A 140,921-nucleotide genomic window follows, 5' to 3' on the forward strand; every position below is an offset into this window, starting at 1 on the left:
GATTAAATCTTTTTCAGCTAACACCAGCCAGAAGTAATTTCTCCCTACTCTGAGCTCTCATAGAACTTTGTGTCCCTTAAAGCACTTAACGCATTCTGTTTATGCATCATAATTATTTCTGGACATATCTCCTCTCCTAGATTATAAACTCCTTATTTAGTTTTGCTTCACCCTCAGTAACTAGCCCAAGACCTTCTGTGTGGGAGGTCCTCAGTAAATGTATACTAAATTTGTTGAATTTAATGGTCCATTTGTGTGTAGTGTCACCACGTGGCAAGCCTTGTGCTGCATTCATTCAACAAATCTTACTGAACACCTGCTATATACTGGATACAGTGGAGTATGATACAAAGAACATGATGCTAGCTTTGAAGGAGTTTACAAAGTGGTTAGAGACAAGAAATAAACACATGAGAATGTAACTAGCAGAGTATGAGGCAGCATATCAGAAATGTCAAATGAATGGTATAGACAGTGATTCCAGAGTACAGACATTATTCTAGGTTGAGTTTGGTCGGGGAGGTTTCACAGAAGAGAGCCTTGAAAAACTGGTGAAATTTAGATTAGTGAGAAAATCAGAGAAATTCTTGTGAGGGAAGGACACGGGGAATGGTGCAACCAAAAGTGTGCAATGGGGAACTCGCAAGGAGTGAATTCAGAGACAGCGATTTAGAACAGTCCGGTTGGACTGGAGGGCTTGTGTAGAGGAGGAGTGGTCTCTTTGCACTACAATTTACTCCAGCACTGCTGCCAGATTCACACATACACAAAGTTCAGATATGTTCATGTCACTCTTGGTTTAAGAAGCCCTAGTGGTTCTGCGTTGCTTCTAGGATAAAATATAAACTCTTCTGTTTGGCAGATGAATACTAGGGACAACAGACCTTGCAAAGAAAGAATCAGCAGAACTTGGTTATGGGTCAGGGAAGCATTCTATTCCTGAGGAACTGGATGAGGAGAAAGGAAAGTTGGGAGGGGGGATACAGTTTTGGGGGAAGATAATGAGATTAGTTTTAGGCATTTTGGTTTTTAAAAAGATAATTTGTTGATGTGGCATAGGTACTGATCATATGTAGAAGGGAAGTTATAAGAAATGAAGAAATGGGTGGAGGTGGACAGCAAGGCAGAAGAGCCCTTGAATCCCAGAATAAACTTATCTTTAATAAGGGCAGTAAAGGAACATTGGAGAAAGGGACTGGAAGGGGGGCAACAGGAATGAATGAATCTTTACCCAGTATAGTGCCCCCTTACCTGCTGAACCAGTAGAGGGCGATCTCTGCAGGACTGTGCTGACCCTACTCTTCCCAGGAAAAATACATGGGATACACAACAAACATCTTAGTCTTAACTGGGCTGTCGAGGAATGGGGAAAGATACAGACCTGAAATGAAACAGCATATTTGTGTGTTTAAACTAGGCTGAGGAGAAGTGTAGGACAGGAAAGTGTAGGAGAAAACAAATTAATAAATAGAAGAGTCAAAGAACTCTTGGAGAATACTGTTCTTTTTCACTCTTTCCTGTGAGAATTGGAGTTGACAATCTGTACTTATCTGGGTCTAGTTCCGGTCCCTTCTAAGGTTGGTCTTAATATTTCCAACCATGCCCAGGTTTCTGTCTTTCTATGAAAGCGTGGTTCTACCCTCCAAACCCCAACCTTCCCCTTTCCAACTCACAGCTTGGAATGATAGGAGACAGGAAACTGGAAACAGTACGTTCTAGCTACAACGGAAAATCTCAAGGGGGCGGGAGAGGAAGGGAACTCCGAAACCCTGGAGTCTGGGACACAGACAGGAAGTGCCTCTCTAGCAGCCAAGGTTTCTGTCATCTCAGTGGGAATAACCCTTTACTTTCCACCTGCCAAAGGGAGAATTATGACTAGTAGGTGAAAGTGGTTTTCATTTCTCACATGAGCAAAAAAAAAAATCTGCTTATATTTTGACTTCTTTAAAAAGAGGAGTTGGGAGGTAGTGTGACTTCATTTAGCAAATTGAAAAAGGGTATCCTATAATATATATGTATGTATGTGTGTGTGTACATATATATATATATATATATATATATATATATATATATATATATATATATAATATATTTAAAAGCCCCTTAAGAAAAACTTTCTAGCATTGCCAGACTTAAGTGTAAAAAACGACAGAAAAGAATGACTGGAGTTGACTCAGCCCTGAGGGGACTTTTGCACTGTACATAATTTTAACAACAGAATAAATGTCTTACAAAAAACCAGGATCCCTGATAAATAGACCCAGTCTTATCCTAAAAGGGAACTGTGTGGTCCAAGAGGTACAAACATGTAGAGACAGTAAGGTATTGTGTCATATTCTTGAAAAAAAAATTTTTAATGCAAAACCTTCCAGTTTTGCCAATTTTCCCTTGCATTAGGGGTGGCTGTTTTTGTCAGTGCCTTTGAGCTTCAGGGCTCTCATGATTTTGATGTGCTAATTAGGCTTAGGGACCTAGGGACACAATGGTTAGTGTTGCCATACTCTCCTGTATTCCAGAGCTTTTTCAAGTGTAAATTGTGTATGTGTTTAATGGATACTGCACATGCATAGTGAGCTGGGCTCAGAATTAAACAGGAAGAAGGGGAACTGGATTGCACCTGGGAAATTTCATAGAGTTTACAGTAATCCCAAAATTTATCCAGTCGAATCTAAAAAGCATTTTTTAACGTGCAAAACTCTGCTAGGCATTGGAAATACTAATACAAAATGAAAAATGGTTCCTGCCTTCTGGGAGTTTGCATTCTACAATGTAAGTGTAAACTGATAAATACATGCATGAGCATTTGAGGAGGAGAGAAGGAGTATTAATAGGGGAATCAAGAAAGTTTTCTCATAGGAAGCGGCAGATGAGTTGAGCCTTGAAGGAAGCTAGGGAAGAGAGGCCAGTATTTCCCAGTATTTGGGAAAGTCTTTGAAAAGGCCAGAGAAGTGGACTAAAACTTAGTTGGCAAAAGAGGTGTAATGTGCAATAAGCCTGGACAAGTAGGCCGGATTGTGAAGAACTTGAAATGCCAACAGAAGAGTTTGTATTTTATCTTAGAGGCAAGAGCCAATGAAGGCTCTTGAGCAGGGAATGCTTTAGGAAGGTCATTTTGGTAGTTCTGTGGAGGTTGGTCATAGAGGGGAGAGACTGGAAGCTGTCACAGGAATTCAGGTAAGAGGTGAGAGTAATTTCCAGGGGACATGTTTGAGAGCTCTTGTGGATATAGGATCGACAAGCCTTGGGAACTGATTGGTTGGGGGTGGAAAGAGTGAATGAGAGAGAGTAGTTAGTGACAACTCAGAAGTAGCAAACTTGGGTCCCGGGAAAGGTGGGAGTACCTTTAATAAAGATAAGGAAGTTTGAAAGTTGAGTGGACTTAGGATAGAAAATGATGAGATCCATTTTGGCTTTGTTGGGTTTGAGATAACTGATGTAACATCTGGTTGGAGATGTCTAACAGGCAGTTGATACAAGATTGGCGGGTATGTGGGGTATTCAAGGAGGACTAGCACCTCTGGTGTGAGGGCTTGCGAAGCCCTTTTCGGGGCCCCTCATCTACCTTTGGTGTCCACTTGGCACTCAACTCTCGCCTGTGGTTCCCCGAAGCTGTAGCATGCATAGCAGCCACACCCTGGTAAACAATCTTGGCAGACGGCTAAATCAGGTTGAGGGTAACCTCAAATCCTTCAGTAAGGTAGGGGAGCATCTACCCCAAGCATGTGAAGATTCCCCTGGAAGAATAGGCAGATGAGAACAATTTGTTCCAATGGCTTTGAGGTACCATGGAGCACTTAGAGCTGGGTCAGACATTGCATCCTGGTCATCCGCTGTTTCCTGGGCCATTGCCAGCCCTCATAACTTTTGTCTTGCTTCTGGACTTTGGTGACTCTGGAAGAAAGAGTGAGGCTGACAACTTTGTGCAACTCTGCCTTACCTAAATCTCGTTCACATACAAGTCAAGACATCGTCATTGGTCCTCTTCAAAACTGAAGGCCAAACAATAACAAGATTGGAGATTAGGATCTGCAAGATAACAATCAAAGCAAGTTGGAAAGATTTTTTATTTCTTTTAAATAAACTTATTTATTTTTAACATTACATTTTGAGTTCTAGATTCTCTCCATCCCTCCCATTCCTTCCTACCCACTGAGAAGGCAAGCAAAATGACATGTTACACATGTGAAGTCATGCAAAACATATTTTTATGTTAGCTGTATTGCAAAAGAAAAGGCCAAAAAATCAAGAAAGCAAGAAAATTAATATTTCAATTTGTACTCAGAGCTTACCCGTTCTCTTTCTGGAAGTGGATAGCATTTTTCATCATGAGTCTTGGAACTGTCTTAGATCATTGTATCTGTCAGAGTAGCCAAGTCTTTCGAAGCTGATCATCATTACAACATTGTGTGCAATGATCTCCCAGTTCTTCCCACTTCACTGTGCCAGGTCACATAGGTCTTGCCATGATTTTTCTGAAACCACTCCCTTGTCATTTCCTATGCAGAGCAATACTCTGTCACAGTCCTGTGCCACAATTTGCTCAGCTGTTCTCCAGTTGACGGATACCCCCTCAATTTCCAATTCTTAGCTACCACAAAAAGAGCTGCTATAAATGTTCCTGTACGTGTAGGTTCTTTCCCCTTTTCTTTGATTTCTTTGGGATACAGGCCTAGTAAGTGATACTGCTGGGTCAAAGGAGTCACTAGATCACTATTTCATAGCCCTTTGGGCATAATTCCAAATTGTTCTCCAGAGTGGTTGGACCAGTTCACAACTCCACCAGCAGTTTATTAGTGTACTTTTCTTCCCATCATTCCCTCCAGCATTTGTCTTTTCTGATACGTGTGAAATGATACCTCAGACTGGCTTAAATTTTCACTTCTCTAATCAACAGTGATTTAGAGCATTTTGTCATATGACTGTAGATAGCTTTGATTTATTCTTCAGAAAACTGCCTGTTCATATCCTGTGACTATTTATCAATTAGGGAATGGGTTGGAATTCTTTTTAAAAAAGATTATCCCATCTGGTAGAAACATGGGCTCAAAATCCTTTCAGTTTTGGAAAATGGGCTGTTGTTGTTTTTCAACTGTGTCTGACTCTTCATGACCCCATTTTGTTTTGTTTTGGTTTTTTTTGGCAAATATACTGGAGTGGTTTGCCATATCCTTCTCCAGCCCATTTTGCAGAGGCAAACAAGGTTAAGTGACATGCCAGGGTTACGCAGTTAGTCTGAGGCTGGATTTGAACTCATAAAGATGAGTCTTCCTGATTCCAAGCTCAGTGCTGTATTCACTGTGCCACCTAGCTACCCCGAGGGGAAAGGGTTACTGGATCTCTTTAAATAAACTCAAGAAGGTCCCTGAAGTGCCTCTGAGAAATTAAGATCTAAGACCCCACTATTTTCACCAGATCTAGTGTGGGGTGAAAAATTTAATTAGGAATGGGAATGCAACTTAAGCTTTGAAAGTTGCCTACTGCACTGAAGCATTACGTAACTTGGCCAGGTTGCACAGCTACTATGTGTCAGAGATGAGGCTTGAACCCAGGTCTTCTCAACTCCAAGGCCAGATTTCCGTCCCCTAAGCTATGCTGTCTGCTATTAAGACATAAATAAAAAGGGAAACATTATTGAGCAAGAAACATATTCTTGCCCTCATGCACAAATGAGTGCAACCATCTCCAGCTTTAGGGGGCCTATAATTGAATATTTCCTTAATCCTCATTATTCTCTCTATAGCATGTTGGAGGAGGGACACAATTACTTTGCCCAGTAGTAAAAATATTAAGATATAGTATTGTCTACTTTATTGGGATTTATGTGTAACACTTCTCTGGATTCACTCCCTGACAGCAAGGTCAGAGCTGCATCTCAAGTGTGGGCTTCTAGGGTACCCCTGATAGTTTCAGGGTATCTGCTGGCTAAAGTTTTCACTCTGGTATGTTCCTCCCACCTAGTGCCCAAGTTCCATTTAACCAATTAATATCAGTTGGCTTTTACAAAGGAATATTTTTTTGCAAAGCTATAGCAAAAAGAGAAGTATAAACATTTCCACACTTGGGAGCAGGAGGGGAGGACAGCATACTTTTCCTTATATGACCATTGTCTTTGGGGAGTGTGGACTTAAGCTTAATGCAATTTCTGTATAGCATTCATCCCACCAAATGTGGCATAGCTGATGGATAGGTGAATCTCTATCTCTGTGGGACTGGGCAGGGCAGATCACTCCGTTCTTTGCTTCACACTATCTGGCTTCTGGAAAATCCTGCCTTGGATTCTGGCACCTAGAGTTCTGATGGCTTGCTTTCCAGAACTTCTGAAACTCACAAGGTTGTAGCCATCTCCAGTCTCTTCACCTAAAAGCAGGAAAGGACAGACAACTCATAATCAGAAACAACAGCAGGGCCATCCTCTGTTGGCTTCATGTTGGCTCTGGGTGAGAGAGGGCTTGAGACCCCTTCTCCCCTTCCCCAGTAAACTCACAGCAGTTTGGCCTCCTGAAATGTCAGCCTTACTAGAGAAAAGAAGAAATGTTTTAGCCAGTTAGTGCCTTTTGAATGTTCTCCTGGTTCTGGCTCCATAATGATCAAAAAGCCTGGTAGGGATTTTCTGCATATGCTCCAAAGGCCGTGTGGGGACTGTATCAGCCAAGTATCTCGTCCATTCACGTAAGAATGAAAGGTCATCCTCCCATCCTTACATGTGGATGCCTCTTGGAGAAGGCTGGTATTCTGTTGAGGATCCTATGGAAGGCTGGAGATCTGAAGATTCTGACTGAGTTCTGGGATTTTCAGGATTCTGCCAGGATCCCTGGGTTCATGAATACCATGGGGGTGACGGCTCTACATGCGTTTTTCCTCCCATCCTATGTGTATGCATGACTGCCTTTAGCAGTCCTGCTTTTGAAACCCCCCTTCCCATCAGTGTTCTCACCTGGTACTTCTGGGTCCAGGTAGTTGATGGTTATTGGTGACTATTTCCTGGATCCCAGGGGAATTCTAGGGAATGAAGTCTGAGCACTTATTCTTTGGCTGTGTCCCTGTGTCAGGAATTGTGATGTCACAGATTTGATAAAGTAAGGAATTCATGTATAAATATTAACAATTTATTGATGTATGGTGGTAAGAGCATTGGAATAGGTGTTAGGGACTAAGATCCCAAGTCTTGGTTCTGCCCCTGTTTTCCCTGTGACTTTTGACAAGTCACTTACCCTTTTTGAGCCTGACCTATTGAGATAAGGTGAACTCTCAGGTCTGTTTTAGTTAAAATTTCTGTGATTCTGTGATTACTGCACCTTCTAAAGTATGAGATGTGGTAACCTAACTCTCTGACGCACTAAATGCCAAGAGAGAATGAAGGCTGAAGAAAGAGTTGAATGCTTTGTGCAGATACAACATATAGTAAGTGGAAGGTCCATATGCAGGATAAGACATGGCTTCTTTCTTCAGAGAGTTTCTTATAAGAAACAGGTTATATGGAATAAGTACTTCAAGAAGGGAGAGATCACTGTGTTCTGGCAGAGTCTGAGAAGGGTTCATGAAGGCCATGAAGTAGATTTTAAAGCAGAGTTGTCAAACCTGCAGTCATATGCAACCATAACACTTCCAAGTGTGGTCTGAACCAGATTAAAACATAATTGGACATATTTAAAAAAATAAATACAGTACAATAAAACATAGATGATATGTTTTAAAACTGTCGCTATGTGTCTGCCAGGGATCCTTATATCTGGATTAGTGGTACCTGTTTCTATTTGAATTTGATGCCACTGCTTTAAAGGATGGGTAGAACTGGGAACAGTCTCCATGGAAGAAGGATATTGTTCTAGCAGGGTAAATATTGAAAACAAGTAGTGGAGGCCAATAAGGAGCTCTGTGTCACTAACACTGAGTATATATATTGGGGAGGAATGGGACATAATGAGGTCTCAACTACAAAGAGCCTTGAATCTGAAGGGGCATGCAATAGGAGACCATTGTAGGCTTTTGAACAGATGAATAACAGGAAGAAAATTGTGTTTTAGGAAAGTAGTTTAGCAGCTATATTAATTGGAAGGGAGAGACTGGAAATAGACCACTCAAAAAGATGTAGTAATCCAGGTGTAAACTGATTAATCCCTGGATTAGGATGGTAGGACTGAGAATAGAGAATACGTGAATCCAAGGGATATTTCAAAGGAAGAAATTACTTAGTGATTGTGAATGGTAGAAAGTAGAGCCAATGGATGAAGATTATATTGCAACCTCAGTCGTCTCTTTGCCCCTTCTAATCTTTGACTTCTCCCCATCTATTGGTTTCCTCTCTATTTCCTTCAAACATGTGAAATGTCTTTACTCTGGTCTCAATTTCTAAAGGCCAGGCCTGTCACATCAATCAGCCTCTCACCGGTCTAGGGCACCCTGAGGAATTTGTGGGGTTTCGCTTCTCCACTGCATTGGCTGTGTTTCCCTCCATTATGAAGGGGTGGGGGGGTTCATTTCCCCATGACTAGCATGTTAGTTAATTTTAACCAATTAATGCTAGTAGCTTGTGGAATATTTACTTCCCAAGTATACCAAGAACAATTATACAAATACATGCTGCCGCCTTTGGGAGCGTAGTCTCCTCTCTAGTACTTTGGTCTTTGAGGGGGGATTAGGTTTATAACTTGGTTCATTTCTTATGAACTCAGTATTGGTCCCATCAAGTTCAAGTCCACAGGCAGCAGCAGCACTGCTGCATGAGTCCTTCCACTGGGTTAGGGTCTCAAAGGTCACTCTCCAATGCTAGGCGGCAACATCCAGCCTGCATTCTGACTCCCAGCTTCATGTGGTTCCCTCTAATGACCAAGTTGGAGGCTCCCCTCCTTGTACCTAGAACAGAAGAAAGGAATTAAAAGGCCAAAGAGGTCCCATTCCTCAGGGACTTTTCTGGTCTCAGGTGGTGGCCCTTCTCCTTACAACCTGGTTTCTCCCTGGACACTGTCACACCCCCAGGATCCAGTTGAAGACAACGTCGCACAGAGGCAGTGGCTAAAACTGACCGGGCTAATCAGAGAACCTCCTCTTCACTATGTGACTAGCCAACCAGAACCAGCTACCCAGTGTTCTAGTCTAATGGTGTCACACTTGAATAGAAGCAGGGACTACTAAGCTATGCATATGGATTCGTTTAGGCCACATATTAATATTGTCTATGTTCTATTGTATTTTTATTTATTTTGTGAACCATTTCCCAATTATATTTTAATCTGGTTCAGCATTAAATGCTTGTTTGAAACCTCTGCTCCGGTCTGTTCAAGGCGTTTTCCTTACATGTTGTCCTAATTCTCCCAGAAGTATCTCCCTATCTTTGTTCTTGTGGAGATGCCATCAGAGTCGGTCTATGCATGAGCCAGAGCCTCCATTATACACGTACACGAGTCATCCCCATCCCTAAAAGACCTTCACTAGACTTTGCTCTCCACTCATACTATCCTTCATCTCTCCTCCTTTTCTAAGCCAAGTTCTTAGAAAAAGCTGTCTATACTCATTGCCTCCACATCTCCTCTCCTCAAACTTTTCCATTCTTCACTCAACTCAAATTGCTTTCTCTAAAGTCATCTCCCTTAATTGTTACAACTGATGGTCTTTCCCTGGTCTCTGACTCAATACTGCTGATCACTCTGTCCCCCTGGATACTCTTTTCTATGGGATTTTGTGACGGTCCTCTCCTCTGGTTCTCTTTCTACCTGTCTGACCACTCTTTCTCAGTGTCTTTTGCTGGCTTATCATCTATATCCTACTCACTAGTTGGGAATGTTCCTCAGGGTTTTGAGATGGACTCTTTCTTTTCTGCCTATGCTTTCTCTTTTCATGATTTCACCAACTCCTGTTATTGATTATTAGAGATTGTTTTGATGAATCACAGAATGATATGTCTAGCCCCAGTCTCTCCCCTGAATTTTAGTCCTGGACCACCCGTTAGCCTATTGGAAATTTCAAACTGGATATTCTGGAGAGAGAGCATGTCCAAGACATTTTCTTTGTTCCCAAAACTACCCCTTTTCCAAACTTCCTATTTCTTTAGAAGGTATGACTAATCTTTCAGTCAACTATGTTCTTAACCATGGTGTTATTCTTGATTCTTCATGCTCTGTCATCTGCCATATCCACTCAGTTGCCAGATTTTTATCTTTCTACTGCCACAATGTCTCTACAGCTGGTCCCTTCTCTTATTCATTCACACAGCCACAACTTTGTTTGGGTCCCTATTGCCTCTCACCTAGGTGACTGTAGTAATCCCTCATTATTCTCCCTGCCTCAGGTCTCTCTCTACCTTCCACACTGCCACTAAAATGATTTTCCTTTAAGTGCAGATCTGACCATTTTACTTTCCTATTCAGTAAACTCCAGTGACTCTCAGTTTTCTGTGGAGCAAGTTTAAGCTCTTTTTTAGTTTTTAAAGCCTTTCTTTCACAGCTTGGTCTCAACGTATCTTTTCAGCCTTATTGGACATTCTTCCTCCTCCCAACCACAATGGCCTTCTCTTTATTCCTCACTCACAGCGCTGCATCTTCTGTCTCCATGCCTTCACATTGGCTATCCCAATGCCTGTAACATGCTGTCTCCTCAACTCCACCTTACAGAATCCCTCTCTTAAGAGACAGTTCAAGTACCATCTTCTTCATAATTAAACATTTTCCTAATCCTTCCCCCACCAAATGCTACTGACTTCTCTACCAAGCTACTCTGCATTTAACTAATTAATAGTTATTCTGTATATACTTATATGTGTGCTTGTCGTGTCCTTCATTAGAATGCAAGTCTTTTGAATAGGGATTGTTTCATTCTTCATATTTTTGTCCCTAGAGCACAGCAGCTGGTAGACAGTAGATGCTTAAGTAATGTCTGTTGATTAGTTGATGATGAAGTCGGTTTGGGACAAATCAAGGTACAGATGACAAGAAGATATTTATAGGAGAAGACATCCAGTTGGTGGTTGGAAATTTGGGTACATGGGGTATGCACAGATTTCCATGACTTGAAATAGCTGAAAAAAAAAAACCTTTTTGTAGGCAGTAGGGGGCGATTGAAGGTTTCTGAATGCAAGAGTGACCTGATGAAAACATTGTTTTAGGCAATTTAATGTGGCTATAGGTAGAGGATGATCAGAGCAGGGAGAACTGGCAGCAGGAAGAGAAAGACATCAATTAGGAGGCTAATGTGTAATAGTTTGGGTGAGAGATAATGAGGTTATAAACTAGAATTGCAGAATCTCAGAGTTGGATGAGACCCTACAAGTCATGGAGGACAAATCTCCCACCCCATGCGGCAATCCCCTTTATAGCATCCATGATGGGTGAACCTTAGAAAGTTATGATTAAGGAAATGGGCTTAAAAAGAAATAGGTAGGTTCAAGAAACTTTATGAAAGAAGAATCCATGGCATCACACAGAAAGGGGCGGGGGGAGGAGAAGGAAGCAAGAAAAGATAACTGAGTCTGAGAGACTAGGAGGAGGAGGATACCATTAAAAGAAAGAGGGAAATCAAGAGGAGGCTTAATCTCGATTAGGAAAAGCAGACAAGTACCTGTAAGGCTGACCCGGGTGATTACCATTTCCTGGATGTGGCATCTTTACCTTCTCTATAGCACATTACATTTGTGCGGCTGGACAATGGCAGTGGTAGTAGGAGATGGAGAATGTCTCTTAGGAGTCACCCACGTCCTGCCTATAGGGGAGGAGGATTATAAATCAGACTGTTGGGCCACCCAACCAAGAATTTTACCAACAGTCTTTATGTAAGCAGAGTGAAGAGGAAGAGAGATACCCTTGGGAGAGATGGAGAAGGCCATATAAAAAGATAGTTGACACTTATTTAGCACTTTATGGTTACTAAATTTTTATGTCTGTTATCTCATTTAATCGTCACGATACTCCTTTGAGGTAGGTGGTATATTATATTATGGTATATTATATTTTGCTGAGGAAACTGAAGCTTAAGAGGGTAAATGAAGTGTCCAAGGTTTTATAGGTCTTAAGTGTCAAAGGTGCATGAACTCAGGTTTTCTGATCCTAAGTCAGTGCTCTTTCCTACACTCAGCTTCAGTGAACAGGGATTGTAGGAAAACATAAAAGGGAAGGGGAGTTATCATTGGGGTGGGTAGAGATATATGAAAACAAAGACCATTTTTGTCCATTTAACTCTAGTTAAACAGTAATTGGGATTCCTGAATATCCATCCTACTGTCCTTTAGAAAGGAAATCCATATGGTCCTATGGGTAGGAGAGTAGGGAGAAATATATTTGGATATGAAGGTGATCTGGAAAGAAAAGATATCAATAAAACATTTTAAAAAGAAAAATTTTTTATAGTGTGTTGCTGCCTCAGCCACCTAAATCCAGAAGATACACAGCTAAGAGTATTATTGAGGGCCTGTTCTGTCAGGAATATGATTTCTTTTAAGGTGTGAGAATCTGGGGGATAGACAAAACATGGTGCATAAAAATGTTTTGAGACAGAATTAGAAAGGCAGAAGGACTTTAATTTTACAAATGGCCCTCTGTAAAGGCAAGAGAGGGAAAATAACTTCCCTCATGTCTCAGAGCTCCTTACTGGTGGGGCTGGGACCCAAACCCTCATCACAGAACTCATTAAGTGCTCATTTATATTATCAGATCTCCTTTTCATATTTCATATGCATTTAATTTGAACAACAATTTAATATTTGGGACATCCTCCTTCACTGTCCTGTGCCTTTCTGTTTCCTGGTCCCAGGATCGACTCTCAAGCCCCATGCTCCCTTCTGATAATATAAGAATTTCTACTCTCTGCTCTTAGCTCCTGTGCTCAGTCAATCCATGTCCTTCTTCATGTCTGGACCCAGACAGAACAAGGATAGGGTGCTGCTGAAACATCTCTGGGAAAATCAGCACAGATGGGTCAGATATCTAGTTTTCTGGAAAATGTTGCCATGCCCTACTTAGAAATGAGAAGAATTGAATCTGGAAATATTTTCGAGTGTTTGAGTTTCTCCTTAAGTTCCGTCTCTCGCCTCTAAAAGTCCTCAAGCTCCTGCCTCCAGACCTAACTCTTTTCTTACAGTATAAGAGTGAGTACCGATTCCCAGCCCCGACTTCCACTGTTCCCCTTTTTTCTGGTGGTGTGGGCAGTGAAGGGTTAAATCCCATAGAGCTGGCGCTCTGACTCCAGGCTAGAGGGGCCCGGGAAGCTGGGGTCACTTCCTGCTCCGTCCCAGTCACCCTGAACTGGTCCCGGGTCCTCAGACTGGGATCGCCCCCTGAGAAGGACCCCAGAGTCCTCAGCATCTAGCCAAAACCTTAAGGCAGGATACTTAAGGGGTTAAGTCCCCTGGGGCTGTATCCTGCCTTTCAGCTTTTCCCAGCCCCCAGAGCCGTGAGTTGGGGACACCTGGGTTCATGGGAAGTGGGGGCGGTCGAGAGGGGCCTGAGTGGCCTAAGGGGGAAAGACAAAGAACCTAGGAGGACTGGGAACCTGGACACCTGGGTTCTGGGAGCTGTTTCCTCTCCTCATCCTGTTCCCCTGGGTGGGGGGCGGGGGCTGTTAGGGTGGAGGGAGAGAGGGAGAGTGCTAGAGGATTCTGGGTAGAGAAGAGGGGGTCTAGGCTGATGGGGAGGACTAGAGGCTTGAGCATTCTGGGAAAATGGAATTAAACCTAAAGAGGGACTAGGGGTTACAGGGCAAGGAACCCTTTCGTGCTTCAGTTCTGAAAGAAGACCTGGGTTCTGAGAAGGGAGCAAGGATTCGTGGTGGCGTCAGGAGCTGTGGCAGTAGATTGGAAGATTTAAGAGGAGAGAATTGGGTTGGGGGGCAGAACTCCTAAGTTCTGCTCAAAGAATCATGTGTATTGGGATGAGTCAGGGCCTGGAGGTTAGGGTGTCTGAATTTTCCTCTCTCTGTCCCTTTTCCAGGGTGACCCTGAGGATGATTCCTTCTCCTTTTTGTGTTTGTTTCCCCACCTCCTTCATTTTGGGGCTTCCTTACAAATAGAGAGGAAATCAACTAGGCTCTTTGGGATCTTTTAAGGGAGAAATCAGAAAAGCTTTGGGGGCTCTGGTCATCCTCCTGCTCCTTTTTTGTTTTTTAAATCATTTTCTTCCTCAGGTGGACCTGGTGATTGCCTGGAGTCACCTGACTTATTACTTAGGTCCAATGCTGCTTTCCACTAACCCTTTCTTTTCCATCCTGCATCAATGATTCTGATAATTCCAGTTCATATATATGTGTATACATATATACATACATACATATATATCTCCTGCCAGTCCATCCTCTGGATACAGATTGAACCCTTCCCACTTCTTCCCAGAAGTGCTAATATGCAGCAAGGCAATTAGAAAATCTCTCCCCAGGTTTGTAGAGTACAAGAGTTGGGGAGAGGATGGTAGGGAGTTATCCTGTCTCTTCTCCTGTCTTCAGATAGGGTTACCCTTTCCCAAGCAGCCATCAGTTGGAAGCTTTTCTTAATCTAAGAAAAATATCTTGAAGGATAAAGAATTGCTTCATAAAGCCTAACCTTCCTGCCTCCTACTTACTTTCCTTTGTAATATTTTCTTTGGGGTCTGCCCTTTGTAGAGCAGAGAAAAAAAAGGTATAATGCAGTCAACACAGCCCTCTTCCTTTCCTCTCTAATCTCTCAGCACTTTTTTCATTACCATTCTTCTTCTTTGGATGCTCCAAGATTTCCCAAGAACACTTATACATAGTCTATATCTGGGGTGTGCTGGTAAATGTTTAACAACCGGCTCTCTGAAAACAACAAAAAACTTATGCTTGCCATGTTTTTAAGTTTAATCTGCATTATTATCATTTTCCCCATCAGTTTCTCAAGTCTAGACAGCAGAGCACTAAATCAGGCCCTGATTTGAAGCACAGGCTAAATTCTGAGGTTACAAATGCTCACACTGAAAATGTGATAAATAGGCATCGCTGACAGGTGCTGGCTCCAGTGTCCCACTGCCTATGCCTAGCATTCCCCTCCCCCTCCTCCCCAAATTCTACCTCACCATTTTTATAGCCTCTTTCCCATTCTTATAAGCAAGCATCATCATTTGTTTTTGAGTTATAGTTGGCCATATTTATCTTTGGGGCCACTCCGACCCCCTTGATCATTTTCTGCTATCCTTATATAAAATCTCTTATTCAAAGGCATTGAATCAGACGTATTTTGGAAAGTCTTAAAGGCAAAGCTGGAGTGTCTTGCTCCCTAAGTATCATTTGAAGAGCTAGCATCGTACTTTCTTGACCTCAGGAAAAAAACTTAAGAAGGGATATGAGGCTGTGAAGAGATTTAAGTGGAAGTTATTTCATTTTTATCTTAATTCTGGCTCTTCATATAATTTAATCCTATATTGGAGCAGCAAATAATTGAAATGTTACCTAGATATGAAACACTTCTTTAGGCCATGCTGTTCTTTCCCTGGCTTCCAGGAAAGTCTGTTCTTTTCCCAACTCAGAAGTATACTTTATTCAGTCTATGGAAAGTGGTCCAGGAACTGCCACGGGAGTTCTCTCTCTCTCTCTTTTTTTGTTTTTTGCCTTCCTTTGGCTGCGCTTAATAAGCTCGTCCATTTACTTCTGAGCGGTATAATTGTACCTTCCAACTGCAACTTCTCCTGCTCTGCTTGAGACCAGCAAGCCAAACCCGAGTCTCTTCCTGAGCTTGTCCCAATACTTGAATAACGGGGAAGGGGGAAGTACTCCTATACCGTTGGAAAACTTGTTCTCCCCAAGGCAAGTGATCTTTTTTTTAACCTTTTAAATGTCAAAGACAACCCCAGCTCTTTCCAAGGCCTCATAAAGGAAGCATTTATTGGCCTTAATTAGCAGCTCTATTAAAGAAGAAAAATTAGAGCCTTAATGAGCTTCCTTGATTGGTGAAATAACAGGTTTACCTTGCCTGGTTTCCCAGCCCCTAGGCATCTATGGTGTGGGGTGAGAACCTCATATTCTCCCCTCCCCCACCCCACTGTGGGAGGTCTAATGCCTTCTAAGCCCAAAACAGAGTTCAAAGTATTTATGCCTAATGAGCTTTTAATTGGGCTTCTTAATTTACTTTACTGGTTTCCTGAAAAACCAAAACCTAGATCAAGAAACTGGCCCAGAGAAAAGAGAGAATGAGAACCAAAGAAATGGGGCGGAAGGGTATTGAGACCTGAGGAAGGGAAAACTGAGCCTCAGAGAGAATGAATATGACCAAAGAATCTAACTTTCAAACCCAGTTAAATCCTTCAATTGTCTTCTGTGTGCAAAATCAGTTCCCAGCCCTGTCACATTCTCATCTCTTTCCTTCCCTAGGGTCCCTTGAACCCCACACCGGCCCTGATTTCTAGGATGGAGCAAGGGGCAGAGTTATGGGGCCCAGATCTCCAGGGCCCCGAGGAGAGCCTGAGAGATGGTCATAAAGGTGAGGGGAACAAGAAGAGAATCGTGGTCCTAAGACAAGAGACAGACTGGGGAGTAGATTGTCAGGGTTCTGGGAGGGGAACAGGTCTAGGGGAAAATCAAAGGGATATATTGGGTCTGGACCCCTGAATTCTGAGAGGGATTGGAGTCTGGATTTTCCCTTTTCTTTCATAGGTGCTAGAAGTGAAAATGAGGAGGAGAATCTTCAGCCAGAGGGGTCAGGGGATGAGATGCCTTTGGGAGACCCACCCCATAGTCCAGAACTCAAGGATCCCCCAGAGATGCCCCTGGAGGAGATTCCTTTGGATAATCCAGCCTCTGAGTCAGTTCCTACCCCTTCTGATTGGACCAAGGCCTGTGAGGCAGGCTGGCAGTGGGGGGCCCTGACTACCTGGAACAGCCCCCCAATAGTGACAGCCACTGAACCCAGCCTTCGTGAGCTGGTCCAGGGCCGGCCCTCAGGGGGTGACAAACCCTATATCTGCAATGAGTGTGGCAAGAGCTTCAGCCAGTGGTCCAAGCTGCTCCGGCACCAGCGTATCCACACAGGAGAACGCCCCAACACCTGCTCTGAGTGTGGCAAGAGCTTCACCCAGAGTTCCCATTTGGTACAGCACCAGCGTACCCACACAGGTGAGAAGCCCTACAAGTGCCCTGACTGTGGTAAGTGCTTCAGTTGGAGCTCCAACCTGGTGCAGCACCAGCGGACACATACAGGGGAGAAGCCCTACAAGTGCACTGAGTGTGAGAAGGCCTTCACCCAGAGCACCAATCTAATCAAGCACCAACGTTCTCATACGGGCGAGAAGCCCTACAAGTGTGGTGAGTGCCGCCGTGCCTTCTACCGTAGTTCAGACCTCATCCAACACCAGGCTACCCACACCGGCGAGAAGCCCTACAAGTGCACGGAGTGTGGCAAGCGCTTTGGCCAGAACCACAACCTTCTCAAGCACCAGAAGATACACGCGGGGGAGAAGCCGTATCGGTGCACCGAGTGTGGCAAGAGCTTTATCCAGAGCTCAGAGCTGACCCAACACCAGCGCACACACACTGGTGAGAAGCCCTACGAGTGCCTAGAATGTGGTAAAAGCTTTGGGCACAGCTCCACCCTCATTAAGCACCAGCGTACTCACCTCCGGGAGGATCCCTTCAAGTGTCCAGTGTGTGGAAAGACCTTTACTCTTAGCGCGACACTGTTGCGGCATCAGCGCACCCACACGGGTGAGCGACCTTACAAATGCCCTGAGTGTGGCAAGAGCTTTAGTGTCAGCTCCAACCTCATTAACCACCAGCGCATCCATCGAGGGGAGCGGCCATACATCTGTGCCGACTGTGGCAAAAGCTTCATAATGAGCTCCACTCTCATCCGCCATCAGCGTATCCACACAGGTGAGAAGCCCTACAAGTGCCCTGACTGTGGCAAGAGCTTCATCCGAAGTTCCCACCTCATTCAGCACCGACGGACCCACACTGGGGAGAAACCCTACAAATGTCCTGAGTGTGGGAAGAGCTTCAGCCAGAGCTCCAACCTTATCACCCATGTCCGTACCCACATGGATGAGAACCTCTTCTTGTGCCCTGAGTGTGGAAAGGCATTTGTGGATGCAGCTGAGCTGTTGCAACATCGAATAATACATGGAGGTGGAAAGCCCCCTTCTGGGGGAGCTCTTGGGGATGGGGCAGAGCCAGCCAGCCCAGCAGGAGAGAAACCCTATAAATTCTCAGTGGGGCTTGGGGAATCAGCTCTGCTCCCACCACCTGGAGCCAAACCACACAAGTGTTTGGTGTGTGGTAAGGGCTTTAATGATGAGGCTATTTTTATGCAGCATCAGAGAATACATATTGGAGAAAACCCATACAAAACCACTGATGGCACAGACCGTCCATCGCCCCACCCCTCTCAGCTCCGCCCCCAGAGGACCTTCCTTGGGAGGAAATCCTATCCAGGTGCTGAGAAGGGTGACAGCGTGGACCATATTGGACCAACCCCTAAAAACCTTGAGGGTCGAGAAAGCGTCAGTCAGAGTTTGGAACTGCTCTCCCCAAAATCCTACATCTGTTCTCACTGTGGGGAAAGCTTCTTGGACCGTTCTGTGCTCCATCAGCATCAGCTCACCCATGGAAGTGAAAAACCCTACGTATTTCCTGAGTATAGGACTGGTGTTGGGGAAGGGGCAGGACCCAGCCCCATCTTGAGTGGGAAACCCTTCAAATGCCCTGAGTGCCAAAAAAGCTTCAGCCTCAGCTCTGAGCTCCTGCAGCACCAGAAGGTCCATGCAGGAGAAAAGCCCTATAAAAGCTCCTCTGTTCTTCTAGAGCACCTCAAGAGCCCTCTGGGGGCCCGACCCTACAGCTGCTCTGTCTGTGGCATATCTTTCCTGGACCGTCTGGCCCTCATCCGGCACCAAGGGAGCCATAGCCAAGAAAAGCCCCCCACACCTGGGGAGAACCTCCCAGAACCAGCCACACTGCCAACGAGCCAGGATGGGGAAGCATCCCCCATGACAGAAAGCAGCAGTCAGTGTGAAGTCCCCAAAACCCAACCAGGAGAGAAACCCTATATATGTCCTGAGTGTGGAGAAGGCTTCACAGAAACCGCAACCCTTCTCCTTCACCGGGGCAGCCATCCTGGTGTCACCCTATGAGACTGAAGTAGGAGGCATGGGGATGCTCTCTGTCATGAGAGGAAACACCTTACTGCCCTATTAAATTATAGGGGGGAAGGAGAAGAAACCCAATAAGATTGTAAGGAAAGGAAGGACACTTGAGAGAAAATCATTTCTACGTACGCATCAGTGATGGGAAAACCATGCAGAGTGGGGGGGGACCCTTTATAAGGCTGTAGAGAAAAAAACTGTTGGGGGTAGAAACCCCTATAAATGTGTAGGAAGAAAACCCTATAAGTCTGTAGCAGAAAAACCCTATAAATTTTAGTCAGAAAAAGCCCTATACAATTGTAGGAAGAAAGCTCACTATGTCTCTAGACATCCCTATAAGACTGTTGTGAAACTATAGGGTTTAGAAAGGGAGGGAAAATACTATAAAGCTCTTCAGTTAGGAAACCCCTAAAAAGGTGCAGGGAAACAGCTTCTCTCCAGTTGTGGAATAGCCTCCCTCTCTTTCCTACAACATTATCAGAGGAGTCATCTCTTAGAATCGATCGTGGAGGATTCTTTGGGGGAAATCCCAGTGAAATTGTTGGGGAGAGGGGCAGGGTCAGAGGTCAGGGAATTACACTAAATTATGATGGAAAGAGAAAGGGAGGCCTTCTGAAGAAAATGTACCCTTGTTAATGGGCTGTGGGGAAAGCTTAGACAAACCATTAAGCAGGAAAACCCCAAGATGTCTACAGGGGAAAATCTTTGAAATGGTAAGAGAGAAGTCTTATAGTGGTGGGAGGATCCTATAAAAATAGGAGAAAAGTCCTATTTTGTGGGGGGTGGAGGAAAAGAAGAGGGATATGGGGATCCTATAAAATAAAAAGAGAAAAAGCTAAGGCCTTTGTAGAAAAAAGAGAACCCTAAAATTGGGAAGGTAAAATACTTGAGTAGGGTGGATGGGAAACCTCTTTCTAACTATGAAGCTTTTTGGGGGAAGAGTTCAAAAATTCCAGTATAAAAATATTGGAAGGTCCCTATAAATCTCAGGAGACTGTGTAGAAATAAGTTTTTTCAATAAGATTCTCTTGGTAAAACTGAAGCCACAGCACGATATATTTTAGAAGAAACTTTGTTTCCACTGTGTTACCAAAATCTTATAAGAGTAGTGGCAAAACCCCACAGATGGTGCCCTGACCAGGGCTTCTGAGGTCTCCTCTCCAGGGAAAGATTCCAATTTTCCCCTCCCTGTCCTTCCCCTTCTCAGGTTCTGAACTTCTCCTAGGAAGTTCTTCCTGATGTCTAACCTCCATTTCAGTTGCTGCAGCAATAGCCCATTTCCTCTTGTTCTGTCCTCTTATGGAGAGAAATAGCTGCTAATCATCCTCCAAAGAATAAAGCCCTTTAGAGACTTGAAGCCTGTGACTAAATTCTCCCTTAGTCTTCAAACTATAGCCACCTCTTGGTTACCTGTGGGGAAGAGAAGGACAGACCTTAGATGAATGAAATTTGGATTATCCAATGACCTGATGCTGATTTTCCACCCAGCCTTTTATAAGAGCTGGGTGGAATAGACCAATGGACATTTCATCATTATTCTCTACTCTTGCCTTTCTCAAATGTCTACTAAGCAAAAGATTTTCCACCCTGTAGTAATCAAGAGTTGGCTGTAAACCAATCCCCCCCTCCTTTTTTGTCCCTTATGCCTTTAATCTCCTAGTGTTTTCCTTTACTCCCAGGCTCCCAGGTGCCTTCTGGGGTTATGGGGCTCTGCAGTGAGGTGACTTCTACATGCCCTGCCTTTTTTTAGGTAGCTCAGTACTGTGTAACCAAAAACCTTAGAAGGGGAAAACCCAAAGAAATAAAACTTTGCTTTCTTAGAGGGATCCTCTTCCAATTTCTAAGAGAATACAAATCATGTAAGCCTACAGTAAATGACCTTGTAATAGGGAGGTGGTTGGGGGTTATATGACTGTAAGGGAGCTAACTAAATAGTTCAAAGGAGACTGCCCCTGAAATAGATAGGGGAAGATTCCCCTTTTCAGTAAACATTGAGGAGAAAGGACTTTGTTAAATGGCACGAGAGAATTCAATCCTTAAAGTCTTAGCCATAAAACTAAGGCTCCCTGCTGTATAGAGCTTGAGAAAAAGTCCTAGGAATTACTTCCCCGAAGGAAGCTACAAAGCTATTAAGGAAACTGTTAAGCTCTGGGGGAGAAGGCTCCTTTTGGGGACGTAGGTAAAAAATTTTCTCTCCAAAACGCTGCTTCACATGAAGTTATAAAACCCTGGGAGTCTGTAATTGACTGTAGAAGGAGCACTAAATTATATGGAAAAGAGCCCACTTCTACATTTAAAACCACAATGATCATCCCAGACATACTGGAGTGGGCAAGCCCTATAATGTTTCAATAAGAGGGGGTGCCCTGTAGGATAATTGTAAGGATAAGCTATTATAGATTTACATCCCTCCCCCACAGAAATGCATACCTTTAAATTTTAAGCAAGGTATGAGAAAAGACCTCCCCTTTGCACCTGCATGGGGGATAAATTCTCCAAAACTGAAGGGAAGAAGAGAAGTGCTCAAGTCTAGAAGGAAAAAAAAATTCTTTAAACCAGTAGAAGCAAAAATACCCTATAAATTGTAGAGATAAAACCTTTGTAAAGCTAGGCAAAAAAGTATCCCCACCCCCTTAGTAAACAGGAATGATAAGCCCTAAGGAGCTATAGTAGGGGAGACCTTATAAATTATAGTCCAGGGGAAAGTCCTGTAGGGGAGAGCAGTAGCTGAGGGTAGTTCTCAGAAACCAGCCCTATGAGGGCTGTACTGTAGGCTGTGTAGAGGAGATAGGGTGTAGAATATTAGGGTGATCGCATGTTATAGGGTTGGGGGGGGAGGGATTGGGGTCTTCTCTCTAATACAGAGTTTAGGGTGGGAGCCTGATCTGGTTGGGATTTGGAGTTTTCAAGGCAGAAAGGGGGAAGAGGTCAGAGAGCCTTTTGGATCCAATCCTTTCAATTCCTTTTCTCTCCCCTAAACTTACTCAGTCCTATACATGGATCTCCAATCCCAGGGCTGGTGACTTTCACTGTTCTATTCAGCTTCGTGTGCTCCCTGCTGCCCCGAGCATCTCCATGGCTTGGATGGGCAGTCACACCATGGCAGCGTCATTTCCCTGGCTTTGCCCCACCCTAAAATCAGGAACACCAACTTGTTATTCTTTATTGTTTTCCATCCCAGAGCTAGCTACATTTAAAGATGGGGCAAATGAGTGAGCTTCAGGGAAGACCATCCTTACCTGATCCATTTTGCTAGCTCCTTGTCATTCCCCCTCATTCTAGTACTGTACTATTGGACCCCCAGTAAAATGTCACCAGCAGAGGCCAGGGTGAGGAAGGAGCCAAGGTGATTCAGCATGCTGGAGATGTCAGTGTAAGGAGATGCTGGAAACTGACTTGGAAGGAGTGGGGTTTAGAGGGTCTTAAGGAGATAAACTGGAAGATTTCAGAGCTATGAAATTAGGTGGGAACTTGCTAGCACTGGGGAGGCTGAATGATGGAGAGACCCGAAACCATCAGGGCAGTGAGGTGCAAAGTCCTTTAACCATTGTTTGAGGTATGGTGAACAGACACCAGACCCCATAACCCAGGTCAGGGTGACCTAGCTTTCCCTCACTGCCCTGTGGCTCCTCATTTTCCAGACCAGTGGGCTGGGAGGGGTCCCCTCCTTTGAGTGTTGTGTGTCAGAAACAGTGTTGTGTCGCTGGTGGTTGTGTGGAGTAGCTGAAGAGAATAAAGGGAATGCGATTTCCCGAGTTCCTCCTGCCTCTGTCTCCTCCTTCACCCTGGAACAAATTGTACCAGTATTCCACTCTCTCCTCAGGACCAGCCACATCTGGGTGTTCTCTGCTGCTGGTGCCAACGAGGAACCTTAGACTTGACATTGGCACAAGATGGCTCAAACAGGAACTTATTTGTCCCCAAGCTAAAAGCTAACCTTGCTACTTCCAAAGGTCTAGAAGGGCCAGAAAAGGCAGAAGTTAGTGCTCTTAAATCAAAGCCCCAGTGCCAGGTTTGAATTTTAAGGAAGTGGTGTGAATCACAAGGACCAGACATTAAAGGAGGTGCCCTGGAGACAGTTGGAAACATCAGCCCCAAAATATAAGTTTGTGATTATTCACAAGCTCTATCTAGGAGTGAGGTGTTTTAGTTCAACAATCCTAGGCCCTACCTCTCATCTTTATAACTGGAGAAACCAAAGGAAGGGAAGGGATATTGCCTCACAGCAGCTTGGAACTCATGTCCTGGTGTCTTGACATCCAGGAGTCAAGTGTCCACCTTTTTGTTTGACATACTGCCTCAGTCCTTATGACTGTTACCCAGATTCTCATGCATTTGATTGTAGAGGAAGGGTCTTTGGAAGAAATCGGAAGAACTGCCCTTCCACCTTTGAGAAAATGAACTGGAACTTCAAGCCCTAGACTAAGCTGACAAAATCTGACCCTTTCCTGAAGAAAGAGCTAGGTGAAATTCATTGCTTCCATCATCTCCCTGTTCAGTGTAGTACATAGCTATCTCTCCCCTGATGTATTGTCCTAGAACCCAGGTTTAGTCTTCCTAAATCCTGGTCCTGTCCCCCAGTCTAGGGTTTTTGTCTACCTTTTTACACTCCATTACTGCTGCTCTGGTCATTCTCAAGAAATAATCCTTCCCACACCTGGTACAAAGAATATTCTTAGGTGGGAGAAGATCCCCCACCCCTACCCCCCACCCCCGCCCAGGTCCTAAGAAAAGAAGGGAAGAGTCCCTTAGGGAATCCACACAGCTGGTACCCCAACTCTGTTTTGGTGGTATTACTGAGCCTCCTCCACTGCCCCTTTCCAGTCTCTGGAGGGGCCTAGAGCTGAGAAAGAACATGGGCTAGTCACAGTAGAGCCCAGGAAAACAAGTCAGGGCCACCCCAACCAGACACTGGAGAAGAATGCCTGCCAAATACTTTGGGGAAAAGTACAACCATCTCAACCCTGCTACAAGTAAAAAAACCAAAAAACCAAAAACCCTAAAAGTAATCTTTGAGCCTGAGGTAGGAGTCGCCCAAATAAAATGTAAAGTGCTTATGTGCCTGGCACTGTGCTAAGCACGGGGGAATCCAAAGGCCCTTGGCCTGCAATACAGTGGAGACAACAAGCACAAACAACAGGATAATTAGGAAATGAGGGAAAGCACTCAGATTTGCAGGGGCTGGGAAAGGCTTTCTGTAGAAAATTGGGTTTTAGTTGGGGCTTCAGGGAAGTGAGTAGTTCGAGATAAGGGGAGCATTTTAGGGATGGCAGACAGCCAGAGAAAATGCTCAGCTGAGAGATGGAGTATCTTTTTCTAGAACAGCCAGGAAGCCAGTGTCAATGGATGGAAGAGGACATGGTGGGGAGTGAGGTGTTAGAAAACTGGAAAGGCAGGAGGGAGCGAGGTTATGAAGGGCTTTGACTACCACAGGATTTTGTATTTGATCCTGGAGGCGACAGAGAACCACTGGAGTTGGTTGTGTAGGAGCATTAGAGTCCCAAGGGTATCCTGTAGCTCTATCCCAGTCCTGGTCTGGCCCCAAAACCCAGGGCTTTCCTTCCAGTTGAGACAAACCATTTCTCACCTGTGCAAAGTCCCTAAGGATGATATTCACTTGACCTAGCACCAGAGGAGCTAAAGCTGGTAAGCCCCAGGCCTTGAAATGTGTAAGAAAAAGATGTTGCCATCAGCACTAACCTCATCCTTCACTAGGTGTGGCCCTTCTCTTGCTTTGACTGGCTGGGTCTTCAGCTGTCTCCCCAGTGTGAGGCTGATCAGTGTCACTACCGTCTGGATTGTGGAAGAAGGAAAAAGCTTCAGGCCTGGAGGCCTCCTTTCTCCAGACTACCCTGTCCCTCCCTCAGCCTCTGTTCCTTCACCCTCTGCTGGCTTGTCTAGTTTATCTTCTCCCCTTCCTACTAAAATCCACCACCCTTGTGGGAATCAGTATATGTGGGATGAGAGGTGATTCACTGCCACATGGTAAGGGTAGTGGTGACCATAAGAATTGTGTCCTAACAAGATCTCCTTACAGAACAGTGTAGGACACTAGATCCAGGTAGAGAAGCCATGGGCTTTTCTTTTCCTAGAGTACTCTCAGAAGATAATTTTTCACCCTCACCAGCTCGAGATTAAGTAGAAATAGTTTTTTTTTTTAATTTCTATACGGTTGGCTGGCATGAGGATGTCAAGGCGTTTCCTTAGGGTGCCTCAACTGGATCTCCTCAGCCAGAAGTAAAAACAAAGGGGTGAAGCTGGGTATTAATGCCAGAGGGAAAGGTTAGAGTTGAGCCGTGGAGTAAAATTGTAGTGGCATTAAAATCAAGACTGAAAAATAGCCCAGGAAGGTGCCTGATCTCTGAGACAGTTTCCTGGGCTACAAAGCTTCCACCTTAGCAGGGAAGAGACATCAGCTAATTCATTAATTAGGGTCTTGTTTAGCCTTTTCCATCCACTGAGCATGGGGGATCAGTTAGAACTGGCTTAATTTCTGCTGTGTATCAGCAGTTGATAACTCAGGTTTTCTAGGATAGGTGACTCCGCATTTTCATAGCTGGATGATCACAATCCAGATCCAGTGTCTCGGCTCATAGAAAGAATCATAAACAGGTTCATAGATTCATTTCTCCTCCTTGGTCTAGCAGCCTCAGTCCCAGGTATAAGTAAGCCATTTGCTGTGTTGGGTGGGACCTGGTCTGTCCACTTGCTCAGGCTCCAGATGACGATAGTCATCGCTCAGTTCAAATTTCCTTCCTAGTTCCGCATTTGTGCTCTAAAAAGTAGATAATATGGTACAGTGTGAAAACAAATCTATGCTTCAGTCAAAGAACCCAGGTTTGAGTTCTGGCATTCTAGCGTGACCTGCATGATAGCGGGCAAGCAACTGACTGGCCCTTCCTGGGTTCCAGTTTTCCCTTATGTTAAATGAAAGGGATGGAGTAGATCTCCCAAAGCTCCTGCTAGCTCTGAAATTGTTCTAAGGCCCTTTCCACATCTGACTTGCTTTTCATAGAACATTCTCCACTGGATCTGGGAACCAAACCCTCTCATGTCTATTTAGCACCTTAGCTAATTTCCTGGTATGGGCCACTCCCCTTCCCAGCTTCTTGTCTGTGAGTCAGAAATCCAGACAGAGAAGTATCAATTTAAAGAAAAATTCAGACATTCAGTTGTAAACTCATGTTAACTTTGGCTTTACTGACCAAATTCATTATAATAATCAGTATTTAGAGTAGGAGTCTTGCGGATATGACTAGAGCTCAGAAATTCCTGGCACTATTTGACCTTGGGTGAATTCCCCTCTTTGGTCTTGTTTTTTTTTTTTTTCTTCTCTTAGAAATGGGTGAAATGGTCTCTGAGTCCATTTCCAATCCTAACACTTTATAAGTAAGTACCTTCTACATCCTTGGCATCACTGCCTTAATAAACGCATCCCATAACTCCAGTTCACCAGGCTGACGTCTCACTTTCCTCTGATGTATTGGTCTTGCTCTTGTTCTCTGCAGAGGTTTTCAGAGCAGTTTCGCTACTGGGATGGAGGACTTCATGGCCCCTGGCAAGTAAGGTTCAGGACCCAAAATAATAGGGATGATCCCAAAGGATAATTTTGGGAATTGAGAAGGGTGAGGTTTCAGCTGTAGGTGGGAGTCTTTCAGAAAATGAGGCAAATCTCTTTATTTTTCCATATCTAGTTCAAGAAATAGACCACTGGCGGTTTATGAGAGGCACCACCATAGCATAATAGACTTAAGACTGGAAGGGACTTTAGAAATTATCTAATTATGATGGAGGAGACAGGAGTCAGGCAACTTAGACTCAGTTCCTGACTGATGCCTGTTTACTGTTTATTGCTCTTTTATTTGCAAGTTACTTCTCCTCTTTGTTTCTGTTTCTTTCTCTGGAAAATAACAGGGTTAGACTAAAAGATCTCTTAACTTCCTGAATCAGCCACTTAAGAGGAGCATATAATCTTATAATAATCATGTGTTTAATTTTTTAAAATGAAGGAAAGTGCAAACCATTTTTGATACATTTTGTTCTGACATACCACTTCTTATAAACATTCTTTCCATGCCACTCTGATCCAATGCTTGTGTCATTTCAGTCATGTCCAACTCTTCCTGACCCCATTTGGGATTTTCTTGGCAGAGACTGGAATGGTTTGCCGTTTCCTTCTCCAGCTCATTTTACAGATGAGGAACCTGAGGCAAACAGGTTGGTTAAGTGACTTGCCCAGGGTCACACAGCTAGTAAGTGTCTGAGGCCAGACTTGAACTCATGAAGATGAGTCTTCCTAATTGCAAGCCCAGTGCTCCATCCACTGCACCATCTAGCTGCCCTTTTCTGTTATTGCAAATTTAATACTTGAGAGACTACAGTATTCCATGATAGCCATATAACATTACCGATTTTTTTCTGGGGTGGGGGGAGGGTATACACCTGTGATTTCACTGATGTAAGGAATCCCTCGTGAGAAGCTTCTGTCCAGTTCTGCAGATTCAGCGACCATTCTGAAATTTATAGTCTTAGAGAGTTGTCTGAGACACAAAGGTTTAGTGACTTGTCCAGAATCACACAGCACGTATTAGAGATGGGACTTGAACCTAGATCTTCCCGACTTTTGGGTCAATTCTTTATCCAATAAACTGTGATGCTTCCCTTTTGGGGGGTGGGATGGATCTGGGCCTATGATTTCATTGGTGGGGTGAATGCCTAGTGAGGAAACTTCCCTTTCTTTACCCATGAAGAGTCAGCATGGTGTTATGAATAAATGGCCAGCTTTGGAGTTGGGAAAACTTGGGTTAAAGTTTTATCTCTGACACATGTCTGTGTAACCCTAGGTAAGTAATCTAGCATCTTAGCAACTCAGGCAACTCTATAAATTGCAGATCTGCACCAAAATAATACTGATCTTCAAAAGTGGGACCACTCAAGAAGGTGCTTGGGATTAAGAGCCCTGTGCAGGGGTGGGGACTATGACTGTAGAAAACTGCGTCCTCTCCTAGGCACAGGGCTGAACTGCTTTTTAAAAAAATCTGTTCTAAGGAATGGCCCAGAACCACCCTTTTAGTCTTTTCTAGGCTTTTTGTCCCTCATAAACGAATGTGCTGTAAAAATAACAGGTATCTGGGGCAGCTAGTGGTGCGATGAATAGAGCATGGGCCCTGGAGTCAGGAGGACCCGAGTTCAAATCTGCCCTCAGACACTTGACACGCTACCTGTGTGACCTTGGGCAAGTCACTTAACCCCAATTGCCCTGCCTTCCCCCCTCCAAAAAAAAGGTATCCATAAAATGTCTTTAAAGCCCAGTGTAGTTCTCCAAAGGTAACCCAAGCCATCCTCTTCTTACTGTTCTCTGTGGGCCCAGCTAAGATGTAGAGGACCAGCCCTATGAGCTCTCCTCCGACCTGCATATAATCTTTGCCACACTATTTTCAGGACTTCCTGCAGTTTGTTTAATATTTTGTGCCCTCCACTTCACCGTCCCCTTCCACTGCCCTGCAGAACCTCTCTCCAGGCCGACCTAGCACACCAGCTCTTGAAGGTAAACGATCTGACATTCACGGGAACTGCAGACAAAGCTTCCATGCTTCATCCGCACCTGCTGATTCGCTGCCAACATAGCCAGAGAGCTGGTGACTGTCTCTGACCGGGCTCTCTAGCAAGAGCTCCCACGAAAATTTCAGTTTGGTTCAAAACCAAGCTAATCCACTGGGTCAAGGGTACCCATGTGTCCCCTGGGAGAAAAGCTTCAGCTCGAGTGCCAGTTGAGAAGCCCTCCTGTCCAGTGTAGCAAACATTTCATTGTCTCCCCCCATCTGCTGCCCCACTAAGGCAGCAGTAGAACAAGTAGCCCTTATCCTACCTTGACACCATCCAGAGCTTCAGAATCAGTTTCAACCTGGCCACTCATGATGAAGGACAACATATTGAGGAGGGAACTAAATTAAGTACATAAACCAAGGTTTCTATAGCAATACTTCTTGAGAACGCACACGGGGGACTAAAAACAACCCTCTTGTGCCATTTGATAATAGCTAATGAACTGTGGGTTGTGGATCCTTGGGGCAAGTAAGGGAAGGAATCCCTGCCACCTCAACTGAGACTGACCTCTGAGGTCAAGGGAGTGAGAAGCATAGGCTAGGGAGAGAGAAAACAGAATTTTCACTAAAATTCTCTTTCCTCAATAAATAACATTTCCACAGTTGTCTGGATTCAGTCACTCCAACTTGATAAATCACAGAAGGCTCAGGCAGTTTCAACTCTTCAGCCACTGGGCAGGAAAATGACAGCTAAGACCCAGCAGCACAGGCCTAAACATGAGTAGTTTTCCTTCTGGATGGTTTCAGCCTACTCGACAAGCCCTCGGCAAAGCCAGGAAACCTGAATCCTAGGCCCATGCCCACCACACTATCTTATTCTGAGACCCAAGGCAAATGATTTGTTCTTTTTGGGTTTCCTCATTTATGAAATGCCCACTATGTATAATACACCCCCTGCTAACATACTAGGAGCTGGGCAGACACAAATGTAGCATGATTCCTGCCCTCCAAGAGCTCAGTTTTGTAGGGGGTGTTAATGTATGTACACACTTAACTGTGATAAAATGAGAATGTGAACTAAGTGCACCAGAGTACAGAGTGCTAGATCACTTCCAGCTGGAGGGATTAAGAAAGGCTTCATGGAGAAGGGAACATCTGAATTAGACTCTGAAGGATGAAACAGGACATTGCCAAGAGGTAGAGATGGTAAGGAATTCCAGGTACAAGGAAAATGAGCAAAGATACAAAGAGGATGAACGTTACTTCGTTTGGAAAGGGTAAGGGACTAAGGTGAGGTGTTTAAATTACAGGCCCTTGAATGCCAGGGTGGGGAGTTTGGGGTTTATGTCCTAATGGTTTGTCCTAGGCCCTCTTCTCTTCTGTACTTTCTTCACTGATGCTTTCATTTACTCCCAAAGGCAGATGATTCCCAATCTTCCTCATCATTCCTAATAGACCGGCCCCTGAACTCCACTCCCACATCCCCCTCTATCTATTGGATACCTCCTATTGCCACAGCTAGCTCAGCATGTCAAACTAAAAAACTCACCACCCCACCCAAAACCCAGGTTCAGTTCACAACTTCAGAGTCCTCTGTGTCCTTCCTTCCCCTCCACATCCAATCACTCAGTTGTTAGGGACAGCCTTAAATTTGCTACCTTCTAACCTAAATCAGGGCTGTCCCTCAAGGCTTGGCTCAGATGCCACGGCCTTCACGAAACTTTCCACCATCACTCCGGCCAAAGGCAGTCTTGCCCTTCTCCATTCCTGGAGGACTCTTGTCTGCTTCTCTCCTTTGCTGTCATCACCACCCATATTGTAGAATACTTCTGGGCACACCTGTCACATTATCCCCAGCATTGGGCACAATTACTTGCACTTAGTGGGGCACCTCAGGAGAATTACTGGTTTCTGAGCATTTGAGTGGTCTGATCCTTTGCCTTTCCAAGATTGTTTGGGCAGCCCTGTGGGAGATAAGGATAGAGACTGAAGGTGGGACGGTCAACTAGGAGGCCCCTATAGTAGCCCAGTTGTGAGATGGGCTGGTTTAGGGCGGCAGCAGCGCAAATGAAAGGCATGAGGACGTAGAATCAATAGTCCTTGGCCAGGTCTATAAAATATCTAGGGGAGGGAACAAGCCCAGAGACTCTGCTTAAGAGATCTGTCTAAAGGCACACTCTTCCATTTTTGGCTTTGTTGTTAACTCATACTTCTGGGCTCTTGGTTGAGGGCACTTTGCATGGACTAAGATGAAAAGAAGTGGTTTGAGTTTGGAGAAGAGAAGGCTAAGGAGTTCCTAGGGCCTGGACAAACTATGAAAATGGATTCTATTTTTCTAAAAACACAGGACTGTATCTAGTGTTTGAATCACTCACATAAATATGATCTTCAGGGAAAGGTTTGTTTATTCTTCACAACAAATATCAGCCACACAAGAATCTAACACACAGGACATCTGGGTCCAAGCATATAGGAACTTGAAAAATGAATTGCCCCTCCTTGGTAATGGAGCCATGAGACATGAAGCTGGTGGGAGAGGTGTAGAGAGAAGGATGAGCATGGAAGCTGGACATGAGGGAGAATAATTAGGTAGACGCAGATGTGAAAATTTGTTACTGGAAAATCTTTTCAGCTATGGTATTGTCTTACACCACACTTGTCTCTAAACTTCTCCAGTTACTTCTTCCTCTCTTCCCTCTAAGGACTACTTGCTGCTCCATTTGTGATCATCAGATGGAAGAAGAAGACCTGGGGTAATTGGGGCTCTGAGAAAGCCCAAGGGGCCAACTAACCTAAAGTCTTCCAGCTGTGAAGACTCGGTTTCATCTTTAGCATATGGGACTCCCAGATCCTGCAGGATAACCAAGAAGGCTGGAGCTGAAGGCCAGAAGTTTGGAAGGAGAGAGAAATGGGGTCTAGATAGCAAATGCACAGTGGATCAAAGCTCCTGGGCACACGGTTTCTGGAAAATGCAAAGCAGTGGGACACCTGACGCTTGTCACAAAGGGAACAAGGCTTTGCCAGTGGGGCAGTTTCAGTTGCATTGGATCCCGCACATCCTCACCATTCTGAGAGAGATCCTCCTGCTGACCTGAGGTTGTAGTCCTAGCCTCATCCAGTAATACAGGCCCCAGAGTAGAAAGAACCAACCAGGTGCACCAGGTTGAGAAGGATTTGGCAGTTCCTTACACTCCTTACAGAGAAAAGAGAGGGAGAGTAACAGAGAGAGAAAAAGAGAGAGAGAAAGAGGAGAGAGAGACAGAGACCCTTCATGGGTCACCCAACATGGGGAAGATTTCCTTCCCAGTCCCCCAAAAATGAGATGACTCTCAGTGCCCTGCCCTTCCCTCAGTGCCCCCCAACAGTAGAGAATGCAGCTGGTGGGGCCAGCTCCTGATCCAGATGCAGTTATAAATACCTTGGGGGGCTCCTCAAGGTGGAGGTTAATACAGGAAATCTTACTCTGAGAATGACACTGAGGCTGAATGCCTCTTGATTCATCCTGTTAGGCAAAAAGAAATTTCCTAGGAAGCCAGGCTGATCAATAAGGAGGAAGAGCCCCAAGGAGATGAATGAATGCTAGAGAGCTTTTGGAAGAGAGGCAACAAGGGAAAGGGGATGAAAGGAGAAGAAAAAACTATGGATGAGGCCTGGCTACAAACCAGAATCAGAGACAACTTTCCCTGTGGAGTGAGGATAATGTGGCAGAAAATAACTCTCCTCCCCCAAATCAGGCTTCAGAGGGGCAAGTTCACACTAAGCTCAGGCAGACCAGACTACAGAATCACCTTCCCCTGCCAGTCTGGGTCCAGATAAGGCCAAATGGAGAAAGGCAACCTTGTCCAAAGTGAGCCACTTCCTGTGACAGACCAGAGCAGAGGGTGTTTTCACCAGGAGGGTTCAATCTTGGAAATAAGTTGTGGGGGTCGGAATGTCTGGGTTCTGAACCAGAAAAAAATCAAGATCTGAGGGTGAGGCTGGATAAACTCACACATGCCAAATGGGTGAAGTGTTCGAGGGCTGGATGGCTAAGGTCCAAAGCAGAAAGGAAGAGAGGCTTGGAGGCATGACGCCTGAGGTCTAGGCTCAGTTGACAGCACCATGGAAACCATGCAGGCCTTGGTCCTCCAACCCTGTAGCTCAACCAACAGATTGTATAAGTTGGGGAATCTGGATGCAGGTTGTCTCAGCTAATATAGACACGGTGGAAGTCATGAGCCCCAAAAGCAGCATTACACTTTGGGCACTTTCTCTGGCGGGCCTCGTAGCGGCCCCGCACACACTCAAAGCAGAAGACATGAAAGCACTTGGTGAGGACAGCATCTTTCTTCCGGGTGTTACAGCAGGGGCAGGTCAACCGGGCCTGGGACACAGGGCATGAAGAATGGATAGGCTCAGTTAGTCCCACCGCTGTAAGCCTCTCCTCTACTTAGAACCTCTGGACCCTCCCCTGCCCTGCCCCATCTGATCCCACCCAGCCTGCTCACCTTGTATTCCTTTATCTCCTCCTGTAGAATCTCATCAGCATCAGCATAGACCTCTACCTTCTTCTGTTTCTCCAGCTTCCGCCGAAGTCGAGAAATGTCCTCCTAGGGTAAGAATACCAAGGATTAGTACCTAGAACCTTTGCTCCTGACACCATCAGTCTGAGGCCCCATCTCCTTCCCTAGCCCTATCCTTACCTGGGCCCTCTTGAGGTTGAAACTCTCCTTCTCTCGCGCTGCTCGGCTCTCCGCCAGACAGGGTTGGATTTCTCGAAGCCGACTCTGCACGTGTTCCAGCTGCACCTTGAGGTCCTCAGCCAGCTGTGCTGCTTCCACTGCCTAGAAGTCAGAGGGACAATGGTGAGTGAACTGGGGGGGCCTGGGAGAACTGTGGAATGTCTTCTCACCCAGCCCATGCTCTCACCTTCCTCTTATTAAGCTCCAGGGCTTGGCTCCGTAGGGTTAGCTCCTTTTCTACGCTCCCCAGGCTGCCCTGAAGAACTCGCTCCTTCTCTTCTAGTTTCTGTACCACCAAAAGCTGAGCATCCACCTAGAGTATGGGGGGATGGTACCTGAGTACTTGCTGGCTTCTTTGCCTCACTTGTGGTCCCCCCCCTTTGCCCCCTGCACAGTGTCTGCACCTGAGACTTGAGGCCCAAGACTTGTTCCCCCAGTTCATCCTTCTCTTCCCGGAGCAGCTTATGTATCTGGTTGGACTTGATTCTCTCTGACATCAGCTTGAAGTTGGCATCGTCTTTTTCTCGCAGCTGTTGTATAAGGCGACCATTCTGCTCTTGCATGTCCTCGAAAGCCTGACCAGTCACGTCCATCTCTGAAAGCAGAGCCTCCTCTTCCTGGGGGAATACATCTTGGGTTGGTGAGAGTAAGGGGGAGGCATGGGAAGGAGACGAACAAACGGCCAACTTGGCCTCCATACCTGCTTGGTGGCCCCAAGTTTGCGCTGCAGGTGATCAATCTGTTCCTCTGCCAACCGGATCCTTCGAAGAGCATCCTCATCTGCCAACTTCTTACTCTCTTTCCTTTCCTTCTCCTCCAAATCCCGGATGCGGCCCCGAAGCTCATCTACCTGTGGCAGGTACAGGGACTAAGTCTGGGGGGAAAGATCATTGTCGGCCTGTCTCTTCTACTACTGCTTATGGAGTTTTCTGGCTTTCTCCTTTTGTAGACAATGTAACTCACCCCAACCCGAGTCCCAAAAGTGGCTGCTCCTCCCGACCTGCCTGAGTTTTTCTTGCTTTCTCAGACATACTTCAGAACCCAGGTGAGACCACCTACTCTCAGGACAGTCCCATGACTAACCCTACTGTCTTTATCTAGCTTGACCAGGACAGCCTTGGCTGCTCACTCTATCCCCACTCAGAATTTGGAATCTACTCAAAGTAGCCATTGCTGTGGTCCTGACTTCTCCAGCCCAAACACAAAGCCTACCCCATCAGCAGTCTGTCTTTCTGCCTTCATGGAGGCTAAAACAGCCTTTCTCATTGTGACTGCTAGTCATCACCATTATCCTTTATCTCCTGCTGCTGCTACTACCACAACCTCCTTAGAATCATTACTCAGTCTCAGAGGCTGTCTAGTGTAGTCCTTGCCTGACATAAAAATACCTCTGCAATATTCCTAACAAGTGATTTATCCAGCCACTGACTGAAGACCTCAAGTGATGGAAAACTCACTAGCTCTATCTATTCCAAATGGACTGCTCCAATTTTAACAAGTTTGCAAAATATGTGAATATAATTTCTAATGAGTGTCCCATGAGGTCAAACAGAAAAAGCATTCTCCCTCTTCTATATAATAGCCTTTTGAAGATGTTAAGACATTATCTGTCCTCTAAGTATTCAGTACTCTAGGCTAACCATCCACAATTCCTTCAACTGGTCCTTACCATGCTATGGGTTTGAGCCTTATCACCATCCTGGTTGCCTGCCTATGGATACACCTCAGCCTGGGGTCCACAAGTGAACACTGAGACTATGACAGCCACAGTTCTCTATCCTATGTTGCTACTCAGGCAGCCTAAGATCCCATAAGCTTTTCTAGCTGTCAAGTCACAATGCTTTTAAACTCAAACAACAGGGACTCACAAAATGCTGATGCTGCACTGATCCTGGACAAGCCCCTCTTCTCCCTCCCCAAAGGACAGAACAGCTTTAAATTGATCACCCTCATGTCAGTCTCCACATCCCCCCTCCCATCTCTCTTCCTGCTTGGTCCCCCACATCCCCCGCTCCCATCTCTTTCCCTGCTTGCTCCCCCAATCTCTATCACCTCAGCCTTGGCCTTGCGTTCTGCAGCCATGAGCTGCACTTTGTCCCTCTGCTCCTTGGGGGCGGACTTGTACATGTCCAGAAGCAGTTTCATTTCCTTTTGACTTTCCTGGGCCTTCCTGGGCAGGAAAGAAGCAAAGTTGGAGAGAAAAGTCAATTATGTGAGGGGGTCGGGGAAGAGATTAGAAGAAAGGGGGAGGTCATAAGGAGTGAGCAATGGGTACATGTGTCAAGCAGGGACTGAAGCCATCTGCAGGACATGGAATACTATTAGTGACTATGAGAGCTGGAAAAGGTCATTTACTCCAACTTCCCCTCAATTGAAAGGTGTGGGAAGTGTGGCCTACAGTGGGCAGATGACTTACTCAAAGTCATATAGTGAGTGAGGGAATTGGAACTAGAACCCAGAACAAGCCAAAGCTGACTCTGAAAACTACAATTCTTCATTTGTTGCGCATTCATTTGCCTTTTAGCTGATATGAGTGACAGAACGAACGTAGAAGAAAATGGTAAGAGAACCAGGAAGAGGGAAAGGGACGAGGGGAAGAGAAGACTTGGGACAACTAGGTAAGGTGTTGAGGCTGGTTCTCACTTGAGCTCTGCTCGAAGTCCCTTGAGTAATTCTGATTCTTTCCTCTTACTCTCCTCAGCCTTGGCCTTGTCTCGATCTCCCCTTGAGGAAGAGGATGTTGGGGTTCCAGAACCTGGCCCTTCCCGGTCCCGGGGCTCTCGTTTACCTCGAGGCTCAGCCTCCCGGCTCCTGGAAGCAGGGGTTTGGGGTGTAGGGTGGGGGGTTTGGGCCTGGGTAAGAGGCACCTCCTCTTCAAAAGGGGGCTCTTCTTTCTTCACCACGGTGGCTGTAGAAGCTGTGGGGGTTACTGGGGCTGAGACTGACTCTTTTTTGACCTCCTGGAGAACAGCTGGCCCTGACCCAGAACTCTCCTCTTCTTTCACTGGGGCCAATGCTCCCCCTCCTCCTGATCCCTGATCCTCAGAGGCAGTTTGGGATGGGGCCGAAGGGCCTGAGCCAATAGTCTGTGCCCGGAGCTATGAGAACCCAGAAAAGGAGAGAAGTGTCAGGGCTAAGTTGTCCCTGGCAGCACGGAACACTCCCATCAAAGCCCGGTTCATTTAAGATTCTCCAGCCCACCCTGCCACATGTTCCAGTCCATAGACTTCTAAGCAATACTTCACTGGCCCCATCTACAAAACTGTATGATTCAATAAATGATTATTCAGTGCTAGGCACTATGTTCTCCCCGTATCTCAATAACAAATCACATTCCTAAAACAATTTTATAATCACAAAGCACTTTCTTCACAACCACTCTGTGAGTAGTGAAAATATCACCCCTGTTTTAGATGATGAAAAAATCTCAGAAAGGTCAAGTGACTTGCCCCATTGATTGTAGCCTCACCCAAGCCCCTGACCTTGCCAATCTCCGCCTGCACTTCCCTCAGCTTCCTCTTATACCGCTGTGCATCACCCTTCAGCTGGTGGTTGTGGTTTTGCAGGCTGCTGATCAGGTGTCTCATCTCCCGGTTAATGGGCCCTAAGGGCAAAGGTGGGTAGGGGGAACTTAAGGAGGACAGCAGAAGCTCACCTGGATCACACACAGAAGTTTTCACTTCCTCTCAAAGTGGGGAAGAAGGAGTTACAAAAGTACAGAAAGCTGGGAAACCACCACCAGATATTTGTACGTACTTTATAGCTCTCAAAACACTTTCACACATATTTGTATTAGCTGATTCTTAAAAACCTCTGAGGGGAAGTGAAAGCCCTACTTTGTCACCATTTCAGGAGAGGAAATGGAGTCCCAGATGATGAAATGATTTACAGGATGTCACAGACAGCAACAGAGCTGGAATTAGACCAACCAGGCTTCTTGACTTTTAGTCCACTGGTCTTTACGGTACACGCTGTCTCAAGACCTAGGTTACCCCTGATGAGACCATGGAACCCCCTTAGCCTCCAGCATCCCTTACCTGCCTGTTCGTTGGCTGCCAGGTTCTGCTCAAATTCGATTCGAAGCATCTCATACTCTTTGCGCACCTGGGCTAATGTGTCCTCTAGCTGAATCACCTCAGTCCGAAGCTTCTTTTGCAGACTCAGCTCATCACTCTGCCCACGGTCAAGAACACAGGAATTGGGAGGTAGAGGCCAAAGAAGTGACACCTCTCTCATCGAATCTTCCTACCCAATGCTTGCAAACCAAGTTTCCTAACTCTGAATCCAATACTCTTTACAATATACCTTGTCCTAGGCCTAGGCTGAGCCCTAAAGATGTCATGACCCCATTCCCTCTCTTTCCTTCCAAAGACAGTACAACCCCATATTCCCTGCCATGCTACAGAGTTTAGGCAGAGTGCAATTTAACTTCTTTCCCAGTAGGAAAAGCAGAATTAAAGATATCTCTTGTTGCACAATGGTGCTGTTCCACCAATAAATGATAAATAAAATAAAAATAAACCATAACCCTACTTCATGTTCCCCTCGCCAAATATCCCCTCTTCTCCCTGAGGAAAGAGATGAGTCTACATTTAAAACTACTGATGCCTAATTACAAATTTATAACAACCATACAAACCCCCTGCTCACACTAGTCTTTTTTTCCTTTATTTAGAATGGAACTAGGTGATAAGCATTATAATAGTGGCTCTGCCTCTTTCCTTTCCTCTTCCCACTCCCCCAAATGCTATGGCACATCACAGGACTAGAGTCCCCCATCTCCACTGTAAATGATGCCCTGGGCCTTTCCTGGGGGATAGTAGAAGGAAGATATGATGATTTAGGGCTTGGGAGCAGATGACGAGCCTATTGTAACTGTTCTCCCTTACCTCCATGTGCTCAATGTGCCTGAGATGGGAGTTCTTGGTAGCCAGGAGTAGCCCCCGTGCCTCATCTAGCTGGGTCTTCACTTGCAAGGACTCATTGTAGAGCAGAGAAAACTGAGCCTGGAGCAGTCGGTACTCACCAGTCTCTCTTACCACCTCTTCAGGCAGGCTCCGAAGGGCCACCTGGAAGTTGAAAAGGGTAACAGAATAATAAAGTCCTACATCTGTTGGTCCAAATCCTTCCCCACTGTTTAAGGACCCTCTCTGAAGTGACCTCTTCCTTTGAACTGTTCTCTCCTCCCCAGCCCACCCCTCACCTTGAGCCGTTCATTGCTCCGCACAGCGCCCTGTAGCTCCGCCTGAAGCTTTTCTAACTCTGCCATGCGGCTATTGGCCAACTCCTGGTTCTCTTCTAGCTCAGCATTCAGCATCTCAAACTGAGCCGGGGTAGCAAGATAAAGGAAGAGACAGAGCCAGGTGAGCAAACACAGACAATCAAAATGGGACCTCAGAAATGGAGAGGAATTTCAAGGGCCTTAAGAGAGTGCGACCCTAAAGGAGTGATGGGGACAGGAAAACAAGCAGCTCACCTTTTGCATACTGAGTGTGATTTGGCCCCCTTGGAAACTCCCTGAACTCCCTGATACATAGTAGCCTGAGTTGAGCTAGAACAGAACAAAAAGAACCAGAATCATGGGAGTCCAGACACCAATTCACTGACCTTCCCTTTCTCCTCTCCCATCCCTACCTGCTCCAGAGCCTCAGCGAGGTGCTTATTGAGTTTCTGCTCCCGTTTGCGCAGTTTCTCAATGTCCCACTGCAGATCCTCCACTGAAGTCTCCATCTCCAGCACCTTGGTCTCTGCTGATGTCACCTTGTCTTGGAGTTCTGAGTACTGTGGAGGTGAAGTAAACAAGACGTGGGCTGAATGTTCTCTTATCTCCCCCCCACCCCCTCCCCACATGTATCTAAGTGCCCCACATCAGCAGTCTTACTTCCAGAGAGATTCGGTGATGCTTCTCCTGCAGTTGTGTGGTCAAGTCTTGCAGTCGCCTGTTGTCCTGTCCAAGCTCCCTGGTTAAAGTCCTAAGTCCTTCCCCAATGGACTCACACTCTCCTGGAAAGGCAGGGACTGATGAGAGGACAGTGGCAACCAGAAGAAAGAGCTATCAGCAGGAAACTGAAAGTACATGACAGATGAAAGGTTCCTAGAAGGACCTGGGGAACATGTGTAACAGGGCTGCTATTGGCAGACAGCATGCGGACACCTATGATCAAATAAAAACTGAAATGCCTCAGTTCTGAACAGGGAAGGGGGCTGAGTGCTCCTGGGTTCACCTCGGCTTTGGACCCGATGACACAGCTCTTCTACTCGACGATGCAGTCGGTCTGAGGCCTCAACTACTCTGGACACGGCTGCCTTGGAGAACTCCATGCGGCCCTGGAGCTGAAGTTCTACCTCTTCACTACTGCTGGCTGCCAGGGCTGCCACAAAAGCCAAAGCCGGCTCGCTCAGTGGGGGCCGAAGCTGGAGGGTGGGCAGATCTGTAACAAAGATCCAAATATGACTGTCCTATCTGACGTGGGCATGCAGCAGGGTGGCACGAGCACTAATGAAAGGGAGAAATGAGAAGGAGAGTCCTGAAGACGGTGTGGTGAATCAAAACCCTGGTCTAACTCCTAACAAGTGGGCCCTTTATTAATAACTAACATTTTATATGTCACTTTAATACTTGTACAGTCTCCACTCTGCTCATCATTTTGCCCACGACTTTTTTGATATTTCTCCATCATTGGTCTCACCTCTTCTCTCTGTGGTTCCTGGTTCAGGCAGAGGGGTCCCATCAGGGTCAGTACCATCTTGGGTTCCCGGGTCCTCCATCCTAGAAAGCAATTCTCCTCGTCCCTCATGTCGTCGTAGTAGGACCTCTACGGTTTCATCTAGCTGTGAGGGAACAACAGGAGGACATGACTTTTCTTGAGGCTTCAATGGCAAAAATACCTCTCCCCCAACAGGGACTATGATAATTCAGAAGTGGAAGTTGAAAAAGACCTCCAGGAAGAGAAAACTATAGACTGGTACATGGTCTGAGGTAGAAGGAAAGAGAAAATGAAGGTGCATGGCCTGAAAGAGGCAAGGGGATTCTAGGGTTCTGGACTAGATAAACATAGGCCCGTGGCAGGAGTCGTGGTCAACGGAGACATACCTGGGCCCAGTAGCGGTTGACAATGAGCAATGTGGCATCATCAGTGGCCTGGCGCTTTTCCAGCTTTTCAATTCGCTCCCTTAATTCATCTTCGCAGGCCTGGCGTTGTTCCAGTCGCTCTGCCAACTTTTTGTTCTTGAACTGTAACACCTTCAGGTCCATCTCCTCCTGCAGAAGGCAGAGTGAGTAAAAGAGCTGAAGAGAAAAGTCAGGAAGGCCATGATAAAATGTCAAGAAAAAGAGAAATGGAAAGCAGGGTCCTGCAGAAGATACGGTGAATCAAAATCTCATTGTAATTTCCAACAAGGGGGCCCCTAATAATGACGACTGAATTCAAACAGCACTTTACAGGTTGTAAAATGTCTTACACATGATCTCCTTTAAACTGCACAACAATCTTGGAAAATGGGCATTACAAATTTCCCGCAAGAGGAAAGTGAAGTTGTGACTCGTATCAGAGGCGGGTTCTGAACCAAGTCTTCTTGACTCCAGGTCTGGCATTCTATCCACCATGTCACAAAGCATTAAAAATATTAATGAAGACATATACACATGTAGCCATAAAAGGGAGTTAATCTCTAGCTTGACGACTACAGGGGCTCTCCCCAAATACTTAAGGAGCCAGAGGACCTTCGGGGTTTTGGGTAGGTTTCCTGCAGGATGTTTACATCAAGTCAGAGACAAGAATTAGAAAAGATGACAGAGGGGTGGGCAGATTGTGATCTCTTCTTAGGAGGATGAGCTCTGACTCGGGTCGATACAATTACCTAAGTAATGACAATGTGGGGGCTTTTAAGGTTTATATAGTTCGATCCCTGTGAGTGAACCTCGTTTAACAGAGAAACCTGAAGCTCCCAAGGCACGTATGTGACCTGGCCACGGCCAGGGTTCCGGATCTCGAGGTTCATCCCTTTAGATTCCAATTACGGGTCTGAGTCTTACGGGGTCGGGGGGGAAGGATGGGGAGCGGGGGCTGCACTGACCGTGGAGGAGATGCCTCCCAGGCGGATGGGCTCGATAAGGGTGGTCGTGGTCTTCTCCTCTCGATTCTGCTTCTTTTCCGAGGGGCCCGAGCCCCCATCCCCGGCTGCGCGCTTGTTGCCGGCCCCCGACATGGCTGCAAACAAGGTGGGCGACCAGAGGCGGCTCTTCCTTCACCTGAGGGAGAGGCGGGGCCCGGGGAGACTCAGGATCCCGGTGGGGGCGGGGAGGCCTCGCTCCTTCCTTCCCTCCCCTTCCCTTTTATCTCCTCCCAGCGAGGGTTCGGTTTCTCCAGGCAGCTCCCCAGGTGACCTCCTTCCCCAGGTTCTGGCCCCTAACAGTCCCAGGGGAGCCCTCACCTGTCCCAGGCTCCGCCAAGCACCGCCATGATGTACGTCACCGGATGTCGCATCGAATTCCTCCAAAGCGCGCAGGCGCCGAGGAGTAGGTGGGCACGTAGCTAAATTTGTCTGTTTTCTTTTCCTATTGGTCAGAGGCTCGAGTTTAGAACCGCCTTCTGCCTCCGGAATGCTTTCTTACCCAGCAGGCCATCCTCTTCCCCTTGATTGGTGAAACGACAAAGTACCATAGCAACCGTCTTCGTACCACATTTCCTCTGTCCCAGTAACTCCACCCTCTTCCTTATTGGTAATACTGAGAACACAAAGTAGATTCGCCGTGGAAAACACTGCGCTTGCGCAGCATTTTCTCATTTATTGGCCCGCTCTTCACTTCTGTCGCGCCTTTACCCCGCCCTCATAAGCCACCTTAGCAACCGCTAACCCAAGCAACGACGCTTCTCACGGATTGGCTGAACCAAGACTATTTCTTGGTCCCCATTGGCTGGCGTTACCAAAAGGGGCAGGTCCTCAATGCTCTGACCCGTAGCCTAGGCCTGAAGGCATACAAGACCTAGGAACCAAGCCGCAGAGGTGGGGGCGGCAGCGGGTGGCATGATGAAACGGCGAAAATCTAGTGGAGTTTCTGGACTAAGCTCCGGACCGGGATTGGGCTTGGGCCCAAACTCTGAGGGGCTGCTGGACGCGGCCCTGGGCCTGAACCAGGAAGAAGAACTTAATTTAGAGACCGAGAAAGAGCCGAATCAAGAGCTAGAGCCGGAACCTGTAGGAGAAAGCAAAGAGGAGGAGCCGGGCGCCAACCTGATGCCGGTGAGGGCGTGTCGTGTTTGTTCGCTCGCGGACATTCGTCCGGGAGGTCCACCTGTAACCCGGGGGAGCGGGTCGGGTCGGGTCGGCTTCTCGGACTTCAGGCCCCTTGAGGTGCTCTCTGAGCCCGGGCCGTCCTTGCAAGGCTCCAGCGCCTAGCTTGTCCGCTGAGACCCGCAGAAGCCCGGGTCAGTGGACAGACACGATTCCTCGTGGTATTTTCGCTGCATCCCAGGGGATGGGATGGAGCGTGCCTGGTTATGGATACTCATGACCGCAGGAATGTTCACGCGCCGGGGGCTCTCCAACTGAGCCACGGGGGACGTCGCCTTCCTCGCCGCCTCGGATTCCCCTTTAGAATACCGAGATCAGAGAAACTGGGGCCCCGCCAACATAACAGCATTGTCACACGGTTCCCCTCTTTTTCCGCAGCCTCCCCTTCCTCAGCCTCGGATCTGCTTGTGGTGAGCTCGGGGCCGGGCCTGGGACGGCGGGTGGGGCCGGGGTAGCTCGGAGAAGGGGTGTCGTACAGTCGTACAGCGGGACTCCCCTAGTCCAACTGCTCCATTTTACAGATTAGGAAACAGGCCCCGAGAGGGACAAGCAGAAAGGGCTCCTGACTCCCAATCCAGCTGGCATATGGTGGATTCCTCTTCCTAGCTACCTTCCAACTACGTCCCTTTCCCTCTTTTCAAATGGCAGGAAATACCTGGATGTACATTCCATGGACCTACTGGAGAAAACCACCACCTTGGAAGAGATGCAGGAGTACGGGCTAAGTGAATAAGAGGGTTCGAATAGATTACCTCAAAGGTCCTCTCCCCACCCCAATAATCTTTCTTTGAATGGATGAGGAAAATAAGGAGGGAGGGAGCTCTCACCAGGAGGAAAGATAGACCTTCCTAGGAATCCAGAATGGGGTACCTCAAAAGGATCTTTTACTCCTGAACTGGCTGCTCTCTACCCTCACCTTAATCCACCCCAAGGTTGCTGGCAGAACTGCTAGGCCTGGGGAAGACAGACAGGAGCCCTAGGGAGGCAGTGATACTGGATATGTTTTGCCACACCTTGATCTTCTGCCGGCAACAGCACTTCTCTCCGGAGCAGACCTCAGCGGCTTGTGCTCTGCTTCAGGACCTCCACAAGGCCTGTATTGGTGAGTCCAAGCATCAAAGCCCCTGGAGAAGGGCCTTGCAAGGATTCTTCAGATCCAGGCTGAGAAGGAAGGAGGGAGGGACTGAAGAAGGAAAGGTCCATGACGAGCACCAAATAGTACTTGCTTGGTACTGACTGGGCAACTGTAGTAGTAAGGGTGAGGCTGAGCTTCTCTGGGTTCAGAAGTGAAATGAGCCATAACCCAGAAGCCACATTTCTAATTTATCCTGTAGTCATCATTTGTACATACATTTGCATGTTGTCTCCATTAGGTTGTGAGCTTCTTGAGGGCAGAGACTGTTTTGCTCTCTTCAGTGCTTAGCATGGTGCCTGGCACATGATAGGCACTTAATGCTTGTTGATTTGACTCATGAACATGAAAGCTGTCAAAAATAAGGTTAACAGCAGAATATTGGGAGGGACCTCAAGAGTTTTACTTCAACGTTTTGTAGAAGAGCAAATGGTCCCAGAGAGAGGAAATCACTTATTCCAGGGACAGTGACAGGTAGTAGTGAATAGAAATAGCCTTGGAACCAAGAAGCCCTGGGTTCAAGTACTTCTGATACATACTGGCTGTGTGATATTGAGCAAATAACCCAAATTGTAACTTCTCAGTTTCTAGGCAACTCTTTCAAGAAGTTGCAGAGAAGGTGCCGTTCCACATCAACACAGGGAGTTTCCTCATCCCAGAGTTCCATATATCACTACAGTTAAAGAGACCCAGGCCCTCTAGACTTAGGTCATTTCATTCCTTTCTTTGCACTTGGTTGAGGGACTTATCACTGTCACTCATTTTTCCTTTTCCATAGCAACCCCCTTGGGCAACGTGGAAGACTGTTTCCGATTTTTCACCAGCCTCCTCTTCTGCCATGGAGTCAGGGTCAGTCCCAACAGAGGAAATTAGAATTCTGACAAATTTAAAACATCTCTATCCAATGGTGCAACCGGCAGATTTCTTATTACCCCCCTTAACTACCTCAAGTCCCAGGAGGCCAAAGCTATAGTAATTTCTCCTTTCTTTGCTCTGAAGGTTCTGTAAGAAAAAGAGCCAAACTATGTATTCCTACCCTTTCCCACAGAGGCCCCCCTTCAGCATTGATCTATTTGGAGAAGAACAGCTGTTGAGCCTATCAGATTACATCATCAACACCTACTTTCGTCATTTTAAGCTCTACAAGTATGTCTTCACCCCCCAGGTACTGGTCCCACAGGATACAAGAAACCTCCCAGTCTATTCCTTTTCCCATTTCCCTCTCTTTAACATAGTTGTCATTTCTCTCTCCCTCCTCCAAAACTCCCTCTGCTCTCCCAGGTGCGGTTAGACTTGTCTTTGCGATATGTAGGTCTGCCTGAAGTAAAGCCCTCAGCAGATGGTAAGAAGGGTAGAGATTAAACTAGGCCTGGGAAGAGGTTGGGAAGTCTGCCTTAGGGCTCATGGCTCCACTCCCTTTCATCTTGCAGTACAAGAGGAAGAAACAGTAGTGGAGACAGTGTCGCCTGTTCCAGAAGAGCCAGAACCAGAAATAAAACCTGAGCAAGAGCCAAGTAAGGAATCAAGAGGCACCTGTTTCCCTAAGCCTTCCCTAGGAAGCTGTTGTCTTTCTTATCCTGTAGAAAAAAAGTCTTCTGCTCACAGTCTTCCTAGGTGGGCTTCCTTCTAGCCAAAGGGATCTCCTGAAGGACTAAATTGAGAATACTGAATTGAGAACAGTGTATTTCCTACCTCCCAGGACATTCCCCGATATGGCATGGTGACACGCCATGAATCCTCCCTCCTCACAACTTGGGACTGAAGTTCTCTTATGTAAAAGGTTCCTTCAGCTCAAGTTTGAACCACTTTTTCAACAATTCCAGGTCCGGGCGACATACTGCGAAATTTTATCTCAGCCCAGCTTACCCAGGAGCTGGGGCAACTCAGGCAGTTGGTGGAGGAGCGGCTGAAGGCTGGCGAGGAGCAGCTCAATAGCAGGCTGGTTGCCCTTGAGAATCCCACCTTGGTCTCCAAGAGCAAAAACAAAGCCAAGTGACCCCCGGGGTATTTACCCAAATAAAAGCCTGGGCCAGAAGTACCCTATCCCTTCCCCCCAGGTCCCCTTCTGAGCACCTTCTCACTCCACCTTGAGACACAGCTTGTTTCCCAGTGTGCAGGATGATTTATTTCACATGAAAAATGGACAGCAACAGCAAAGATGTGAATATCACCCTCAGCTGGTCCCTTTTCCTTCCATTCAAGTCCTGTAGTCCTGAGCAACAGGGATGGGGGCATAGAGCTGGTCCCCTTTACAGTAGCATCATTACCAGAGAGCACAAGAGAAGGGAAGAATGCCTTCGGCCAGAGTCCAAGGTGACCGAGTGTATTGAAGCCCTCAGATTGGGAAACCTGGACTTCCCAAGGCTCTTGGGCTGGGAAGCAGACTTCTGGGAGCCCCAGGATGGAGGTCTTAACTATGCAACAATAGATTCATCATCAGCGTTGGTTGGATCTCCCTCCTCTTCTGGATTGTAGCCCAAGTATGGGCCAGGAGGCCGGTGTTGGAAGAGGGCAGCCCTGTTCTGTTGCTCACCCTTCTTTACCCAGTGTCCATAGAGGCGGAAGGCACAACTGTCAATGAGTTGCCTCACTGGTCGAAGCCCATATGGGTCTCCTAAAAGAGCTCCCTTGCTCATGGGCCTTACCCGGCGAGTGCTCAAGGCTACTCGGCCTGCAGCCAACACTGTCCATACTGCTACCTGAGGGAAAAAGAGAAAAACAAGATCACGGACACACTAAAAGTAGGAGTTGAGACTTGTGAAGGATAGTTGGGTCCCAGGGAAATGGTGTCATCTCTCTATCCCCTAGGTCCAAGGGAAGGGTAAAGTGACATAGACACAGGGTAGTAGTGGTAGTACAAGTAGTGTCTTGTAATATTTTCTCTCTGTTCCTTACCCTGAATCGCTGGAGGGGAGAAAGGCTCCAGGCCTGGCTACCCTCACAGCGCTGGAAGAAGGGATGCTGCAGGGCCTGCTCTGCAGTCAGTCTTTCCTCAGGATCCACCTGGAGCAGCCTTGAGATCTAAGAGAGGGCAGGAGCCATGAGACACTTCTTCCCCTGACTCCTGGACTGCAACTCCCCTCTGCTTTGAGCCTTCCATCTACTCACCAGGTCTTTGACAGTTGCCGATCGGTCATCCCATTCTGGTGACCTGAACTGGTATCGGCCCTCCATGATCAGTCTTAGCATTAGGATCTGGCGTCGATGCCAGAATGGGGGAGAGCCAGCCAGGAGTGTGAACAGGATTACCCCACAGGCCCAGCTGTGAAGGGAAGAAGATCACATTCAGGATGGGGGTGGGGGGGGAGGAATGAAATGGGAGAAAGAAGACCAATCAAGTAACTAGTTACTCACAGGTCAACTTCCTTGCCATAGCCAGGGTGGGTTTCATCCATGGAGCACTTCAGAATCTCTGGGGCCAAGTATCCTGGGGTCCCACACAATTCTGGAGAGATGAGGACACATGTTAGGGATACTGCTAACATCTTACTACTGGCCCCTGGAGCTTGAATTACTAAAACTCCTAGCTAGTTTTCCTACCCCTAGGCTTTCCCTCTCCTCCAATCCATTATATTTGTAGCTATTGAGAGGAGTCTCAGATACCATTTTCCTTTTATTACCCTCCCAGCTGGCCTCCTGTTCACATATTTGATCAAATCCACAATTTCTTTAACTAGATAGACATCAAGGCTTTCTGCAGCCATGCCTTTTTATTCACCAATACAACTCTACAACTTAAGTCAACCAAATCTGTTTACAATCGCACACGTAAATTTGCTTGTTTCTAACCTGCAGTGCATTTTTTCTTGGAAAACACTAGCCCTTTTCTCCACCAAACCATTAAATCACACCTCTTTCTAAATCTACTTCCTCTGTGAAGGTTTCCCTAGTTACCAGCACCATTCCACACTCTCCAAATCTTCAAGGACCCGATGTGTATAAGTCATTAACATTAAAATTGGAATGTCTGGGGAACGTGGTATAACAGTGAATTCTTTTTTCTTAGCTAATAAAAGATCCTTGTTTTAAACCTTGTTATTGAAAATCCTTCTAATAACACACTATAGTTCAAGGCACTAATAATCTTTTGTTAATAGGAATCTTGTAGAACCTCAGGGAGGTACTTGCTGTAAGTCAGTATCTGTTCTGTCCCCAGGTCATATAACCTCTAAATAGGCGCTTTGAATAAATTGCTATGAGGTTATTTTAAAGTGATTTGTCGGTTTCACCCAGAAATTGAGACTATCTTACAGTCCACCTGGGGCCTCCTACTTGTTTCTGGATTCCAGTTAATGGAGGTTCCATCTTTTATTCTGTATTCTTTTTTGACAAGTTGTGACTATTCTCAAGTTATCTCACAAAGATCATTTTCTCTCCCACCTAGAATGAGTTCTCTGAGCATAGCCTTCTAACACATCCTTAATGACTTCTTTCCTCTGTACCTAAGGTATGTGTTTCCCAGTCACCTTCTTCAACAGGTCTTTGGCCCCTTCCCAACCAAGATTCAGCTGCTCAGGATGACTGACTCCCCTTACCTCGAAGTTTCTCGCCAGGTTCCAAGTGGCAGGAAAAACCAAAATCAGAAAGTCGAATCTGCAAGTTATCATCTAGGAGAATATTCTCAGGCTTTAGGTCACGGTGTACGATGTTGTTGTCATGAAGAAAATTCACAGCCTCCAGCAGAGACCGCATGATAGACCTGGGGGGGAGAGAGCCTTCTCCTCTGCAGTCCCAGAGCTAGCACCTTTCAAACCTACCAGTTCTTTCCCCAACCCCTCCTTTTTGTGGGAACACAACAAGCCTTTTTCCCTTTTAGTTCCCCACTCCCTTTGCCCTTCTTTTCCCTCTGGTTTTCATCCCCTGGGTCTCCTTTTTACCTGGCCTCCTTCTCTGTGAGAGCAACCTTCTCTGTGAGGTAGTCAAACAGCTCTCCTTTCCGCATCCTAGAAGATGAAAAGTCAATGGGAATATGATGCATAAAGGGAAATGAGCCATTGTCTTCCTTAAATTTAGTTCAATTACACAAATACTTATTAAATGCCCACTATATGCAAAGTCATCACAGTACTAAGTATACAAAGACAAAAAAGAAATGGTCTCTTAAAAGTCTCTTCTCTTGGAAGAAGCCAAAGGGTCTACAATTGGTTCTATGACTGACAAGCCTAAGTTTAAAAAACTGAGGTCATCGCTCAGGCTAGTTAAACAGGGCCTACTTCTTAGGGACTATCAAAGCCCCAGAGGGATGGACATCCCTCACTTACAAGGTCACACGGTACAAACCCAGTGAAGTGTTTGAAAAGTATTATTTTACGGTCTGTTTTAGCTCGTTATCTTTTTCAATGTCTACCTGATTAAAGATATTACCTCAGGGTTGATTAGTCATTTTCACTCTTAGGAAAGGAGGCACAGAAGGCAAAAGAAAAAGGGAGGGAAGCCTGAGAAACAGGGTCCACAGCCAAAGAGAACTAACTGAGGAAGATGCGGGGAATGGGTTCTCACGCCTACAGAGGGGTGAAGTTAGGGAAGTGGGCTAGGCATGAGGCTATGCAAAGTTTTCAAACCTGTGCAGGAAGATACTCACAGGTCAAACACCAGGAACATGAAGCTAGAAGACTCGTAGGAATCGATGAGGGTGACTGAGGAAAGAGGGAAAAAGAAGGAAAGACACAGAGAAAGGGAAAGGAGAAGGAGACACGTTAAGGGTGCTTTTTTACTGTTAGGTGGAGATGGGAGCTATTATATAGGGAAAGGAAAAAGAGGTAAAATGGGAGGTTATGGGGTTCAAGGGTTATGAATTCATAATGGCACAAAGCCAGAAGGGATGAACAGGCAATGTTGGGGTAGAAGGGAGAATCTTTTCGGGACAATTACGGGCTGGTCAGGGTAGTTTTTCAAAGAAAGGAGGTATAGCCTCACTGATGTGGGGGTGGCCAGCAACCTGGCGCAGGATCTGGGTTTCTCTTCGGGTTGCTTCTCGCACCTCCTCCAGTTGCTCGGGACTCAACCTTTCAGCAGTAACCTCCATGATCTTCACGGCAAACTCCTGTCCAGTAGCACGGTGAACACAACGCCTGACCACAGAACTTATGCCCCTGATGGGAGGGGAGGGAGGGGGCAGGGAGGGAGAAAAAAAAAAGGATGGTGGGAGGGCTGAACTGTTCTTCTCACTGCCCGCCACTTGCACATTCTGCCACCCCCTACCCACTTGGACTTTATCCTTGGTTCAGATCACCTTATGGCCTCTCCCCAAACTTCTATCTCTTATCCCCCCTCTTCTTTCTCCAGCTGCCTGCTTAGATAAATCTTATCTATAAGAAATAACTCAAGAAAGATTTGTTGATTGACTGATTAAAAGAATATAAGGACTGGGAGTCAGCTTTGCCACTAACATCATAATATCCAAGATTATACAGAGGCAATGTTTCTTTACCTAGTTTACATTTATGATAGTGACTTAAGGTTTGTAAATACTTGTCTGACAATACTCCTATGAGGTAGGGAGTGCAAATATCTCCATTTTATAGGTGAAGAAGCTAAGGATCAGGGAAGTTAAGTGACTGGTTGAGGGTTATTATGTCTATTATGTATCAATGTCAAGATTCAAATCTAGGTGTCTCCTGGCTACATGTCCCCACTATTCCCACTAAACAACGATGCCTATGTCTCTCTTCAACTTCATATACAGATAATACCCTGTGGTTTGGGGGAACATCAAAAAGTCCTTCATATTTGTACAATGCTTACTTTTTTGTGGGGGGAGCAATTGCCAATTGGGGTTAAATGACTTACCCAGGGTCACACAGCTAGTAAGTGTCTGAGGCTGTGTTTGAACTCGGTTCCTCCTGACTCCAGGGCTAGCGCTCTATGCACTGTGCCACCTAGCTGCCCCAATAGATGCTTGCAAAGCAACTGCCCATCCACAACAATTACAGTAGCTCAGTGTTAGAAGGGACATCAGATCCCACATATACTATAATATTTATAGCAGCATTTTTTGTAGTTGCAAAGAATCAAAACCAAAATAGATGCCAATTGATTGGGAAATGACTAAACATGACTAAACAAGTGGTAGCATTTGAATGTAATGAATTATTGCTGCTCTGTAAGAAATGATTGATATGATATTGAATGATAAGAATATAGAGAAGCATGGGAAGACTCATACAAACTGATTCAAAGTCAAGTAAGTGGAACCAGGAAAACAAAACTATGTAAATGGAAAATATAAACAAGAAAAACTTGAAATAATAATAACCAAACCTGACCCCCCAAAAGAGAAAGGAAAGCGTACCTTCCCCCTTGTTTGCAGAGGCAGGCATTGTACAGAATGTGGGACTTGGCTGGCATGTTGGTTTAGTTTTGCTGAACTTTCTTTTCCCCTTTATATTTCTTGTTATAAGTATTGCTTGGATGGAGAAAGGGGGTATGTTGGAAAGTGAAAGGAATGTGAAACAAATGCTAGCAATAAAACTTTAAATTTTAAAAGAAAAGACCTCAGAGGTCACTTATCCAAACTTCCCCTAAACACAAGTACCATGTCTGTTATGGCTGAATGAATAACCATGTCTACCTGGCTGAATGAATGACTCTCTGAGCAATTGTCAAGCCTGTCCATAAAGATCTCCTGCAACCAGGAGGTGACAGGCTCTTCCAGATCTCTACAGCTCTAGTGGTCACAAATGTTTTGCTTATTTTAAACAGAAATATGCTTATCTGCAACTTTTCTACCCATGGCTTTTTAGGTGTTTTCTGGGACCAAGCAGAACAAGACATCTGTTCAAATCCTACCTCTGTCACTTCCTCTGTGACCTTAAGCAAGACACTTTCACCTCTCTGGGCCTCCGGTCTTTCCTCTATAAAATAAGGCAGCTGGAGTAAATGACCTTTTTTTTTTTCTGTAAATCTATGGTGCTAAATCGAATTCCTCTTCCATATGACAACAGCTATTGTGTCCCTGGGGCTTGTTTACTTTAGCTGTAAAAGGAAGGGAATTGGACTAGAAGACTTCCCAGGTTCATTCCAGCTCTAAATTTAAGATGCCAGGACCCTGGCTGGTTAACAGCCTCTAAAAGTTTCTTACGGCACAGTACTTGGTCCCAACTAGAAACAGGGAGGCAGGACTGAGGGTTTTCGTTTGTTTGCTTTTAAATCTCTAATTTACAGAGGAGGAAACCAGGCCTTAGAGAGATGACTGGCCCTGCCCCGGGCTCCTATGCACAACTGTCAGTGTCAAAGCCCGGAATTCCGGTCTCCACACGCTCCTTCTACTGTCTTTCTCCTCAAATTAAGTTAACAGCTCTGAAAGCACTGCAGCTTCTATTGGGGGCCCCCTCACCCGGCTCAGGCTCCCCGAGGGCCTACCTGCCAATGACATCCTTGGGGTCGTACTTCTGGTAGAACTCCTTGGCTGCGGCCCAGTCGGGGAGCTCATCCTCCGGCCCCACGTCCAGAGTCATCTTGAAAGACTGGGGAGCCTGCGAGGACACGGAGGGGAGGGCGGCAAGGGAGGGGAAGGAGGGCAGTGAGGCCCACCAGCCCGAGCTCCGGGGCTGAGACTGGGGGGACACACATCGGGAGTCCCTGAAGCGCCGAGCGAGCGGCTGAGGAGCCAGGGTCTTAAGGAGGAGGGAGAAGGAGAGGGAGAGGGAGGGGGAGGGAGTCGGGGAGAGGGAGGGGAAGGGGGAGAGGGAGGGGAAGGGAGAGAGGGAGGGGAAGGGAGAGAGGGAGGGGAAGGGAGAAGGGGGGACCGGGGAAGACACTGAGGGCTTGAGCTTGGGGGAGGTGCCCTAAAGAGAAGCCTGGAGTCCAGGGAAGGGTTGGGGGGAGGGAAAAGGGAGAGGAAGGATGGGGGGGGTTGGGAAGGTGAGGAGGGAAGGGGAAAAGGGGGGACCGCGGTAGCGGGAAGAGTGGGACCGTTGGCACGCAGGCGCACTGGGAAGGCGGGGGGGGGGGGCGGGGAGGGTTGAGGGAGTGGGGTCTCGCTCGGTCTCACCCACCGGGCGGAAGGGGCGGGGGGATGGGGGTTTTCCCGGAAGGTTCGGAGTCTCCGCGAGGCCGCTCACTCCAGATTCCGGGCGGGCTGCTCCAAGTCAGTCTCCAGCGGAGGCCTCGGCCTCAGACCCCGCCCCCACCTTCTCAGGCCGAGCCCTCAGCCAATCGGAGGGACCGCTCCCTCGCTCCCCCCTTCCTCAGTTCGTCAATGTCCCGGTCCAGGGCCCGCGAGCACCAGTCAGTAGGAAGCCGACCCTGGCCCCGGAGGAGGGGGTGGATCTTGCCCTTCTCGGACCGGAGAAGCGAATGCTTTGCCCAATCGGCGCGCAGCAGAAGCTGCTAAGTGGGCGGGACACATTTGATTAGGGAACCCTGGTTAAGGGACTCCGGAAGTGATCGAGTGCCTAAGTGGATACTGACTGTTCTTTCTGAAGTGGGATCTCTATCGGTAGGGCGATGGGGAGGAGTGGCGCTTGGTACCTAACACTATGGCCACATGCCGGCCCCATCCCTCGATCATTCATGTCCAGCGCTATGTTTTAACCTGGCCCAGGGACCCCAAGTTAATGCCATCACTGAATAAGGGAGAGGCAGCCGGCCAATCTACTGAAGAGGAATCTAGACCCGCTTTCACTTTTGTTCCCCTCCTCGAGCCCAAGCTCCCTTCGCGAAGCCTGTCTGTTGTCTCCGTTTGCTGGCAATGGGGAAAAGAGCTGCTTTTTATCCTGGACTCCAGGTTTCCTCCCCAATCTGTCACAGCAAGGGCTCGAGTTTGGGGGAAATGGTGTAAGATTTGATTCCAGGAAAGCTTTCTTTTCCAACCAACCGTTTCCCTCTCCCCCACCCTCCAAAGCCCTTGGGTCTAGGAGACAGGAGACAAGTTCTGGCTCTGACTTACTAGCTGTGTGACCTTGGACATGTCACTTAACCTTGATGAGGCTGTTTTCTTATTTGTAAAGTCAAAGGGTGTGTGTGTATGTGTGTGTGTCAGATGAGAATAAGGATTTGTAAAGTCAAGGGGTGCATGTGTCAGGTGAGAAAGACTAAACAGTCATTTCATATTTGTTGAACTGAAAAGGGTCCAGTACTCTGAGGTTTTTTTTCCCACCCCCGAAACTGAACAAACAGCTATCACCAGGTTCAGGGGACAAAAAAAGGTGGTGTAGACCAGCCATAGAGGGGCATTTCCTTCTACCTAAAAAAAATTTTTTTTAATTACAAAATTAATTGTAATGGAATCAGGGCTGCCTGCTCTCCAACCCCATTCTGGGCTAAGGCCCCAAGGGCAGAGGTGAGTCCATGCAAGTCCAAACCTTTTCTTATCATCAGCCCCATCTGATTGGTTCTCTGTTGTCTGCATGCTAGGGAGACGGTTTCTGGAAACCACTTTTTGAAAGGTGGTTAAATACCCTCCAGGACCTGGGGGAATCTTCTTGTTCTTCTGGTCAGGATGAAGGACCTCGCTGTAGGTGAGGTCCACCTATGATGCCACAGGGCAACTTCATGCTGTCCAGGTTTGTCACGGTAGGGTCACTCTGCTTGGGCAATGGCGTATGATAGAAGCCAGAGGAGCAGGGGTCCCAGTACAAGCACTCCAAGCCACACTGCAATACCAGCCACGGCAAAACGCTTGGCTCGACTCCCCAAGAACAACGCTTCCTCTGGTTTCCCAGCCTTACGTCGTTCCTCAGCCTGTGAAATCACGACCCCAGATCAGTCAGCTCTTCCCTTTCTCATCCTTCATTTAACTGGCTCAAAACACAAATTCAAAGTGTCTTAACTTATGAGCTTCTGAGAAGTACTTCATCTCTGGTTCCTCAGTTACTTAATTACAAATTGGGCATAATTTATATTTAACTCAATTCTAGGGTTACTGTAAATAGCACAGGTAACAGTATGAAAACACTTTATCCCTTTCTACCAAATCCACGGGATTTGAAAAATTTTTTTTAAAGCAAAGATGAATGAATAAAACATTGTGCTTACTAACAGATAGTGCCTTGCTCTCAAGAAGCTCAAAAACACCCGATTTGGTGTCTAGGTTGTAGGTTGTCTTACTTGTGCCCAACTGTGTCCTGCCACCCTCCATTTCACCTTTTTACCCTACTCCTTTAGACCCCAAGCACCTAGCTTCTTCCTGCCCTTTCCCCACAAGTCCCACATTCCTCACCTTGATAGCAAACACGAGAGCCATGACTCCAAGACAGGAGCAGCCGCAGATGATGCTAGTGGCTGCAAGACATCGGAGCGAGTACCTGCTGCAGCCAACAGGAGGTGAGGCTGGAGGGGGGGCAGGCTCTATGCTCACCAAGGTCTCCAATGCCTTTTCTTCTTCTCCCATCACCTGTAGAGGACAGTCTGTCAGGGTCTTAGGGACTCCAAGCACTTTTTAGATCTCACAACCTTTTACAGAATATCAAGTAGCATAGTCCATTTCTCAGGAATGTTGTCTGACTGGGAATTTTCTTAACAAGTTTTTGCAATGACTCATGCATGAGGCGGTTTACTGCTTAAATTCTTTCCCTAGGACTTCCTTTTTCTTACCCTTTTCCATCACCAGAATTAAACTGGCATGAAAACAGCATTACCCAAATTAATTGCTGGTTTGGGGAAAGATTTGGTAGATAAAAGGGGAGGAAGGTCCCAGGGGAAACTGAGGAAAAGAATGGAGGAGGAAGTGGAAGAAAAAAAAGCAGAGGGTAATGAATGTGAATAAAGGAAATGAGTGTGTGGGAATACTGTGAGCTTAGGTCAGTTTAGGGTTAAAGTAACATAGTTATGGTTAATGGGGAAATGAACAAGGTTCCAAGAGGTTTGTGATAAAGCCAGGGGAAATCAAAGAGGAAGAAGGATTCTTACCTGGCAGTAGGTCCCTGAATTTCAGCTCCCTGCCTCTTGGTTTTGGCGTGGCTTGGGTGGAGACATCTCCTTCTGACTCAGGGATGTGGGCCTAGGGGTGGGACTAGGCTCTCTATCCACTCACCCTAAGAGCTAGAGCTACTGGGGGAGGAGTGGGCTGGGGCCACCTCAAAACCTGTTTGAGCAGCAGGGCGAGTCTGGAAGACGGAAAGCTGAAGCCAGAAGGAAGGAGATGCAAGAGGTTGAAGCTAGGCTATATCAGACTTCTGAAGAAAAGAAGGCAAGAATGACCTGCTGTCAAAGGAGGATACTATTCCTAAGTGTACAAATCTGAGCTTGGGGGGCGGGGGGGGGGGTAGGGGGCTGGAGTCAGAAACTTCTGGAAGATGGAAGGGGATGAGACAATTTGACTGAATGGCATGATGTTCTCAGAAGCTTGCATTAAGAAAAATGTTATTCTTAGAGACTTCATTCAAAAGTTTTCTAATCACCTTAGGTCACAGAAGGGTAACAGATGGTTGGGGCAAGACTGGAGAAATGGATGAAGCCCAAGCCCCATCCCACCCTCCAGCATCCCAGGAAATCAGAAGCCTCCTTACGCTGATGCTCATACGGAAACTAAGTTTATTATTTTTCTTTTTTTCTTCTTTAAAAAAAAAAAAAAAACTCATCGCAGAGAGAAAGGAGTCCCTCCCCCTCCCCCTGGGGGTAGGGACCTGTGAAAGACAGCCAGGATGAGGAATCAAGTATAGGAGAATGGGGACAGTGGCCATCTTGCCACCCTTAACACTGCCCAGCCAAGGGATGGGGGTGGGGAGGGTAGAGAGCCCTGTTTCCACAACAACCAGTTCCCCCACACACACTTTGGTAGGGGGAGGGGGGAAGGCCCCCTGTATTCCCCTGAAGGCCTCCCCCCAGACTTCAAGTAGTGGTTTAACAGTCAGGACTGGCTGTGGGGATGGAGGGGCAGAGCTGGCCAGCCAGAGTGGAGGGATGGCCTGGTCACGTCTTAGCCTTTCGACCTCTGTGGCTGAGGGAAGGGCCAACTGTATTCATAGGGGCACTGCTTCGCAGGACACGCTGGTCCCCAGGGGTGGCCACAACTGGGCGACGGGGCAGAGGCCGACGGCGTGGAATACCATCACCCTCAGCTTCCTCCTCGCCTGAGGCCTCAGCCTCCGATTCCTCTGTTGACACCTCAGCCCCCAGAGGGCTTCGAGGTCGTGGGTACCTCCTCTTGGCTGGGACAGGGCCACCAATGGCTGGTGTCACTGCCCGTTTTCGGGGTACTTTCTCACTCTCCAGTGGGGGGACTAGGGAGCCCGGACGCAGCCGGGTTGAGCGGGGAACCGGGAGCAGTGGTACAGGGGGTGTTGTTGAATCAGTGCCACCAGTGCCACTTTCTGCTGACTCTGCGTCATCCCTATTAGGGATGGCTGCCACAGATCCTTCTGCCTTCCGAACCCGCGGACCCTCTGCTTCTAAGCGGAGGCGGGCTAGGCGAGTAAGAGGGCGACCCCCATCCTCATCAGAGGAGCTACCCTCACTCTCAACAGAAGGCTTCTGCTGTTGTTTCCCCCCTCCACCAGCTTCAAGACCCAAAGAACTGTCATGCTCGAAAGCTGGTGGCTGACTAGGCCGGGGTGATGGTGGATTTTTGGGGGGTCGGCCCCGTTTCCGTTTTGGTGGAGAAGGCGAGACAGCTGTTGGGCAGGCAGGGACAGGAGAAGGGACAAGAGGAATGGGAGGGGGAGATGGCAAAGGGGGTGGCGGTGTCCGGCTCTCAGTGCCACCACCTCCCTGAATGGGCAGGGTTCCTGGGGTAGGTGGTTCTCGTGCCTTAGGGGGCCGTCCCCGCTTTCGTTTTTCCACAGGTGATGCCACTAACTCAGCCCCATTGGTCTTGTCCTTAGGTACAGGTTGGAGCAACTCATGTAGTTCACGCCCTGCATCCCCAGGGGACCTGTTCTTGGGTGGTCGGCCACGTTTGCGCTTCATAACAGGTAGACCTAACTGTCCCTGTTCTCCATTCTCTGGGCTGTCCCCACTAGAACTGCCCAGGTCAATGCGGCGGCGAGCAGGCAAGGGCCGCCGGGCTTGGGGAGGCAGAGCGGTAAGGGGCACAGAATCACAGGAACCTCCCAGAGGAGGGGAGGATTCAGGCTCAGAGTTGCTCCTGGTTGAAGAGCTTCCAGGGCTGACCCCAATCTCCGAGGACCCTGTTGCTGGCGGTGTGGACGCTGGACGCTGCTGTCGTCGCCTTCGCACAAGCTCCTTCTCTTCTACCACAGTGACCAGCCTGCCTGGCAGCTTTCTCAGTACCTTGGGACCTGGGGGCTGCCCAGTCCGTCCTGTCCCTTGTCCCCGGATTTCCACATCAGCACTGGTGCGACGTCTGGGAGGACGAGCTGGTGAAGGACTCTCGGGTGAAGAGGCAGCCGAAGAAGAAGCTGATGGACCTGTAACCTCTGATGAAACAGGGACTTCAAACTTTTCAGGGCTGGGTAGTGGGACTCGAACCTCCACTGGCTGTTGAATGTCTGGCGGCTCCTGAGAAAGCTCTGCAGGAGCTCCAGAGAATGGGGACCCAAGGTCATTGTCCTCACTTAGGGCTAGAGTTAACTCTTCATCACTAGGTGGTATTGGTGTGGTCTCCTCAACATGCTCTGGAGGATCCAGCTCATGGCCATTAGAAACAGCCTCTGTCTTAGGGGTTGGGCTTGGGGCAAGTATACTAGGGAAGAAACTCTCCTCTGGTATAGAGAGCTCAGTGGTACTTGATGGCAGGTCTTTTGTGGAGGGAGGGGTTAGTGGAGGGGTCTTGGGGCCAGCCACTAGTGCCTCCTCATACTTAGGCTCTGATGACTGAGGGAGTGGCTCCAACTGAGTTGATGGTTCTACCTCAGGTCTCAAGGTTGGTGGTAGGCTGAGGACTGGTGGAGAGGTGGAAACTGGTAGGGTACTAAGTACTGGTGGGGTGGCAGGAGCTAGTGTGGACACAGGAGTTGGAACTGAAACAAGCCGGGGCCGTGAGCTGGCCCGTGGGGTTCTCTCATTGGCAGGGCTTCGGCTGTGACGAGGGGCAGTGGAGTTACTACGCGTATGATGAGCAGGTGGGGTAGCAGTAGTATTTGCCACTGGTGTCTCAGGCCGGGCTCCACGAAGCCTTTCACTGACTCGGGTTCCTGGACGCTCAGGGGCCTTGGCTTTCTTATTACGGCGATGGCTGCCTCCACTTGTCCCACAGACTGTTTCATCCCCTGCTCCGGCCCCCAGCTCCTCCTCATGGGGAAGACGAAATACTTCTTCCTTAGCCTGGTCTAGGTCTTTTCGTGCAGCCTCTACTTGCTCCTGCCAGAAACAAAGACCAAGTGGGGCAAGAGTTGAGAAATGGGGTTCAGTGGTATGGGAAAGGCCAAGGAAGTAACAACTCCAAGATCTATCTATCTATCCCAGGACCAGGTAGACAGATACTCACTTCTGCTTGCTTCAACTCCTCACGGCTCACATCCTCCAGCGATGCCTCCAGAAAGTTCATGGCATAGCGCTCAATAGGGGTCAGCTTGAAGGGAGAGATAGACATGAACACGGGGAACGTGGTACCCTGCCATTAGCCTTAATGTAAAGGAAGGCAGAAGGAGCAGAAAGAAGGGAAGAAAAAACGAGGAATAAAAGGAAATAAGATGGACTGAGATGCAGTAGACTCGAATAACTGAGACTAGCAAGTCTGGATGGGGAGAAACCAAGGAAAGAAAGAGATTAGAAAGGAAATTAAAGGGTGGTTGGGGAGGGCAGGGTAGAGATATGGAAAAAGAAGAGGCTAGGGGAGGGTTGTAAGGACTAGGAATATGAAGCAAGGAGAGAAAAAAAGATGAGACACAGAGACTGACCTGCTCCACAAGGGCAGCGATCTCTTGCTCAGCTCGGGATACCTCTTCATCTTCAGCCCCTGGCCGCCCACTCTCCTCTCCCTCCCCAGTGGGGAAACCTTCATTCTCATTGAACTCTGCAAGCTCTGCCACCTGCTCTGCCTTGGCTTGAGTGGCTGCACGGATATCCTCTTCATCCTCTGCCCGACACAGTGCCTAGGAAGTGGAAAGGGGGAGAGGTGTAGTTGTTAGAACTGTCCTTAAAGAACCCTGTGGTTTTGTTTTTTTTTAAAGCTCTCACCAACCACCACTATCCCACCCTTCAAATCCATATTCAAAAACAATTGTTAAGGTTGGTGTACATCCATAGTCCATAACTTGCTGAAACAAAACTAATTCTAAGCCAAATCAATACTAAAGCTCCCAAGTACCTTCTGGGTTCCCAAAATTACCAATACACTATTATTCCTTACAAAGGAGTCAGAAGTTTGGCCCACAAAAACCTACCAAACTAAAACAAGCTAATTCAGATGGTTTTGTAGGACTCTTAACTCATTTCTTTCTGGGCCAGGCAGAAAGCCCCCTACAACACACTTACAGAGAAGAAGTAGCACAAACAATCCAAAATACTACCTAACCAATTTTTCATTGGATTTGGAAGGCATTATGAATCTAAAATGTTTCCCTTAAGTTCCTTAATCGCACAATGACAAAATGACAGGGCATGGTGGCTTAAAGAAAGTAATTCACAAAATGAATGATGGATAATGTATATAAATGTATATAAAAACATATATATAAAAGCAAGAGCTGACTAGCACCTGGGAAGCATGGAGAATATAAATCACTCTTATTTCAACACGTCCAAAAGTTTGATGGGGACACAGCCCCAGCTTTACGTGCTATCTCTCTTTCACCTGTTCCAAAATGTGGGTCTGCTTATTGGCTACAGCTTCTTCCTCTTCCTCAGGGGCAGAAGGCACAGGTGGGATAGGGACAGCTGGCTCTTCCAAGGGCATGTCAAACAGCTCACGAATTGTCTGCTGTTGATGGGAAAGGAGAGGGGCCACGATCAATGAATAAGTCTATGAAAGTGAAAGACCTCTAAGAGTAAGGAACGTGTTAGGGTTCCATCAGCAGGAGCATTCTAGTCAGAAAAAAGAGTTTGGAGGCTTAAAAGATTAATCTCTGATGCCTCAAAAGTACAAAGAGGCTGTTAAGGTATTTAAGAGGCTTATTACAGCAGGGTTGATCTAGGTAGATACCTGTTTAAAATAGGCTGTGGTGAAGTTGCCGCCCTCTATGGCCATATCCCCCAGCATTCGCTTCTGATTGGCCTTCTTCAGGATATTCTCCTCCACGGTCCGTTCACTGATAAGCCTGAGGATTGGGGGAGAACTGTTTCCATAACAGAGCCAAGGAGGGTGAGAAGCCTGTTCAGCCAGGAGTGGACAGCTCACAAAGTGGACTGTGGGTGTGCAGGAGACCGTACCTGTAGATGTGCACATCTCGAGTCTGGCCAATGCGGTGGCAGCGGTCCTGGGCTTGGGCATCCATGGTGGGGTTCCAATCGCTGTCATAGAAGATGACCGTGTCTGCTCCAGTTAGGTTCACACCCACACCTCCACTTCGTGTAGACAGTATGAAGCAGAAGATTCGTTTGTCTGCATTGAACCGCTCCATCAAAGCCTGGGGTAAAGAGTATAAATCAGAGTCAAGAGGAAGAGCCAGTGCCCATAAGATGAGCAGTGGGGAGGTAGGATCCTGCCTTTTCTGGGAGTCAAAGGGTCTAGGAAGGGAGGAGATGGGAGGCAGGGAAGAAGGCCACAAAGACCTAAGAAACACAAGGGGCTTTAGGATCACAAGGAATGGAGAGGAGACTTTGAAGATGCAAGGCACTTCAGGGCTGAAGGATGACAGGGACCCCTGGGTCACCTGTCTTTGCTCAACACGGGTAGAACCATCCAGCCGTAGGTAGAGGTGGCCGTGGTAGGTAAGGAACTGCTCCAATACGTCCAACATTCGAGTCATCTGGGTGAAGATGAGCACCCGGTGTGCCCCAGCTTTGAGTCGCCTTAGCAATACTGCAAGTGTCTGCAGCTTTCCTGAGGAAACATGAGGGCAGGAGCACAGTGAGCAGAAGTTGGGGCTGGGCATGGGAAAGACCTATCTTCTAGGAGAGCAATAAGACTGTGAGTTAGAAGTACAGCAGACTTAGGTCATAAATCAGAATCTGGAGGTAAAGTCTCCCCCCTCTCTGCCACTGTTTCTCCAAAGGGATATCAAGAATTTCCAGGAGTGGAAGACAGATTATCACAGCCTCCTTTCTTCAAGAACTTCACTAATCTGCTCCCTCCCTGAGCAATACGCTACTACCACTCTGGTTTTAATTTTACTCAAAGGCCCATCAGTCAACAGGGGATAGAGGATGTCACAAGAATTGTCGGGGGTGTGGGGTGTTACAGACCAAAAATCTTTCACCATGTGTTGATTTGCTGACTATACTTATTGGTTACAAAGAAGGCTTTTTACATGTGTCTGAGGTGGGAGGGAGAGTGAAAGGAAGAAGTTGGAGGGTAACGAGAATGATATGGAAAAGAAAACAGCACTAAAAATACACACAGAACAGAAGGAAGCTCAGAAGGGACACATACAAGCAGGGCAGCTTTGTTACTATCATGTAAAATCTAATGTACGCTTTAAAAATTAACTGCATGTAACAAAAGTTTGTAGTTTCACAGTTTGCTGTGTTTACTGGTAGTTAAGTTAATCACTTCTAATTAAAAATATTTCACAAATATGGCTCTCAGAATATATTCCATTTTTAAGATAAATTCTATTAGAAAAGTTATTGCTATTCTAATTGGCCTGAAATTTGTCTCCTAACTTCCATCAATTGATCCTTGTCCCTAAAAGTGCTCTTAAAATATGTGACAATAACATCCATGTACCCAATTTTTTCTTTTGCAGGCTAAATGTTCCCAGTTCAAAGATTTTTGCATATTGTTCGGTTGACCTTATCTGCATGTGTTTCGGTTTTTACTAAGTTCTTCTTAAAACATAGGAAAATACTTCTGGTGTGGTCTGATATAGGATATAGTTGGACTACTGCTTCACTTAGTTTGGGCACTATGCCTTTAATAATTGCATTAATTATACTGAAATCCACAATACAGTACTGAATGACACTGAGTTTCTGGGTGACTTAAAATCCTCAGATCTTCTTCATATTAACTGACATTAAGCCTGTCATCCCCTCAGCCTGTACTTGTGTGTCTGATTTGTTTAAAAGCAAAAACAGGGGGTTTTATACTGTTCATTATTAAATATCATCTTTTTTTTTTCCCCTCAACTTTCAGAAACCTAGCATGGTTATTCAATCTATCGGCTATCCCTCCCAGTTCTGTGCCATTTAAAAATATGATAAGCATACCTTCTATTCATATTTTCATTCATTTCAATATGGCCTCAAGGCATACAACTAAAGACTGTCTTCTACGTTGACATCAATCATTTATTCAAACATTTTAAGGGTTCTTTGATCACTTATGAATCAATCCAGCTATCATCCAGCTGGCTCACATTTCTTTATCCTGTCCACAATACAAGTGAAACACCTAATGGGAAATTCAGATACACCATGTCACACACAGTGCCCTACATTGCCCAGGAGGCTTTAGTAATTCATCATGACTTGTTTTTAGTACACGCATCCTAGTTCACGAACTTACCACAGTCATACTGGATAAGCCGCAGGTCAGGGAACTGGGTTCTCATGTTGCAGACTATGCGGTGCAGGGGCCGAGCCCGGGGCCAAAGTTCACAAGCCAGATGCTCCTTGAAGGATGCCTGGCGTGGAGCCAGCCAAGGAGGCGGGTGGCAGGCATGAAGGGATGGGGCAGGAGCCTCCACAGGAGGCATGACAAAGATGAACCTGTGGCGGAGAGACATTGTGAAGAGACCAGAAACTGGAACTCCCAGAGGTCTTTTTCTTTACCTTGCCATCCCCCAATCCACACAATCATAAGACTATGTCATAGAACTAGGCTTTTCAATTTCATACCACTGACTTTTTCCTCCAAACACCAGTATCAAATCTTGCTAACCTCTCAATGATTTCTGCCAGTTGGTCAAGACGCTGCTGGGGAAACAACACAGCCTGGTGGGCAGCCTCAGTATAAGTCCAAAAGGCAGGATGGCTGGGCCCAGGGACAGGGGGTCCAACTGGACTGGCAACAGGTTGGTGCAAGGAACAGAATTCTAACACTTCAGTCCCATACACAGGTGCCAGTGCTCCATGGGCCTCACTCAGCTGAAAGAGGCGTTCTAGGCGTTCTGCCCGTTGTCGCTTCCGTTTTTCCTCCAGAGAATCCTGGGGATAGGATAAGCAGAGAGAAGCCAATGAGTACCTTGAGATCTTAAGACTCTTCTGATCCTTTGTGGCAAACCTTCTTATTTTAAACAAGCACACATTGCTAATATGCTAAATAAATGTAGCTCTTACCGGAATACCAATTTCACTAGAATACAGAGGAAATACACATGGAAGTCAAAACAGAGAATAAAGATTAAAAAGACACCAAATAACAACCTGTTCCCTCAAAGCACATCCTAGAAAGGGACACTTTTAAAAGGATTCCCTGCTAAAACTCCAATATATCTCTGGATGGGACCGGTTATCTTCTCAAAAGATGCAATACTTCTTGAAGCAACTCAATTCTGTACAAAGACAGCTAATTAAATCTGAAGCTGGGTTTTTGCTGAGGGGAAGGATGGGATAAAGTAATTAGACACAAATCCAGGTTATAAAATCTACGGAAAGAATTTAGCCCTTTTGAAATCTTTACCCTTATTTCAGGATCGATGAAGTTCTTAAGGTCATATCATTCCCAATTCCCTGCCCTCAGGCAAAACGGGTTTGTTTGGTGGGGAGGAAAGAAGGAAAGGAGGCGTCCAGTCTCTCTCCCCTATTATCTTACCACTTTCAACCTAATTTTCTAATTGCTATCCCTTTCGACTCTTCCAGTGTTTAACTCAGAACAAGTGGCTTCCGGAGGCCACAGGATTAAGAAAGGAATGGACAATGAAGGGATGGGATGAGGGAAGAAGAAAGCAGCAGTCAGAAACCTTGTCAAAGTGACACTCCAAGGTTCTGACCTGTTTCTCCTGCTTTCTAGTCCAGGAGTTTGAGGGAAACAGGAAGGGAAAGGATGGGATTATATGGCAAGTGGCAGGAAGGTGACATAATGGCAGAAGGCTAGCAGTCTACATGTCAATGAGATTCAGGTTTCATGCTAACTTTAATGTGCCAGTTGCCAAACCCAAACATCCATTTATTTTCCTTTCAAAATTCTTTAGTGGTGGGAGAGCAAGGGGTGGTCCAGGGTGTCCTGGGTCAGTAAGGACAATGTCAACTTGGCAGCACTTGAAGATGTGGCAACTCCAGCCAGCAAGGGACATGAAAGGTACAGAGTGAAGAGCTGGGGGAGGAGGGGGGAAGGAGGAGAGTCTCACTGAGAGGTCTGGGTCTATTAGGGACTTTTCCATCCCAGGCTATGGATTCCATTCAACTGGATCTATGTGGGACATGTCAATTCTACAGAATTCCAGTACACTCGTACAGTATCACAAACCCTGTGAGTGATATATTAAGAGCTGGTCAGGCTCTAGACCATGCTGCCCCAGTTTCACGATAGGGAATAATAAAAGACGGTAGTCCATTCTTTCCTTAAAGAACTGAGACACCAAAAACTCCCTAAAACCATTCAAATGTCTCATCACTTTGTTAAAAGGCTGAATACTTGATGTTTATGTGTTCAGCAAAAGAGGCAACTCTCTCTGCATTTTCCTCAAGGGCCTTGCTCAATGAGCCACTATCCTGCTTCAAACTAGTCCTCCTTCTGTGGAATTAAAGACTTACCAGATAGAAGGGAGAGCGGGGTGGTGGAGGTGGCTGGCGTCGGGGCCGGGCTCCACAGAACGAGGTAGCCGGAAGGGGAGGGCTAGGGGGGCCCGAGCGCAGCGTCAGAGTTTCAGGCTCATCCTTGGCGACAGGCAGCCGAGAAACCATGGCGACCTGTGAGGGAGCTGGGCCTGAAGTTGGAGCCAGGAGGGAAGATGGTAGAGGGGCTGAAGATATTGTCTGTGCTGGAGCCAGCGTCAGTGTCTGTGCTGGAGTTGGGCCCAGAGGGGGCACTGGAACTTGGGCTGGGGTCAGGTTCAGTGTCTGAGCTGGAGCCAAAGTCAGTGCATGAGCTGGAGGTGATCCCAGTGGGGAAGCTGGAGCCAGAGATAGAGTCTGAGCTGGAGATGGACCCAAAGGTGGAGTGGGAGCCAGAGAGAGTGCCTGAGCTGGACCCAAAGAAGGTACTGGGGCCAGAGAAAGTGTCTGAGTCGGACCCAAGGGGGAAGTTGGAGCCAAAGCAAGTGTCTGAGCTGGAGATGGACCCATAGGAGCTGCAGGAGCCAATGAAAGTGTCTGAGCTGGAGATGGACCCAGAGGAGTTGCAGGAGCCAACGAGAGGGTCTGAACTGGAGTTGGACCCAGGGGAGACACTGGAGCCAATGAGAGAGTCTGAGCTGGAGAAGGACCCAGAGGGGGCACTGGAGCCAGAGAGAGTGTCTGAGTAGAAGAGCTAAGAGGTGGTGCTAAAGCTGGGGCTAGGGTCAGAGTCTGGGTAGAAGGTGGGCCTACTGAAGCTGTTGGGACTATAGCTGGTACCAGAGTCTGAGTTGATGATGGAGCCAGGACTGGAGTTGGGGCTGGCACCAATGACGGAGTTGAAGTCAAGGTAGATACTGGAACCGATGATGGACTCAAAATTGGAACTGGAGTTGGTGACGGAACCAGGACAGGAGTAGGACTTGGTGATGGAGCCAGGACTGGAATGGGAACTGGAGATGAAGCCAGGATTGCTGTTGGTGGAACTGGCCCTGGAGCCAGTGAAGAAGTCAGGGCCTGAGGTGCTGTAGATGATGGAGTCAGGATGGGAGCCTGAGTTGAAGCTGGGGATGATATTGTTGGAACAGGGGAGGCCAAAGCTGAAGCAGAAACCAGGACTGGTGTAGGTGTTGGAGCTCCAGTCTGGTTAGGGCTTTGAACATTTGTAGAAGTTGATGCTAGAGTTGGAAGGTGGACTGGAGCCTGGACTGGTACAGGTGAAGAAGTTGTACTCAGGCCCAGTGTCGAGGCCGGAGCAGATGAAACAACCCCTAATGGTGACTGGGCTGAAGAAGCAGGTGTTGAGACAGCAGAAGCCACGGTAGGCAAGAGAGCTGTGGTTGAGACTGAAACAGGAAGTGGAGCTAAGACAGGGAGCGGAGATGAGTTAGGGTTGGAGAGTGGAGCTGAGATTGGAATAGGGAGTGAAGTGGAACATGAACTGGGAAGGGGAGATGAGACAGGGCCAGCAAGTGGAGACGAGACCGAGATGGGAAGTGGAGACAAGATAGGACTAGAGAGAGGAGATGAGCTTGAGCCAGGAAGTGAGGTTGAGACTGGAAGGGAAGATGATGAAATGGGGACAGGAGCAGAGCCAGGAACTGAGGCTGTGGAGAAAAAGTGAGAGTTAGTCCAGAAGTCTACTCTCACTCTACCCCCAGTCCCCTGCTATTGCCAAATAACATTCTAACTACTTGTTTTCCAGGAAGAATTCATGCCCCTGTCTCATCGATATCAGTAACCCATTATAGTTAAAAATCACAGAATGTTAGAACTGCAAGTGATTTTATGATCACCTAGTTCAGGGCTGTCCAAAACGCAGGTAGCCTACAGTGTGATTTATGCGGCCCACCTACAAGCATAGAAATTTACATAAATGCTTTAGTAAGCAAAGCCAAGCTACCGCAGAGCTCTCACTAAAATGGCAAATCAAAACATACTGCCTATTGTTTTAATAAAAACCTAAGGTTGGACGGCCCTGACCTAGTTCAATCTATTTATTATATTGAAAACAAAACTGAAGCCTGGAGAGGGCTGATGACTTGCCCAAGGTTATACGGTGAGCTAATGAAAGAACAAAAAAGTACAACACTCAGGATTCCAGACACCTAGTCCAGTGTTCTTCCAACTAACTTCACAGATTGCTCTTCTTAAAGGCTATTCAATGTTCTTAAGTCCCAAAGTTCTAACCAAATATCTCAGGATCATAACAGATATAAAAATCAAGAACCCCTTGGTCCCAGGGAGATTCAGTTTAAGGGCTCCAGTATGAGTTTGATCACTACTTGTAGGGCAGAAGAGGGGCTTGGATCATTAAGGATTTCCAGGGCAACCCAAAATCTGACCAACTGATAGAACGGCTTGGTGTAATGGTAAGACCACAGGAATAAAAAATGATCTGGGTTCAATATTAGACCTTAACACTTAGTTGTGTGTGACCCTGAGCAAGTCCTTTAACAAACTTTCTAGGCCTTAGTCTCCTCACCTATAAAACTGACACTTGCAGTACTTCTCTCACAGGACTGATGTAAGGAAAAGCATACTGTAAACCCTAAAGTGCTGCATAAATATGAATTGTTTTAAGACTAATCAGATTCAATGAATTCACTTATTGTGGTACTTTTTAACACAGTACACTCTGTATGTCCTGCTACCCCTGTACTATTTCTGGACTCAGTTGTATCTCAACAAAGGTCCCAGATATTCTGGCTTTTGAAACTTACCAGTTGTCTCTGGTGGGGGACTATGCAGTAGCCTGAGCAGGGGCCTGACCAGTGTGGGCAGGGGGCTACGGGTAGGGCCCAGTGGAGGGGTAGGTAGCCGGCCAGAGGGTAGTGCAGGTCGTGGGGTTAGCAGCGCTGGAAGTCCAGAGCTGGAAGGACGGGGTGGAGGGGCCAGCTGCGGTGAAGGACCCAATCCGTCCCTTGGGGCCTGGCGCACTACAATCTTCACCACTCCTGAGCTGTTCACCATGGCTGGGGGCACTGCAAGAGGAAGACAGATTGAGAAGAAACCACAAAGTGAACAGAGTACTGAGTGAACACAAGGACTGATAAGACATCTGAGCTACTGCAAAGGGAAGCAGCATTATGGGAAGGCTGTATGAGACGGACAAACTCAGGATTTGGGAATTGGACAGACAAAAGCCTAGGGGATGCCTGGAGGGACCAAGGCTGGCATGGGGATGAAGATGAAGCTAAGAGCCTCACCCTGGTTGGCAGCAAGCGGGAGGCTGAGACCAGTAGGGGCAGGGGTGGTGCTGGGGGTCGAAGAAGGCAGCACAGAGACAGGGGTGGGGCCAGGGGTCGGGGCCACTGCCTGGATGAGAGCCACATGGGCGGGCTGGTTGATGATTTGGTGCTGCCCCCCTGCTGACACCAGGTGCACCACGTTCCCTGGGTTAGGTAAAGAGAGAAAGAAAGAGAAAAGAGAAAAATAGGGAGAAGGAGAAAAGGAAAGAGAGAGAGAGAGGAGATGGGGAGAATGGAGAAAGTAAGGGGGGTAGAGGGAGAGGAAGAGGGAGAGGGAGAGAAAGAGGGAGAGAGAGAAAGAGGGAGAGAAGGAGGGGGGAGAGAGAGAGAGAAGGAGGGGGAGAGAGAAAGAGAGAAAGAGCGGGGGGGAGACAAGAGAGCGAAAAGCAGGATGGGGGCAGCTGTCAACTGGGGAAGGTGGGGGTGATGGTGAGAATAAGAGGAAAAAAAAGAGAAAAAGGGCATACCTCCCCATATCGAGAGCCTCTTTCTTCCTTCTTTCATTAAGACCTAATAAAAATCTATTCCCCTCAGTGCCACCCACCCTAGGTTGCCTACTATATGTGGAAGGAGACACAATGAGGTTGAAACTCAAAAAGGAAGAAAAGCAGAGACGAGGTAAGGAAAATGAGGCAGAGGGCAGGGCAGGACAGGGGGTGGGTTTTACCTACTTTGCAGCGGGCGGGGCTGCCCCACAGCAAGTTGGCGCACCTGGGCACCAGTCAAAGTCAATTTGTTGCCCTGGATCTGGAAGGTGAGAGGTTTACTGCCCCCTGTACTGGGCACCGGCCGCTGTGCTAAGGAGGCCAATTGCCCAATGCTCACCACTTCACCGGCTGTGAGACAGAGACAAAAAGAGATGCTTGTTGCTCCTTGGCCCTCACTCCACTAGTCATGTCCCCTTGCCCAGGAGACACATTCTGTGTGCTTCAGGTTCTCTCCAAGATTCTTACGAGCCCGCTGAAAACTCACCCTCTCCTAACAAATTCCATTCTCCCTCCCTGCCTCCCATTTTCCCTTTTCCATCATTCTTGAACTGCTCTTCCTCTGTCTCTCTGGGATAGAACAAGGTATTCCCTCTGCAGTCCTTTCCTCCTCCCCATCCCTGAGTTACTCTAAACTATTTAAGACTCACAGGGCAGGCGTGCCTGCATGTCAGGGGAGAGGATGAGGCGCTGAGGCCCTGGGGTTGGAGGAGCTGCAGCTGGGAAGGCATAGCCAGGTGGCACCGTCAGGGGCTTTAACAGGCTGGATGAGCCAGGTGGAGCAGAGGGGCTCAGGCGCACTGGGGCAGGTGGAGATGGCTTCAAGGGCAAGGCTGGGGTGGGGGGCCGTGGGGTTCCGCCCAGCACCCCCAGAGGGGGTGACAGCACTGTGGACACAAAGTAGAAGACTATTAACACCTTGTGCAGTCTATAGGCTCATGCTGGTCCTAGGAACCTCCATGGTCTCTTCCACTCCAACCAAACCACTCCTTATTGCCTTTCCCTAACCATTTATTTCCTCAAGCCCCTTTCACTCCCCATTTCTTCTCAGACCCAAGCAGAACTTCTGAACTATCCCAGCACCTTAGCAACTCACCTTGGGGGAGGGAGCCACTGTTTGGCTGCAGAGGGGGTAGCAGGACTGGACCAGGGGGCCGGGATGCTGGGCTAAGCGGAGCCCCAGGGGATGAGGATGACACCAGTAGTGGGGCTGGCAGCACTGGAGCGGTTGGGCCAGAGGTGAGCTGGGCCGAGTGCTCAGGGCCTGGAGGTCGGGCTGGGGCAGGGCTCAAGGGTGTCCGTGGGCTGTTCACCACAACCACTGTCCGGCCTTCTGGCTTTGGCACTGGCTGAAGCATCCTATCATTGAGAAAAATCAGAGAGAACACAAAAAAAAAAGAGAGAAATTATACAAAAGGGAGAAAAAAAGAGACAAAAATTCAAAACAGATATGAGGAAATCCAGATGACTCAAAAAAGCAGATAAAGTGAGGAAAGAAAAAAAAAATCTTAGACAAAAATCAACCTATAATTACTTCCCAGGTCCCTCTTTTAGAATTCTCTACACCCAATTCCTTACCAGCGTTCAGAATGATACTTTGAACATCCACTGTTTATTCTTTCTCCCATTATCATTCCATCCACTGTTGATACCAACTCTATTTCCCTTCTAATTTCCCATCCATTTATTCATCAGCCCTAGTACCTGTTAACCTTCATCTTGACAGGCTTGGGACGAGGAGGGGGGTCCGGAGCAGTGGCCACTTCTAGAAGTACCCGGCGAGAGAGGCGATGCCGGGGCAGAAATGTGTCAGCCTCATAACGAGATACTCGGCCCTCCAGCCCAATCAGGTCAAACCGGCCCATGTCCACCCGCTGTCATCAGAGGAGCCAGAGAAAGACAGGTCAAGTCAAAAGCCAATCAAGGTGACTAGAAGTTGACAGGCAGAGATGAGATAGGGCAGTCAGCACAGGAAGGGAGGAAAGAGGTTTAAGGGTCAGAAGTCAGTCACTAACTCAAAAAAGTGAGAATTGGGCTGGGGGGGTATGGTGAGGTGACTACTAAGAGATAAATACAAAATCGGGGGAGGTCACTTACCTGCAGGGGATGGGTATCTGTGGCCTGAAGCACCAGTGAAGCAGTGCTAAAGCAGATGCCGGGAGTTATGAAAGGAGAAGTCACGGGCCGTGGATCAAACAAGTTAGGGTGGTTGCAGACCTTACGCAGCTGCATCAGAATGTTGATGACACTCATGAAGTGACCAGTAGCAAGTGTCTCCTTGGTACTGTCAGGAAAAAGAGAAAAACATGGGTAAGGTTCCAGAAATTTCCTCCTACCACCACTTAGACAAAAACTTATTACTTGGAAGTCTAGCACCTATGCTTATGACCTTGGAGAGAGACTCACGTAGCCTGTGCCATGAAGTCATCATAAAGACAGCGCTGACGCTTTGACAGACGGCAACGGATTACATGTTCATACTTCTTGGGCATCTGCTTTTCAACGTCCACTTTAACCCGGCGCAGTAAGAAGGGCCGAAGGACCTAGGGCCAAACAAGCAGGGGTTAAGGGAGTGAAAACTACCACGCGCAAAACCTGGAAAACACTGCTACACCAACAGGCTCATTTTGGCCAGGTTCCACCTAAGATCATCATGCCTTCTCCATGTTACAACCCACATTCTCCTGCCAATTCATGGGGGGAAAATGCTTCTACTTAGTAGCTGTCTTCCTTTACTTAGAGGCCTTTTGGGTGTGTTCCCAACTCTTGGGAATCCTTGGGGTCCTAACCTTTCCAGCATCCTAAAATATTTCTTAACACAAATGTTAAAAATATAAAGAATATTAGCTATCATCTAATTCAACTTCATTTTGTGAAAGAAGTTAAGGCCCAGGAAGTTCCAATGACTGTCTGAAGTTATCAAGTGGCCGACGGGAACTTGCCCTCAAGTCTTCTATCAAGTTCAGCGCTCTTTTACTACACTTTATTCTACCTCTAGTTGTGACTTTTATATGAATCTAAATCTATTCTGTTTTTCTTTTAAAAATTTGCTGTTTTGTTTGGACACATCAGAAACTCCCCAAACAATCCTCCTTACCAAGTACCTTCTGTGAAAAAGTTGGCCCATTGATAACAAAAAAGAGAGATGTACCTTTTAACCTTTGTGAGCATACTATCAACACCAACTGTTCTACTTGAGCAAAGCACAGTGGCCTTTTCACAATGATTTACATTCTGATTTACTCTTCCTTCCTCTTACCTTGTGTAGCCGTTTGACTAGCCCCTCATTGTACTCCTGACTGCCTTCAATCATGCCAGTCAAGGGATTAGAAAACCATTCCTTGAACTCTCGGTGAGACTGGAAGACATGGGGCATCAGGAAGTGCATCAGGGACCACAATTCCATTAGGCTATTCTGCAAAGGCGTCCCTGTCAAGAGCAGACGGCGCTGGCTACAGGAAAGCACAGAACACAGAGCAAGAGGGTCATGGCAAGGCCTTGGAGGCTCAACCTAGTTTCTTGGGACTTTCCCCAGAATTCAGGTAGATGGTTAGGCTGTTTTTGCCTCATGAGACTTTCCCCAAATTTTCCCATCTTCACCTGTTGAAGTTAAGTAAAGACTGCCATCGCTGAGACTTGAAGTTTTTGATATTCTGTGCCTCATCTAAGATGAGGTATCGCCAGTTCTTTCGGCGGAAGGCCTGGTGGTCCTGCAGCACTAGCTTATAAGATGTGATACAAACATGGAAGGCATTGGGCTTAGTCCAGCCCTATGAGACCAGAAAAAAAGAGGAAAAATTAAAAAGATGACAAACGAATAAGGAGTAAGAGGGTGAGGTAAGTAATAGGAGGGGAGGAACAAAGGGAAAGCCTTCTAGGGATTCAAAGGTAGGTTGGAAGAAAAAAAATTTTTGACATGTGAAAAGAGAAAAAAGAAAAGAGACCCACAGAAGAAAGATGCAAGAAGAAGCCATCAAAGACGACAATCAATACAAAGATCAGAAGTAATCAAATAAGAATAGCAAAAGTCTTAACCTGCCGCTTGAGCTTCCTTTCTTTTTGAGCTCCATAGTAAGTGAGGATTTTAAAGCTGGGGCACCAACGCTTTAGTTCCATCTCCCAGTTCAACATCACACTGGTGGGGACAATGATCAAGTGAGGCCCCCAGTTACCTATAAGGGGAGAGGATTAGAGAATATTCCAGTCTTCCTCAGTCAACCCTGCTATCTTTCTGTCCAAAGCCCTGATAGGTACACAATTTCCCAGTTCCCGTGCTCCTTTCCAGATATCAGTCTCATGGCAATTGGTGTTGGCTTCCAAGCATCAATCCCCAGTACTCATGTGGTTTCTACTCCTTAGTCAGATGGGTAACCAGGTTACGGGTTAAATAGTTTGAATAATCATCACGTTCAAACCTTTTTCATTTCCCAACACCCAATGACACAAGGACTGTTCCCAAGAAAGCTATGTGGAGCCTGAAGGGAAACAGCCTCCTCCTATGGTATCAAGGCAAAGTCCCCAGATCTAGATTCTTTCTAGGGTTACCCTTTTCGCAGGCCAGGTGGGCCAGCAGGGAGATGGTCTGGATAGTCTTTCCCAGTCCCATCTCATCAGCAAGGATGCCGTTGAGCTTCTTCTCATACATAGTGACCAGCCAGTCCAGCCCGATATGCTGGTATTCGCGTAGCTGGCCCCGAAGCAGAAGAGGGATTGGAGTCTTCACCTGGAAGGGAAGGAAAAGAGAGAAGGGTTAATTTTGAAGAATGGCTAGAACAAGTGTTTGAGTAAGAAAAAAAAGCAAGTATGACTGGGAGACAGAGAAGACAGAGACAGGCATGGATAAATGAGGACAAAGATGGGATTAGCTGGTACCTGGGTGGTAGCCAGGGTGTAGCCCTTGGGTTGGAGGCTCTCAGCAGCAGCAGCAATGTCAGTTATCTCCTTCTTAGGTCCTAGTGATGGAGGGGGCCCCGGGGCAGCAGGGCCACTGTCTTCCTTGACTTCACTCCGTTCTTCATCCTGGGCCAGAAGATACTCTACTCCAAAGTCATCATCTTCCTCTTCTTCTTCTTCATCTGCTTGGTTCCTAGGCTGGGCCTCCTCAGACTGCTCAGACACTTCTGATTCCTCTGAGTCTGAATTCTCACTTGCCTCTTCCTCCTCAGAAACATTCTCCTCTTCCTCCTCAATTGCTTCCTCAGCCGATTCTGTGTAGATACGGACAGGGATCAGAGCGACCCATTCCTAATCCTCAACTACTACTTCTACTTCTGTCCTTTAAGGTCCTCTCCCTTCTCTAAGTCCATGATTCCTCAATTCTCACATACCAGATTGACTGCTACTATCCTCCTCAGGATGCTCTTCCTCTTCCTGATCTTGTTCGGATTCAGAGCTGGTAGCATCATCTTCATCTTCCTCATCTTCACTACTCCCTGAGCCTGGGACTGAAGCATCTGAAGCATAGGCCCCTGCATACTGCTGGAGCAACTCCTCTACGGAAAGCTCTCCTAGAGGACATACTGGGATCAGCCTTCTATCTCCTCTCCATTGTTCCTGTTGTCTCAGCCGATTTTGCCCCACAAATGCCACAGCCACTGATTTAGACTGGGCAGGGGTGAAGGGCTGAAGGGTTTATTTTCAGCACCAGCTACCAAATCCTAGCCCCACAGCTGGGGTGGACCTGTGAAAAGTGCTATATTCCCAGAAGAAGTAAGCTTGTCAACTTCCACCACATCTCGTCCCCAGATCCCTTACCTTCTCGGGCCAATTCACTGAGTTCCGTGGCATGGTCTACCTCCCCTGCCAGTTGTTCCTCAGCTGCTATTGTATCTTCTTCATCCTCCGCTAGGGAAGAGAGCAAAGTCAGTGATGGGAAGAAGCTATATACCCTCCCCAAGGAGGAGAAAAAGAGTAGTTTGAAGGACTAACCTTCATCCTCATCAGCTCTGAACTCCTCATCCTCCTCATCTGGGTGCCACAACTGTTTGTTTCGGTGGGTGACAGGTGCTGGGTGCTTTCTCTAAGTGGAGAATGAAGAGAGTGACATGTCAGTTTAGGAGCATAAGAAATAGGTATTAGCTCAGAAACCACAAAATAGCCCCGAATCCTACTGTCCCCTAAGTCACTGTTGCCACAGGCACGGCCAGGGCAAGAGAGTAACCAAGGGATTTTACTCTTAGCACCAGCTACCAAGTCTTAGCCCCATTGCCTGGGGGTAGACCTGTGGAAGTGCTGAACCTCAGAAGACCACCCCATCCTTACACCAAAACACCTTCAATGCAGACCCTAACCTTCTCCAAATTCAGATACCAGAATCGGAATCACAGATTTCCAGTTGGAAGAAATTCCAGTGGGCATCTACTCCAACTCATATCAGAAAATGAATTCTGAAACATACACGACAAATAGTCATCCAGCCTCTGAATAACTCCAGTGAGAACCTCCACTATTTCCTGAGGCTAACTACTGGGAAGCTGCTTCTTATAAGAAACCTAAAATTGCCTTTGCAGCTTCTACCAAGTGGCCTAAGGGCTACAAAGAACAACTATTTCTTTCTCCAATCAAGAGCTCTTCAAATACATTAAGACAGCTATCAAATCCCTTTTAAAGTTTTCTATTCTCCAGGATAAACATCTCAGTTTTCTTCAATCTTACAGGAATCAATCCTTTATGAATCTGAGGCCCTTCTCCATCCTGGCTACTCTCCTCTGGGTACTTTATATTTTGTCAACAGCACTCCTAAAATGTGGGACCCAGGACTGAACTAAATGTGGTCTAATTAACCAAGACAGAGTATTGCAGGAAGCTCCAGTTACTCCAGTTATTACAAAGTAGGGTCTAGAGCTGGACCCAGACTCCATCAGTAAAATAAAAATATCCACTGACTAAGCTCATTTTTAGGCTCTGATATGGAGCCTCTAATTCTTTCCAAAACCCACAGCAGACCTAAAATTCATCCCTCTTCTCTACTCTGCCCTTTCTCTTGCACCTTTGAGCCCTGGTGAGGTTCTTCTTCTTCACCATCCTCCTCCAGGACCTCTTGGGAGTCAGCATCACTTGACGAAGGGACCTGGGTGGGACTGGAGGATGCAACCAGCAGCTGGGGGGGCAAAGAACGTAGTAGCTCTTCCAAGGGCAGCTCTCCCTCACGACGAAGCAGTTCAATCTCACGTCTCTGGGTCTCTGCATCATTGCCCTCTTGCTGCTCCTCTACCTCAATCGTCTCTTCATCATCTTCTTCTTCTTCTTGTGGCTGAAAGTCTCCATCTAGAACATGAAAAACACGCTCAGAACTATGAAGCTAATTAAGTCATAGGTTTGGGCTGTTCTGAGGAGAGAAGGAAGATAAACTGATCCAAGAGCACCTACCTTCATCATCAAGCTGGGGGAGGACAGGAGGTGGGGGACTAGAAGCAGCTGAACCAGTGTGAGAAGAACCAAGGGCAGGAGAAGAGCCAGCTTTGCTTGGGGTTGGGGCGAGGGGCTGATTGAGGCTCTGGCTCAGCAAATCGGAATACTTCTCTGTTTGGCCCACAATGAAGTCAAGCTGAAGGTCTAGGGCTTTTTTTCGCTTTTCCTCTAGTCGAGACTGCTGTTTGAACTGTACCACCTATGAAAAACAGGAAAGAAGAAATCTAGGTCAGATACCCTGAAGATAGGGCCTGTGTTTTCTCCACAAGCTATCTACTTTTTGCCTATGCCACTCAGTACCAGCTAAGACCTACATGCATCACAAAAATGAAACTGAGGTACTCTGATGCTAAGGTGATTTTCTTGCCAAGGCCAACCTCTTTATATGTGGCCTTGATCTGACAATCCTGACTCCAGCCTGGCCTTCACGGCCATCATCCAAGGAAGCAATTCCTATGAAGAAGGGTCCAGTTATCCCCACCAATTGAAATCCAACTGCCACACACAGGGCAGGCAAGCCACCCTGTTTGAAGCATTGGGACCTCTGGGGAAGAGGCAGGAGGCAAGTCACTACCTCCCCTCAGATCCTGATGGAAACAGTTGAGGGCCCTGAGCCCCAAGAACTTTGGAATGGCACCTCCTCCAGCTTAGGAACCTCAGTCATCATCCCTATGGAGGTGCAGTCTGCCAACTGCTCTTGCAGGTGCTATAGCCACAGCCCGCCAAAGACCTATAAATGAAAGTTCTTGGCACTATCAAATAGTTTAATACCAGAAACTGACATGATTTTATTAGTGGAAATGACAGCAAAGGAAGAGCATTAACATTTGCTCTGGTACTGCACTCTAAGGACCATGGGATTTTTCTCCATCTGACCTACAGCTGAAACCTTCCATATGTGTACTCTCCCCAATTAAAATGTGAGCTCCTTGAGAGCAGGGACTGTTTTGCTTTTCTATTTGTAATGCTTAGCACAATGCTTTGTACACAGTAAATGCTTAATAAATACTTTATTCATTCATTCACACTGAAATTCCCTCCTGCCTACTTTGGTAGATTACTCTCCACTCCCCACTTCCTGGCAACCTTTAATCCCTCCCTTTTCATGTAAATACCTTACACGTGGCATATAAACATACCCAAGTCTCCTCATCTTTTAAAATCCTCTCTGGACTGCAACCATCCCTTAATGTATCACCCTTTATTTCTCAAGTCAAACTCTTAGAAAAAGCTGCTTCTACTTCCTCTTCTCTCACTCCCTTCTCAATTTCTGTCTGCACATTTAATTGAAATTCTTTCCCCAAAGTTACCAATTGTTTCTCAAATGCCAAATATGATGGCACTTTTTTTCAGTTTACATTCTTCATGACTTCTGGTACCGACCCTATAGATCACCCTCTCTCCTAGTATATACTTTCTCATCTCCAGGTTTTTGTGACAGTGCTCTCTCTTGGTTCTCTTTATACATCTCTGATGACCATTCCTTAGTCTCCTTTAATCATCTACATCAGGTCTTCTAACGGTGAGTGTATCCAAGGACTCTGTCTTGAGCACCCTTTCTACTTACTGGAATCTCTAAATTGGATGTCCTGTAGGCACCTCAAAAGCAACAGGTCCAAAAAGAACTCATGATCATCTTTCCCATCAAATCCATCCTTCTTCACAACTTCCCTAATATTATCTGAGGGTACCACCATCCTAGTTATTCAGGCTCTCATTGTTGGTGGTCATCTTCAATTCCTTACTTTCACCACACAATCTTTTAGTGTCTACCCTCTCGCTGTCCCTTTCGCTACATTCGCAGTCATCACCCTAGTGAGGTCTTTGTGACCTCTTGCTCTGAATTACTGCACTAGTGTTCTAGTCTCCCTGCCTCCTATTTCTCCTCATCCCAATCCAACCCCCACACTGTTGACAGAGTCCTACTACTCAGTGAACTCCAATACCTTCATGTTAACTCAAGGATCAAGTATAAAGTCTCCTATTAGGTAAAGTCTTTCACAGATTTGCTCAACATACCTTTCCAGACTTTACAAATAATTCTTTTTACACACTCCATTGTATAATCCTCATATACTAAAATCTATTTTCCCATCTCTCTGCCTTTGCTCTAGTTGTCCCCCATGGCTGATATGCATTAACCGCTTACTGCTACCTCTTAGAATACCTGGTTTCCTTCAAGAACCATCTTCTAAATAAAACCTTTTTGGATCCCCACAGCTGCAAGCACCTATTTCCAGTCCCGACTGCCAAATACCCTGTATTTATTTGGCATATACCTATATACGCTCGTCTCCCCCAAAAAATATAAGCTTCCTGAAAGGAGGAATGGTTTCACTTTTGTCTAGTACGTACCTAAATATCTGTTGACTGATAGGAGTCTTAGAATGGACTGGGGTAAGCTGACAAATCCCTCCCATATACAGGTAGAAATTTTCTGACCAAGTCCCAACACATTCCCAATTCCCCAAATTCTTACCTTCTCCACATTGCTCCAGAACTGCTTGACTTCCTTGGCAATGGATGAAGCAATTCGTCGTAATTTGGCCTGCTCTTCCCGCTTGGCCCGTTCTTCCTTTTGCCGCTGTTCCTCATGATGACGAATTACCATCCGTACTACCTAGTGGAAGAAGTATATAAAATTGAGTGACAGTAGAAACTTGTCCCCCATGTTTCCTCATCCTCCTCCCCACAGGAGAAACTGGGAAAAGTATATGTCTGAATATCTATAGGCATCGGAGTTTAATTCCCTGACATTCCCTTCCATCCCCAGGAGCTCTAGGATCCCAGTATGTTTCTTTCAACTGCCCTAAGTGGCCTTCTTCTATTTAAATAAAACATTTTCAGAGTATGGGATTCAGTCTGAGGAATGGGGGGAAAGAGTGCCTACCTTACGAGCTACACCCCGTTTCCATCTTCGTTCCTGAGCAAAGTCAGCAGAGAGCCACTGCATTTCCTCACACAGGTAGTCCCAGTGACCCTTTGGTCGGGCTGGCTCAGGAACCTTGGGCAGTCGCCTTAGTGACCAGAAGCCCTCTTTTCGAAGCTCTGCGATTCGTGTTTCTATTTCTGCTTCCTGGTGGGATAAAGAAGCCAGAGGCCAATAGCTCCCAACAATAATCATTCCACAGAAATACACGAGATGAGTAAATATATCAAAAGGATGCGTTCCTAGAGACACATGGACAGGGACTTATTCTTACTCTGTCCTTGCTCTAAAGAACTTGAAATTACTGCCCTGGGTTTCCCTCCTTGCTGCCTACTCCTTTCCTGAGAAAAATTACCTCAGGAAGTCTTAACTCAGAGGCTGACAGTGAAGATGAGAAAAGACAAGTAGGTCCTAAAAGTATCGGAGAAAGGAAATGGGTAAATAGGACAGATGTGGTTATGTCTAGGGTAAGAAGGGTCCCAAAGGAGGTCTGCTGACCCTTAAGAACTGGCGGGGGTAGGGAAAGGGTGGGCCTGAAAATACATACATGCTTGGCCTGCTCAGCAATCTCAGCGTGGCTTTTCTCCCACTTAGGACCCTTACTGGCTGGGTCAGCAGGCTGGGGTAAGCCAAGTCCAACCAGTGGCACAGAGGAGACATCAGGGGGGCCAGGAGGCCCATCCAAGGAAGAGTCCTGGGCTAGGTGTTGGGGAGAGATGCCACCTGCCCCACTGGAGGCTGGAGAGTCAGTTGAGGCTGGGGATACAGGGTTGCTTCCTGTCATGCTGTCTGATACCATCTGCTAGGGAAGAGGAAGACAATTGAGTAGTAGATTCTTATATGTGCCATGAACTTATCAGATTTCTTGCTTTTCACCCCAGGAAGTACTATATAACCTACCACTTCAACAAACTTGTATCATGCTCATACTATATGCAAGGGACTGTGTCAGGCAACAGAGACAGGCCTAAAACAAAACCATTTCTAATTCTCAAGGAGCTTAAATTCTGTTGGGGGATAGGACATACAGAGAAGTATTCCAAAGGCAATTTGTAGAGGGAGAATATTCTTAGTGTTCTATTTTCTCCTCAAAGCAAAACCCTTCTATCCTGACTCTCATATCCACATTTCTTAACAGGAGAAAAACCTCTCCTTTTCATACCTCTGTCTGGAGAACTGGAAGTTGAGGGTGGGCAGGAGAGGGGCTACTTTGCATTGTCCCACTCCTGGGCTCCACGTAGGGTGCCTGGAGGATGACGGTATCGTCGTCACCACTGCTGCTAGCCGAGGGGCTGGCGTCCGGCTGCAGGGCATGCTGGGAGCTGGCCTCATTCTGGGCCACCGGCCACCGGGACCCACTGTCCAGGGCCCGGGGCCCCCCAGGGCGTCCCAGCCTCCGTTCGGGTCCGCTGGCCTCTGGAGTACCTGTTTAAAAAGAGTGAGAAAGAAGGTAGGAAGGGATCTCAGTCATCCCCAGGGTGAGAAGCAGTGTAAAGAAACCCCATTATTCCCAATTTCTAAATATCAGAGTGGAAATCTACTTTATTCACTAATGTTTTCATTCAGTGTACTAGAGTTAACATGAAGCCAATCTCTCCTCACAGAAAGCACATTCAAGTATTATGTCAGCATTTAATATAAGAGCCCAGCAATCCTGCCTCCAAACAGTGTTTATTAACTCCTTAGCTCCTCCCCATTAATACTGTATTTTTTAAAAGGACACACACACTCTCTCACCTGTGTGAGCTGAAACCACACCCGCCGTGAAAGTCTGCACTTCCACGGTGCCGCTGTACCAAAAGAGAGCACACCTAAAACAAGGGTGAGGGAAAGGAGTCATCAGTTCTGAGGAACTACTTCCTTATAAATCCATATTTATTCTACTGTACCTGCTACCTGCTTTTGAGTTATTCAACATATCCAAATTTAATAGAAGAGAAAGATTCCAGTAAGAGGTTTGAGGAAGAAAGTTCTCATGTTCCAGAGAAGAGTGAGCAAAAACATGCGCTATAAAAACAGAATGCATTCAGGGAACAGGAACAGGTTTCTGCCACTCGAGAGAGAGGGGAAGAGCAAGGAAAGAAAGACCCTACAGTAAAAGAAAGCTTTAAAAAACCTTTGCTGTCTGTTTAGGGCAAAAAAGATCCTCAGCGGGTCGTTCGAAAGAGTGAAAACGAAGAGGGACAAGGATGACTTTTCTGACTGCTACAGTCAAGGAAGGCTTCTGGGTTTCTCAGGCTTGCCCATAGCACCAACTACCAGTTTTAATGACCGGCTCTCGTGAATCCTTAACCAGCTGGTTTCAGAAATACACTTTCTTTGCAGAAGTAATTCTAGGACCAGGTCAGCAGATGACAGTATGACTCAAATATGGAAAAGGGGTGTAACAGGAGAAACCCTGTACCCCAAGTTGTGGAGGGCTGGCACTCCTGTTTCGATCCACTCCCCCCACTCCCCTCACCCCGAATCCTTGGCCGACCTCTTCACCCTGACATACTGCAGCGCCTAAGCAGAGAGCTGGGTCCCGGCTTCCCACCCCGCATCGCCTCCAACTCTAACCCGCCCTGACCTCTGACTTCTTTAACCCACATTGCCACCCAGCTCCTCCCACTTCTTTGCCCCTCCCCAACTCCGCCTATCCATCCAAGGTGCGCGCACACGGGTCCGCGGAAGAAGAGGAGGGGTTCGGGGAAGGCGCGCACAAACACACACAAACACACTACACACACTGCTCCCCCCCTCCACATACACACCCCAAGTTAGAACGGGCAGCGCGTGCGCGACAGGGGGTGGGGAGACCTGGCAGGGCAGCCCGAGCCCAAGGGCTCCCGCCCAAATCAATCTTCGCACAGAGGGGAAGGGAAGAGGCGGGGGTGGTGGCGGGAGGAGGTAGGAGGAACACAGGGTCGGGGAGAACAGGACTTCGTGCCCGGCCTAGCCCATCACTCTAGTACACCGTGAGGAAATGAGAGGGGAGGGGGGAAAGACAGGTGAGCTTTAGTAAGCCCCCCCCATCCACCCACCCGCCCGAGTGAAGAAACGGAGATGGGCACGCACAAACATTGCCCGACCCACGCTACCCTACCCACTCCCTTCCTGCGCGCTCTTAAGGGAAAGAGAACAGGGAGACAGGGCGCGAGGAGGGGTCACGGATACGCGCGGCCAAGAGCGCACCTGGATCTCGCGCTCGCCTCTCAGACTCGCTCACCCGTGCACGCGCGCGGAGGGCGGGAAAGGGGAGAGGAGAAAACGCCGGTGCCCCGTTTGGCCCGTCTGGCCTCTCTGTCCCTCTCTATGGGCGCGCGCCGGCAGTCTCGCGCACTGGCCCCGGGGCCCGGCCGAAGATGCGCGCGCAGCAACCCGGGAAGGGTGGGGGGGAGGGAGGAGAGCGAGGATGCGCGCGCAATCATTCGTCGTCCAGAGGTGGGAGGAGGGGAGAAGGGGAGGAGGGAGAGAGTGAGGGAGGGACGAGGGGAATCAGCCATCTTGTCTCCCTCTTCTTACCTGCGTCCTCGGGGGCGCGCGCGCCACCCCCCCCCCCCGCCGGGAAAGGGGGGAGGGTTTCTCTCTTGTCGCCGCGGCCGCCCGAGGTCTCACAGGGCCTGCCGGTGCTGCCGCTGTCCCGTCTCTACCTCCAACTCTCTAAGCGCACGGATGTACGGGGGCGGTGGGGGGGGAGGGGAGATGCCACTCCCCGCGAACAGCCGCCGCCGCCACCGCCGCTCCAGAGGCCTCACCAAAATGGCCGCCGCCGCCTTCGGCCGCCACCACCACCACCACCACCACAGATCACTGCCGCTACAGCCGCGGCGGCCCGTCCTCTCGCGATAGATAGTGTAGCGGGTGCGAGAGCAAAGGGGGAGGGAAAGGGAGGAGACGCGCGTGCCAGTAGGAGGTGTTGGCCTGTTGGCGCGCTAGGATTCTTGGGAAATGTAGTTTCCCCGCTGCGTGTGTCAAACTCTACCTACTATTTCTTAAGCTTCCTTGCTTGACACAGAAACGAAAAGGTTAACCAAACTTTCCAGGCACTCTTGGATAATACCTTCATCTTTCGAGCCTATTTCTAGTTAACCATACTCGAGGCCCTCAATAGCTTTTCTGAACTGTTGCTCTAGTCTCCCAATAATAACTTACATGTAAAACCCTTTAAACACTTCAGAAAGGACAAAGAATGCAATAAAGACATAATCATAAATGTCATGTGCACTCCCAGATTTGCTCACGATTTCCTTGCATAAATTGCCTTTCGATGTCCCATTTATCTAATCGCACAACATCCTTCAAGTCTAGCTCAACTGAACCTCCGCCATGAACCTCTCTGACAGCGCTGAACCATGTGGTCCTGGCCATTGACTTTCTCGAGTTACTAGTTTATTTTCTTAATTTTTAAATTAACGAGCATTTACTTTCTCTACCATGTTCCCCAAGTTATTTATTGCTTTTTATAAACTTTTTATACACTTTGTTTTTTATATTCCTTAGTTTTCCCCAGTATCTCTCCCTCTCTAACAAATAGTATTTTTAAATTAAAAAAAAACAAACCTTGCAGTAAATATGTATAATTAAGCAAAACAAATCCACATATTATCCGTGTCCAAAAATGTATGTCTTATTCTACATCTTGAATAGCACAAATCATTATCAATCCTCTGAACTTATGATTTGGTCATTGGGTTGATAGAAGATTTGGAGTTTTTTAAACTTGTCTTTTTTGTGATTGTCAATGTTGTTATTATATAAATTATTTACTGCTTCTGCTCACTTCGCTTTACATCAGCTGCATTTCTCACATGACTTTTCAGGTTTCTCTGAACTCATGACTTTTATCATTTCTTATGGCAGTGTATTTAACATATTTCACTACACTCATATGCCAAAATTTATTTAGCTGTTCCCCAATTGATGGGCACCTCCTTCAGTTCCAGTTCTTTATGACTACAAAAATAGCTGCTGTGACTATTTTTGTGCATAGGGTTCTTTTTCCTCTTTCTTGGATCTCTTTTGGTTATGCTACTATACTTTTTATATCTTGTCTCAACATAACTGCAGCATAAAAATCTTGAGGACAAAGGCCATATTTTGTACTCCATTGTATTCAGTTCCATCCAACAAATATTTTACTAACCACCTACTACTTGTTAGGCAATATAGTAGGCACTGGGGTTATACCAAAAAACCCCTCCAATTCTTGTCTTACCACTTCCCTCCTAAGAGTAGGAAAGTGTGCTTTACCAACTGTTCTTTGGGATCAGTATTGGTCATTACAACTAATCTGAGTTTAACTATCTTTTAGTGTTGTTTTCATTTATATTTTATATTCACTATGTATATTGTTCTCCTGGTTCTCTCTATTTTGAGTTGCACCAGTTGATAGAAATCTCAATACGTTTCTCTGAATTCCTCCTATTTGTGATTTCTTATGGCACAATAGTATTGTTACATTCATTTACCCCCATTTATTCTGCCATCCTTTAAATGGTGGGGACCCATTTTGTCTCTGTTCTTTTTTTTTTTTGTCACTGCCATAAAATATGCTGTCTGATTTTTCCCCCTAATAAATATGAGAGAGACAAAAACAGCAGTACCATGTAGTCACAACCTTGTGGTGACCCAAATGGGGAGATAAGTAGCTGGTACTGCTACCTCAATCTGCACCCAACGTCTCACAGGAGTTTTTGTTCTTCCTCACTTTAAGTAGCTAGGAAAGAATGACATATTTCATCTGTTCATGCCTTTTACATGCACACTAAGTACCTCTGTCTGACTTTGGAATTTTTTTCTTTTTTTTATTATGAAGTTGACAGACATAAACAAACATCATTATTTCCAAATAATAAAAGAACAGACAATGGCATATGAAACCATAAATTTCAATTATGTACAAATGTTAAGCATATAATAAATTTAATACGATTATCCCAGTACTCTCCTATTTGTGTCTCTGAACTTTTTTCAGCTCACTTCTGTGAATTTTATAAATGTTCTTTTCTTTTTTCATCATTATTACTATCCGCATTTCCTTCCTAACTCTCTCCTCTTCAAATGAAAATGAAAATTTAAAAATGCGCTCCCTTTTAACAAATAAATACGGTCAGACAAAACAGAGACACACATTGGTCATGTCAGAAAATGTGTGTCATTCCGCACCCCTAGTCCCATTGTTTCTCTGACAAAGAGATGAGACATATGATTCATCATCAGTCTTTTGGAGTTATGGCTGTTTATTGCATTGATCAGAGTTCTTAAGTTGTTTTCCTTTATAATATTATTGTTATTATATAAATTATTTTCTTGGTTCTATTACTTCATTCTGCCATCAGTTCATTCAAGTTTTCTCAGGTTTCTTTGAAACTATCTCTTTCATAACTTCTTAAGTTGTATTCTATTACATTCCCCTACCACAATTTCCTTAGCCATTCTCTAATTAATAAGCACCCCCTTTGTTTCCAGTACTTTCCTGAAAAAAAAATATTTTTTTCAAGTTCTGCCTTGAGTACTTCCTTAATCTGACACTATCCCATCTAACCAACCTTATCTCCCACTTCTGAAGCTTTAGTCAGGCCTGTTTTCTCACTGTACCTCCTAAACTTGTTCCTACTTCTGAACTTTTGTTTACACTGCACCTTCTCCCTGAAAGGTCCTTCTCATTTACCTATAGCAATCTAAATCCTACCTCCCCTTTAAGGCCAAGCTCAGGCTCCACCTGAATGAAGCATCCCCATCTAATTCCCTACATTGATCTCCATTCTCTCTCTCTTCTATTGCATGCACGTGTAACCTAGCACCGAATCATATGCCATTCTGTATTTTTTCCATTGTTTTATATGCTTTAGTCCTGTCTCCCCAAATATATTAAAGATTTTTGGGACTGGGGATCCAAGCTTTCTTTGTATTCTGCCTCCCCCAGGCATCTAGTGTTGATACACGGTAGGTGTTCAGTACTTGATTTTTTTTTTAATAGGGATCAATGGTGGTAGAACTTGAACCCTGGAAGGTAACATTTATTTTTTTTAATTTATTTAACATATTTAGTTTTCAGCATTGATTTTCACAAGAGTTTGAATTACAAATTTTCTCCCCATTTCTACCCTCCCCCCCACTCCAAGATGGCGTATATTCTGGTTGCCCTGTTCCCCAGTCAGCACTCCCCTCTGTCACCCCACTCCCCTCCCGTCCCCTTTTCCCTTCCTTTCTTGTAGGGCAAGATAAATTTTTACGCCCTATTGCCTGTGTATCTTATTTTCTTGTTGCATGCAAAAACATTTTTGTTTGTTTTTGAACATCTGTTTTTAAAACTTTGAGTTTCAAATTCTCTCCCCTCTTCCCTTCCCACCCACCCTCCCTAAGAAATCAAGCAATTCAACATAGGCCACATGTGTATCATTATGTATAACCCTTCTACAATACTCATGTTGTGAAAGACTAACTATATTTTGCTCCTTCCCAACCCATCCCCCTTTATTGAATTTTCTCCCTTGACCCTGTCCCCTTTCCAAAGTGTTTGTTTTTGACTACCTCCACCCCCATCTGCCCTCCCCTCCATCATCCCCCCCATTTTTTTTTTATCTTCTTCCCTCTTCTGTCCTGTGGGGTAAGATTCCCAATTGGGTATGTATGGTATTCCCTCCTTAGGCCAAATCTGATGAGAGCAATGTTCACTCATTCCCCTCTCATCCACTCTCTCCCCTCCTCCCACAGAACTGCTTCCTCTTGCCACCTTTATGGGAGATAATCCATCCCATTCTATCTCTCCTTATCTCCCTCTCTCAGTATGTTCCTCTCTCATCCCTTAATTTGATTTTATTTCTTTTAGATATCTTCCCTTCATCTTCAACTCACCCTGTGTCCGCTCTCTCCCTCTCTCCCTCTCTCTCTCTCTCTCTCTCTCTCTCTCTCTCTCTCTACATATATATATATATATATATACACACACACACACACATACATAAACACATAGATATAGACATACATACACATTCACCCATATATATACATAAACATATATGTATGCATATTCCCTTCAGCTACCCTAATACTGAGGTGTCATGAATCATACACATCATCTTTCCATGTAGGAATGTCAACAAAACAGTTCACCTTTAGTAAGTCCCTTGCAATTTCTTTTTCCTGTTCTTTTTCTTGATTACCTTTTTTTTTTTTTTTTTTTTTTGCTTTTTGGCAGGGCAATTGGGGTTAAGTGACTTGCCCAAGGTCACATAGCTAGTACATGTGTCAAGTGTCTGAGGCCGGATTTGAACTCAGGTCCTCCTGACTCCAGGGCCGGTGCTCTACTGACTGTGCCACCTAGCTACCCCTTGATTACCTTTTCATGCTTCTCTTGATTCTTGTGTTTGAAAGTCAAATTTTCTATTCAGTTCTGGTCTTTTCACTGAGAAAGCTTGAAAGTCCTCTATTTTATTGAAAATCCATATTTTGCCTTGGAGCATGATACTCAGTTTTGCTGGGTAGGTGATTCTAGGTTTTAATCCTAGCTCCATTGACCTCCGGAATATCGTATTCCAAGCCCTTCGATCTCTTAATGTAGAGGCTGCCAGATCTTGGGTTATTCTGATTGGGTTTCCACAATACTCAAATTGTTTCTTTCTGACTGTTTGCAGTATTTTCTCCTTGATCTGGGAGCTCTGGAATTTGGCGACAATATTCCTGGGAGATTTCTTTTTGGGATCTATTAGAGGAGGCGATCGATGGATTCTTTCAATTTCTATTTTGCCCTGTGGCTCTAGAATATCAGGGCAGTTCTCCTTGATAATTTCTTGAAAGATGATATCTAGGCTCTTTTTTTGATCATGGCTTTCAGGTAGTCCAATAATTTTAAAATTATCTCTCCTGGATCTATTTTCCAGGTCAGTGGTTTTTTCCAATGAGATATTTCACATTATCTTCCATTTTTTCATTCCTTCGGTTCTGTTTTATAATATCTTGATTTCTCATAAAATCACTAGCTTCCACTTGCTCCAATCTCGTAACTGCCGCAGCTCACTGATTCAGGGCGCTAGGGCCCCCTCTGCCCGGCTTCTGGTCTGGATGGTCCACGCCGATCAGGCTGGGTTCTGCTCCACTCCGTTCCCAGCTCCCAGCTCCGTGTGGGATAGACCTCACCCAGAGACCATCCAGGCTGTCCTGGGCTGGAGCCCTGCTTCCCTCTGCTGTTTTGTGGGTTCTGCCGTTCTAGAATTGGTTCAGAGCCATTTTTTATAGGTTTTTGGAGGGACTCGGTATGGAGCTCACACTAGTTCCTGCTTACCAGCTGCCATCTTGGCTCCACCCCCTACTTGATTGTTTAGTTAATTGATTCTTAATCATAATAGGGAAATTTGTTGTCCTAATATGGAAGTCCCCTACCTGGACAACCTAGGAGCAATCTAGCCACTAACCTGGTAGGTAGAGTTCCAAGCTTATCACACACTGCGGGGGATCAGTCCACCACCTGGAATGGGTTCATACAGGGAAGAGAGTCATCTGTCAAATCCAGACTCCTTAGTCTGGCATTCAAAGCCTTGTACAGTATGAATTCTTTTCCACTTTATCTCTCATTAGGTCCCAAAATGTAGCCTATTCTTGAGCCTCATATGTATAAATTACTGTGTTAGGCGCTGTGGAGAAATGAAGAGATATGAACAAGATAGTTCAAACTCAACATTTTCAAAACTAAATTCATCATCCTCTTCTCAAAACTTGCTCCCTATTTCAGGACCTAGGCTTCATGATATTTTAATGATACCCACTATCCTCCCATAACCCTGACTTCAGACACAGTCCCCTTTGAGTCCTTCCTCTCCTTTGTTCTCCACGTTCAGTTGGTTGTTCACCCAGTTCTTTCTATTCTGCCTTTTCTACTCATCTTCCCTTTCCCATTCCCATTTCATTAGTTCTAGATCTCTAATCTCCACCCAGAAGGCTGCAATAGTCTTCTAACAAATTTCCAATTTCTCCTCCCATCAATCCATCCTATATATCACTGCCAAATTAGTCTTCCTAAAACACAACTCACCACATTTCCCTCTCTTTTACTCAAAAACCTTCAATTATAATTCAATCCTACTAGGTTAGGAACAACTAGAGGTCACAGTAGATAGAGCAATGGACCTATAGTTAGGAAGACCTGAGTTGAAATCCTGCCTCAATTTCTTCATCTATAAAGTGGGGATAATAAAGGTGTGAGATTTAAATGAGATAATATTTGTAAAGTGCTGTGCAAACCTTAAAATCCAGACTCCTTAAGCCTTGTACAGTATGAATTCTTTTCCACTTTATCTCTCATTAGGTCCCAAAATGTACCCTATTCTCCGGCCTACCCGGATGATCTGTCCTTCCCTAAATATACCCCAATGCTTTCCTACCCCCATGTCTTCTGTTGTTTTCTTTCTACTACCTATGGAAGTTCCACCCATTATTGAAAGCTCATCTTAAATGCCACTTTTTGAAATGCCAAAGAGCTTACATGGAATCCCTTCTGAAACCTCCACACATCAGTTAGTAATCCACACCTTCCACCTGAATGATACCTTTGCAAACCCAGTCCCTGGGGCCTATGGAGAGATAGTGGTGTCAGTGTCAGTTATGTTTGGGCTTGCAGAATAGGCAGCTCCTAGCAGTCCTTAACCAGACAAATGTATCCTCACACAGTTTCCACTTCATAATTTTTCTTATTTTTTTTTACCCTAGTCTGATCAATAATGGATACTCTCAGTTTTGTACCTCAAGCTCTTATTCCCCTCTCTGTGCTGTAGACATTAAATCTCGACAAAAAGACCCTAGCTTGCACCTGATAAAACCCCATTCTTCTCCCTCCTTAATACCTCACTTCACTCATTTCCCCCTGCTCGTTGTCAGTGTGTGTGAACTTTCTGGCTGGACCACAACTTAGAGTTGAAACAGCCCGTCCCATCCGACAATCATTAAGCAAATGTGGAACTGGGCTGGGACATTTCTCTCATGGAGGAAAGGTGAGATGTATAAAATTAGAATTATTCCATTTGTTCCAGAGGGCAGAAGCTGGAAACGTGGACAGACATTCCAAAGAGGCAAATTTAGACTGATAATCAGGAAAAAAATTTCCAATAATTATATCTGTCCAAAAGTAGAAGAGGCTGCTTCAGGAGGTAATGGGCTCGCCATCACAGGTGTTCTTCGAACACTTGCCGGATGAATATATGATACATTTGTTAAATGAGGAATTCATTTCAGGTATGGGTTGAACTAGTTTGCCACTGACGTCTCTTCCAACTCTGAAATTTTGTGATTTTTCAAAGTAATTTTACAAGGGACTATGCAATTTTGGGGGTTTGGACATGTGATTTCATAAGTATAATTAGTTTCCCCTGTGAGAAAACTTCTACCATTTTAAATCAGCAATTTGTACTCTTAGAAAATTGGCTGGGGTCACTGAAAGGTTAAGCAACCTGCCCAGGGTCACACAGCCGGTATGTGTCAGTGGATTATAAGCGTCCTATAAGATAGGCAAAGTTCTACGGGGTTTTCTGAGCAGGGAAGATCACATGTAGTTGGAGGAATCTGGAAAGACTTTGTGGAAAAGGGGGCATTTAAGATGGCATTTGAAGTAAGGATAGGATTTTTACAGTCAGAGATGTCAGGGAAGGCCCTGCAAGCACACACAGGGAGCAGTGTGAACAGAAGTGCATTTTATAATTCCTGAGCAGAAGAGGGGCACAAAGAGAACTATGCATTAGGGTGATTGATCTAACAGTGTGTGCTGCATAGTTTGGAGAGGGAGAGACTGGACCTTTGTCAGCTTGGCACTTCCCACGGAGTTAGACACTCTGCCTGACCCTTTGATGAGAGGACATAGGAAATTCTTCTGATTGGTGCCCAGCAACTCTAGTTCACCCTCTACCCCTATTATATACCCATTGCAGTAATCCAGGTAAGAGGGTAGAGTTGAAGGTGGTAGATGTGGGAGTGTAATGGAAGGGGAAGACTTGAAAAATATTTTTAACCAAGAATTGCCAAAACTGGGTGGCTGATTGGATGTGGGTAATGAGAGAGAGGGAGAAGAGTAAAAGATGATGCCAAGATTCTAAGCCTGGTGAAAAGTTGATGATGCCATCAACAGAAACAGGGAATTTGGGAGGAGATTTTCAGGAAATACGAGGAGCTTGCTTTTGGAGATGAGTATAGGACTCTTGCAAGATATCCAGCTGGAGATGGCTAGCAGGCAGATGGAAATGCAGAACTGGATGTTGGGAGAAATATAAAAGCTGGAGATTTAAACTTAGAAGTCACCCCAAAAGGGAGAAGAGAACAGAATGTTGAGGATGCTTATATTCTGGAGAGGGATCAATAAAAGAGAGCTGATCATGTATTTAGGCACCCTGGTCAGAACCTGAGCAGTTTCCATTTTTCCCCTGTGAATCGCAAATCTGGGAATTCTGGACTGGCATCCCACGGACGTGTCCAGTCAGGTTTGGGATGGTTGTTCCATTCTGAGGCTGGCAAGAGAACTTCTATTTATAAAAGCCATTTTTAAAATAAATTTTATAAAACATCCTATTTTTGAAGCCCTTCCATAACTGTTTACTGTCTTCTGAAGCGGCATCTCCCTACCTCTTCTCTCCTACAAAATTCCTTCCTATCCTTCAAAATTCCTTCATAGAAACTATGGAGCAGATTGTCTCACACTAATTTTAGGGGCTGTCATTAAGCATTTATTGAGGAATTAGGCTTGTTCTATTTAATGCCAGAAGTCAGAACTAGGAGCATTAGATGGAAATTGTAAAGATGCCAATTTAGTCTTTGATGTAAGGAAAAACTTTCTAATAATTAGAGCTTTCCAAAAGTAGAATGAATTGCCTAGTGGGATACTATAGTGGGAATAAATGTGTTAATTTAGGTTGAACAATCCCATTTTGCTTTAACCCTCCATCTTGTGACTAAATAGTCGTTATATAAGCAATTTTTTTCCAGTGGTATAATTTTGCAATGATATGTACGTCCCAGATTTGATAAACACTATCAAATTTATATATATTATATATATACATATATATAGTTATATGTGTACACACACATATGTGTGTGTGTGTGTGTGTGTGTGTGTATCCCTTAGATTTGGTAAATGATTACTAATGATATCTGTCCCCCACTCTGGTAAGCACCTGACAAACACTTGCTAATGACAATAGGTGTGATTGATAGTTTCTTTCATCATACACTTAGGTTAATATATCACCAATCGGAACTTACATGTAACTTATAAAGCCAGAAGTATACCTCCCTCCTTTCTCCCTGGCCCCAGCCGTTAGCCTGATCCTGGGTTGATTCTAGGACAGACTCATATATTTACAAACTTGGAAGGCACTTGGAAATGTGAGCATCCTATGTTCATTTGACTGACAAAGAATTGCCCGAATGGTCCCTTGAAGGTAGACACACACCCTCCAATTGGGCAGAAAGGTTACCTTGTCATGAACTCCAGGACAAGACACGCTTAGTGAGACCTTAACGAATCGGGTCGATGGTTTGTTCCTAGAGGGCTTGATTGTTTGTGTTATTGGATAGTTGATAAAATTTGACTGCATGCATTTATGAGTGCAGGTCTTATCAGTGTAGTACTTAACTAGAGTTAAGTGACTTGCCCAAGATCACACAGCTAGTAACCCTAGTTGCCCTCCCTTCCCCCCTCATAAAAAAATCCTTTCCTTCCTTCCTTAGTTTTTAGCCTCTCAGCTAAGACAATCCCTTTCTTTCCTGGGGCAGCTAGGGGGCACAGTGGAGAGAGTTCGGGGCCTGGAGTTAGGAAGACCTGAGTTCAAATATGACCTCAGACTAGCTGTGTAACCTTGGGTAAATCACTTTACCTCTGTTTGTCTCAGTTTCCTCATCTCTAAAATGGGCATAATAATCGTCCCTTCTCTCCCAATGCTGTTGTGAGGATCAGATGAGATAATACTAGTAAAGGGCTTACACAGTGCCTGACACATAGTATTATAGAAATACTACTACACTGAATGGGCTCTGGCTCCTTCTTGCATTAGCTGCTTCAGAGTACAGTAGCTCTCTCATTTGTTTCATACTTTATGCCTTCACTACTACTTTTTAACTCACTAAACTCACTAAATTAACTCACTAAAGCTTTACAAGTTGGTTGGTGTGAGGACGCTGAACCCCACAGCGCAGCACTCCACAGCTTGCCTAAAGCCACAACAGCAAGGTAACGGCAGAGCCGGACTTCAATCCAGGTCTTTCTAGAGGGTTACTCTTTAGAACTTGCTAAAACAACACGTTTTCCATCTGAATTATTTCTTTTCCTCATCCTGGTTCTTCTTTCCCTCTTCCAGCAGGTTATTTGTAGGCTGTTTCATTTTCTACTCTTGCTCCCTCCTGATAAGCAGGAAATTTTGAAAACTCAACTGAACAAGGAAAAGTTCCTGGAAATTTTCTTCTGTTAGGAGAGGAGGGGGTCTTAAGGGAGTTTTTGATTAGTTTCTTCAACCAACCTTATTAGATTACAGGGTCCTTTGTCTTTGTAATACTTCCTCTATTCCCCCAAAACTTGCATTCCTACTTACAGATTCAGTCGCCCGAGACTGGCTACTACTCTCAGGTTTTAGAGTTAACCCTGTGAACTACTACTGCAGTTTGCAAGACCCCACCAGTGTGCTTCTTGTTAATAATTAGTCAGTAGACTCAATCAGTTATTAGCAAAGGTATTTACTCAAAAAACATAGCAAGAACAATAGTTGTAAAACATTCTCTCATGAACTCAAAGTGTACTCTCCCACAAATAGATCGTGTCTGTGGGGAGAGTGGACTCAAATTCATAGTGTGATGGTAGTAAAGCAAACATGCAGGATATATATGTGGCAAAAGTTACTCCCAGCACCAGGAATTACAGGGCCTAGAAGTGCTTTTTCTCTTTGTAGAGTCCTCACACTGCTTTCCCAGTTTTCAGAATATGTTGATTTATGTTTAAAACAAACTATTTTGACTAGCAAGTACAGAAACGAAACTATAAGAATGGGACAGATAGCTCAGTAAAATTTGTTTTTGGCTTTCCATTCTGTTGACCATTTAAGCAAAATTAACTCTTTATTCCCATTTTGATTTCCTATTAGTAACAGCAACAAAAAGCTCTTGAAACAATAACAGAATTCCAGCAGTTATTAGAAAATATTAGAAAATAATCAAACTTCTTGGATTATATGACATACCTGAAAGAGGTATTGAAACCAACTGCTCCCTTTTTGATAGCACATTTCTTTGTGCTATCAAAGCACATTGTTAGCATATAAAATGAAATTACCAAATTAAAAATCAATATATCTCCTCTTTAAATATATCTATGTTCACAATGCTTTAACCATTTTAATTCAGTGTTAGTGTGGTTCTAGGAACTCCTCATTCATGAGTCAAGCAGCAATTTAAGCAATGCAGTCCATACAAGAGTAGCTGATAGAACTTAGGTTTATGTTGCAAATGAAGCAGCGCATTCCTGAAGTATAAAACAGACAAAATATAGCAATGCAAAAAGCTCTAGCGCGCAGATGGTTATGGAACTGGAACATTGGCCAGATCTAGCTGGTAGTCCAGAAGTGAAGTTCAGATGGATTCTTCCAAAGTGTTTTTTGTTATCTATCTGTCTGTCTATCTATCTATCTATCTATCTATCTCTCCATTCATCTACTTATTTAGATTTTTATGAAATAATAAAAAACTGTGAACATTTCATTATACCAGGAATAACAGAAAAAGAATATTTTATATAATGCTGTGGAACAATATTACATATGTCTTGATTTTTAAAAGTTCATGTTAAGCTTAACATGGAACTTCCGACATCACTTTACTTTTGTGTACCCCATTCTGAACTTCTTTTAGTTCTCTCTTTTTAGAAAATGCTTGGTTGATACTCTTTTTTTCCTTACTTTTTGATGTCACTAACACTGAATGTACCCCATAAAGTTTCCATCCCTCCAAAGCCCTAAAAGCCCTCTCATGTAACAATTATGGTCAGGCAAAACAAATCTATACATTGGCCATGTCTGAGAATATATTTCTCATTTTACACTTTTATTCCATCATCAGGGCGACATGATTAGTCACTGATCTTAAGATTTTCTCAGATTTTTTTTCTTAGTTTATTTAAACAATGTTGTAGCCATTGTACAAATTATTCTCCTGTTTCTACTCACTTCATTCTTTTATTTCTTAAAAAATATTTTATTTCTTTTAATCAGTCAAAATCTACCTTCACACTTTCCCCCCCTCCTCAATTGAGAGCACAAGAAAAATAAAACCCATTACGAACATGTAGGGTCAATCAAAATAAATTTCCACATTGATCATGTCAAAAAAAGAATTGGCTCACTCCGTATTCTGAATACTTCACCTCTCTATCATGAGGTAAATATTGGCATATTTCATTAATCCTCTGGAATCCTGGTTGGTCATTACACTGATAAGAAATCAGCGCAAAAGTATTCCATCATATTTATATAATATAGTTTATTCAGCCATTCCCCAATTTATGGGTACCCCCTCAGATTCCCATTCTTTGCAACCTCAAAAAGAGCTATAAATATTTTTGTGCATGCTTAGAGTTTGTTTTGCTTAGAATTAATCCTTCTGTTAATTGACCTTCTCTCCAATTACCCCTCTTCAGTATTCTCCTTCCTCATTTATTTCCCTGTTTAGTGAAATGTATTTCTGTACCTAACTTTGTATGTGTATTATTTCTAAGAGTGAAGTTCAAATATCAGCCACTCCTCCTCACTCCCTCTCATCCTGATTATGAGATAATTTCTGCTAACCTTCCTCCTCTCCCCCTACCGTTCCTCTTCTCTGTTTCCATTCTTTACCTAATATCATCAAGACATAACAGAATCACTTGCAGGACTTATCATCTCTTTATGGACTCTGATAATAAAATTCTGAAGGAGTACATGTATTATCTCCCCATATTTGAATGAAGCAATTTATCTTTGTTTAGTCCTTTAACACTGTTAAGTCATGTTTATCTTTTTATGTTTCTCTTCATCCCTGTGTTTCAACTTCAAAGTTTCTACAAAGCTCTGGTCTTTTTTATCAGGAATGCTTGAAAGTCCTCCATTTCATTAAAGATCCTTTTTCCTCCTGTAGCTTAGTTTTGCTGGGTTAGTTATACTTGGCTGTAAGACTGTATCCTTTGCCTTTTCAAATAGTGTATTACAAATTCCCCTCTCTTTTATGGTGGTTGCTGCTAAATCATGTGTGATCCTGACTGTGGCTCCTCAGTAGTTGAAATCTTTCTTTCTGAATGCTTGTAGTATTTTTTCTTTGGCCTGGAAACTCTGAATTTTGGCTCTGACATTTCCCAGAGTTTTCATTTGGAGGTTTCTTTCAAGAGGTGACTGATAGGTTCTATTTCTACTTTTCCCTCTGTTTTTAAGAAGTCTGGAAGGTTTTCTTTTGGTGATTTATTGAAATATGACATCTAGACTTTTTTTGGTCATGGTGTTCTGATTGTCCAACGATTCTTAAGTGTTTTTTTCCTTAACTTGTTTTCTAGATCAGTTATATTTGCTATGAGATTCCCTACATTTTCTTTTCTCCCAGTCTTTCAACTTTATTTTAAATTTTTTATGTGGTCTTATATAGTCATTAGCTTCTATTTATTAATCAGTCAAAATCATTGAATTTTCAGAGATTTTTTTGCTTAATCAACTCTTGGGCCAAGCTGTTAATTCCCTTTCCATTTCTTTCTTCTGGTCAAGAGTAGACCACTGTTGGACTCAGCCCTTATAAGCCAGCAGGAAAGTTCTGTTGGTGAATTAGAGTTTCCCCTTTGGTCTGAGATTCCTGCCCCAGTTATACCTCTGCAGGCTGGGCTAGATGCTGGGAATGAGATCCTGCTCTGTGCCTGAGACTTAAGCCACACTGCTGCTATCGTTGGCTTTTGAATTTCTGCCTTTCTTGGCACACCTCCCACGGCATGCCTACCCAGGAACAGTACTACCCAGTGCCCAGGTTCCCTTTTCAGTCAGTCCTTGGTCTGTCATCTGGGACTGGGTAGTCAATGACAAAGCTGCCAGTTGGCATCTCTCCCCATCATCACATTACCCCATATGGATTTGGAAGAGCCTCAGTATGCTTCAGGACTTCCCCTTCCCCTGGTGAACAATGTTTCCCTGGGCACTGGAGTGTTCTGTGAGCAGCATGCTCCTGGCCTGACCCAGTCTCCAGTGTCCACAGACATTGTCTGCTGTATTCGCATGCTTATCTAGGCTGGAAAAAGTGATTTTGTGACTTTTTCTGGATTTCTCCATCACAATTTGGTCTGGCACATTTTCTAGATTTATTTAGAGTTTTGTGGAAGGAAGCTCAGCTTTACTGGTCCCTACCGCTCTGTCATTTTGGCTCTACCTTTCCAAAATGTTTTAAAGCTTAATCACTACATACCAAATTGCACCTCAAGCTTCGTACTTCTCTTTGATAATTTTACTAAGACACACACCAACATGATTTAAATCTCTGTATTATTTATTGTAGTCAAAGGTATATCTTACGACAAATTTGTCTAGAATTTTGAATCAAATGAATTTAGATCTGTGTCATACGCTGAATTATCCTTTTCACTAATAAGCTGGCTGTTTTAATCTTCTTTGGGTTATACTGTTTGATCAGGGAAAGTAAAGTATTATTTTACTAGTGTCAATTATATCTTCAACAATCAGGATATTTTTTCTAGTCAAAGTTGAAAGATCTTCTCCAGAATTATACACCTAGTTGACTGGTTATCGTGATAGATCTTCAATATGATAAAACTACAGTCATTTGAATTAAATCATCACTATTCTTGCTTAGGGCTTTGATATAATTGAGGAAATCAGCAAAGAATTATAGTGCCTCCCTTGAAGATTTCAAGGGTAATGATCTGGTGGCTTCCCTTCTCCTACATCATATCTTGGATCAGCCATTTTGTACTGTCCATGATTACCCTATGAGGAAGAAATACCTTTTTCAAATCTTTAGCATAATGCTTAGGTAAAGTCTAAGTCATAACAGTCCAGCATCCTCAATCACAATGCTTGGTCTGAGGGTTGCCATGACAGTGCAGGAAGTTTGATGGTTGAGGAGGAGGTAGGGACAGAAGCAAAGGAGAAAGCAAAAGAAGAAGAGGAAGCCATGTTACCCAATGCATTAAGGATCAAGAGAGTGAGCTAGACTGACCATGGAAACCCCAAATCCTAGCTAAAATGGCACAGAGTCTCACAGTGACACAATTTGGCAAAACCAGAAATAATTTTTCCCCAAAGTTCTCATGGATTAAATGCTTGTATTTGTGCTTAGAATAGCTCAGCCCAAAGATAGTAAAAAGAAGAAAAAGGAAAAAGAAAATCATACTTCTTGGTCTCTAAAGAGCTACCAGAACATGTGGGACTCTCCTCACAGGGATTAAGAACTTCTATCCATCCAATAAGAAACCAAACTACTATGTCTGGATATTGTGTATAATACAGCCCTGCTGGCACTAGGTGGTCTCTAGGGCATTTGTCCTCTCACTTTCCCACTAAGTAGCCTCTCTGTTCAGGCCTCATTTAGGAACTGAGTGCTATAATAGACTAGATCTAGGACCTGGGACTGGATCATTCATCCTCTCCCTCTCCTACTATGGGATCCCTCTACTCTGGACTCACAAGCACAGGTGGGTTTAATCTGGGAGGAAGGAGAAAACATTTATGTGGATCCTTGAAACACAAAGGACACAGAAAATTTCTTCAGGGATTCCTGAAACATGTAGGGAATTCAACTAGAGGTCCAAACTGATCCCTCATTAAGACAAGCAGGCTACCTTAAGAAGGAAAACACAGAAAAGTCCCAAAGAGTTGCCCCCCCCAAAGGGATTAAGCACTTGGGGTTGATTATTCAGGGTTTCTAGGGCATCAGATAAACATTATCCTATGGCCCTGAAGTTCATAAGGACCTCAGAAAAGCTATCTGGGGTAATATCACTATAAGGCAAGCAGTCTAGGTCTACTTAAAAGTAAAAAAAAAAGAAGAAATAAAATAAACATGTATAACTTCTCATAGTTTGCTGCTCTAAGTATCAGTATTCTATGGATACAAAATCTATGCTGCTCTTATTCGTTTTCATACTTGTAATGGGTCTAGTAATACAACAGATAGTAACACATAAACATTTGAATAAACAGACGTTATCTCAAAGAAATTATAGTCTAAAACAAAGCCGACAAAAAAAAACATGCTAATTTTTTTTCAATGGATCCTGCTAGGACATCTAAGAATCAGAATTCCAGGTGGAGAATCTCTCCAGTGGGTCCCTGCAAATGCATATGGGACGCAAAACATTCCAGATAAATCCTGATAGGACAGCATCCCCTTTCCTCTAACCTTCACTCTACTCTGCGCCAAGAGGGGAACAACTTGATAGGTTGAGAGAACAAATTAGCCATGCCTCTGGGGGGCTTTAAATGGTTGAGCCCTGGTCAAGTTTCAGAGTTAGAGCTTACTTATGGAGAAGATACTTGTGCCTATACCAGAGGGTGTCAAAGGAGGGGGTGGTGGTGGTGGTGGTGAAGGGATTTTTCTCTCCTCCACCCCATATCAACTATGCAGCTCTGAAGGGGACCTACTGAATGAGTAGGAGACACTGCATTCAGTACTCTAGACAGATACAGATACAGATAGCTAGTAAATGGAAGGAGGAGGTAGTTTCAAGAAGAATGACCTCACAGTTCCTCAATTTACTCATTTCATATGACCTATTATTCCTCCACCCACCTCAGCCACACAAAAAGACAATCATACCCTTGATCTTGCCATCATCCACAAATGTCCCCCTTCCACTTCCATGTTCATGAACAAGTCTTGATAATCCTTTATCTAATAATAGTCTACTGTCATTCCATATCTCCTTCTGCCTTGCAACCCCAAACCCTGTTCTTCATTTACATCATGACTCCAATCCCTCAACCCTCAGTCCTTTCTCAGACCTATGCACTAGTCACACTCTTCCTCCTTTCCCCACCTTGACCCCTTGGTTAACCAGTTCAACTTTGTTCTTCTCTTGAGTTCTTTGTCTCTGATGCGTCACTGATATTCTTGTCAAGTTTGAGCCTTAGATTACTCCCACCTGCTGCTTTAATTCCCACTTAGATGCAGCTAAATGAAGCTAGAGAAAATCATGAAACTATGGTGAGTGGATCCACTACAAATGTATGTAACTTGGACCCTCATTGCAGCAAGGCAATCCTTTTACACCTACCCAATTGACTCACTATTGCTCTCCTTACGATAACTCTTACAAACCTTTTCATCCCTCCTCAAGCCTCCCATGACTCTTCCTGCTCCCACTGTCTAAGCTGAGAGGTTAGCCTTGTATTTCACTGAAAATGAGGTCATTTCCTGAAAGCTCTGTCTTTTCTCCGCCTCCTCACATCATCCTGCTTTCTGCCACTATTTCCTCCTTCACCCTTGTCTCACTTGAAGAGGTGGCCCTTCTCCTTGCTAAGGCAAACCCCTCTACAAACAAAAGTGATCCTCTAACCCATTTTCACAAAGCAGACTGCCACCTCTATCATTTCCACTCTCTCACTTATCTTCAATCTCTCTGGCTACTTCCCTTCTGCCTAAAAACATATTTCTCCCCTGTCTTTAAAAAACTCTCACTTGATCCATCCATCCCCACTAGATATCATACCATATCTCTCTTATCTTTTGTGGCTAAGCTCCTTGAAGAGGCTGTCTATAATAGGTGCCTCCACTTCACTCTCTCCATAGCTCTTTACAGTCTAGCTTCTAACCTCATCATTCAACCAAAACTACTTTCTCCAAAGTTACTAACAATCGCTTAATTGCCAAATATAATGACCTTTTCTCAACTCTCATTCTTCTTGCTCTTTCTTTTCTCAAACAATGTCACTCATCCTCTCCTTCTTGATATTCTCTTCTCTCTAGGTTTTTGGGACACTACTACAGCTTGGCTCTCCTGCAACATATCTGACCACTCCTCAGTCTCCTTTGTTTAATCTTTATCCAGGTCATGCCCATTAACTGTGGGTCTTCCCTAGGGCTCCATCCTAGACCCCTTTCTCCTTCAAGACTATTTCACTTAGTGATCTCATTGGTTCCCATGGATTCAATTATCTCTGTGCTGATGATTCTCACATCTACTTATCCAGCCCTAACCTTTCTGCTGACGCCCAGTCTTGCATCTCCAACTACCTATTAGATATCTCAAAGTAGTTTCCCAAAAACATCTTAAATTCAATATGTCCAAAACCGAACTCATTATCTATTTATTTTCATGTTGTTATTCCCCAGTTACATATAAAAACAGTTTTTAACTTCATTTTTAAAACTTTGAGTTCCAAATTCTCTCCCTTCTACCCCTCCACTCCCCCACTGAGAAGGTGAGCAATTCTATATAAGCTATACATGTGTAGTCGTACAAAACATTTCCATAATAGTCATGTTATGAAAGAAATGTTATGTTATGAAAGAGTCATGTTATGTAAGAAAACAAAAAACTCAAGAAAAATAAAGTTTAAAAAGTATATTTCAATCTGTATTCCGACACCATCAGTTTTTTTCTCTAGGGATGGATAGCATTTTTCATCATAGGTCCTTCAGAGTTGTCTTGGATCATTATATTGCTGAGAATAGCTAAACCATTCATAGCTGTTGATCACACAGTATTGCTGTTACTTTGTACATTTCACTTTGCATCAGCTCATGTAAGTCTTTCCAGACTTTTCTGAGAGCTTCCTGCTCATCATTTCTTATAGCACAATAGTATTCCATCATAATCACATACTAGAATTTGTTTAGCCATTCCCCAATTGATGAACATCCCATCAATTTCCAATTCAATGACACCAGAAAAGATCTACTATAAATATTTTTATACATATAGGTCCTTTTCCTTTTTTAAAAATCTCTTTTGGGATACAGAACTAATAGTGGTATTGCTAGGTCAAAGGGTATGCATGGTTTTATAGCCCTTTGGGCATAGTTCCAAATTGCTCTACAGAAAGGTTAAATCAGTTTACAACTCCACCAACAGTGCATTAATGTCTCGTTCTCCCCACATTCCCTCCAACTTTGGCCATTTTCCTTTTCTGTTTTATTAGTCAGTCTAATAGGTATGAGATAGTACCTCAGCATTGTTTATTTTGCATTTTTTCAATTAAGAGCAGTTTTTCATATGACTATAGACAGCTTTGATTACTTCATTTGAAAACTATTCATATCTTTTGATCATTTATCAATTGGGGAATGGCTCTTATTTTTATAATTTGACTTGGTTCTCTACATATTTGGGAAATGAGGCCTTTATCAGAGAAACTTGCTTCAAATTTTTTTTTTACAGTTATGATTGCTAACTGTATTTCCTCCATCTTATTTCTCCCCCTCCTCCCCGTTTATTCTATTCTCTCTCTCCTTTCACTCTGTCTCTTCTCAAAAGTGCTTTGCTGCTGACTATCCTCCCGTAATCTGCCCTTCCTTTTATCACCCACTGGCCTTCTCTTATTGCCTTCCTCTTCATCTTACTTGTAGGGTTAGATTTCTATACCCAATTGAGTGTGTATGTTATTCCCTCTTTGAGCCAATTCTGATGAGAGTAAGGTTCACTCATTCCCTCTCACCTCCCCTCTCCTGACCTCTACTGTAAATCTCTTCCTTGCCTCTTTTATGTGGGTTAATTTGACAATTCTACCTCTCCCTTTCCCTTTCTCCTAGTACATTCCTCTCTCACCCCTTAATTTTATTTTTTAGCTATCATCCCTTCATATTCGACTCACACCTGTGCCCTCTGTTTACGTATATTCCTTCTAACTGCCCTAAGAATGAGAACATTCTTATGGGTTACAAGTATCATCTTCTCATGTAGGAATGTAGACAGTTTAACCTTATTAAGTCCCTTATGATTTCTCTTTCCTGTTTACTTTTTTATGATTCTCTTGAGTCTTGTATTTGAAAGTCATATTTTCTATTCAGCTCTGGTCTTTTCATCAAGAATGCTTGAAAGTCCTCTATTTCACTGAACGTCTATTTTTTAGCCTGAAGGATTATACTCAGTTTTGCTTGGTAGGTGATTCTTGTTTGCAATTCTAGCTCCTTTGCTCTCTGGAATATCATATTCTGAGCCCTCTGATTCTTTAATGTAGAAGCTGCTAAATCTTGTCTTATCTTAACTATGGCTCCACAAAACTTGAATTGTTTCTTTCTAGATGATTGTAATATTTTCTCCTTGACCTGCAAACTCTGGGATTTGTCTATAATATTCCTGGGAGTTTTCATTTTGGGATCGCTTTCAGGAGGTGATTGGTGGATTCTTTCTATTTCAAATTTATCCTCTGGTTCTAGAATATCAGGGTGGTTTTCCTTGATAATTTCTTGAAATACCATGTCTAGGCTCTTTTTTTGATCATGGCTTTTAGGTAGTCCAATAATTTTAAAATGATCTCTCCTGGATCTATTTTCCAGGTCAGTTGTTTTTCCAATGAGATATTTCACATTGTCTTCTATTTTTTCATTCTTTTGGTTTTGTTTTATTGTTTCTTGATTTCTCATAAAGCCATTACCTTCCATTTGCTCAATTTGAATTTTAAGGAATTATTCATAATTATTGTTCAATAATTCTTCAGTAAGTACCTGCTTTTCCATTTGGCCAATTCTACTTTTTAAGGAGTTGTTTTCTTCAGTGAATTTTTGTGTCTCTATTCCCCTTTGGCTAATTCTGCTTTTAAGGCATTCTTCTCCTCATTGGCTTTTTGGACTTTTACTCTTTTACCATTTGACCTAGTCTGTTTTTTAAAGTGTCATTTTCTTCATTTTTTTATATCTCCTTTACCAAGCTCTTGACTCTTTTTCGTGATTTTTTTTGGTATCACTCATTTCTCTTCCCAAATTTTCCTCTACCTCTTTTACTTGATTTTTAAAATCCTTTTTGAGCTCTCTTCCATGGCCTGAGACCAGTTCATATTTTTCTTGGAGACTTTGGATGTAGGAGCTTTGTCTTTGTTATCTTCTTCTGAGTGTGTGTTTTGATCTTCCTTGCCACCATAGTAATTTTCTGTGGTCAGATTTTTTTCCCGTTGTTTGATCATTTTCTGAGCCTATTACTTGACTTTTAACTCTTTTTTAAAGTAGGGCTCTGCGTCCAGGGTGGAGGGAGCATTATCCAAAAGCTTCGAGATTTTTGTGCAGTTGCTTTCAGAGATACCTCTAGGGACCTGTAAGCTTTTAGTTCTTCCAAGGTGATATAATATAAGGCAGGGCTGTCCAACCTTAGGTTTTTATTGAAACAATAGACAATATTTTGATTTGCCATTTTAGTGAGAGCTCTGTGGCAGCTCAGCTTCATTTACTAAAGAATTATGTAAATTTCTATGCTTGTAGGCGGGTTGCATAAATCACACTGCAGGCCGTAGAGCCGCATTTTGGACAGCCCTGATCTAAAGAGAGGTATTTACTACTCTCTTGTCTTATGCTCTGGTATGTGAGTGACCACAAGTACTCTTTTCTGCCCTGGACGTGTGAGGAGGGTCCCCGCTTCACTGCGGCCATAAGTTCTGGTGTGTTAGTGTTCCTCCTCACCCTGGGACTACTACCCAGGACTGCAAGTAGATCCAAGTATGGGCAAAGCAACAAAGTCCTGCCCCTAGTTCTAGCAAAGAGAGACCCCCGTTATCTCCTTCTGACCAGTTGTTCAACCCCCTTACCATCTATGGGCTGAGAGCTCCTAAAGTGGCCGCTTGTTCCTGAGGCCCACTCCTGGTTTTCTGGGGCCGGGTCTGTCCTGGCACAGCCTGTGCTGGACTGTTCTCCTCTCTCACCCAGGTGTGACAGACCTTTTATGCTCACCTTCTAAGTTGTCTTTGGAATTTGTGGGCCAAGAAGTCTGGAAACTGCCACTGTTGTCACTGACTTAGTCACCTTGGGGACTGCTCCTGGTTTGCTGGGGTCTAGTCTACACCTGCACTGAACTGTGCTCCTCTTTCGCCCTGGCACAAGAGACCTTTCCTGATGACCTTCTAAGTCAGGCTTGCACAACTTGTGGCTCTTGGGCTGCTTTTGGCCCTTGGGCTGCTTGTGACATGCTAAAAGATTTGGGGTGGCCTGTGATAAACGTAGAGGAAATACTTTGGCATGATGCAAGTGGCCCACAGGCCTCAGATTGTGCAGGCCTGTTCTAAGTTGTCTCAGGCTGGAAAAAATTGTTTCACTCTGTCTTTTTGTGGGTTCTGCCATTCTAGTATTTGTTTAGAGCCATTATTTAAAAGTATTTAGAGGGTCTTGGGGGAGAGCCCAGGAGAGTCCCTGCCTTTACTCCAACATCTTGGCTTCACCTCTTCTCTATTACTATTGAGGGTACAACCACCCTCCTAGTCAGTTAGGCTGGAAAACCAGCTGTCATCCTTGACTCATTACTTCTTCTCACTCTCCATATACAATCTGTTACCAAGTCCTGTCACTTTTATCTTCATAACGTCATTTTCTCTGACATTGCCACCACTCTGGTGTAGGTTCTCATCACCTCATACCTGGGCTACTGCAATAACCTGATGGTTTATCTTTCTGCCTCAATTCTCCCTCCACTCAGGCTCACTCTCCACTCAGCTGTCAAAGGGATCTTCCTAAAATGTAAATCTGACCATGTTACCTCCATGCCCATTAAACTATAGTGGCTCCCTACCACCTACTGAGTATCACATCCTCTGTTTGGCATTTAAAACCCTTCATAACCTGACTCCTTTTCAGTCTTCTTACATCTTACACCCTCCCACATACTCTTTGATCTAGAGACATTGGCCTACTTGATGTTCCTCACACAAGACATTCTATTTCTAGACCCTGGGCATTTTCACTGACTGTCCTCTGTACCTGGAATGCCCTCCCATCTCATCTCCACCTCTTGTCTTTCCTGATGTCCTTTAAGTCCAAGTTAAAATCCCACCTTCTACAAGAAACCTTTCTTGTAGTGCCTTCCTTCTATTGATTATTTCCAATTTATTGTTTCTATACTTTATTTATATTTAGGTGCATGTTGTTTCCCCTATTAGATTGTAAACTTCCTGTAGAACAGAGATTGTCCTTTACCTTTCTTTGTATCTGAGAGAACCAAACTGACTTAATTTTGTATCATCACTGACATTTTTATATTGCTTCTGGAGTTAAGTCTCATTTTCCTGAGTTAAGTTTAGTTTTCCTGTAAGTCACATAATTTGAGGGAGTCACTTATTATTGTACCACTAACTGTTTTGCAGGATGCAAGTGGATGCAACCAATTAGAGTTCCCAAACTCTGGAAAGTCCTTAAATCTAAAAATAGTAATAACTAAAAATAGTAATTGTACTTTACAGTTACTATTACTAAACCCCTGTAAATCTCTCTTCAGGGTCTTTGTGCCTACCGAGGGGGCCCTGGACCCAATTTGTTTTGCAATTGCATGCCTTGCTAATAAATTACACAGCTCGAACTCTGTTTCCTCAGTTATTATAAAACTACTTGTGACAGTTGTCAAGCACAGCCAGGAGAGGGGATCCCAGCCCCTGGGGACAGCCTCTTTGAGCACTCTGGTTGATTTTCTCACTGAAGGATTTCTCTGCAGACTACCCCAGAGGTTGGACTCCTCTTCAATCTCAATTCCTGAGCTAAAGTAAGCCAAATGTAAATACCAAATAGTAACTGTTTCTCTTTTGGCCAGGAACCCTGAGTGTCTTCCCCTCCCAGTTTGATTTTTGGCGGGGGGAGTTTTGATTAAAGGGGCCATCCCTTGATTAACTTCTTAAAGAGGCCTATTCACTGAATAGGCATTACCTCACTCAAAGTGAGAACCTGAAAGGACCTTAGCCTGAAATGGCCAAGGTCTCCCACTGCATCCTGGACCATCTCCAGTCGTCCTGGTGAATATCAGGCCACTGGACCCAGATGGCTATGGAAAGAGAAAGTGAGGCTGGTGACCTTGCACAGCCCTCCCTCACTCAAATCAAAGTCGACTGCAAGTCATGTCATCATTTCCCTGGTATCATGCTCCTCTTCAAGAATGAAGGACAAATACGACAACAACAAAACCGTTGGGAAAGTCTCTTTAAGGGAATAATGGGATCCAGTAATAACATGCTAAAGGGAAACTCCCCGGAAAAATTTCTTACAATTTGGGACCAGAGGATATTTCCCATTGAGCCGGGAATGACTAAGAAGTGAGTTATGTGAAATTTGGTCTAAAACTGTGAGAGATTCAAAACCCATAATTTGTTTTGGCTTCCATTCTGTGCCTTTGAGTATTGCAAATGAAACGATCTAAGGCTAGCCATAGGAGACAAACATACAAGCCAGAGGGAACACTGGTTCTGCTAGGCTGCTCTTTCTGAAGGCATATGCCTAATATACCCGTGGGTATCTTCTCTTGATCCCATCTTACCTGCTCCGTCTTGCACTCCTTTGCAACCGCTTTCAGCTACTCCTTCATCTGCTGTTGCCACTTCTTTTTCCCCATCCTCTGTACCTCTATCTTATTCTCCTCCTTAATTAGCTGGATATTTAATTTCTCTTGAGCAAGAGGGATCCACAACTAGGGTGTTCCCTCTTCAAGAAAAGTTCATACATAATCTAGCACAGCCTGGTCAGATGGTTGCAATTAGGAATCACCAGAATTCAATCCCTTTGATCTTTCTACCTAGAGAAGGGACATTCCCAAATTTGGTGAAGATCCAGGAGAGGTTATAACCCAATTTCAGGCCATTTTTAGGGAGTTGGGGAGGTGTGGTCAACCTGATGGAAAGCTCTCCTCCCGGTGAAACAACTGCCATTATTGAAGCTGCTAATTAGCAGGCTCTAGCAAGGGTGGGGACCCTGGCCCCGTGGGTCTCCCAAAATGTCTATTATAGGACCTGCAATGGAACCCCAACAATCCTGCTGATCACACCAGGTTCTTCAGGCTAGAGAGTCCTTAATTAGAGGCATGGAAGCTCGTGCCATCCTCTCTGAAAATTGGAGTAAATTCCAAGAGATAATTCAAGAAGAAAATGAACCCCCTAACTTTTTTATGATAGATTATGTAAAAGTGCTAAGCGGTATATGGGCCTTGATCTACTCCACCTGCGAGATACAAGAATTATAAATTAGGCTTTTGTCAGTCAATTACAGTCAGAAATACAAAAAAATACTTTTATAAGAAATTAAGAGCATTATCCAACATGTTTATGAAGGAACAGATAAGGAGAAAGAGAAATCTAAGTCAAAGGGCCAAACTGCCATCCTTGTCCCTACCAGGAACTCACAAGTTAAGCAAATGTTTTTCCTACCACAAGAAGGACCATATTGCCTGAGAATATAGAAAGAAAAAGTGGAAAAATGGGACCTTATAAGTAAATTTAATAATTACACTAAATTTATAAGAATCAGAACATTGCACTACCTGTATCGACCCCCTTCCTTACATTCCCTATATGTGTTAAGTGGAAAGAAGAGACTAATGTCACTTTGGGCCTGAGTGATGTAGTGAATTGCACTCGAACTTTCCAGTTCCCCAATGCCACTAAAGGAGATCCTTTTCTATGTGCCACTGCACTGGTGTATAGTACCACTTCTGATAACAAGACCACTCCAAATTATGTTTTTCTTGGCAATGTGATCTTCAACAGCACTATAGCAGGTAATTTTGATAAAATCCTTTGGTCTATCCAGTATCACGCTGCCACAACCCTTCCAGGATGGTGAGGCCTCCTTAAACTATCTGCTCACTTGGAAGCCCTTTGGGGATTAGAGACTCCTGGAAAGTTCTTTGTGGTGATAAGGCTTACTCCTCCCTTCCCCCAAGTTGGTTTGGGACACATGGGATTGCCTATTTGACTCCACCAGTATCAGTTTTTAATCACACCATAGGGCTAGTAGAAAAGAAATCTGCCAGAACTTGGGGGCATGGTAGCTTACATGTCAAAAAAGGGCAAGGACCCTAGCTAGAGAGAACATAGCCACAAACTAAAACCCTATAAAACAACATGGAAAAGTAATGAAGTTTCTCTGGTTCCTGATCCCACATTATTGAGGTTTCTGCATTAGAGTAGGCTGCTTGGAACCTCTCACTTGAAATTGAGAAAGTTGCTTAAGCCACAAGTGGGTTCATCTCTTCCCTCCAAATTGAGGTAGATTCTTTAGCACAAAATGGTCTTGCAAAATTGTATGGTCTTAGACCTTATTACAGCTTCATGAGAAGGGGTCTATGCTATGATCTATCAATCTTCTTCTTCCTACATTAACGGACAGGGGGAATTGTGATGAGCCTTCAGAAAAACCAACAGGTCATAGCAGAAACACAATACTCATTCCAGGTGACCCCTAGTGGAATCTCTCTTCTTGGTTCACTTGGCTGTAGTGAAATGGCTTGGTAGCCACCCTTGTTAAATAGGCCTTTATTGCCCTCTGCATTATAATTCTTTTAAATTTTATTTTAGTTGCTATGTTAAAGCCTGTTCTAAGCTAGTCTCAGAGAGGACCATATTAGTGCACGTGGCTGACCATGATGATGTTAAAAATCTCATAGAGCTGGCTTATAGATAGTGATCCATGGGAGGTTTGATCAAAGTAGGGAATGAGAGAACCAAACCAATCCCATTTTGTGTCATTGAAGACATTTTGTACAATTGCTAAAGTTAAGTCTCATTTTCCTGAATAAAATTCAGTTTTCCTATAAGCAGGTGATGTGGTGGAAGTAATTTATTATTTTACCACTAACTGTTTGGCAGGATGCAGGTGGATGCAACCAATCAGAGTCCACAAACTCTGGAAAATCCCTAAATCTAAAAATAGTTTTATTTTACTATAAAACCCTTGTAAATATCTCTTCAAGGTCCTTGTGCCTACTGAAGGGACCCTGGACCCAATTCATTCTGCAAGTGCACACCTTGCTAATAAATTGCATAGCTTGGACCTTTTTTCTCAATTTTTATAAAACAACTTGTGACGTATCCCTAGTGCTTAGTATAGTGCCTGGCTCATAGTAGGTGCTTAAGAACTATTTATTGATCAATATTTATTAATTTATTGACTGAATATTGACTGACCTCTGACAGTTAAGAGTCAAGACAATAGAGAGGAACAAACTTTGGGAACTCAGGATGAGGACTCCATAAAAAAGAAATTATTTCTAGGCCCTGTGGCACCCAGAATTTTGGGATACCTTTGCCACATGTGGATGCTAGCCATCATTTTGCTCTGTTTGAGCCCACTCTTCTCATGGACACGGTGCATATTTATGGGAGAGTATGCCCCAGAGTTATAAGTAAGATGTTTCATAACTACTGTTATTTGAGTAAATATCTTTACAAATAGCTAATTGAATCTACAAGATGATTCTTAACGGGAAGCACACCTATAGGGCCCCATGAGTTGTGGTGTCACAATGTTACCCCTAGAACTAGAGGTACTTGCTCTACTGGGAACTCTACCTGAAAATCTTGGAAGGGGGGTTTCAGTGTGGTCTAGCACGGGGTGCTACATTTGGAAATATCTAACAGACACCTCTACATGAAGTGGACACACCCACTGGAACTCTGCTTAGAGGATATAGATAACGCCTGTGACTGTGGTTTCCTCCAAGATTATTGGTTGATTGGAAATCAGGAGTGCAGACTTTTATTGGACTTTGTTCCACAGTTTACAAAAGGGAGCTGTGAGACCAGCTTTGTCTCTTTTTGCTTAAACTTCTCCTGTTCAGAAGACAGACTTATGTGCAGCAGAGCAGATGTTCATTCTGGAGTTGGAGACCTGTCCCATGTTTCCTTCTCACCAGGAGCAGTAAAGGGTAGATTTATGGCCAAAGTACAAGGCAAGCTGAATGCTCTTGCCTAGGTGTTCTGTTAGGAGAAAACCTGATGGTGGACTTTCTTAAGTCAACTTAATAAATGATAGCAATTGGGGTTATAACACAGGCCACCCTGGCCCCTACTGCCTAAAGGCCAAGTAAGGCTACATTTCATCCCTCCCCTACAGTTCTCTAGTACCTTTAAAGGGTATTCTAGGGATTCTAGGTTCTCTGCAAATAGCTTCATCCCCCACTAATATTGTTCCCACAGTTCTAGGGGGTGGTCCTCTGCACCCCAGTTCCATTTATATGCTAACAGACTAGGTTTTACGCAGAAAATATTTACTTCAAATATTCACTTCGCATATTCACAAACATGCAAACTTATTCCCCAAACATATGGAAGGCATAATCCTCCTCCCATCCCCAGTCCTGCACCAAGTCAATCTCTGGGATTCATAGTTTAGTTCATGTTCTAAACAGCACAGACCCAGTTCCAAGTCTACTCCCCCACACACATACAATGGGGCTCAAGTCTCAGGCACCCTGGCTTCTCAGGGCTTCTATGCTGGGCTGGCTTGCTACGCCATCCCAACTGCAATCTTGGCTCCCAGGTCATCATGGCTCCAACGTGCTGGTCCCAGGAGGATCATTTTCAGCACTTGAAACTGAGGAGGACAGCCAACACAGAACAGAAACAAACACTGCTCCCTACCCCTCACACCTAGTCCATTTCGTGGAGTTAGGGTAAAAGAAGGAGTGGGGAAGGAAGTCCTCCTTTCATCAGTTCAGTTCATGGTACCCACACCATGGGTGAATACCCATCAAGAAAGAGTGCAGGGGAAGAAAGAATGACTGAGAAAGTGGCAAAAAAAAGAGTGGCCTACAAAAGAACAGCAGAAAGTAATGGAAAAGAAAGCCACTGGTTCTCACTAAAGCTCTCCATATCAGGCAAGCTAGGCATGCCCAAAAAAACCCAGGATCGATGAAATGTCTTGCAGAAGTATATGACACATCTTGGGGTGGGGGGAGGGGGGAGGGTAGAGATGGGGAGAAAAATTGTAACTCAAAATCTTGTGGAAATGAATGGTTGAAAACTAAAAATAAATTTTTAAAAAATGGAAAAAAAGGAGTATATGACAGAGATAGACTTGTGCTTGTGTGTGGCCTGACGGAATAGTTTATGGACAACAAAAGTGTCAGTCTGTCAACAAGCATTTACTTAGCACCTTCTATATGCCAGGCACTGTGGTAAGTGCCGAAGATACAAAGAAAGGCAAAAAAACTCCCTGCTCTCAGGGAGCTCACAGTAGATCCCAACCCTTAAGTTGGAGAGGATGGCTTTTGAATACCCTAGGCAGTGTGATTTAGCCTTGTAGCCAGAGAAGGGAGATTTTCTAGGCAGCACCAGCTTTGGGAATTAATACATGGGTAACTCCAAGTTTGAGAATTCCCAAGTTTGAGAGTTCAAGGACTGAACTTTCTAAAGAGAGAAAGGAATTTCCTGTTGAAGTATGTTCCTTGGAAAATGAAAACGGTCATATGCATAGTTTCTGTGTAACTTCTTATTTGGAGGGAAAAATCAGTGAAACGCTTAGATGGCAAAGGTCTAATAGGAAGCGGATTGTTTGTTCAGCAGCACCCAAGGTATGTTGATCTTCTGAGGGGAGTTGCTGGACCACTTAAAGGGCTTCTTGTGTTTTCTTTCTCTCTCTTTGGCCTCCCCTAAGTCCCTTGCATCTTATATGCTTTTAGAGGGGGAGAATATAACTTTTATAGGACCTGGGACACCTTTTATCCACCTTTAGAGTACCCAAATGTCTACACAGGAGAATATTAGAAGATTTTCCTAGAGCAACGAGGCCAAGAAAAAGACAACGAACCTTTTGGAGTCAAGACTCCAAAACTGAACATGATCTGAGTCTTTTGGGACTCTTGAGTCATGGGTTAATTTGTTATAACCTGTTGTTGTAATGTCAACTGACCCAATTTTCCAAGCTTCTACACCTGACCATGAAGCAAAGCAACATCTGATAGCATTCTCTTACACTAGTTTATTTGGCTATTTAGTGCAGAGGGATGAGAGTCAGGAGACCTAAGATCTAGTCTCCTTCTGGTAGACTAACTAGTGGTACAGCCTTGGGCAAGTCACTTCTCTCTGGGATTCATCTATAAAATGAAGGAATAAGACTAGATAACTTCTAAGATCCTGTATGTGTCAACTTCTAAGATCCTCTGTGGTGTCAACCTCAAATAGAAATGGATCCCTTTGCAATCCCTATTGGCTTGGAAAACCACAAATTAACATTACCTATGTATTTTTATTTATTTTGTTAAACATTTCCCAGTGACATTTTAATCTTGTTCCGACAGCACTGGGGAGTTTTGTGGATGTTTGGATGTTTGACACCTCTGTTCTATTTTTAGAATGCTCTCACATTCTATGTTCTAAAGTCCCTTCCAGCTGTGGCACTTTATGGTTCTAGGATTCTAAGAGTCAAAGTGCTTAAGACACAACAAGCCCACTTATATTGCCAGTTGCAAAAACACAATCTTATTTTTACAGTATTTGATGCTAAAAGTCCACAAGGTGGCAATACTTCCTTACGAAAGAAGACAAAATAGCTTTGTACTTTCAGTAGTGGAAAAAAATAATTCAATTGGGATTGATAGTGGGGGTCAGGTTGACAAGGAGGTTAAAGTACAGGAGGCAGCCTTGGTTTAGTAGGAAAAAAAGCAATGAACCAGGAGTCAGGAGACCTGGGGTCTGATTTCATTTCTGTCACTAGCTTGCTAAGTGGCTTAGGAAAGAAACTTTCCCTTTATAAGCCTCTGTGTTCCCATTTATAAAATAAAGTTAAAAAAAAAGAAGTTGGACTAGATGATCTCTAAGGCCTTTTTCAGGTGTGATCTGAGATTTTAAGTTACTGCTTAAAGTAAAATAAAAAGAATGTTTGCACTCAGATCAACATCCCTTAACTATCTGGTTCAGTATGTCAGAGTACTACTGTCTTAGGTAATGACTAAAATGCAAAGATCAACAAGACATAGAATCTGTTCTCCATTAATGTGTAGCCTGGTAGCAGAAATATAACACACAAAAACCATGCTATAAAATAGGTCATGATAATTGCATAAGGAGGCATGAGAAAAGTGCTCCCCAAGGTCTAAAAAAAGAGAAAGATTTCAAATTGGAGAAACCAGGGAAGGTTTCCTGGAGGAGATAGCATTTGATCTGGATCTTGCAGAGTGGGTAGGATTTGAACAGGTTGTAGAAATGAAAGTTGGGGATTGTGGAAAGATGAAAGGATGTAGAGGAACTCCATCTTCCATAAATGCTCCTGGGGGACTTTAGAATGTATCAGTCTCACCAGAAATAAGAAGAATCACCTGTAGGCTCCAGCCCCACAGAAAGACATCTGGAATATTCTGGAAATCCTGAGATAGATAAGCCAAGATAGATGAAAAGTGGAGCTCAGGGTATGGAAGTGTTGCATGGGTTAGGGTCTGCTAAACTCCTGAACCAAGCCCAGACCTGGGAGAAACATCCTAAGCAAAGTCCAACTCAGGTATCCCAGAAGTCCATGGCAGCAGGAGCCCAGCATGGGTAGCAGCCCCTGGGAGAACTACTAGAATCTGATGTGTCACTAGGAGCTTAATCCAGAAGCAGGAGAAAGCCCCTAGGCAAAAGCCAACCTAAGACATCTTTGAAGCCCTTGTGGGGAGCCCAGTGCAGGAACATCCCTTGAGCCTAGCAGCAGTGGGGAAGGACTCCAGGCAGAACCTATGTAGGGGGAGATCCTAATGTCCTAGGTCAAGAAAAAGACCCCAGGAAGAGCCTAGCACCAGAGTAGCCTCAGAGTTCCTTGAAGGAGGAGCCTAGTTTGAGCTACTGAGGTCACACCCTGACCATAGCACTCAGTTTCAGGAGTGTGGCCCAAGCACAGGTCACACACACACACACACACACACCCATTCCCCCTTCCCCCTTCCCCACCAAGACACTGGGGTTGGTGAGATTAGCAAACCAAGGAAAACTCTGCATACACGGAAATATTTTGGTTTGAAAGATGGCCAGGAAGTAAAGCTCAAGGTGAACAGTGGCCCCACAACAACTACAGGTAAAGTCTTAGAGAATTAAATGTTTCAGCCATGATGATTTCAAAAGCACCTGGAAGAAATGAAACTAGAGATACAAAATGGATTTTTAAAAATGGCAAGGAAAACTAATCCCTTAAAACAGATGGCGAAAAACCTCATCCAAGGACTGAATGTCCTGAAAATTAGAATGAATAAATAGTAAACAATGACTCAATAAGACAAGAAGAAATATTAAAAACAAAATCAAAAGATCAAAAGAAAAAACAGAACATGCAAGAAATATGTTTAAAAACTGCCCTAGAAAACAGGTCAAGAAAAGATATTTTAAGAATTATTGGGATGTCTGAAAATTAGATTTTAAAAAGCAAAATGGCTATCTGGTGAGACTTTACAAAGAGCTGAGGAAAGAAGGAAAAGGAAAGGGAAAGATATATTTAACTGAATGCAGAATTGCAGAAAATAGCAAAGAGAGATAAGAAAGTTTTCTTAAATAAGCAATGCAAAGAAATAGAAGAAAATAATAAAATAGGAAAGACAAGAGATCAGAGATATCAAGGGAAAGTTTCATGAAAAATGGGCAAGATAAAAAGCTTAAAATAGTAAGTATTTAACAGAAGCAGGAGAGATTAAGAAGAGGTGGTGAGAATACTCAAAAGAATTATGCAATGAAAACCATAACATCACCAATAACCATGATGGTATGGCTACTGATCTAGAGCTAGATATCCTGGAAAATGAAGTCAGGTGGGCCTTAGGAAGCATTGCTAACAGCAAGGGTAATGGAGGTGATGGAATTCCAGCTGAACTTTTTAAAACCTTAAAAGATGATGCTGTTAAAATGCCACACTCAATATGCCAGCAAATTTGGAAAACACAACAGGAGCCACTGGATTGGAAAAAATCAGTTTGAGTCCCAATCCTAAAGAAGGGTAATGCCAAGGAATGTCTAAATTACCAAACATTTGTGCTCATTTCACATGCCAGCAAGGTTATGCTTAAGATTCTACAAGCTAGGCTTCAGCAATATATGAACAAGAATTACCTGGTTTATTTTAGAGAACAATTTGGAATTATGCCCAAAGGGCTATAAAACTGTGCATACCCTTTGACCTAGCAATACCACTTTTAAATCATAAAAAAGGGAAAAGGACCCACATGTACAAAAATATTTATAGCAGCTCTTTTTGTGGTGGCAAAGAATTGGAAATTCAGGGGATGTCCATCAATTGGGGAATGGCTGAACAAGTTGTGGTATATAAATGTAATGGAATACTATTATGCTATAAGAAATGATGAGCAAGTGGACTTCAGAAAAACCTGGGAAGACATATATGAACTGATGCTGAGTAAAATGAGAACTAGGAGAACATTGTACACAGTAACAATCACATTGTGAGATGACTGACTTTGATAGACTTAGCTCTTCTCAGCAATGTAAGGATCTAAGACAACCCCAAAAGATTCGCCATGGAAAATGCTATCCACATCCGGAGAAAGAATTTCGCAGTCTGAATGCTAATGGAAACATACTATCTGCTCTCCTTTTTTTGTTGTTTTGTTTCTTCTTTTTCATGGTTCCTCCCATTAGTTCTAATTCTTCTTTATATCATGACTAATGTAAAAATATGTTTAATATGAATGCATAAATTGAGCCTATATCAGACTGCTTGCTGTCTTGGGGAGGGGGGAGGAGTGTGAGGGGGAGAAAATTTGATACTCAAAATCTTATGGAAGTGAATGTTGAAAACTAAAAATAAATTACTTCTAAAAACATTGGAAATTTAAAGAAAAGAATTACCTGGTTTTCAGAGACAGAGGAACTAGAGACCAAATTGCCAACAGTCATGGATTATGGAGAAAGCAAGGAAGTTCCAGAAAAACATCTGTTTGTATGTTGGATTGGAGTAAGCTTGTAGGCCCCTTCACCTTGCTTCCCTTGCTTAAGCTGATCGAAAGAACCTGTGCTTTCCTGGTGTACCTTACACCCCCGCAGAAGGTGGATGGTTAAAAACAGCTTCCGTTGGCGCCAGAGGCTGCTACAGCTACAGCCACAGCCACAGCTGAAGCTGAAGCTGAAGCAGGAGCTGCTGGTAGCAGAGCTGACCTACGGGAGGAAGCTGAACAAGGACTTGAGGCCAGTGGGTAATCTTTTTACCATAGAGGGGAAGCATGTATATGATTTTGTTTTACACCATCATGCTTCTCTGTGGCCTCCTGGTTACTCTTGTGAGGTGGACTTATTGGGCCTGGAAGCTTTTGATCAAAATATCAAAATGGGGATGCTGGTTTGTGGGTTGGTTACTGTGGAGCCTAAATATATGCTTTGATTCTTCTGCCTCCTTCTTTGAAGATTCCTTATATCTCGTGGTTCCGAACCTTTCACACATATATATGATCCTCTTTGAAATCATAAATTCTGCCCTCCTATTACAGGAGGACAAGGCTGTATATTGTCACCTTATTTCTTTAAAAAAAATTTTATTTAGTATTTTATTTTTCCAAGTTACATGTAAAAACAATTTTAACATTCATTTTTTAAAACTTTGAGTTCCAAATTCTTTCCCTTCTTCCCTCCCCACCCCCCTCTTATTGAGAAGGCAAGCAACTTGATATAGGTTATACATGTGTAGTCATGCAAAACACTTCCATTATAGTCATGTTGTAAAAGACTATCTATATTTCCCTCCATCCTATCCCCCCCATTTATTCTATTCTCTCCTTTGAACTTGTCACTCCTCAAAAGTATTTTGCTTCTGATTACCCCCTCCCCCAATCTGCCCTCCTTTCTATCACCCTCCCCTTCTCTTATTCTCTTCCCCTCTACTTTCCTGTAGGGTAAAATAGATTTCTATACCCAATTGAGTGTGCATGCTATTCCATCTTTTTTAATTATATTTAATATTTTTAGTTTTCAGCATTGATTTTCACAAGAGTTTGAATTACAAATTTTCTCCCCACTTCTACTCTCCCCCCACTCCAAGATAGCATATATTCTTATTGCCCCATTCCCCAGTCAGCCCTCCCTTCTGTCACCCCACTGCCCCCCATCCCCTTTTCCCTTACTTTCTTGTAGGGCAAGATAGATTTCTGTGCCCCATTGCCTGTGTATCTTATTTCCTAGTTGCATGCAAAAGCTTTTTTTTTAACATCTGCTTTTAAAAACTTTGAGTTCCAAATTCTCTACCCTCTTCCCTCCCCACCCATCCTCCCTAAGAAGGCAAGCAATTCAACATATGCTACATGTGTATCATTATGTAAAACCCTTCTGCAATACTCATGTTGTGAAAGACTAACTATATTTTGCTCCTTCCTATCCTATACCCCTTTGTTCAATTTTCTCCCTTGACCCTGTCCCTTTTTGAAAGTATTTGCTTTTGATTACCTCCTCCCCCTATCTGCCCTCCCTTCTATAATCCCCCCTTTTTTATCTCCTTCCTCTTCCTTTCCTGTAGGGTAAGACACCCAACTGAGTGTATATGTTATTCCCTCCTCAGGTCAAATCCAATGAGAGCAAGATTCACTCATTCCCCCTCACTTGCCCCTCTTCCCTTCCTACAGAACTGCTTTTTCTTGCCACTTTTATGTGAGATAATTTACCCCATTCTAACTCTCCCTTTCTCCCTCTTTCAATATATTACTCTCTCGGGGGCGGAGCCAAGATGGCGGCTGGTAAGCACGGACTAGAGTGAGCTCCGTACCCGAGTCCCTCCAAAAACCTATAAAAATGGCTCTGAACCAATTCTAGAACGGAAGAACCCACAGAACAGCAGAGAGAAGCAGGGCTCCAGCCCAGGACAGCCTGGATGGTCTCTGGGTGAGGTCTATTCCACACGGAGCTGGGAATGGAGTGGAGCAGAGCCCAGACTGAGCGGCGTGGACGATCCAGGCCAGAAGCCAGGCGGAGGGGGCCCTAGCGCCCTGAATATGTGAGCTGCGGCAGTTACCAGACCCCTCGACCCACAAACACCAAAGACTGCGGAGAAGGTTAGTGGGAAAAGCTGCGGGAGTGGAAGGAGTTCGCGGTTTGGCTTCCAGCCCCGGGGGCAGCGGAGGTGGGGCAGCTACAGCTGTTGTTACTTCCGGCTCCAGGCCCACCTGGTGGGAGGAATTAAGTGGCGGATCAGAGCAGGAGTGCAACAGCCTGCTGAAGATCTAAGCCCAGTCTGGACTGGGGGTCCTTGGGGAAGGAGGAGTGCGGCTCTGACAGAGCTGGCACCTCCCCCCCAAACATAGAACATAGAACTCGTTAGTCTACAAGCAGTCATACCCCACTGAAAAACTCAAGGGTCAAGTTAGTTGGTTGGGAATATGGCCAGGCAGCGAAAACGTGCCCAGATTCAGTCTCAGACTTTGGATTCTTTCTTTGGTGACAAAGAAGACCAAAACATACAGCCTAAAGAAGACAACAAAGTCATAGAGCCTACAACTAAAGCCTCCAAGAAAAACATGAACTGGCCCCAGGCCATAGAAGAACTCAAAAAGGATTTGGAAAAGCAAGTTAGAGAAGTAGAGGAAAAATTGGGAAGAGAAATGAGAAGGATGCGAGAAAACCATGAAAAACAAGTCAATGACTTGCTAAAGGAGACCCAAAAAAATACTGAAAAATACACTGAAGAAAACAACACCTTAAAAAACAGACTAACTCAAATGGCAAAAGAGCTCCAAAAAGCCAATGAGGAGAAGAATGCCTTGAAAGGCAGAATTAGCCAAATGGAAAAGGAGGTCCAAAAGACCACTGAAGAAAATACTACTTTAAAAGTTAGATTGGAGCAAGTGGAAGCTAGTGACTTTATGAGAAATCAGGATATTATAAAACAGAACCAGAGGAATGAAAAAATGGAAGACAATGTGAAATATCTCCTTGGAAAAACCACTGACCTGGAAAATAGATCCAGGAGAGATAATTTAAAAATTATTGGACTACCTGAAAGCCAAGATCAAAAAAGAGCCTAGATACCATCTTTCAGGAAATTATCAAGGAGAACTGCCCTGATATTCTAGAGCCACAGGGCAAAATAGAAATTGAAAGAATCCATCGATCGCCTCCTCAAATAGATCCCAAAAAGAAATCTCCTAGGAATATTGTTGCCAAATTCCAGAGCTCCCAGATCAAGGAGAAAATACTGCAAGCAGCCAGAAAGAAACAATTTGAGTATTGTGGAAACCCAATCAGAATAACCCAAGATCTGGCAGCTTCTACATTAAGTGATCGAAGGGCTTGGAATGCGATATTCTGGAGGTCAATGGAGCTAGGATTAAAACCTAGAATCACCTACCCAGCAAAACTGAGTATCATGTTCCAAGGCAAAATATGGATTTTCAATAAAATAGAGGACTTTCAAGCTTTCTCAGTGAAAAGACCAGAACTGAATAGAAAATTTGACTTTCAAACACAAGAATCAAGAGAAGCATGAAAAGGTAATCAAGAAACGGAAATTGCAAGGGACTTACTAAAGTTGAACTGTTTTGTTTACATTCCTACATGGAAAGATGATGAGTATGATTCAAGAGACCTCAGTATTAGGGTAGTTGAAGGGAATATGCATATATATGTGTGTGTGTGTGTGTGTGTGTGTGTGTGTGTGTGTGTATGTATATATATATATGTTTATGTATATATATAAGTGAATGTGTATGTATGTATATATCTATGTGTATATGTATGTATGTGTATGTATGTGTATATATATATGTGTGTGTTTATATATATATATATATATATATGTAAAAGAGAGAGAGCAGACACAGGGTGAGTTGAGGATGAAGGGAAGATAGCTAAAAGAAATAAAATGAAATTAAGGGATGAGAGAGTAACATACTGAGAGAGGGAGATAGGGAGAGATAGAATGGGGTGGATTATCTCGCATAAAGGTGGCAAGAGGAAGCAGTTCTATGGGAGGAGGGGAGAGGGCAGGTGAGGGGGGAATGAGTGAACCTTGCTCTCATCAGATTTGGCCTGAGGGGGAATACTATACATACTCAGTTGGGTATCTTACCCCACAAGAAAGAAGAGGGAGGAAGATAAAAAAAAATAAAAGGGGGGATATGATGGAGGGGAGGGCAGATGGGGGTGGAGGTAATCAAAACAAACACTTTGGAAAGGGGACAGGGTCAAGGGAGAAAATTCAATAAAGCAGGATGGGTTGGGAAGGAGCAAAATGTAGTTAGCCTTTCACAACATGAGTATTGTGGAAGGGTTATACATAATAATACATGTGTGGCCTAGGTTGAATTGCTCAACTTCTTAGGGAGGGTGGGTGGGAAGGGAAGAGGGAAGGGAATTTGGAACTCAAAGTTTTAAAATCAGATGTTCAAAAACAAAAAAAGTTTTTGTATGCAACTAAAAAATAAGATACACAGGCAATGGGGCGTAGAAATTTATCTTGCCCTACAAGAAAGGAAGGGAAAAGGGGATGAGAGGGGAGGGGGGTGATAGAGGGGAGGGCTGACTGGGGCACAGGGCAACCAGAATATAAGCCATCTTGGAGTGGGGGGGAGGATAGAAATGGGGAGAAAATTTGTAATTCAAAATGTTGTGAAAATCAATACTGAAAACTAAATGTTAAATAAATAAATTGCATTAAAAAATAAAAAAAATATATTACTCTCTCATCACTTAATTTGATTTTTTTTATATCATCCCTTCATATTCAACTCACCCTGTGCCTTCTGTCTCTCTCTCTCTCTCTCTCTCTCTCTCTCTCTCTCTCTATATATATATATATATATATGTATATATATGTATACATATATATATATATATACATATATATATACATATGTATGTATGTATATTCTCTTCAGCTACCCTAATAATGAGGTCTCATGAATTATACACATCATCTTTCCATGTAGGAACGTAAACAAAACAGTTCAACTTTAGTAAATCCCTTATGATTTCTCTTTCTTGTTTACCTTTTCATGCTTCTCTTGATTCTTGTGTTTGAAAGTCAAATTTTCTATTCAGCTCTGGTCTTTGCAATAAGAAAGTTTGAAAGTCCTCTATTTTGTTCAAAATACATATTTTGCCTTGGAGCATGATACTCAGTTTTTCTGGGTAGGTGATTCTTGGTTTTAATCCTAGCTCCATTGACCTCCGGAATATCATATTCCAAACCCTTCGATCCCTTAAGGTAGAAGCTGCTAGATCTTGTATTATTCTGATTGTGTTTCCACAATACTCAAATTGTTTCTGGCAGCTTGCAGTATTTTCTCCTTGATCTGAGAGCTCTGGAATTTGGCAACAATGTTCCTAGGAGTTTTCTTTCTGGGATCTTTTTTAGGAGGCGATCGATGGATTCTTTCAATTTCTATTTTACCCTCTGGCTGTAGAATATCAGGGCAGTTCTCCTTGATAATTTCTTGAAAGATGATGTCTAGGCTCTTTTTTATCATGACTTTCAGGTAGTCCAATAATTTTTAAGTTATCTCCCCTGGATCTATTCTGCAGGCAGTGGTTTTTCCAATGAGATATTTCACATTGTCTTCCATTTTGTCATTCTTTTGGTTCTGTTTTACAATTTCTTGATTTCTCATAAAATCATTAGCTTCCATTTGTTCCATTCTAATTTTTAAGGAATTATTTTCTTCAATGAGCTTTGGGACCTCCTTTTCCATTTGGCCAAATCTGCTTTTTAAGGCATTCTTCTCCTCATTGACTTTTTGGACTTCTTTTGCCTTTTGGGTTAGTCTATTTTTAAAGGTGTTATTTTCTTCAGTATTTTGGGGGTCTCCTTTAGCAAGCTGTTGACTTGTTTTTCATGATTTTCTTGTATCACTCTCATTTCTCTTTCCAAATTTTCCTCTACTTCTCTTACTTGATTTTCCAAATCCTTTTTGAGCTCTTCCTTAGCCTGAGACAAATTCCTATTTTTCTTGGGTGCTTTGAATGTAGGAGCTTTGACTTTGTTGTCTTCTGAATTTGTTTTGATCTTCCTTGTCACCAAAATAAGTTTCTATAGTCAGAGTTTTTTTTCTGTTGTTTACTTATTTTCCCTGCATATAACTTGATTTTTTAACTCTTTACTAAGGTAGGGCTCTGCTTCCAGTGTGGAGGGTGTACTGTCCCAAACTTCAGGGGTTTTGTGCAGCTGTTTTCAGAGATACTTCCAAAGACCTGTAAGTTTTCAGTTCTTCCAAGGCGATGTGATGAGAAGTGTTTACTCCTCTCCTGGACTGTGCTCTGGTCTGTGAGTAATCACAAGCACTCTTTTCTATCCTGGAATTGTAAAATGACTAAAATCACTGCCACAGAGACTAGAACTCAAACCCTGTGCCTGAGTGTACTCTTTCTCCAGCACTAGATGGAATTTCTCCATTTCACTTTCCATGCTTACCTCAAATGCCTTTTGATGATTGCAGTTTTATTTTTTTTGTAATCAGGAAAGCTTCTTGGTTTTGGTTTTTGTTTTGTATAGACTTATTTGTATGAGCTATCACTTGATCATTCTTTGTATTTTCATACACTATGCTGAGAAATAGGTTTGCTCTTTTCAGTTTTCCCATACTAATTTTCAGTGTTATATCCAACATTTCTTTTTAGATCCACAGATATTATGGCATTTGTTGCAATATACTAAATATTCATGCTATTTTATTGTCATGATAAAAATTTGCAACAGAGAAACTGAGGCACAAGTTTCCAAGCATGGTTAATTTATTAGCAAGGCTAGCAGTTGCCAATAAAGTGAGCTCCCAAGCCCCTCAGTGGCCAAGTGTGCATTCGAACAAACAGAGCAGTCTTTTATACAGTTGGTTACATAAAGCTCAGGGTGGGCTTATATTTACCCTAATCAGGCTTGCTTGCTTGCAAAAAGGGGTTTCCAAAGTTCATGGTAAAGGGAAAAGACAGAGTTGATCAATGTCTTCTGCCCTGGTTTTAGCCTTCTCTACCCTAACTCCTTTCCTCATATCCTAACTCTCCAGTTCCTCAGTCTATTCAACTCCAGTGACCTATTCCTCCATTCCACTTTTGTTACCCATTGGAATGGTCATGTACTTTTTCTTGCCATCCTCCACGAGTGTTCCACTTTCACGTACAAAGAATCCAAAATTCCTTTATGCAATCCTAATCTTTTGTCATTCTATTTCTTCTTTACTATCAATGCCTCATTATTCCCAAACATAGTCTTTGTCCTCACTATCAACCTCCAATCTCTCCATCTCTCAATACTTTCCCAGACCATGCTCTAGCTACACTCTCCTCTCTTTCTAATCTTGACCCTTTAATGAAACAGCTCAACTGTACACAATCCTTTACCCTCAAATTCCTTGCTTAATTGTTCAATTGCCAATCATGCCTTCAAATACCAACTCTGAAATACTCCCATCTTTGCTTCTATTTAAGTGCTGTTGAATGGAGCTAGAGGAAGTCACAAACCTGTGCTGACCTGGTTTACTACAAATGTATTGTCTAATCTCAACTGGTCACTCACTGAAATAAGGTACTCCTTTTATTCTTCCCTAATCAATCTTCTGGGCAACTAAGTGGTGCAGTGGGTTGAGCACTGGCTTGGAATCAGGAAGACTCATCTTCATGAGTTCAAATCTGGCCTCAGACACTTACTAGCTGTGTGACCCTGCTCAAGTCACTTAACATTGTTTGCCTTAGATCCTCATCTGTAGAAACAAGCTGGAGAAAGAAATGGCACAAACCACTCCAGTATCTTTGCAAAGAAAACCCCAAATGGGGTCACAAAGACTCTCTCTCTTCCACTTTTCTTATTTCAACAATATCCCCCAGATATCACTTGGGACTACTGACTCCTTTATTCCAGTCCCTGGTGAAGAGATGACCCTTCTCACCAAAACCAGCCCCTCTACATGTACCCTTCTTTCCACTCAAATTTTCTTTATTTTACTAAGAACTTGACAAACACAAGCATTTTTGTATATAAAGAAGAATAGAAAAAGAGGATAGCATATGAAACTATGACTCTCTACTTCATATAGATTCTTTTGAAAAGTACATATATAATTTATCATAGAAGTGCCAATGCTATCCTTCTTTTCTGAGCTTTCTTCTGCTCTTTTTCGTGTATTTAAAAAAAAATTTCATTGACACTGTGGTAGAAGAGGTACCTGTCTTCTGTGACTGGGCTAGTATTTTTTTTTTGTTTAACCAGACTTATTTTTATTGATTCCTTGTAAACTTAGATACAATGATGTTCATTGAAAATGAATATAATTTAATCCTAGAGTGTCTGTGTCCTTCAAAATATGACACCTTTCCTCAAAGACTATAAAATGGTCTATAATGGTAACTGACCAAATAACTGGCAAAGAGATTCCCTCCCTTCCCCAACTTTGCAGCATCAGTTAGGCACTGTATGGCTTGGGAGCCAAGAGTCACAGGGTCAAACCTCGTTCTCCATGGCTATAGCCTACACTTCTGGGCACAGCCAGGGTGCCATCTCTCACATGTGGGTCATCAGACCCACAGATAATGAAGCAGAAGACTCCACTGGCTTTATTATTTAGCATAACCAGCCCCATTGCTAAAACAATAATGAGAAGACCGAGGGCATCACCTATACAAAGAAGGCATGGCGGGGCTAAGAGATAGGAAAAATACATAGATTAAGAGTCAGAAAACCAGGGGTCAAGTCCAGCTCAGACACTTTCTAGCTATATGATCTGGAACAAACTACATAGGCCTCAGTTTCATCTTCTGTAAAATGAGGCTGGGGTCAATAGTCTGAAGGTCCTTGCAACTCTAAATGAATGTTCCCAAGATACTAAATCTCTTTCTATCATGGTTGGGCTAGTATTTTAATGAGATGAGATGGGCGGGGAGGGGGCAGGCATTTGGCTTAATTACTACCTACAGCATAAAAAGCATGGCCTATGGGGAATTGGTGTTGGAGGTTTTAGCAGAATTCCCATTGTCTTTTAGGAGTGACTTTCTGACCCGTTGTGGCTGGTTGCTGCAGTGAAAGTGGAGGCAGAGGGCTATAGCCATTATTTTTGAATCAGTATCTTTTTAGCCTTAGGAACTGCATCTTTTTTATTTTTCATTACCAGTAAGTTTGTTTTTATGGCATTTTATCGTCTGTGTAAACCTTATTACCTTCTAGCCAGGAAGCTGAATCACCAGTCTGACCGGAGTTGAGCCTGTCCATTTTTGTACAAGTACAAAAATGTTTTGATGATTACTGCTTTGTAGTATAGTTTAAGAGCTGGTACTGCTCAGCCCTCCTCCCACTTTTTTTTTTTATCAATTCCCTTGAAACGCTTGATCTTTGTTCTCTAGATGAATTTTGTTATTTTTAGAGCTCTACAAAGTAATTCTCTGGTCATGTGATTGGTATAGTACTGAATAAATAAATTGATTTAGGCAGTATTATAATTTTTTATTAATTTTGCTCAACCTACCCATGAGTAATATATGTCCAATTATTTAGTTATGCCTTTGTGTCAAAAGTCAACTACAAACTATCTGAAATAATACAGAAGAACTATATAAACATAATTGCAAAATACTTTTGACACAAATAAAGGCATAGCTAAACATTATTTCAGATAATTTTTAATTGACTCTCTAGAGTTTGCTAAGTGAACCAGCATACCATCTGCAAAAGTGATACTTTTTTTCTTCTTTTCATATGCTTATTCTCTCAACTTATTTTTCTTGTCATTGCCATAGCTAGCATTTCTAGCACTATATTGAATAGTAATGATGATAATGGACATCCTTGCTTTACTTCTAATCTTATTGGAAAGGCCTCCAGTTTTCCGCATTACAGATAGTGCAAATTCTTTGGTCATTGTTACTTGTCATATTAAGAAAAGATCTATTTATTCTTATGCTTTCTAGTCTTTTTAATAGGAATGAATGTTGTATTATGTCAAAAGCTTTTCTTCATCTATTGATACAATCATTATTTTAGTTGTTTCTGTTTTTAATTTGGCCAATTATATTTATTTATTTGTTTGTTTGTTTATTGAAGTCCTCTCTTCTATTAGAATTCTGAATTCCTCCTTTTAGGATTATATTCAATTTTGCTGGGTAAGTTATTTTTGGTTGTAGCTCCAGATCTTTGGACTTCTAGAATGCCATATTTTAACCTCTCCGCTCCTTCATATGATGGTTGCTAAATCCTTTGTGATTTTGACTGTGGCTCCTTGGTATTTGAACACTTTCTTTCTAGCTACTCATGGAAGCTCTGAATTTTGGTTGTAAGATTCCTGGGACTTTTTTATTTTGGGGTTTCTTTCAGGAGATGACCAACAGTTTTTTTCAATGTCTACTTTACCTGCTAAGAGTTCTGAGAATCTTTCTTTTATTATTTCTTGGAATATGGCATATAGGTTCTTTTTGGGGGGTCATGGCTTTCAGGAAGTCCAGTGATTCTTAAATTTTTCTCCTCAATCTGTTTTTCAGGTCAGGTGTTTTTGCTATGAGATACTTTATATTTTCTCCTTCCTCACCCCCCTCTCCCATGTTTTGACCTTGTTTTAACATATCTTCTTGTCTTATTAAGTCATTAGCTTCTATTTGGTCAGTTCTAATTTTGGGGGAGCTTTTTTCCTTGGGTAAAATTTTTACCTATTGTTCCAAGTTATTAATTCTTTTTCTAAATCTTTCTCCCATAGCTTTCATTTCTTTTCTGATCTTTCCTCTAATGTTTTTTAATTTGGTTTTAAAAATCTTTATAAGCTTAAAAAATACAACTCCGTTCATCTATTCCAGGAATTCTGGTTGGACTTGTGCCCAAGCTGTGTCTTTCTTTGAAGCTTTGTTAGTAGATGCTTTGGAGTCATTGTCTTCTTCTGGGTTTGTGTCTTGGGCATCCCTGTCACCATAATATCACTTTATGGTGGGATTCTTTTTTTGTTTGTTTGCTCTTTCTTCCAGCCAACTTCTTGACTTTGGACTTTATGTTGGGATTGTGCTCTGTACATTTCTGGAGAGAATGTCTTAGCTGAGTTTTTATCTGCTTTGTCGAGGGTATTTCAAGATCTCAGACAACTCTGGCTAGGGACCTAAAAGTTTTCAGTACTCCCAGAATGGTGTGATCCAGGGCAAAGTCTGATCATTGCCCTCCTGGTCTGAGCTTAGCTAGTTCCTGACCTGTGTTTGGGTCTAAGAAACACTCCTATAGGCTTGTCCTAATTTGGAAGTTCCAATATCCTGCTGCTAGACTCAGCCACCATCATTCATCTAAGAAGTTCTTTAAGTTCATAGTGACAGAATCACAATGTCCTCTTTGGTGCTGGTTTCCTGCCCTGCTTTTCCACTACTGGCCTCAAACTGGGCGGGAGGCTGGAACTGAAACCCACTCTACTCTTAGGGTTAGAGCCACCTAGCTGCTGCTTCCTTCAGGATTTGCTCTTTGCTCAGTACACAGCCTAGGGCGTGTGACCCTTTCGTACTTTTCAATATCATCTCTTCTGGCCTCATGTTCCCTTCTCTATCTAGCCTGGATCCATGACCAGGAACTGGGTAGTGAGTGAGAGACCTTCCAGGTAACAATTGTTCCTGCATCCTGCCTGAGGTCATGGTGTCTCTCAGTATGGGCCTGGGGCATCGTATTGCCCCAGTTCACAGTCTCAGATATCTTTCAGGCCTTGGGTACTAGAATGCTCCACTCGGTGAGCTCCTGACTAGATTCCATCTCCAGTGTCCACAGATAGGAACACTGCTTGTCTCTTTATGTCAACCTGCTCTAGAAAAATGACTCAGGGTGATTTTTTTTCTCTGATTTTCCAATCAGGATTTTGTCTGGTATATTTTTTAGATCTTTGTGGAGGGGTTGTGTTAGGAGAACTGATTTGTATTTCTTCATGTTGTTTCACCATCTTGCCTCTGCCTCCAGCAGATGTTATTTGCAATGGTTTCGTGATTAAATTATAAATTTTAATGGGAGAAGGGAGATGTGAGGAAAAACAGGGCCTCATGTAACTATGTAGTCAGATATAGGACCCTGGTATCCTGTGCCTAAAGTGTTGTTTAGAGGAAATGGGGAACCCTCTAACTGAGTTAAGAAAGAAACTACCATTTACCTTGTAGAATTAATTCAATGGATGTTTAAAGAGCTTGGGAAAGAAGAGAAATTGCAAAATAAAATATTCCTTGGCTCTTGGTAGGAGCTTTAGAAAAGTTGGATTGCCAATGTAAGTAAAGGGAAGATAAATCGTCCTTGTGTGATAGGCGATTAGAGGCTGAGATGAATGAGCTTTTGGTCTTTAAAAATTGTGCCTTGAAGCAGAGTAGTGGATTATGTTTTTAGTAATAATACAGATGAAAAGGACAAAGGTAATAGAAGTGGGACCTCAAAAATTACAGATAAGAAGTGTGATCTCTGACACATTGTATTCTCTGTAAAATGGGCTAAATCCTCATAAAATTAGGACTATAAGGAAAGAGAATAGAAGCAGGAGTGATAATGAGGACTGAGACTCAAAGAAGGCAGTAAGAAAGTCTCAGGCTTTATGCCATGACTATCCTCAGGATACTACTTTGAGAAGAATGGCTTCCTCCATAGAAGAGTCAGAGCGGCTTTAGAAACATTTCTGGAGGACAGACTTCACCACTAAGACAGTTCAAAGGTCATAAATGAAATTTAAACAACAAACTAATGAATTATTCAACCAATGGTTGATGAGGGTGTGGTTGAATGGGTCAGTTTTATTTATCAGCAAATTTAGCTGATTTATCAGCAAATCACAAAAGATTTGCTTTTGCAAAGTAAGCTGAAAAAATTAGAGACCTAAAATGGGAATTTCTCTTTTTGTTCCTTGTCAGGTAGACAAAATGAGGAGCTCTGCATAGTTAGATGCACAAAGATAAATTCATCCTGTGTCTGGGTCCCCATTGGGGAACACCAAAGGAAGAAGTAAAATTTCTTAGAGATGGGTTTGGGAGGAGACTGGACAAGCTGATGGAGCAGAAGGAAGCTCTCCAGCGTAGTTTTTCCCCACAACTACTACAATAAAGACCTCAGAGTACTAGGCTGAATAGTGATTGGGAAATCCAAAGAAAAAACACAATAAGTCCATTTTCCAATCCAGAAATCAGAAAGAAGAGCTAGCCAGTAACTATTCCTAGTGTGGACTAAGGAAGGAACCTACTATTAGACATGGAGCTGATCTACACCTGTGTTCCAGGGTAAGTAATGGTTTTAGATCTAGCAGGGACTGAGTCTGACACTGTTTACCTTTTAGGCAAAAAGAGCCAGCCAGAAGCAATGTGGAACTGACTTCACGGTAGGGTTGCAGATTCAGCCCCAGGCTGATCGGAAGCCTACAGGTCAGTGACAAGGGCAGGGAATTCAAAACAAAGGGAACTTGCAATTCTGTCCCACTGAACATGAAGGTGCTAGGATCAGCAACAATCTACTGGAGCTCCAACCAGATGTAAGCCTTCATTTGTGTTCAGACCCATACTTGGGTGAGGAGCTTGCAAAGATCAGACAAGGATGGCAGAGGTTAGTCTTTGTCCTAGATGAGACCACTTAGGGCACACTAAAAGTCTGCAAGTGCCTGGCCTGTTGAGATTCTTGAAGGACACAGCACTCAATACCTGCTGGAAGCATTAGCAGGCCCCCAGAGAAAACAAATCAGAACTGAACAAGGTTCTGAATTCCATACAAAATTGTGCAGAGCCTGACCTGGATACACAGTTTCAATTCATGAAACAGAACAGGAAGAATGAGTAAAAACAAACAAACAAACAACAACACACCTCCATGACATAGAGTTATGATGGTGCCAGGGAAATGCAAGACACAAACCCAGAAAAAAAGGAATAGCTCTAAAACATTTACAAGTCAAGCTTCAAATAAAAATTCAGTTGGACCACAACATTAACTAGAATTATTCAAAGAAATGAAGTATGTGTTTTAAAATTATATAAATGAAATGAAAATGCTAGAAAAAAGAATTGGAAAAAAGATGAGGGCTTTGGAGGAAGAACTTGGAAGGATAATTAATAGCTTAGTACAAAAGGTAAAAAAAAAAAAACTTCACCAAAGGTGAAAAAGGGTTTAAGAAAGAAAGAAGGGAGGGAAGGAAGGAAGGAAGGAAGAAAAGAAGGCAGGAAGAAAGAATGAGTGAGAAACAGTAATTGAGGTCTAGAAGAGGAGAATAAAAGAGGGGAAGAAGCATATTGAATCAAGTATAGAGTACTAGTGTTGAGTACACTCTTCTCTCACTACCCTCTTCTTTGTTTTGTAAAGGGGGAAGGAAGGAAACAAACAGATGAAAAAGCATAAGAGAATAGGATGAAGCTAAATACATAATTAATAATCATCACTATGAACACGAATAGGATGAACTCATCTATGAAATGGAAGAAGATAGTAGAATGGATTACAAAACAGAATCCAACAATATGTTGTTTACAAGAAACACACTTGAAACATAAAGGCTCATAGAAGAGTTAAAATAAGGTACTGGAGAAAAATCTATTATGTTTCAGCTGAAGTAGAAAAAGTATAGGAAGCAATAATGATCTCAGATCTCAACAGCAAAAAAGACTTGATTTAAAAAAACAGGGAAAGTACTTTATGTTGAAAGGTACTATAGACATTGAATCATTATCAGTACTCAACAAATATGCACTAAGTGGTACAGCATCCAAATATTTTTTAAAAAGTTAAATGAATTACAGAAAGAAACAACAAAACTATAATAGTGGAGAACCTCAATATAACCTTGTCAGAGCTAGTTAAATCTAACCAAAATAAGAAAGTAATTAAAGATTTGAATAGAATTTGAGAAAAGTTAGATGTGATAGATCTCTGGCAATTATTGAGTGGGAATAAAAAGGAATATACCTATTTCTGAGACATGTATGTTATTTTTACAAAATGCGCTAGATACTATGGCATAAAAAAACCTCACAAACAAATGCAGAAAGGTAGGACTATAACTGACCAAGGGGTAATAAAAATTGATTTAATAAAAGGCCACTGAAAAAAAAGATTAAAATTAATTAGAAACCAAATAACTTAATCCTAAAGATTTGATGGAGGATCTTAGAAAACACAGATAACTTAATTAAAGATGGCAATAAAACAACATACCAAAATCCTTAGGATGCAGACAAAGTAGTTCTTAGAGGAAAATGTATATTTCTAAACACTTTCATTAACAAAATAGAAAAAGAATAGATCTATGAACTGGACGTTAAACTTTAAAAAAAAACACAAGAAAACCATTGACTTAAGAAAACTTAAATACCAAAATAGAAATTCTGATAATAAAAAAAATGAAGGGAATTGAAAGCAAAAATCTCAACTGAATTAATCAATAAAACTAGGTGCTGTTATTTTAAAATAGATACACTAGCTAAGTTGATTTTAAAAAATAGAATGTCAAGCCCTTTCCTCACTGCTGCCTGCTGTATTGGCTTTGGGACTAACCTTTCGCTGCTGCCCTCCCTTCTCACGGAGTGAAGATGGCAACCAGCTTCCTGGTGCATGAGAAGATCTCGTTTGACAAACTCAGATATGATGATGCAGAGAGAAAGTTCTACGAGCGGATGAATGGTCCTGTGCCTGTCTCCTCCCGACAGGAGAACGCCAACAGTGTGATCCTTCGTGACATTGCCAGAGCCAGGGAGAATATCCAGAAATCGCTGGTCAGAAGCACAAACATCAGCTCTTCCAGTGGTCCCAGTGGGGACCATAGTGAACTGGTCACCAGAATTTCCAATCTAGAAGCAGAGAACCAGAGCCTTCGGAATGTGATACAGGACCTACAACTCACCATCGTCAAGCTCGAAATGGGGCTGTGTACCCTGGAGAAATGTTCCCCCTCCCACTGCTCTCTGGCCCCTCAGACTCAGCATGTATCCCCTATGCAGAAGGTGGAACTACTCACCACATCACCTGCTAAGAAGGCGGCCACTCCAGAGGACGATGATGAGGAAGATGATGATATTGACTTGTTTGGTAGTGATGATGAGGAAGAGGACAAGGAAGCAGCACGACTTTGGGAGGAATGGCTTAGGGCAGTATGCAGAGAAGAAGGCCAAGAAGCCAGGGCTGATTGCAAAGTCTTCCATCCTCCTAGATGTCAAGCCTTGGGATGACAAAACAGACATGGCAAAGTGGGAGGAATGTGTCTGCCCCATACAGCTGGATGGACTGGTCTGGGGAGGCTCCAAGCTGGTGCCTGTGGGGTATGGCGTTCAGAAGCTGCAGATCCAGTGTGTGGTAGAGGATGACAAGGTGGGCACAGACATCTTGTAGGAGGAGATCATCAAGTTCAAAGATTATGTGCAGAGCATTGACATTGCTGCTTTCAATAAGATCTAAAAGGCCCCTGAATGTGTGTGAATCTGTAACCAAAATACAGGCTGAGATTTGAGGTGCTTGGGCCACTTCTGGACTAGGGTATCCAGGGAAGGGGGGTGGTAAGGGCAACCTCTGAGGAAGATAAAGCAGGGGCCCTGACCTTCCCTCTCCTGGGGGAACAATAGGGCCTTCAAGAGATGCTTCAACTGGACTCAGGACGGTAGAGTATGGCCTCTCTTGTGGGCTAGTCCTCAGAGCCACTGATCAGACACTAGGCTTTCACCACCCTGTCAGGGCCTCAGGGTCCAGTGGTCCTGGACCAGGTCAGAGGTCATAGGGTGGGGAGCCTTAAAAGTGAATAAATGTAGAAAAATGGCAAAAAAAGAATATCAAATTATCAGTATCAAAAATGAAAAAAGGAAATACTTGTAGCAGTTCTTTTTGTGGTGGCAAAGAATTGGAAATTGAGGGGCTGCCCATCAATTGAAGAATGGCTGAACAAGTTGTGGTATATGAATGTAACAGAATACTATTGTTCCATAAGAAATGATGAACAGCCTGATTTCAGAAAAATCTGGAAAGACTTACATGAACTGATGCTGAGTGAAGTGAGCAGAACCAGGGGAATGATGATTAACTAGGATACACTTAGCTCTTCTCAGCAATATAATGATAGACAATTCCAAAAGCCTAATGACAGAGAATGCTAACCATGTCCAGAAAAAGAACTATGGAGTCTGAATGCAGATCAAAGCATACTATTTTCACTTTTTTTGTTTTTTCTTTCTCATGGTTTTTCCCTTTTGTTCTGACTCTTCTTTCATAATATGACTCATGTATAAATATGTTCAACATGATTGTACATGTATAACCTATATCAGATTGCTTGCTATCTTGGGGAGGGAGGAGAGAAGGGAGGGAGAGAGAAAAATTTGGAACTCAAATTTTTACAAAAATGAATGCTGAAAATTATCTTTACATAAAATTGGAAAAAATAAAATACTATTAAGGAAAAAAATTAAAAAGGAGATGTTATAACAAATGAAGAAAAAATAAAGAAAATTATTAGAAAGTATTTTGCCCAGTTCTATGCTAGTAAAATTGAGAAATAATGTGGATGAATATTTTTTAAAATACAAAATGTGCAGATTAACATAATAAGAAATAGAGAATTTAAATAATTCAATCTCATAAGAGGAAATTGAATTGTCATAAATTAGCACCCCCCCCCAAAAAAAACCCAGGTATGGTTAGATTTGTAATTGAATACCATCACTCTAATATTACATTAACTGTTTTCAAAAATAGGAAAAGAAGGTTTCCTACTAAGTTCTTTCTATAATGGAAATATGGTCTTGATTACTTAAGCTAGAGAGATTCACAACAGAGAAATGTGGGCCAATATCTATAACAGACATTGATACGAAAATTTTAAATAAAATAGCTCTTCTCAGCAATGCAATGATCCAAGACAATTCCAAAAGACTCATCATGGAAAATGCTATCCACATCCCGAGAAAGAACTATAGAGTCTCAATGCAGATTGAAGCATAATATTTTCTTTTTTTTTTCTTTCTGGAGGTTTTTCCCTTTTGTTCTGATTCTTCTTTTATAACATGACTAATGTGGAAATATGTTTAATATGATTGTACATGTACAGCCTGTATCGGATTGCATGCCGTCTTGGGAGGGGGAAGGAAAGGGAGGAGGAAAAATTTAGAACTCAAAATCTTATAAAAGTGAATATTGAAAATTAAACATAAATAAATAACTTTTTAAAAAAGAATTAATGTTGCTATCACAGCAGCGACCTGATTTTATGTAGATGGAAATCACACTGGTGAGGACTCAGAAACACAGTAGCAAGTAGGAGGAGGGTACTTTGCTCACAACAGAGTTACCCCCAGGATCCTAAAGAGTTTAAGCTGTAGCTGCATCATTCTCTGGCAGATTGGGGTGATCAATCCCAGAAAGAGTGTTAGAAGCTGCTAAATGTCTCAGTCGATAGGGCACTGGGCATGGAATCCATAAGACCTGAATTCAAATCTAGCTTCAAACACTTAGCTGTATGGTTCTGGGCAAGTTATTCAACCTTTGTCTTCCTAAGTCTCCTTAACTTTAAAATGGAAATAATAATAGGTTGTGGGATCAAATGAGACAAGATTTGTAAAGTGCTTAGCACAGTGCCTAGCATATAGTAGGTACTTAATAAATGCTTGCCTCCTTCCCTCCACACCACATTGGTCTTATGCAGTTACAAAGCTAACAGTCCCTATTTAATCAGTCCGTAGTTTCCAAAGAGTCATCTGATTTACCACTTCAAGTTTTAAATTGAGCTAAGGGACCACAATGCCCTGCAATCTTTGTTATTTCTCTGTCCTGAATCAGGTCCTCTAAATTATCTAACAGTGTCTCTCTTCTCACATTTTCTCTTACAACTGTTTCTTCACACATGCATTTTTATCAGATTTTCGCAAACTAAAGTTCTATCTCTACCCCTTTTCAAACCAAACTGTTCAAATACAAAAAGGGCAGTAGTTAGAGCCTTCAAAATTTATTTGATTACTTTTCTTCTTTCGCTTTCAAAGACCAAACTGCTCACATATGAAAGGCGTGGTACTTTCCACTAATTGTACATTACCATCCCAAACTATCCCATGGGGAAGGAAATTTGCCATTTAAGGGGTAACTGAATCATTTCTCCTGATTTATATAGAGCTTTCTGAAGGGGCAGAAACCTCAAGGCTTGGGAGACTCTCATCTGAGTATGGAACAGGGAAATATTGGAGAGGGTTAACTGAGCATATATCTAAAAGTAGTTCATTCTGATCAAGTAAATCTTCCCGAAGGTGGAATCAGAGAAGCTGCTGTAGTGCAGAGTTATCTGAGACTTCATATCGTCAGACTAATGGCATGACACTGATTTATCAAAGAGAGCTTCTGGGAAAGAGGACACCCTCGGGATGTGAAGACTAAACTATTGTTTCAAAAATCTATTCTAATATTCAATGATACCAACTGCCTGAAGATGGTGCATAGGATGGAAAACCCAATGAATATGGTGGCAACAGTCCCAAGTCTTGGACCTTCTTTACAATAAAATGGGAGCCTTGATCAGGAGCAATGGGTATAGGAGAACCCATAAGAAAGGCTATATTCTGTAAGGGCTTTGATGTTGGCTGCTAGAGCAGTAGACTTAACTGGCATTCTTTTCTTTTTTTAAAATTTTTTTTGTTTTGTTTTTTGGCAGGGCAATTGGGATTAAGTGACTTGCCCAAGGTCACACGCTAGTAATGTGTCAAGCGTCTGAGGTCGCATTTGAACTCAGGTCCTCCTGACTCTAGGGCCAGTGCTCTACTCACTGCGCCACCTAGCTGCCCCAACTGGCAGTGTTTCTGGTGATGCCTCTAGAGATGGTGTTAGCTTACTTTGAAGCATTATCTTTGGGGGAATTTATATCACCACAATTTCTGTGTAATGGTGACCATCCAGTAACTGGAGATCAGTGTGTATATGCTGTGTTTTAAAGAATTATGACAAGAAAAGATGATGAAGATGGGAATAGTCAACGTTGGAGGGGCTATAAAAAAGGTAAGAACACTAGTGCATTATTGGTGGGGCTATGAATCAGTACAAACATTTTGGAAAGCAATTTGGAATTATGTAAATGAATTGAATAAATTATCCATACCCATTGACCCAGAGATTTCATTACTAGACATACACCCCAAAGAAGCCATCGATAAGAAGAAAGTCCCCATATACACCAAAATATTTATAGCAATGCTTTTTGTCATAGTGAATAGGAAACAAAGTCAGTGTAACCAGAGTGACCTTTGGTTTCTTTGAGTGACTCAGCTTACCTCATTGAGCCTCACTGGGCGCTGGGGCTTCACTTCCGGGGCAGAAAGCCCAGAAACCACGCCAGGAGGAAGAGAACTTCCTGTGTGATGAGTCATGGGGCTGGCTGAGGGGAGGTGTTGACTCCAGAGCCACACCCTTGTAACCAGAATAGCCTTTGTTTTCTTTGAGTGACTCAATTTATCTCAGTGAGCTTTACTAGGTGCTAAGCCCTAGACCCAAACCCCATTAGGTGTTAATGTAATCCATGTGGATGTGAACCTCCCAGGGTCCTAAGGGGAGGGGCCAACTCAAGAACCAATCACCAGAGTCTGAGCTCTGGTGATTCAGATGATGTTTAATGTCTGAAGCCCTATAAGAAGGGAGGACAGAGCCATTGGTGCGGGGTTCCTGAGATGGTGTTGATGAGTAGGCTCCGGGCAGCTGTAGCTAAGGAGCCCTCCAGCTCTTAAACCCGGATGCTGAAACTTTGATTGAACTCTGGTAACTGTGTTAAGATTTGAATCAGACAAAGTCTGTTGATGTTTGTAATTTGTTTGCATTTTGTTTTGAAGTTCAGGGTGCTGGCTTTTCCCCCTGAACTAATTGAATAATATTTGAATGCTGAATTAAAAGTAAGCTTGTCAACCCCTTCACCTTGCTTCTCTTGTTTAAGCAGATCGAAAGAACCTGTGCTGTTGGCAGCTTTCTGGGTGCTGGCTGTGGGTGAATCTTATACCCCCACAGAAGCTGCTACCCGGGTTGTTAAAACAGCCCTATTGGGTGTTAACCTGGTCTACGCTAGGGGGAGGGGCCAACTCAAGAACCAATCAGCCCTGATCATTCAGGTGGCACTTGATGATGTCAAAAACTCTATAAGAGGGGAGAGGACAGCTTGAAGACCCTCTTTCCTTTTCTGGTTGGCGCAGCAGCGGTGGGGAGTGTGACTCTGGGCCAGCCCTTGCTCTCGGGTCAAGCCCAGATGTTGGTAACTATGAATGGTATTGGGTCTGTCTGTTGATATTTGTAATTTGTTTGTGTTTAGTTCTGAAGTTCGGGATGGTGGTTTTGTTTTCCCCTGAACTAAATGAATAATCTGAACTTCAGGATTCTGGCTGTTTGTTCCCCTGAACTAGCTGACTGTAATCTGTATTTGGCCTGTCTGTTGATGCTTGCCCGTATGCTCCCCTGAACTAACTGAATGCTGGCGTTTCTTTTTCCCCTGAACTAAATGAATGTTGTCTGTATGCTAACTGAATGCTGGATTAAAGTAAGCTGGTCAACCCCTTCACCGTGCTTTCCTTGTTTAAGCAGATAAAAAGAACCTGCGCTTTTCCGGCATGCTGGCAGCCTCCTGGGTGCGTCTTACGCCCCCACAGAAGCTGCTAACTGATTGTTAGAACAGTCAGAACCCATTGATTGTAGAATGGCTAAATAAATTGAATAACATAAATGTAATGGAATATTATTGAGCTGTAAGAAATGGCAAAATGTAATAAATACAGAGAAACATGGAAATACTTATGTGATCTGATACGGAAGAGAGAAGAGCCAAGAAAACAACATACACAGTAAGTACAACAATGTAAGTAGAAAGAACCACAACTACAAAGAAATAAAAAATGAATGTTTCAAAATTACAAAGGACAATCATGGCCCCAAAGAAGATATGTGAGAAGAGACCCCCAACGCTACTCCTTTGCAAAGGTAGGAGGTCTACAGGTATGGAATATTGTATATGTTTTCAGACTTTTTCAATGTATTAATTAGGTTCGTTGATTCTTTTTCTCCTCTTCTTGTTTTTCTCTTTCTTTAAGAAAAAATATTCTTCGTTTATGGAATGCTTCTTTGGGAGGAGGGAGGAGGAGGGATACTAGGAGAAATTCTGGTGATATAAAAAATGAAAAAAAAAGATGATGACTGAAGTAAGCTGTCAATTGTTGAATTTGTATAATATTTCTGTTTGGGAGTGATAGCAAACTCTTATGGTAGACCTGAGTACCGCTGCCCGTCTCCCAAGGACAGCCTGGAATTTGGGGATTGTCTTAAAACTGTGCTGAATCAGGGAAGTTCTTAGCACTCTTTATATGGATTTGAGGAGGTCATTTAGAGCTGTGCTCTGTGGATTTTGTTGGGTCTTTTTGGTATAAGGCATTGGGAATGGCACTTGAAAAGGTGGTGCTCACCAGGATCTCAGAGATCTTTTGTTGTTGAGTGATTTTTCAATTGTGTCTGACTGTTTGTGACCCCATTTGGGTTTTCTTGGCAAAGATACTGGAGTGATTTGCCATTTCCTTCTCTATCTCATTTTACAGATGAGGAATTGAGGCGAATAGGGGTAGGAGACTTGCCCAGGGTCACACAGCTAGTATGTATGTGAGGCCAGATTTGCACTCACAAAGATGAGATTTCCTGACTCCAGGCCTAGCACTCTATCCACTGCACCACCTAGCTGAGCACAGTTGAGCAATGTTAAGTAGGACATTACTTAGCAGCAGCCTTGTGAATTTAAGATATCAAGAGCTCCTGGGTTCTTTAGTCAGTGCTGACTGGGAGCAAGAGGAATTTCCCATCCTGAAGTGGATAACCATAGATAGGAGGAGAAACCCAATTTCTATCCAGCCAGAACCCCTCTGAATTACTTGACTCGTCCTCTGTGGCTGTTCCTGATCTCATCAGTGTGGTACACCAGTCGCAGGGCAGTGATATTCTGACCTGTGGCACCAGCCAAAGGCAAATCCCTCAATAAAGTAAAGCTAAGCTCCAGCACATGAGGAGAGAACTCAGGCCCCATTAATGACAGTATCCATAGCAGCACTCCTTCCCCGGCACGGAGCATTGGTGGCAGTGATGGGGTGCTTGTGCTTGGACCCTATTCTAACATCACATTTCTCCTTAGCCTCTGCTTGGGTGCTTGTGCCTGGACCCCAGTTCTAAAATCACATTTCTCCCTAGCTTCAAAGCACTGGCCCTAGCAGTTCCTCTCCAGTTCAAGGGCAGCATGCCTTAGCAAAACACTTATCTCTCCTCCTGATACTGTGGCCAGCTGCACATATAGAATTTATTGGTCTGACTGCCTGTGTATTGCTAATTGTCTGTGCATTGGGACATAACAATATTTATTACACCGACCTTCCTGATATGTATCCTAGACATAGTCACATGTATACTCCCTTACATTCATCTTGTCTAACAAGACTTTTGATGGAAGCCACCTGGATATCTCCAGCCACCCCTGACCTTTGGTTGACTTAGTGACATTTCACAGTCAAAACCACACCCCCAGGTAGCCCCGCCTTGGGCTATTTCCCAGTGAACTCTGGGTAAGATACCTGCACAGTAGATACAAAAAGTGCATGTTCCTTTAAGAACTGACCACCCCTTAACCGCTCCATTATCCCACCCCAAAACACCTAGCCGACAGGTTTTACCCCTAAATCTCTTATAAAAACTTTCCT

The 140,921-nt window shown here is 44.2% G+C and overlaps 6 protein-coding genes and 2 pseudogenes across 12 annotated transcripts; 3 read left to right on the forward strand and 5 right to left on the reverse strand.

Moving 5' to 3' along the window:
* Window positions 1-13,215: 13,215 nt before the first annotated feature.
* Window positions 13,216-21,875, forward strand: ZNF629 (zinc finger protein 629). 2 transcript variants are annotated; one of them, XM_036741958.1, is made up of 3 exons: window positions 13,216-13,377; window positions 16,300-16,408; window positions 16,582-21,875. In XM_036741958.1, the coding sequence occupies exons 2-3, from the start codon at window positions 16,336-16,338 to the stop codon at window positions 19,050-19,052; spliced, it is 2,544 nt and encodes an 847-aa protein (XP_036597853.1). In that variant the 5' UTR covers window positions 13,216-13,377; window positions 16,300-16,335; the 3' UTR covers window positions 19,053-21,875. The 2 variants fall into 2 exon arrangements, with proteins under 2 accessions (XP_036597853.1, XP_036597854.1); XM_036741959.1 differs by lacking the exon at window positions 13,216-13,377 and having other exon boundaries at window positions 16,262-16,408.
* A 9,121-nt stretch (window positions 21,876-30,996) lies between these two features.
* Window positions 30,997-41,827, reverse strand: RNF40 (ring finger protein 40). The gene is made up of 20 exons (XM_036741103.1): window positions 41,764-41,827; window positions 41,407-41,581; window positions 40,424-40,591; window positions 40,020-40,161; window positions 39,555-39,761; window positions 39,212-39,333; window positions 38,965-39,111; window positions 38,807-38,881; window positions 38,534-38,653; window positions 38,220-38,399; window positions 37,368-37,503; window positions 36,813-36,934; window positions 35,974-36,428; window positions 35,383-35,500; window positions 34,031-34,180; window positions 33,735-33,947; window positions 33,518-33,643; window positions 33,292-33,432; window positions 33,097-33,198; window positions 30,997-32,972 (listed from the first exon to the last, which is right to left on the reverse strand). The coding sequence occupies exons 2-20, from the start codon at window positions 41,536-41,538 to the stop codon at window positions 32,796-32,798; spliced, it is 3,033 nt and encodes a 1,010-aa protein (XP_036596998.1). The 5' UTR covers window positions 41,539-41,581; window positions 41,764-41,827; the 3' UTR covers window positions 30,997-32,795.
* Window positions 41,828-42,313: 486 nt separating this feature from the next.
* Window positions 42,314-47,786, forward strand: CCDC189 (coiled-coil domain containing 189). Its single transcript, XM_036741109.1, has 9 exons — window positions 42,314-42,573; window positions 43,003-43,034; window positions 43,273-43,338; window positions 43,557-43,726; window positions 44,535-44,605; window positions 44,805-44,921; window positions 45,038-45,098; window positions 45,187-45,270; window positions 45,580-47,786. Exons 1-9 carry the CDS (start codon window positions 42,358-42,360, stop codon window positions 45,750-45,752), a joined length of 990 nt encoding a protein of 329 aa, XP_036597004.1. The 5' UTR covers window positions 42,314-42,357; the 3' UTR covers window positions 45,753-47,786.
* Window positions 45,856-53,028, reverse strand: PHKG2 (phosphorylase kinase catalytic subunit gamma 2). 4 transcript variants are annotated; one of them, XM_036741108.1, is made up of 11 exons: window positions 52,753-52,983; window positions 52,118-52,230; window positions 51,048-51,161; window positions 49,673-49,848; window positions 49,338-49,392; window positions 48,634-48,699; window positions 48,292-48,455; window positions 47,111-47,201; window positions 46,865-47,018; window positions 46,652-46,777; window positions 45,856-46,455 (listed from the first exon to the last, which is right to left on the reverse strand). In XM_036741108.1, exons 3-11 carry the CDS (start codon window positions 51,101-51,103, stop codon window positions 46,171-46,173), a joined length of 1,173 nt encoding a protein of 390 aa, XP_036597003.1. In that variant the 5' UTR covers window positions 51,104-51,161; window positions 52,118-52,230; window positions 52,753-52,983; the 3' UTR covers window positions 45,856-46,170. The 4 variants fall into 4 exon arrangements, with proteins under 4 accessions (XP_036597003.1, XP_036597000.1, XP_036597001.1 ...); XM_036741105.1 differs by lacking the exon at window positions 51,048-51,161 and having other exon boundaries at window positions 52,753-53,028; XM_036741106.1 differs by lacking the exon at window positions 52,753-52,983 and having other exon boundaries at window positions 52,118-52,689.
* A 940-nt stretch (window positions 53,029-53,968) lies between these two features.
* Window positions 53,969-55,921, reverse strand: TMEM265 (transmembrane protein 265). The gene is made up of 3 exons (XM_036741113.1): window positions 55,607-55,921; window positions 54,918-55,091; window positions 53,969-54,439 (listed from the first exon to the last, which is right to left on the reverse strand). The coding sequence occupies exons 2-3, from the start codon at window positions 55,086-55,088 to the stop codon at window positions 54,278-54,280; spliced, it is 333 nt and encodes a 110-aa protein (XP_036597008.1). The 5' UTR covers window positions 55,089-55,091; window positions 55,607-55,921; the 3' UTR covers window positions 53,969-54,277.
* Window positions 55,922-56,132: 211 nt separating this feature from the next.
* Window positions 56,133-83,060, reverse strand: LOC118833727 (Snf2 related CREBBP activator protein). Of its 3 annotated transcripts, XM_036741112.1 has the most exons (34): window positions 82,996-83,060; window positions 81,229-81,302; window positions 80,654-80,916; window positions 80,039-80,290; window positions 79,453-79,638; window positions 79,042-79,182; window positions 76,521-76,761; window positions 76,141-76,418; window positions 75,081-75,171; window positions 74,907-74,996; window positions 74,480-74,659; window positions 74,025-74,359; window positions 73,698-73,875; window positions 73,188-73,324; window positions 72,753-72,922; window positions 72,412-72,604; window positions 71,559-71,695; window positions 71,250-71,436; window positions 70,857-71,026; window positions 70,249-70,511; window positions 69,803-70,039; window positions 69,339-69,503; window positions 68,626-68,811; window positions 68,140-68,400; window positions 65,396-67,023; window positions 63,582-63,847; window positions 63,207-63,409; window positions 61,411-61,580; window positions 60,968-61,164; window positions 60,741-60,855; window positions 60,393-60,518; window positions 59,497-59,691; window positions 59,085-59,168; window positions 56,133-58,957 (listed from the first exon to the last, which is right to left on the reverse strand). In XM_036741112.1, exons 3-34 carry the CDS (start codon window positions 80,705-80,707, stop codon window positions 56,609-56,611), a joined length of 9,465 nt encoding a protein of 3,154 aa, XP_036597007.1. In that variant the 5' UTR covers window positions 80,708-80,916; window positions 81,229-81,302; window positions 82,996-83,060; the 3' UTR covers window positions 56,133-56,608. The 3 variants fall into 3 exon arrangements, with proteins under 3 accessions (XP_036597007.1, XP_036597006.1, XP_036597005.1); XM_036741111.1 differs by lacking the exon at window positions 68,626-68,811 and having other exon boundaries at window positions 56,134-58,957; XM_036741110.1 differs by lacking the exon at window positions 68,626-68,811 and having other exon boundaries at window positions 56,134-58,957; window positions 80,039-80,293.
* A 14,859-nt stretch (window positions 83,061-97,919) lies between these two features.
* Window positions 97,920-98,556, reverse strand: LOC118834689 (annotated as a pseudogene).
* A 34,185-nt stretch (window positions 98,557-132,741) lies between these two features.
* On the forward strand, window positions 132,742-133,644 carry LOC118834410 (annotated as a pseudogene).
* The last annotated feature ends 7,277 nt before the right edge of the window (window positions 133,645-140,921 follow it).

This window comes from Trichosurus vulpecula, chromosome 1, assembly GCF_011100635.1.
Source record: "Trichosurus vulpecula isolate mTriVul1 chromosome 1, mTriVul1.pri, whole genome shotgun sequence".
Taxonomy (NCBI): Eukaryota; Metazoa; Chordata; class Mammalia; order Diprotodontia; family Phalangeridae; genus Trichosurus; species Trichosurus vulpecula.

Coding starts and splice junctions, on each gene's coding strand:
- ZNF629 (XM_036741958.1), top strand. CDS start 16,336: ATGGAGCAAGGGGCAGAGTTATGGGGCCCAGATCTCCAGGGCCCCGAG. Junction 16,409..16,581: donor CCTGAGAGATGGTCATAAAG/GTGAGGGGAACA, acceptor TTTCTTTCATAG/GTGCTAGAAGTGAAAATGAG.
- RNF40 (XM_036741103.1), bottom strand. CDS start 41,538: ATGTCGGGGGCCGGCAACAAGCGCGCAGCCGGGGATGGGGGCTCGGGC. Junction 35,501..35,973: donor GGACTTCGAGCAGAGCTCAA/GTGAGAACCAGC, acceptor TTTCCTGCCCAG/GAAGGCCCAGGAAAGTCAAA. Junction 33,433..33,517: donor TGGAGCTTAATAAGAGGAAG/GTGAGAGCATGG, acceptor TCTGACTTCTAG/GCAGTGGAAGCAGCACAGCT.
- CCDC189 (XM_036741109.1), top strand. CDS start 42,358: ATGATGAAACGGCGAAAATCTAGTGGAGTTTCTGGACTAAGCTCCGGA. Junction 43,035..43,272: donor CAGCCTCGGATCTGCTTGTG/GTGAGCTCGGGG, acceptor TTCAAATGGCAG/GAAATACCTGGATGTACATT. Junction 43,339..43,556: donor ACCTTGGAAGAGATGCAGGA/GTACGGGCTAAG, acceptor ATCCACCCCAAG/GTTGCTGGCAGAACTGCTAG.
- PHKG2 (XM_036741105.1), bottom strand. CDS start 52,212: ATGACTCTGGACGTGGGGCCGGAGGATGAGCTCCCCGACTGGGCCGCA. Junction 48,700..49,337: donor ATGTTCCTGGTGTTTGACCT/GTGAGTATCTTC, acceptor TTCATCTTCTAG/GATGCGGAAAGGAGAGCTGT. Junction 46,456..46,651: donor CTCCCCTCCAGCGATTCAGG/GTAAGGAACAGA, acceptor TTTTTCCCTCAG/GTAGCAGTATGGACAGTGTT.
- TMEM265 (XM_036741113.1), bottom strand. CDS start 55,088: ATGGGAGAAGAAGAAAAGGCATTGGAGACCTTGGTGAGCATAGAGCCT. Junction 54,440..54,917: donor CTCTCGTGTTTGCTATCAAG/GTGAGGAATGTG, acceptor GTGATTTCACAG/GCTGAGGAACGACGTAAGGC.
- LOC118833727 (XM_036741112.1), bottom strand. CDS start 80,707: ATGCAAAGTAGCCCCTCTCCTGCCCACCCTCAACTTCCAGTTCTCCAG. Junction 61,581..63,206: donor GCTTATCCAGTATGACTGTG/GTAAGTTCGTGA, acceptor ATGTTTCCTCAG/GAAAGCTGCAGACACTTGCA. Junction 60,519..60,740: donor CCACAGCCTATTTTAAACAG/GTATCTACCTAG, acceptor TCCCATCAACAG/CAGACAATTCGTGAGCTGTT.